The sequence below is a fragment of the Oncorhynchus gorbuscha genome, linkage group LG12 (genome assembly GCF_021184085.1).
Source record: "Oncorhynchus gorbuscha isolate QuinsamMale2020 ecotype Even-year linkage group LG12, OgorEven_v1.0, whole genome shotgun sequence".
Classification (NCBI taxonomy): domain Eukaryota; kingdom Metazoa; phylum Chordata; class Actinopteri; order Salmoniformes; family Salmonidae; genus Oncorhynchus; species Oncorhynchus gorbuscha.
This window is the reverse complement of record NC_060184.1, coordinates 6,468,017-6,592,558: the sequence shown is the minus strand read 5'-3', so window position 1 is coordinate 6,592,558 and position 124,542 is coordinate 6,468,017. Positions and strand designations below refer to the sequence as shown.

At 42.8% G+C, this 124,542-nt stretch overlaps 1 protein-coding gene across 1 annotated transcript; it reads right to left on the bottom strand.

Moving 5' to 3' along the window:
* Nucleotides 1-19,657: 19,657 nt before the first annotated feature.
* LOC123991484 (YLP motif-containing protein 1-like) lies at nt 19,658-76,392 on the bottom strand. The gene is made up of 23 exons (XM_046293102.1): nt 75,581-76,392; nt 71,612-71,836; nt 70,983-71,174; nt 70,319-70,519; nt 65,789-66,861; nt 64,769-65,586; nt 62,444-64,226; nt 57,413-57,557; nt 56,715-56,844; nt 56,384-56,485; nt 55,868-56,048; nt 54,715-54,896; nt 51,853-52,013; nt 49,632-49,694; nt 46,512-46,631; nt 45,107-45,283; nt 43,016-43,099; nt 42,718-42,801; nt 42,221-42,304; nt 23,890-23,941; nt 23,020-23,126; nt 22,378-22,567; nt 19,658-20,593 (listed from the first exon to the last, which is right to left on the bottom strand). The coding sequence occupies exons 1-22, from the start codon at nt 76,139-76,141 to the stop codon at nt 22,421-22,423; spliced, it is 6,672 nt and encodes a 2,223-aa protein (XP_046149058.1). The 5' UTR covers nt 76,142-76,392; the 3' UTR covers nt 19,658-20,593; nt 22,378-22,420.
* Nucleotides 76,393-124,542: the final 48,150 nt, after the last annotated feature.

Here is a 124,542-nt window from a genome sequence, read left to right as displayed (position 1 = left end):
GTCACCAGCAGGTAGCCTAGTGGTTAGAGTGTTGGGCCAGTAACCAGCAGGTAGCCTAGTGGTTAGAGTGTTGGGCCAGTCACCAGCAGGTAGCCTAGTGGTTAGAGTGTTGGGCCAGTCACCAGCAGGTAGCCTAGTGGTCAGAGTGTTGGGCCAGTCACCAGCAGGTAGCCTAGTGGTTAGAGTGTTGGGCCAGTCACCAGCAGGTAGCCTAGTGGTTAGAGTGTTGGGCCAGTCACCAGCAGGTAGCCTAGTGGTTAGAGTGTTGGGCCAGTAACCAGCAGGTAGCCTAGTGGTTAGACTGTTGGGCCAGTAACCAGCAGGTAGCCTAGTGGTTAGAGTGTTGGGCCAGTAACCAGCAGGTAACCTAGTGGTTAGAGTGTTGGGCCAGTAACCAGCAGGTAGCCTAGTGGTTAGAGTGTTGGGCCAGTAACCAGCAGGTAGCCTAGTGGTTAGAGTGTTGGACTAGTAACCAGCAGGTAGCCTAGTGGTTAGAGTGTTGGGCCAGTAACCAGTAGGTAGCCTAGTGGTTAGTGTTGGACTAGTAACCAGCAGGTAGACTAGTGGTTAGAGTGTTGGACTAGTAACCAGCAGGTAGCCTAGTGGTTAGAGTGTTGGGCCATTAACCAGCAGGTAGCCTAGTGGTTAGTGTTGGACTAGTAACCAGCAGGTAGACTAGTGGTTAGAGTGTTGGGCTAGTAACCAGCAGGTAGCCTAGTGGTTAGAGTGTTGGGCCAGTAACCAGCAGGTAGCCTAGTGGTTAGAGTGTTGGGCCAGTAACCAGCAGGTAGCCTAGTGGTTAGAGTGTTGGGCCAGTAACCAGCAGGTAGCCTAGTGGTTAGAGTGTTGGACTAGTAACCAGCAGGTAGCCTAGTGGTTAGAGTGTTGGGCCAGTCACCAGCAGGTAGCCTAGTGGTTAGAGTGTTGGGCCAGTAACCAGCAGGTAGCCTAGTGGTTAGAGTGTTGGGCCAGTAACCAGCAGGTAGCCTAGTGGTTAGAGTGTTGGGCCAGTCACCAGCAGGTAGCCTAGTGGTTAGAGTGTTGGGCCAGTAACCAGCAGGTAGCCTAGTGGTTAGAGTGTTGGGCCAGTAACCAGCAGGTAGCCTAGTGGTTAGAGTGTTGGGCCAGTAACCAGCAGGTAGCCTAGTGGTTAGTGTTGGACTAGTAACCAGCAGGTAGTCTAGTGGTTAGAGTGTTGGGCCAGTAACCAGCAGGTAGCCTAGTGGTTAGAGTGTTGGGCCAGTAACCAGCAGGTAGCCTAGTGGTTAGAGTGATGGGCCAGTCACCAGCAGGTAGCCTAGTGGTTAGAGTGTTGGGCCAGTAACCAGCAGGTAGCCTAGTGGTTAGAGTGTTGGGCCAGTAACCAGCAGGTAGCCTAGTGGTTAGAGTGTTGGACTAGTAACCAGCAGGTAGCCTAGTGGTTAGAGTGTTGGGCCAGTCACCAGCAGGTAGCCTAGTGGTTAAAGTGTTGGGCCAGTCACCAGCAGGTAGCCTAGTGGTTAGAGTGTTGGGCCAGTCACCAGCAGGTAGCCTAGTGGTTAGAGTGTTGGGCCAGTAACCAGCAGGTAGCCTAGTGGTTAGAGTGTTGGACTAGTAACCAGCAGGTAGCCTAGTGGTTAGTGTTGGACTAGTAACCAGCAGGTAGCCTAGTGGTTAGAGTGTTGGGCCAGTAACCAGCAGGTAGCCTAGTGGTTAGAGTGTTGGGCCAGTAACCAGCAGGTAGCCTAGTGGTTAGTGTTGGACTAGTAACCAGCAGGTAGTCTAGTGGTTAGAGTGTTGGGCCAGTAACCAGCAGGTAGCCTAGTGGTTAGAGTGTTGGGCCAGTAACCAGCAGGTAGCCTAGTGGTTAGAGTGATGGGCCAGTCACCAGCAGGTAGCCTAGTGGTTAGAGTGTTGGGCCAGTAACCAGCAGGTAGCCTAGTGGTTAGAGTGTTGGGCCAGTAACCAGCAGGTAGCCTAGTGGTTAGAGTGTTGGGCCAGTAACCAGCAGGTAGCCTAGTGGTTAGAGTGTTGGACTAGTAACCAGCAGGTAGCCTAGTGGTTAGAGTGTTGGGCCAGTCACCAGCAGGTAGCCTAGTGGTTAAAGTGTTGGGCCAGTCACCAGCAGGTAGCCTAGTGGTTAGAGTGTTGGGCCAGTCACCAGCAGGTAGCCTAGTGGTTAGAGTGTTGGGCCAGTAACCAGCAGGTAGCCTAGTGGTTAGAGTGTTGGACTAGTAACCAGCAGGTAGCCTAGTGGTTAGTGTTGGACTAGTAACCAGCAGGTAGCCTAGTGGTTAGAGTGTTGGGCCAGTAACCAGCAGGTAGCCTAGTGGTTAGTGTTGGGCCAGTAACCAGCAGGTAGCCTAGTGGTTAGAGTGTTGGGCCAGTAACCGGAAGGTTGCTACATCGAATCCCAGAGCTGACAAGGTAGAAATCTGTTGTTCTGCCCTTGACCAAGGCAGTTAAACCCACCTCCTAAGCTGTCATTGTAAATAAGAATTTGTCCTTAACTGACTTGCCAAGTTAAATAGAGATACAATTAAATAAAAATATATAACAGTGTTTTGTTCCGTGATGCTTTATGCTAGAAACAAGCTGTAAAAACCTGGGAAAGTCTGGACTCCGATGCAAATGGGGATATCATTGTTTCATTTCTTTGACATTCAGACATTCGCTCCTCTTTCTCTACTGTATTTATTTATTTATTTTGCTCCTTTACACCCCATTATTTCTATCTCTACTTTGCACATTTTTCCACTGCAAATCTACCATTCCAGTGTTTTACTTGCTATATTGTATTTATTTGCCACCATGGCCTTTTTTTTGCCTTTACCTCCCTTATCTCACCTCATTTGCTCACATTGTATATAGACTTGTTTCTACTGTATTATTGACTGTATGTTTGTTTTACTCCATGTGTAAGTAACTCTGTGTCGTTGTTTGTGTCGAACTGCTATGCTTTATCTTGGCCAGGTCGCAATTGTAAATGAGAACTTGTTCTCAACTTGCCTACCTTGTGAAATAAATAAATAAATAAAATAAAATAAGAGGCTGCGCTTCAACCTTCTATAGCCAAGAAGACAAAAAATGTACTTTGCTTGGGAAGTAATCTAATTCTGTCATTATCAATTCTGTACAATAGAAGATGTTTAAACTCAGACAGCTTTTAGAGAAACATTTGTGACCTCTCGTTGGGTTAAACCACAGAAGAAGAGCAGCCACTAGTTAAAGCCTCCGTCGGTAGACCTTCTCTCATTGGGTTAAACCACAGAAGAAGAGCAGCCAGCAGTTAAAGCCTCCGTCGGTAGACCTTCTCTCATTGGGTTAAACCACAGAAGAAGAGCAGCCAGCAGTTAAAACTGACATGTTTCTGTGTCAGTAGGTCTACTCTGTCTGGGGTGGAAAGGTAGGTTCTACTCTGTCTGGGGTGGAAAGGTAGGTTCTACTCTGTCTGGGGCGGAAAGGTAGGTTCTACTCTGTCTGTGTGAATTATTTGCAAACAGGGACAGTTTCATTCCAAGCAACACACACTGATTTTATATTTGAGCAATACGAAATGATGAAAACATAGGCCTACTCTGTCATTTTGGTAATTTGTGTGGTATTAAAAAGATTCTGCTAATATGTAAATCAAATCAAAGTTTATTTGTCACGTGCGCTGAATACAACAGGTGTAGTAGACCTTACAGTGAAATGCTTACTTGCAGGCTCTGACCAATAGTGTAAAAGAGGGGTTGGCGGGTGGTGGGGCACAATGCAGATAGCCCGGTTAGACAATGTGCTGGAGCACTGGTTGGTCGGGCCAATTGAGGTAGTATGTACATGAATGTATAGTTAAAGTAACTATGCATACATGATCAACAGAGAGTAGCAGCAGCGTAAACAGAGGGGTTGGGGGGTTGGAGGGGAGGCACACAATGCAAATAGTCCGTGTAGCCATTTGATTACCTGTTCAGGAGTCTTATGGTTTGGGGGTAAAAACTGTTAAGAAGCTTTTTTGTTCTGGACTTGGCACTCCAGTCCCGCTTGCCATGCGGTAGTAGAGAGAACAGTCTATGACTGGGTTTGCGGGGATCGTTGACAATTTGTTGGGCCTTCCTCTGACACCACCTGGTATAGAGGTCCTGGATAGCGGGGAGCTTGGCCCCAGTGATGTACTGGGCCGTACCCACTACCCTCTGTAGTGCCTTGTCGGAGGCCGAGTGTCACGCCTTGGTCATTGTATCTTGTGTTTTTGTTATATGTTTGGGTAGGCCAGGGTGTGACATGGGTTTATATGTTGTATTTCGTATTGGGGTTTGTATTAATTGGGAGTGTGTATTAGTAGGGGTGTGTCTAGTTAGGCTTGGCTGCCTGAGGCGATTCCTAATTGGAGTCAGCTGATTCTAGTTGTCTCGGATTGGGAACCGTATTTAGGTAGCTTGAGTGCGCGTTGTATTTCGTGGGTGATTGTACCTGTCTCTGTGTTAGTCACCAGATAGGCTGTATTAGTTTCACTCGTTTGTTGTTTTCATATTTTCAGTTATTTCATGTACCACTTTATCTTTATTAAAAGTCATGAGTAACCTACACGCTGCATTTCGGTCTGACTCTCTTCAAACAGCAGACGAACTACATTACACCGAGCAGTTTCCATACCATGCAGTGATGCAACCAGATGCTCTCGATGTTGCAGCTGTAGAACCTTTTGAGGACCTCAGGACCCATGCCAAATCTTTTTAGTTTCCTGAGGGGGAATAGACTTGGTCGTGCCCTCTTCATGACTGTCTTGGTGTGTTTGGACCATTCTAGTTTGTTGTTGTTGTGGCCACCAAGGAACTTGAAGCTCTCAACCTGCTCCACTACAGCCCTGTCGATGAGAATGGGGGCATGCTCGGTCCTCCTTTTCCTGCAGTCCATAATAATCTCCTTAGTCTTGGTTACATTGAGGGATAGGTTGTTATTCTGGCACCACCTGCCCAGGTCTCTGACTTCCTCCCTATTGACTGTCTCGTCGCTGATCAGGCCTACCACAGTTGTGTCATCTGAAAACATAATGATGGTGTTTGAGTCATGCCTGGCCATGCAGTTGGGTGAACAGGAAGTACAGGAGGGGACTGAGCACGCACCCCTGGGGTGCTCCAGTGTTGAGGATCAGCGTGGCAGATGTGTTACTACCGTCCGGAAGTCCAGGATCCAGTTGCAGAGGGAGGTGTTTAGTCCCAGGGTCCTTAGCTTAATGATGAGCTTTGAGGGTATTATGGTGTTGAACGCTGAGCTGTAGTCAATTAACAGCATTCTCACATAGGTGTTCCTTTTATCCAGGTGTGAAAGGGCAGTGTGGAGTGATATAGAGATTGCATCATCTGTGGATCTGTTTGGGATAATGCAAATCGGAGTGGGTCTAGGGTTTCTGGGATAATGGTGTTGACGTAAGCCATGACCAGCCTTTAAAAGCACTTCATGGCTACAGACGTGAGTGCTATGGGTCTGTAGTCATTTAGGCAGGTTGCCTTTGTGTTATTGGGCACAGAGTCTATGGTGGTCTGCTTGAAACATGTTGGTTTTACAGACTAAATCAGGGACATGTTGAAAATGTCAGTGAAGACACCTGCCAGTTGGTCAGCACATGCCCAGAGCACACGTCCTGGTAATCTATCTGGCCCGCAGCCTTGTGAATGTTGACCTGTTTAAAGGTCTTACTCACGTTGGCTACGGAGAGCATGTTCACAGTCGTCTGGAACAGCTGATGCTCTCATGCATGCCTCAGTGTTGCTTGCCTCAACGCGAGCATAGAAGTGATTTAGCTCGTCTGGTCTAGGCTCGTGTCACTGGGCAGCTCGCGGCTGTGCTTCAGTAATATTAGTTAATCAGTAATGTTTGAGTTATAGTCAGTAATATTAGTTAGTCAGTAATATTAGTTAGTCAGTGAATCAGTAAAATGAGTGTTAAATGTTGTGGTCAAGCCTGAACTTTGTTTTTCAAATGCATGGCATTTCCACCAAGAGATTCTTTGGTAGGCTTTCTTTAGTGAGGCAATTGGCTTCTGATATACAGTAGTACAACTCATCAATAATACAGTGTCTAAGAAAGCTTCTGCCTGTCTTTGAGGTTTAGCTAAGTGTCTCACAATAATAACCTTCCTCTGCCCACAAGGATAGTCCATAAACAAGTATCCAATATTCTTCTGTCTTTTCCAGGAGAACAATATCTATGAGGCTTGGGGGAGCATTAGTAGCTGTGGTAGGATGCATTTCAAGGAGAATTTTCCCTTTTGATCTTGTGATCTCTACTCCTAAGGAAATTGCTTCTACTATCTGAGTGTAGTCTAATGATTGCAGAACAGAGAAAAACATTGATGTAAAAATAATATCTGTCTTAAGATGTGTCAGGATTCTGGAACCGAAGCTTGTTTTCAAAGGAAGTCTATGCTTAGGCTATAATGAAGTGTAGCAATATAGTGAAAACCTATTTTGAGATGAAAACAATCAAGGGGAACAGGACATGATTCACTCTAGGAATACAATACATTTTCATCCATTCATATTCTGATGTATGCATGGTTCGAGTACATTGTGTCAGCTACGTAACCTGACCACACCACACCTGAACGTGTTAGCTTCACCTTCACCTTCACCCCCCATTTTTAAAATGTAACCTTTGTTTAACTAGGCAAGCCAGTTAAGAACAAATTCTTATTTACAATGACTGCCTATCCCGGCCAACGCTGGGCCAATTGTGCGCCGCCCTGATGGGACTCCCAATCACAGCCGGATGGGATACATCCTGGATTTGAACCAGGGACTGTAGTGACGCCTCTTGCACTGAGATGCAGTGTCTTCGACCACTGTGCAACTCGGGAGCCCCAAATTCATAACCTGACATGTAGGAGGGTCTGACCACAGAGCACCTGAATGTGTTAACTCCATAACCTGACAAGTAGGAGGGTCTGACCACAGAGCACCTGAATGTGTTAACTCCATAACCTGACAAGTAGGAGGGTCTGACCACAGAGCACCTGAATGTGTTAACTCCATAACCTGACAAGTAGGAGGGTCTGACCACAGAGCACCTGAAGAAAGCCAAGTTGATGTTCTTCTACACTGGCTAGCCGAGTTCCAACGTACTCAAAACCTTTTTCTCCGATGTCCAGGTATTAAAAAAGTATCTTGTTAATGACCTATCCTATGGCGTGTTCTACTGGTAGAGTGAATGACCTATCCTATGGCGTGTTCTACTGGTAGAGTGAAGGACCTATCCTATGGCATGTTCTACTGGTAGAGTGGAGGACCTATCCTATGGCATGTTCTACTGGTGTTCTACTGGTAGAGTGAATGACCTATCCTATGGCGTGTTCTACTGGTGTTCTACTGGTAGAGTGAATGACCTATCCTATGGCGTGTTCTACTGGTGTTCTACTGGTAGGGTGAATGACCTATCCTATGGCGTGTTCTACTGGTAGAGTGAATGACCTATCCTATGGCGACTGGTAGAGTGAAGGACCTCCTATGGCGTGTTCTACTGGTGTTCTACTGGTAGGGTGAATGACCTATCCTATGGCGTGTTCTACTGGTAGAGTGAAGGACCTATCCTATGGCGTGTTCTACTGGTAGGAATGACCTATCCTATGGCGTGTTCTACTGGTGTTCTACTGGTAGGGTGAATGACCTATCCTATGGCGTGTTCTACTGGTGTTCTACTGGTAGAGTGAATGACCTATCCTATGGCGTGTTCTACTGGTAGAGTGAATGACCTATCCTATGGCGTGTTCTACTGGTAGGGTGAATGACCTATCCTATGGCGTGTTCTACTGGTAGGGTGAATGACCTATCCTATGGCGTGTTCTACTGGTGTTCTACTGGTAGGGTGAATGACCTATCCTATGGCGTGTTCTACTGGTGTTCTACTGGTAGGGTGAATGACCTATCCTATGGCGTGTTCTACTGGTGTTCTACTGGTAGAGTGAATGACCTATCCTATGGCGTGTTCTACTGGTAGGGTGAATGACCTATCCTATGGCGTGTTCTACTGGTGTTCTACTGGTAGGGTGAAGGACCCATCCTATGGCGTGTTCTACTGGTAGAGTGAAGGACCTATCCTATGGCGTGTTCTACTGGTAGAGTGAAGGACCTATCCTATGGCGTGTTCTACTGGTAGAGTGAATGACCTATCCTATGGCGTGTTCTACTGGTAGAGTGAATGACCTATCCTATGGCGTGTTCTACTGGTAGAGTGAATGACCTATCCTATGGCGTGTTCTACTGGTAGAGTGAATGACCTATCCTATGGCATGTTCTACTGGTGTTCTACTGGTAGAGTGAATGACCTATCCTATGGTTCTACTGTGTTCTACTGGTAGAGTGAATGACCTATCCTATGGCATGTTCTACTGGTGTTCTACTGGTAGAGTGAATGACCTATCCTATGGCGTGTTCTACTGGTGTTCTACTGGTAGGGTGAATGACCTATCCTATGGCGTGTTCTACTGGTAGAGTGAATGACCTATCCTATGGCATGTTCTACTGGTGTTGACCTATCTGGCGTGTTCTACTGGTAGTGAATGACCTATCCTATGGCATGTTCTACTGGTAGTGGAGGACCTATCCTATGGCGTGTTCTACTGGTAGAGTGAATGACCTATCCTATGGCATGTTCTACTGGTAGTGGAGGACCTATCCTATGGCGTGTTCTACTGGTAGTGTGAATGACCTATCCTATGGCGTGTTCTATGGTTCCTACTGGTGTTCTACTGGTAGGTTGAATGACCTATCCTATGGCATGTTCTACTGGTAGGGTGAATGACCTATCCTATGGCGTGTTCTACTGGTAGAGTGAAGGACCTATCCTATGGCGTGTTCTACTGGTAGAGTGAAGGACCTATCCTATGGCGTGTTCTACTGGTAGAGTGAAGGACCTATCCTATGGCATGTTCTACTGGTGTTCTATCTGGCGTGTTCTACTGGTAGAGTGAAGGACCTATCCTATGGCATGTTCTACTGGTGGTCCTATGTTTCTACTGGTAGAGTGAAGGACCTATCCTATGGCGTGTTCTACTGGTGTTCTACTGTTCTACTGAGTGAAGGACCTATCCTATGGCGTTCTACTGGTAGAGTCTATCTGGTGTTCTACTGGTAGAGTGAAGGACCTATCCTATGGCGTGTTCTACTGGTAGAGTGAAGGACCTATCCTATGGCGTGTTCTACTGGTGTTCTACTGGTAGAGTGGAGGACCTATCCTATGGCGTGTTCTACTGGTAGAGTGAAGGACCTATCCTATGGCGTGTTCTACTGGTACTGGTAGAGAGAAGGACCTATCCTATGGCGTGTTCTACTGGTGTTCTACTGGTAGAGTGGAGGACCTATCCTATGGCGTGTTCTACTGGTAGGTGAATGACCTATCCTATGGCGTGTTCTACGTGTTCTACTGGTAGAGTGAAGGACCTATCCTATGGCGTGTTCTACTGGTAGAGTGGAGGACCTATCCTATGGCGTGTTCTACTGGTAGAGTGAATGACCTATCCTATGGCATGTTCTACTGGTGTTCTACTGGTAGAGTGAATGACCTATCCTATGGCGTGTTCTACTGGTAGAGTGAATGACCTATCCTATGGCGTGTTCTACTGGTAGAGTGAAGGACCTATCCTATGGCGTGTTCTACTGGTAGAGTGAAGGACCTATCCTATGGCGTGTTCTACTGGTAGAGTGGAGGACCTATCCTATGGCGTGTTCTACTGGTAGAGTGAAGGACCTATCCTATGGCATGTTCTACTGGTAGAGTGGAGGACCTATCCTATGGCGTGTTCTACTGGTAGGGTGAATGACCTATCCTATGGCGTGTTCTACTGGTAGAGTGGAGGACCTATCCTATGGCGTGTTCTACTGGTAGAGTGAAGGACCTATCCTATGGCGTGTTCTACTGGTAGAGTGAAGGACCTATCCTATGGCGTGTTCTACTGGTAGAGTGAAGGACCTATCCTATGGCGTGTTCTACTGGTAGAGTGGAGGACCTATCCTATGGCGTGTTCTACTGGTAGAGTGAAGGACCTATCCTATGGCGTGTTCTACTGGTAGAGTGGAGGACCTATCCTATGGCGTGTTCTACTGGTAGAGTGGAGGACCTATCCTATGGCGTGTTCTACTGGTAGAGTGGATACCTGAATGGGCAAACCGATGTTGAGATAAAATCCCTTAATTGAAAACAATCACTGAACACATAACTGTGGGCAATTAGCTTTTATTCAAATAGTTCATACATGATTTATTGACAAAGACAGTCGAAAACAGTGTGTTGACCCAACACACAAACACACCAACTAAATAAAATGCTACAAAATGAAATAACAAAAAGCATGAATAACTCAGAATGTACTTACTGTTTTGTTTCTTTGCGTCCCCATACAGCTCACTCGGTGTATCACGTCCCAGCTGATAAAATGGTTTAGTAATTTCAGAGAGTTCTACTATATTCAGATGGAGAAGTTTGCCCGCCAGGCCCGAGTGGAGGGAGTTAACAGTGTGAGGGATGTAGCAGTGACGAGAGACTCGGAGCTCTTCAGAGCCCTCAACATGCACTACAACAAGGCCAATGACTTTCAGGTAGGCTAGAACATCTCGTTTGTGTATTCAAAGAGAATCTCGCTCCTGTCGTCATTTAGCCTCCTATGCCCATCCTGATCTAGAGTGTTTTCATTCTGTTTTGCTAAGTGGATTTACACTGAATTAAAAAAAAATTAAAAATCTGTATAGCGGAACAGAATGTAAGACCAGGATGGTGGTAAGAGGCTAGTATTCATTGTCCTGCTCACGCCTTCACCTCTAATGTATTTATAATGCAGATGTTCACCAATAAATACATCTTAAGTTTGCTCAGGTGGATCAGACAGCCAAAGGATAACATAGTATGCATCATACATTGTTTATGTTTATTTAAATAAACAAATAAACACAAATAAACAAAACAAAAAACACTTCTGTTTGTTTATAAAGATGCGTTTGTGGAGGTTTTGTTTTGAAGCCACAAACGGGCCCCCCGAATCAAAGTAGCCCCAAAACATCAAAGACCACCACCATACCCACATTTAAAAAAATACTAGTGTTTACTATAGAATACTCTTGTACTTACTATATAATTATATTGTATTCTGTAGTATACTATACTACTCTAGTTTCCCTTGATCATGTAGTGCTTACTGTATAATTGTGTAGTATACTGTAAAATATTATACTCCACACTATAGTATACCTCGATCATGTAGTGCTTACTATATAGCATATGGTAGTATTACTGTATGGCAAATTGTATCGATATGCTAATAATAATTTGCATATGCCCTGCCCATTCCCCACCCCCATATCCCACCCATGAGTGAGAAACCTGCATGCCAAGTATAGTCTATATATTGTGTTCCCAACAGGTCAGAGAAAAGGGTCGACCCTATGAACTGAGCTGTTCAGACCCCAGCCCAACTTATAGGTTTTGGACAATTTGCTCTTTTAATATTTCTCCAGTTGATTTCCTAAGGACAAAACCTTATAAAAAGTAGATAAGATAAAACAAAATATACAACAGAAATACCATTGTAAATACTACAGGCTACTGCAGTAATGTTTGCAAAAAATACAGTAAATACTAGTCTACTGCAGTACTGCACTACTACACAAAAATACTACGTATACTACAATCATATCAACAAAAACATTAGAGTAAACACTAGTGTTTTTTTGTGCAAACAAAAACAGTAGTACTTTTTTCCCTATGGGTATTTTACAGTAGGCATGGGGTTATTTTCTTCAAGTGCATCATTCTTTCAACAATAAATATATAAATATATGCCATTTAGCAGACGCTTTTATCCAAAGCGACTTACAGTCATGTGTGCATACATTCTACGTATGGGTGGGGTGGTCCCGGGGATCGAACCCACTACCCTGGCGTTACAAGTGCCATGCTCTACCAACTGAGCTACAGAAGGACCACAACACAACCAACCACTGATGTGCGTGGCCAAAGAGCTCTAATTGTCATCTGACAATAACACTGGTTCCAATCCAAGGGCCAATGCCGTTTGGCCAACTCCAGGTATTTATTTTACACTTGTTGGATGATATTACACTAGAATGATGCAGAAAATAACCTCAAATTTCACAGTGGATCTTTGAAGTTATGGGGCTATTTTGCTTCCGATGGTCCTGGGGCCTTTGTTTAGGTCAACAGCATCATTAACTTAACTCACTGCCAGGATATTTTAGGCCAAAACTTGGTTGCCTCTGCTAGAAGACTGAAACTTGGCCGCAAGTGGATCTTCCAGCAAGACAACAACCCCAAGAACACATCAAAAATTCAGAAAGAAATGGTTAATTGACCACAAAAATAAAAAATGTGCAACGGCCATCTCAGTCTCTGGACTTGAACCCCATTGAAAACCGATGGTTTGAATCAAAGAGGACAGTCCGTAAGAGCAGACTAAGAATATCAAGCGTCTGGAAAGATTCTGTATTGGACGAATGATCTCAGATCCTTTCCAATGTGTTCTAGAATCTCATAAAACAGAGTAGGAAAAAGGCTCCGTGCCATTATCCTCGCAAGGGCAGGTATTGAAAACAGGGGTACCAATATCCCCCCCCCCCCAGCTTTTAGATCATTTGTTGTGAACCTTTTTTCTGTGCTCTTATATTAGCATTAAAAAAAAGATCAATTTGTTTTGTTTTAGAAATCGCTCAGTGTTTGAGTTTAGTTTTTGTTGCTAATCTTTATCTCGGGTGCCAATAATTTTGGGCCTGATGAACAACGTTCGTTCAGAGGGGAAGAGTTGGAGAGTTCATTACTTTTGTTGTTGTTGCTTATTCTGTCAGATGTCTTGCTAAAGCTGGTTGGAGACTAGAATAGTTTTCATTAGTCCATCAACAGAGACTGAAATGCTGCCACCCCCCACTCCCTTCAAACAAGCCTCCTGCCAGCCTGTTTACTGACCCAAGCATTGTGATCTCCTCTCTCAGGCCCCTGAGCTCATGACGCAAGTCATTTAGAACAACAGATGGGTGCCAAAGATCCACAAAAATGAATTCATTTCCTGCTGAAGAAATACCCATTTGTTGGCATAAAAAGCATGTATAACTTACCATCAACACATCTGACAAAAGTGACAGAATTACATTGTATATGAGAAAATGTTCCATATTCTACTCCGATGTCATCATACAGTCCTTGGTCTGTATAGGTTAGAGCTATAAATGTTGATCTCAGGGATGGTCAGTCATTGCATCTATAGCTCTTGTCTATACATTTGCAAGTGGTTACATTTCTCGAGCACCCATCATATTTTTTTTATCCAAAATGGTGGCGGCTTTGTTTGAATTGCAGATTGCCCTTTTGAAATCTAACTGATTGTGCCTTTTATCCACAGGTCCCCGACAGGTTTCTTGAGGTGGCTGAGATCACACTACAGGAGTTTTACATTGCCATCTCTCTGGCCAGAGACTCAGACCCATCCTGGAAGAAAGTAATCTATAAGGTTATCTGTAAACTGGACAGTGACGTACCGGCTGAATTCAAAGCCCCCTTCACAACGTAGAAAGAGTCAGACAAGAGAGGAGTTTAACCCAGGATGATTGGCGCTGTATATATATATATATCTATATATATATATATCTATATCCCTGCATGTCCCACTGAATTTAAGCATCCTTCAAAAAGCTCACCTCACAACATAGACCTTTTTGCAATTTGATTTCCACCATTCCTCTCCTTTAAAAAAACAAAAACAAATTAGGGAAGAGGAAACTTGTAAACAAATGAGGGAACTTGTAAACAAATGCACGGGTAAGAAAAGACTCCTATAGTCAGAGAGGTGTGTTTAATCCTTGTATGTATAAATATTCTCTCTTAGTGCCAGAGGCCTCTACTGAATATATGTCACTATCAATGTTGACAGTTCTGGATAAAAGCATCTGCAAAAATACCATATTAACCGCAGTAGACCTACAGCTAAAATACCATATTAACCGCAGTAGACCTACAGCTAAAATACCATATTAACTGCAGTAGACCTACAGCTAAAATACCATATTAACTGCAGTAGACCTACAGCTAAAATACCATATTAACCGTAGACCTACAGCTAAAATACCATATTAACCACAGTAGACCTACAGCTAAAATACCATATTAACCACAGTAGACCTACAGCTAAAATACCATATTAACCGCAGTAGACCTACAGCTAAAATACCATATTAACCGCAGTAGACCTACAGCTAAAATACCATATTAACCGCAGCTAAAATACCATATTAACAGCTAAAATACCATTTTAACTGCAGTAGGCTTGCAGCATCTGCTAAAGACCATATTAACTGCAGTAGACCTACAGCTAAAATACCATTTTAACTGCAGTAGGCTTGCAGCATCTGAAATACCATATTAACTGCAGTAGACCTACAGCTAAAATACCATATTAACCGCAGTAGACCTACAGCTAAAATACCATATCCATGCTAAAATACATATTAACCACAAGACCTACAGCTAAATCTGCCAGTAGACCTACAGCTAAAATACCATATTAACCACAGTGACCTACAGCTAAAATACCATGTAGTTGTGCTAAAATCCATATTAACTGGTAGACCTAAGCTAAAATATATTTCCAAATGGACCATATTAACCTATTAGACTACAGCTAATACATGTGAATCCAAATGGAATTGGCCTGTCGAGCAGCCTTATTAACCACTATATCATTTTAAAACCGCCATAATGAATTGTACAATGTATTTTTTTTTGTTGTTGCTATATCAACACGATTAACAATAATACAAGAGGCCTTGGTTCACGTTTTTTTTTTTTACGTACATCAATTGAAACAAGCATTTCGCAGGCATATTAAGTACCTGCAGTATGTTAGGATTATTTGATTAGATAAATCAAAATATCTGTTTTCCAACTCTCAAGAGGACAGAAGGCAGACTGTGGCAAAGGAAAAAGACAGAGACAAATAAAAGCCACAAGAACAATATTCTTTAATATTAAAGCACGTCACAAGTAAGCTTTCTTTTTCTTCTACTCAAGACAATTGTTTTTTACAAAAAAAATAATTGTTGTAATTGATGTGACATGTATACAGTCGTGGCCAAATGTTTTGAGAATGACACATTAATTTTCAAAGTCTGCTGCCTCAGTTTGTATGATGGCAATTTGCATATACTCCAGAATGTTATGAAGAGTGATCAGATGAATTGCAATTAATTGCAATGTTCCCCTTTGCCATGCAAATTAACTTAATCTCCCCCCCCAAAAAATTCCACTGCATTTTAGCCCTGCCACAAAAGGACCAGCTGACATGTCAGTGATTCTCTTGTTAACACAGGTGTGAGTGTTGACAAGGCTGGAGATCACTCTGTCATGCTGATTGAGTTCGAATAACAGACTGGAAGCTTCAAAAGGAGGGTGGTGCTTGGAATAATTGTTCTTCCTCTGTCAACCATGGTTACCTGCAAGGAAACACGTGCCGTCATCATTGCTTTGCACAAAAAGGGCTTCACAGGCAAGGATATTGCTGCCAGTAAGATTGCACCTAAATCAACGATTTATCGGATCATCAAGAACTTCAAGGAGAGCGGTTAAATTGTTGTGAAGGTGGCTTCAGGGCGCCCAAGAAAGTCCAGCAAGCGCCAGGATCATCTCCTAAAGTCGATTCAGCTGCGGGATCGGGGCACCACCAGTACAGAGCTTGCTCAGGAATTGGCAGCAGGCAGGTGTGAGTCCATCTGCACGCACAGCGAGGCGAATACTTTTGGAGGATGGCCTGGTGTCAAGAAGGGCAGCAAAGAAGCCACTTCTCTCCTGGAAAAACATCAGGGACAGACTGATATTCTGCAAAAGGTACAGGGATTGGACTGCTGAGGACTGGGGTAAAGTCGTTTTCTCTGGTGAATCCCCTTTCCGATTGTTTGGGGCATCCGTAAAAAAGCTTGTCCGGAGAAGACAAGGTGAGCGCTACAATCAGTCCTGTATCATGCCAACAGTAAAGCATCCAGAGACCATTCATGTGTGGGGTTGCTTCTCAGCCAAGCGAGTGGGCTCATTCACAATTTTGCTTAAGAACACAGCCATGAATAAAGAATGGTACCAACACATCCTCCAAGAGCAACTTCTCCCAACCATCCAGGAACAGTTTGGTGATGAACAATGCCTTTTCCAGCATGATGGAGCACCTTGCAATAAGGCAAAGGTGATAACTAAGTGGCTCAGGGAACAAAACAATGATATTTTGGGTCCGTGGCCAGGAAACTCCCCAGACCTTAATCCCATTGAGCACTTGTGGTCAATCCTCAAGAGGCAGGTGGACAAACAAAAACCCACATTCTGACAAACTCAAAGCATTGATTATGCAAGAATGAGCTGCCATCAGTCAGGATGTGGCCCAGAAGTTAATTGACAGCATGCCAGGGCAGATTGCAGAGGTCAACACTGCAAATATTGACTCTTTGCATCAACTTCATGTAATTGTCAATAAAAGCATTTGACACTTATGAAATGCTTCTAATTATAATTCAGTATTCCATAGTAACATCTGACAAACATATCTAAAGACACCGAAGCAGCAAACTTGGTGGAAATTAATATTTGTGTCATTCGCAAAACTTTTGGCCATGACTGTAGACTCTACAGTAGAGTAACAATATATATTTGTAAAACACTGTAGAAAAATCCCATTTCACTTCATACAGTTGAAATGAAACACGGTTGAATGACACTGAACAAGAAAATTAAAACGCAACATGTGAAGTGTTGGTCCCATGTTTCATCTGAAATAAAAGATCCATACACACAAAAAACACATTTTCTATAAAATTGTTTGTTTACATCCCTGTTAGTGAGCATTTCTCTGTTGCCAAGATAATCCAACATGATCATTACACAGGAGCACCTTGTGCTGGGGATAAAAGGCCACTCTAAAATGTGCAGTTTTGTCCCAAAACATAATGCCACAGATGTCTCAAGTTTTGAGGGAGCGTGTAGTTGGCATGCTGACTGCAGGAATGTCCACCAGAGCTGTTGTCAGATAATTTAATGTTCATTTCTCTACCATAAGCCGCCTCCAACGTCGTTTTAGATCATTTGTCAATACGTCCACCCGGCCCCACAACGTGTGTGGTTTGCTGATGTCAAAGTTGTGGACAGAGTGCCCCATGGTGGCGGTGAAGGTTATGGTATGGGCAGGCTACGGACAACGAACACAATTTAATTTAATTGTTGGCAATTTGAATGCAGAGATACCGTGATGACATCTTGAGGCCCGTTGTGAGGCCCATTTTTTTTTTTAAGGTATCCGTGACCAACAGATGCATATCTGTATTCCCAGCCCATGTGAAATCCATAGATCAGAGCCAAATGAATTTAAATTAACTAATTAACTTCCTTATATAAATCGAAGTAATTGTTGAAATTGTTGCATGATGCATTTATATTTTTGTTCAGTCTAAATATTCATTAGCTACTAAATATTGATTGGTAGAAATGTGCTTTGTTAGGTATTTTAGTATTTTAGAAACATTCTGTAACTAAACACATTTTTAAATTCAATATTACTCACCTTGACTTCGCTCTGCTGAAAGTTCCAGCCGTTGCCCAGGAAACGTCTAAGCTCCATATCGGCTATGCTAATTGAACAAGGTCTTCAACAGGTGTTCAGGTGATATCTTCATAGCCAGCAACATCTGTTGATTTGTCACTCAAAGCAGATGTTTGAGAGGCATGTAATCTAGGTCTTGTGTATCTTCAGTAAAATCGCATCACACACCAATAGGACAATAGCTATCCCCGGGGCAAAGAGATGTATAGAGATCGCAGCGCTGTATTTGTCCCATTATAGCGTCTGAACGCATGGGCAGCACCATTGAGGCCATCTCCATTTTAAAAAAAAACAGTTGTACCTTTTTGTCTTCTACAACTTCTATGAGCAGGTAAACAAACTGAAAGGGTGACCTACCTGGAGTGTGTTGTTTGTATAGGTATAGAGACGAGGTTGGTGACGTACTGTCACCTGGACTGTGTTGTTTGTACAGGTATAGAGACGAGGTTGGTGACGTACTGTCACCTGGACTGTGTTGTTTGTACAGGTATAGAGACGAGGTTGGTGACGTACTGTCACCTGGACTGTGTTGTTTGTACAGGTATAGAGACGAGGTTGGTGACGTACCTGGAGTGTGTTGTTTGTACAGGTATAGAGACGAGGTTGGTGATACACCTGGAGTGTGTTGTTTGTACAGGTATAGAGACGAGGTTGGTGACGCACCTGGAGTGTGTTGTTTGTACAGGTATAGAGACGAGGTTGGTGACACCTGGAGTGTGTTGTTTGTACAGGTATAGAGACTAGGTTGGTGACGTCCTGTCACCTGGACTGTGTTGTTTGTACAGGTATAGAGACAAGGTTGGTGACGCACTGTCACCTGGAGTGTGTTGTTTGTACAGGTATAGAGACGAGGTTGGTGACACACCTGGAGTGTGTTGTTTGTACAGGTATAGAGACGAGGTTGGTGACATACCTGGAGTGTGTTGTTTGTACAGGTATAGAGACTAGGTTGGTGACGTACTGTCACCTGGAGTGTGTTGTTTGTACAGGTATAGAGACGAGGTTGGTGATGCACCTGGACTGTGTTGTTTGTACAGGTATAGAGACGAGGTTGGTGACGTACTGCCACCCGGACTGTGTTGTTTGTACAGGTATAGAGACTAGGTTGGTGACGTACTGTCACCTGGAGTGTGTTTGTACAGGTATAGAGACGAGGTTGGTGACGCACCTGGAGTGTGTCGTTTGTACAGGTTATGGAACATTTCCTCACAAGTATAATTATTTGTCTGATCCATCATGATGACCATAATACAATTGTGTGATCCTTCCTTAACCCATAGGAAGGTCCCACCCAATTTGACTACTTCAAAATGGTGATAGTCCTCAATGGACGCTGCCCATGCTAAAACAGTTTTTTTGGGGCACTAAGAGTATAGACCAGTTGTTTAAATTTAAAAAGAGAAGTATGTCCTTCTATACAGTGAAACAGGTGGCAACGCTGAGACAGCTCCTATGGGCTCTGGTCAAAAAGTAGTGCACTATGAATGGGAATAGGGAGTCATTTGGGATGCAGGTTTTGAGCTACAGTACAGAACATTTGGTACAGTATGCCATTCAACAACCATTCACAACACAGTGTATTCCTCTCAGATTGTCATAATTGACAATATTCACTCAACAGGATCATATAACCACTGCATGATAATCTCAGATTGACAGGTCAGAAACAAGACAGTCTGGATTATACCTGTGTAGTCAGAATTTATTTTCCGTCCAATTAGCAATAGGAATAAAAGTCATTGACGAGAATACAGAAGAAGGAGAAAGCCCCTTAGTGGAGTTAGGGCCCGGTAATGCTTGATATTGCTGACGAGAGCCTACTGTAAAAATAAAAAGAGGTGGCCATTGATAGTTTAGTTTTCTTTTTGGCTCGATACCTATTAGGACATCTTCATACAATATTAGGAACACGTCGTTTGCCTCAGTTAGCAAGTTGATAGTGTAGAATTGACCATTATCAGAAACGTTTAGATTTTCGGTTGTGTTTCACAAGCAAGGTGATTCTGCGTGACTGTCACGGATTGTTTATTGATTTGTAAGATCATGTAAACGGCACAAAATATATACTGGACTTTCAATTCAGTATTTTATTTGTTGCAAGAAACAATGAGTGTGAACTTTCTTAAAGTTTAGGAGGTTAAATTATGTGAAATGCAATGAGGTAACAGATTTTTTGAATTAAAATCAAATTAAAGACAGTGATACTATGTGGTTTGATTGAGTACTGAAAACTCATTTCATTTTGCGTTACCCAACCCCCCCCCCCCCCCCCCCCCGACACACACATGCACTGAGAGGCAAAGGGTAAGACACAGTGCAGCCTCCGTGTAGCAGTTTGAGAGTTCCTTGCTCATGGGCACAATGGCAGCCAGTGACTCAAGACACCAGCAGTCCATTTTCCACTTCCTTGCTAGGCTCAGGGCTTGAACCAAATACCTTCCTGTTTCTGTTCCGCCACTCTAACCTAGGCTACATACTTCCTGTAACACAGTAGGACCTTAGAGATACGAACGCAGAGGGAAATGGAGGTTGTTTTTGAAATACTGAAATATTCGTAACTTAAAAATAAAATAAAATAAGAGACAAAAAAAAAATATCACCATAAAATTAGGTTTGTATCTTTGAGGTTCTACTGAATGTGGTTCACATGAAAACAGACATCACAGAAGACTCTCCATGACGTAGCCCATATGACCACTCACACGAGACTCTCCTGCTTGTTTTTGTGTGTGTGTGAAACCTTTTATTGTTTTCTTTCGGTTATTTCTTAAAATAAGCAACAGTGCTAACATACACGTAGACGTTACAGCTCGTACAGTATAAAATGAGAAGCACACTGGTGCAAAAAAAACAAACAACTTACCAATCGAAAAGCATAGGATGAAAGAAAATAACTACACAATTCTAAATGAATTCTAAATTCTAAATATTCTAATGGAATAAACAGCTACGTATTTCCTAAACGCCGGCCTGTAGAGTGTGTCTGATATTCAGTCTGCAGACCTAGAGGAGAAAAAAAAGAAGAAAACGGATTGAAAAATATGCAACACATATATATATATATATATATATATAAAACAAAAAGAGTAATCTGCAATTGCTACATCCATCCAAATGGACTTTTCAATTAATGATCTTACAATAACAATACATCTTCCAAAATTAGGAAAACATATAGCCAACCAATGGAAAAACACCTGTTTTGTTACGTGTAATTAAATTGTAACAATTTAACTACACTGAGCAAAAATAAAAACGCAACATGTAAAAACTGTGAAATAAAAGATCCCAGAAAGGTTCCATTTGCACAAAAAAAAGCTTATTCCTCTCAAATCTTGTGCACAAATTTGTTTACATCCCTGTTCGTGAGCATCTCTCTTTTGCCAAGATAATATCAGGTGGCACATCAAGAAACTGATTAAAACAGCACGATCATTACACAGGTGCTGGGGACTAATGGCCACTAAAATGTGCAGTTTTGTCACACAACACAATGCCACAGATGTCTCAAGTTGAGGGAGCGTGCAATTGTCATGCTGACTGCAGGAATGTCCACCAGAGCTGTTGCCAGAGAATGTAATTGTTGCCAGTTAAATTTCTCTACCATAAGCCGCCTCCAACATCGTTTTAGAGAATTTGGCAGTACGTCCAACCGGCTTCACAACCTCAGACCACGTGTAACCACGCCAACCCAGGACCTCCACATCCAGCTTCTTCACCTGCGGGATAGTCTGAGACCAGCCATCCGGACAGCTGATGAAACTGTGGGTTTACACAACCGAAGAAGTTCTCCAAAAACTGTCAGGAACCGTCTCAGGGAAGCTCATCTGCGTGCTCGTCATCCTCACCGGGGTCTTGACCTGATCGGTAGCGTAACTGACCGCAGTGGGCAAATGCTCACCTGCGATGGCCTCTGGCACGCTGGAGAAGAGTGCTCTTCACAGATGCATTCCGGTTTCAACTGTACCGGGCAGATGACAGACAGCGTGCATGGCGTTGTGTGGGCGAGCGGTTTTCTGATGTCAACGTTATGAACAGAGTGTCCCGTGGTGGTGGGGTTATGGTATGGGGCAGGCATAAGCTACAGACAACGAACACAATTGCATTTTATCGATTGCAATTTGAATGCAGAGATACCGTGACGACATCTTGAGGCCCGTTGTCGTGCCATTCATCCACTGCCATCGCCTCATGTGTCAACACACAGCCCAATGTCGCAATGACCTGTACATATTCCACAGGACACAATCAACAGCCTGATCAACTCTATGTGAAGGAGATGTCGCGCTGCATGAGGAAAATGGTGGTCACACCAGATACTGACTGGTTTTCTGATCCACACCCAGACTTAAAAAAAAAAAATGTACACATCAGTGACCAACAGATGCATATCTGTATTCCCAGTCATGTGAAATCCATAGATTCGGGCCTAATGAATTTATTTCAATTGACTCGAGTTCCTTATATGAACCGTAACTCAGTCAAATCTTTGAAATTGTTTCAGGTTGCGTTTATATTTTTGTTCAGTGTAGATGCATTCTCATTGGTCATTTAAGTCATTGCTTTTCTCCCCCCAAAAAATAGTAGTTACTTCAAATCAAATCACATTTTGTTGGATGCTTTCACATAGAACATGTGTTTCATAACTCCCAAATCAGGGTCAAAATAACTACTAGCCTCCTAGCTCCTAGCTCTCCTAACTGTAATAAACAAAGACACATCATTACGTCAACGCCCCTCCAAAAAACACAACAAATTAGATGATGAATAGAATGTAATGGACATACCTATAAACCAGGAAGCAGGGGTGGGGGCAATGATCTTCTGTTACTAGAAATACTTAGTGCGGTTCAGAGCTCTCTGAGCTATCTGTCCGCTCTGGTCGGTGATTTTCTCCCAGTCTGTTTGACCCACCACAAAGCCGATATCACGCTTGCGCTCTGCGTCCTTCTGCTCTTCGAGGTCAGCCCAGCGAACCTAGACGACAGGAAGGAAAACATCCAGCGGGGTCACGAACAGGAAATGGGTCATGAGCAGGAAATGGGTCACGAGGTGTAGGCATGCTATGTTCATGCTAGCTAGCTGGTCTGACATTTGCATTTCAAGTTAAATATTCTAGTAATATTGCGAAAGCGTATTTAAGGAGCACACCCAAACCACGATCAAAACCAACAGTTTTCACCAATAGATAATCCAGGCGCCTTGGATTATAGAGATGTTGTGACTGGTCAAACGATCACATATCTCTATAGTCGGTCAGGCTGCCATTGTAAATAAGAAGTAAATAAATAAAGGTTATTATAAAACAATATAATAAATAACACGCGACACGTTTTGGGAAATGTCAAACAATCAAATATTCCCTGGTTTGTTAAAGAGAAACAGGTAAGGAGAGAACATAATATATATAAATATATAAAATACTTTACCCTCTTCTTGCCAGGCTCAGAGTGGCGTGTGGCGTAGTCGTCCGTTAGCTGAAAGTCGTCTCCCTCCCTCTTCCTCTTCCCCCCCATCACCAGGCCGTCCAGCTTGTCTGTAAGGAGAAGAGCGCTCGCCACGTCACCTCACGACCCAGCAAAAAAAAAAAAAAAAAAATATCGCTACTTCACCGGTATCGCGGGTCACCGTGACGACGATGACCGCTCTTCCTTAGATTCTGTATTATTGACATTTTTACTTTTTTTCTGGCTATAAATATTTAGAATGTTCCTTAAGGTTACACGTTGTCCGGTTTTATCACCAAGGATCCCCTCAAATCAAAGAGTCGCCTCCTCTCATTTTGATATTGAAGCAAGGAGAATTGAGCACATTTTTTTTTTGCCCTTCAAACTGTGTGCACAGTTTAAAAGCAAGCGCAAAATGGTAATTGTAAATATGAGTTGATGTTACTTTATTTGAAATGACCTATTTTGATCACACCTGTGTGTTTTGATCAGATCATTTGTATTCAGCATGTGTCTGCTAAAAAGGAGACTGGAAACTGTTTAGGCAACAAGTGTCAAACCTCTCCTTGGGGATCCCCAGCCGTTCCCATTCATTTGAACCATTCCAGAGCTAGCACACCTGATTCAACTTGCCAACTAGTTATCAAGACACTGAACTACTTAAAATCAGGTGAGCCAGTTTAGGGCTACAACAAAATTGTGAAACGTCCGGGGGGGGGGGGTTTGAAAATGAAAACCAATGGCTTAGATCAAGGAGTTGAAGAGCATATCACTGTGGTGCAACAGGAACATTTTCTGGGAAGCTAGAGTTGTTAGTGAACATCATGTACATTAGTAAGACAGAATACCTACCTAGTTTCGCATCAGAAGTGTCCATCTCCCATTTGCTTTGTGGAATGTAACCCTAAATTATACAGAGAAGAGACTGCAACGGTTAGGCCTCGGAGCTAGGGGTCAGGAGGAGAGAGAGAGGGGAGAGAGAGAGAGGGAGGGTGTGGGGAAGGGTTTCGGTAACGGGAGACAAGGCATTCAAATAGTTAGGTTAATCAAACAATACCAGTACAATCACGACAAAAAAAATAAAAAAATTAAAAAAAATCGCAAGAATGCCACGACATGAGACGGCATGAAATAGCTTTTAAAAAGATGTTGGCATGCAAACAATGTCAGATGTCATTATGACACCTCAGTTGAGAGGACATGCCTTCGGTATGAAGCCACGATCAAAGCATTTTAGAGACAGTAATGACTTCAGAAGCCAGCTACTTGATACACAAGCTAGCTTTACTGCAAGAGCAACAACTACATTTTCATCGACACCGATTTTTGTGTTCATCGTGGTTCCACTTTGGTAGGACACCAAGTTGAAACAACTCATTTCATTATATTTCCCAGTTGCCCTACTAAAGAAAAAGATTAGCTAGTCTACTGGTTAGGGATTAACAACACTGGTATACCCAAGTTGGACCTTAACAGTCTTTGATTATGATGTATTTTGTAAATAAATGAAGCAATAATTGAATTCTGACTAAAAACTCTTCAGTTCTAAACACATGTTAGAAAAGAAACCATTTCCTTAATAACAGATGCCTGTAGTGGATATAGCCATTTCCTTAATAACAGATGCCTGTAGTGAATATAGCCATTTCCTTAATAACAGATGCCTGTAGTAGATATAGCCATTTCCTTAATAACAGATGCCTGTAGTAGATATAGCCATTTCCTTAATAACAGATGCCTGTAGTGAATAATAACAGATGCCTGTAGTAGATATAGCCATTTCCTTAATAACAGATGCCTGTAGTAGATATAGCCATTTCCTTAATAACAGATGCCTGTAGTGGATATAGCCATTTCCTTAATAACAGATGAATATAGCCATTTCCTTAATTACAGATGCCTGTAGTGGATATAGCCATTTCCTTAATAACAGATGCCTGTAGTAGATATAGCCATTTCCTTAATAACAGATGCCTGTAGTGGATATAGCCATTTCCTTAATAACAGATGAATATAGCCATTTCCTTAATTACAGATGCCTGTAGTGGATATAGCCATTTCCTTAATAACAGATGCCTGTAGTAGATATAGCCATTTCCTTAATAACAGATGCCTGTAGTGAATAATAACAGATGCCTGTAGTGGATATAGCCATTTCCTTAATAACAGATGCCTGTAGTGGATATAGCCATTTCCTTAATAACAGATGCCTGTAGTGGATATAGCCATTTCCTTAATAACAGATGCCTGTAGTAGATATAGCCATTTCCTTAATAACAGATGCCTGTAGTGGATATAGCCATTTCCTTAATAACAGATGCCTGTAGTGAATTATAGCCATTTCCTTAATAACAGATGCCTGTAGTAGATATAGCCATTTCCTTAATAACAGATGCCTGTAGTAGATATAGCCATTTCCTTAATAACAGATGCCTGTAGTAGATATAGCCATTTCCTTAATAACAGATGCCTGTAGTAGATATAGCCATTTCCTTAATAACAGATGCCTGTAGTGAATTATAGCCATTTCCTTAATAACAGATGCCTGTAGTGAATTATAGCCATTTCCTTAATAACAGATGCCTGTAGTGGATATAGCCATTTCCTTAATAACAGATGCCTGTAGTGGATATAGCCATTTCCTTAATAACAGATGCCTGTAGTGGATATAGCCATTTCCTTAATAACAGATGCCTGTAGTGGATATAGCCATTTCCTTAATAACAGATGCCTGTAGTGGATATAGCCATTTCCTTAATAACAGATGCCTGTAGTGGATATAGCCATTTCCTTAATAACAGATGCCTGTAGTAGATATAGCCATTTCCTTAATAACAGATGCCTGTAGTAGATATAGCCATTTCCTTAATAACAGATGCCTGTAGTGAATAATAACAGATGCCTGTAGTAGATATAGCCATTTCCTTAATAACAGATGCCTGTAGTGAATAATAAGATGCCTGTAGTAGATATAGCCATTTCCTTAATAACAGATGCCTGTAGTAGATATAGCCATTTCCTTAATAACAGATGCCTGTAGTGGATATAGCCATTTCCTTAATAACAGATGCCTGTAGTGGATATAGCCATTTCCTTAATTACAGATGCCTGTAGTGGATATAGCCATTTCCTTAATAACAGATGAATATAGCCATTTCCTTAATTACAGATGCCTGTAGTGGATATAGCCATTTCCTTAATAAAAGATGCCTGTAGTGAATAATAACAGATGCCTGTAGTAGATATAGCCATTTCCTTAATAAGATGCCTGTAGTAGATATAGCCATTTCCTTAATAACAGATGCCTGTAGTAGATATAGCCATTTCCTTAATAAGATGCCTGTAGTGGATATAGCCATTTCCTTAATAAAAGATGCCTGTAGTGAATAATAACAGATGCCTGTAGTAGATATAGCCATTTCCTTAATAAGATGCCTGTAGTAGATATAGCCATTTCCTTAATAACAGATGCCTGTAGTAGATATAGCCATTTCCTTAATAAGATGCCTGTAGTAGATATAGCCATTTCCTTAATAACAGATGCCTGTAGTGGATATAGCCATTTCCTTAATAACAGATGCCTGTAGTGGATATAGCCATTTTCTTAATAACAGATGCCTGTAGTAGATATAGCCATTTCCTTAATAAGATGCCTGTAGTAGATATAGCCATTTCCTTAATTACAGATGCCTGTAGTGGATATAGCCATTTCCTTAATAACAGATGAATATAGCCATTTCCTTAATTACAGATGCCTGTAGTGGATATAGCCATTTCCTTAATAACAGATGCCTGTAGTGAATAATAACAGATGCCTGTAGTAGATATAGCCATTTCCTTAATAAGATGCCTGTAGTAGATATAGCCATTTCCTTAATAACAGATGCCTGTAGTGGATATAGCCATTTCCTTAATAAGATGCCTGTAGTGGATATAGCCATTTCCTTAATAACAGATGCCTGTAGTGGATATAGCCATTTCCTTAATAACAGATGCCTGTAGTGGATATAGCCATTTCCTTAATAACAGATGCCTGTAGTGGATATAGCCATTTCCTTAATAACAGATGCCTGTAGTAGATATAGCCATTTCCTTAATAACAGATGCCTGTAGTAGATATAGCCATTTCCTTAATAAGATGCCTGTAGTAGATATAGCCATTTCCTTAATTACAGATGCCTGTAGTAGATATAGCCATTTCCTTAATTACAGATGCCTGTAGTGGATAAAATCAAATCAAATTTTATTTGTCACATACACATGGTTAGCAGATGTTAATGCGAGTGTAGCGAAATGCTTGTGCTTCTAGTTCCGACAATGCAGTGATAACCAACAAGTAATCTAACTAACAATTCCAAAACTACTGTCTTATACACAGTGTAAGGGGATAAGGAACATGTACATAAGGATATATGAATGAGTGATGGTACAGAGCAGCATACAGTAGATGGTATCGAGTACAGTATATACATATGAGATGAGTGTGTAGACAAAGTAAACAAAGTGGCATAGTTAAAGTGGCTAGTGATACATGTGTTACATAAGGATGCAGTCGATGTTGTAGAGTACAGTATATACATATGCATATGAGATGAATAATGTAGGGTAAGTAACATTATATAAGGTAGCATTGTTTAAAGTGGCTAGTGATATATTTACATCATTTCCCATCAATTCCCATTATTAAAATGGCTGGAGTTGGGTCAGTGTCAATGACAGTGTGTTGGCAGCAGCCACTCAATGTTAGTGGTGGCTATTTAACAGTCTGATGGCCCTGAGATAGAAGCTGTTTTTCAGTCTCTCGGTCCCAGCTTTGATGCACCTGTACTGACCTCGCCTTCTGGATGATAGCGGGGTGAACAGGCAGTGGTTCGGGTGGTTGATGTCCTTGATGATCTTTATGGCCTTCCTGTAACAACGGGTGGTGTAGGTGTCCTGGAGGGCAGGTAGTTTGCCCCCGGTGATGCGTTGTGCAGTCCTCACTACCCTCTGGAGAGCCTTACGGTTGAGGGCGGAGCAGTTGCCGTACCAGGCGGTGATACAGCCCGCCAGGATGCTCTCGATTGTGCATCTGTAGAAGTTTGTGAGTGCTTTTGGTGACAAGCCGAATTTCTTCAGCCTCCTGAGGTTGAATAGGCGCTGCTGCGCCTTCTTCACGACGCTGTCAGTGTGAGTGGACCAATTCAGTTTGTCTGTGATGTGTATGCCGAGGAACTTAAAACTAGCTACCCTCTCCACTACTGTTCCATCGATGTGGATAGGGGGGGTTATTTCCTTAATAACAGATGCCTGTAGTAGATATAGCCATTTCCTTAATAACAGATGCCTGTAGTGGATAATAACAGATGCCTGTAGTAGATATAGCCATTTCCTTAATAACAGATGCCTGTAGTGGATATAGCCATTTCCTTAATAACAGATGCCTGTAGTAGATATAGCCATTTCCTTAATAACAGATGCCTGTAGTAGATATAGCCATTTCCTTAATAACAGATGCCTGTAGTAGATATAGCCATTTCCTTAATAAGAGATGCCTGTAGTGAATAATAACAGATGCCTGTAGTGAATAATAAGATGCCTGTAGTAGATATAGCCATCTCCTTAATAACAGATGCCTGTAGTAGATATAGCCATTTCCTTAATAACAGATGCCTGTAGTGAATAATAACAGATGCCTGTAGTAGATATAGCCATTTCCTTAATAAGAGATGCCTGTAGTGAATAATAACAGATGCCTGTAGTGAATAATAACAGATGCCTGTAGTAGATATAGCCATTTCCTTAATAAGAGATGCCTGTAGTGAATAATAACAGATGCCTGTAGTGAATAATAACAGATGCCTGTAGTAGATATAGCCATCTCCTTAATAACAGATGCCTGTAGTAGATATAGCCATTTCCTTAATAACAGATGCCTGTAGTAGATATAGCCATTTCCTTAATAAGAGATGCCTGTAGTGAATAATAACAGATGCCTGTAGTGAATAATAACAGATGCCTGTAGTAGATATAGCCATTTCCTTAATAACAGATGCTTGTAGTGGATATAGCCATTTCCTTAATAACATATGCCTGTAGTAGATATAGCCATTTCCTTAACCACTTGCTCCTACCTGGCACGCAGGCGTCCCATCTAGAGCTCTGGAAATGCAAATGCGCTACACTAAATGCTAATAGTATTAGTTAAAACTCAAATGTTCATTAAAATACACATGCAGGGTATTGAATTAAAGCTACACTCGTTGTGAATCCAGGCAACAGGTCAGATTTTTAAAATGCTTTTCGGCGAAAGCATGAGAAGCTATTATCTGATAGCATGTAACACCACAAAAGACCCGCAGGGGACGTAAACAAAATAATTAGCATATTCGGCGCTACACAAACCGCACAATAAAATATAAAACATTCATTACCTTTGACCATCTTCTTTGTTGGCACTCCTAGATGTCCCATAATCACTATTGGGTCTTTTTTTCCGATTAAATCGGTCCATATATAGCCTAGATATTGTTCTATGTAGACTGTATGATAAACGAAAAAAGAGCGTTTCATAACGTAACGTCATTTTTTTAAATTCGAAAAGTCGGCGATAAACTTTCACAAAACACTTCGAAATACTTTTGTAATGCAACTTTAGGTATTAGTACACGTTAATAAGCGATAAAATTCATCAGGAGGCGATGTAACTTCTATAGGTCTCGTCTGGAAAAAAACATGGCCGAGAGAGCTCGACCAAAACATCCGGTCGGAGAACGGAGGGAAGGAGTTCCCTTGAACCGGTTAGACCAAGAATCAATTGCGAATCAAATGACAAGACTCTAGACAACGTGTGGTAGCTGTAGGCGCTGAAACCTCGGTCTCATGTAATTCGGTTCACTTTGAACAATTCCTGGAAGTAAGCGCAAGGATATTTATTTCCATTTTCAGTGATCAGGTTTTCCTGCGCTATTCGATGAAACTCACGCTCTGTTAAAGTCACAGCCGTGATTTAACCAGTTTTAGAAACGTCAGAGTGTTTGCTATCCACACATACGAATCCTATGCATATACTATATTCCTGGCATGAGTAGCAGGGCGCTGAAATGTTGCGCGATTTTTAACAGAATGTTCGAAAAAGTAGAGGGTCTAACTATATATAGTACATTTCAAAGGACAAGAGCCAACAATAAAAACATGAAGTGTTTTAATCTGAAAAAACGTAACATTGTGATAAGTCTAACGTTTACATTTTGTGTTTACCATAGGTCCAAAACTATGTATAAAAAACCCAACATGAATTTAGTTAATTCATCTAAGCATTTTTGGTCGTAATCCCATTTATTACAGCTAGTACTAGAGCACAGCTCGTACTAGAGCACAGCTCGTATTATAGCACAGCTCGTACTAGAGCACAGCTCGTACTAGAGCACAGCTAGTATTATAGCACAGCTAGTATTATAGCACAGCTCGTACTAGAGCACAGCTAGTATTATAGCACAGCTCGTATTATAGCACAGCTAGTATTATAGCACAGCTCGTACTAGAGCACAGCTCGTACTAGAGCACAGCTCGTACTAGAGCACAGCTCGTACTAGAGCACAGCTAGTATTATAGCACAGCTCGTACTAGAGCACAGCTCGTACTAGAGCACAGCTCGTACTAGAGCACAGCTCGTACTATAGCACAGCTCGTACTATAGCACAGCTAGTACTAGAGCACAGCTACAGCCCAGTTAAACAAGTTGGAAAGTACAACTTATATATATATACATATATATAGTAAAAGTAGCAGACTGAAGTGAAGCCTTCTTACACTTTTTATATGCTACATTTTGAAATCCTCAAAATGTTAGCCTCTGATACAGCTTAATAAATACTACTTTAAATATGCTTCAAATATTTTGATATTCAAAATCACACTTACACAAAGCTACTTTGTGGCAACTGTACTGCAAACTACATGGTGTGCCACAAAATGTAGACTCTTTTTTTTGCCACTAGTTGGGGAAATTGTGGCAAACTTCTGGCAACAATAATATTTATTGCCAGAGGTTGTTTTCTGGCCAAAAAAGCTCAATATTGTACTGGAATCTGTTGCAAACCTGTGGCAATAGTATATATTGCCAATAGTGGCACATAGTGTCCCGGAAGCCATTTCTGGTGAACATGAGTTCCAAGACCATTAACCGTTAATGACCAATCAGGGCGATTGGGAAATGGAAACCAAGCTATCTAGCTAGCTAGCTACCTACCAAAGTTGTTCAGTGAGTATCTAACTTAATTAAACTTCCTAATATACTTAAATTATGTTAGCTAATTGATGCTTGGTTAGCAATGTCATGTTTTATAGGATAGAGTGAAACATTTTGTTGATCCCAGTCTCAAATCAGTCAGCGCCACCGATTGGCTAGCGATAAGCTAGCTAACTTTAGCAATCATTTTTTCACAAATAATGTGAAAGCTACCTAGCTAACAATTTGCCTAAACACTTTTTAGGTGAATACGTTTCCTGTCTTTTAAAATCAATATGCATGTCAATATGCTAGTGTCATTGTGCAGTAGCATGTTAGCTAGAACAACAGCTAAGGTAGCAACAATATGAGCTGACTTGACATCAAAGCGAGACTTCACTTTTTGCAGACGGATACCATCTCCCTCCCCGTAATGTGGGAAGAGGCTGTATTGGGAGAAGGATGCATCGACACCCTGGAAAGATGTTCGGGATGCACTCAATCATACTAATTTATAACTCAAAAAAAGCATGGTCTTCAAGCGTGATAAGGTAAGTAAAATGCATGTACTATTCTCATAAATGTAGTCCATACTTTCATCCTTTGTAACAATTCAATATTTAATTGCTTTAAACTAGTAGTTAGCTCATCTTCATCATGTGATGTTCCTCCTATCGTTCAGTCACAAGGGAAAAATACAGATGGAGGCCTTCAAACTCAAGAAGAAGAGGAGGAGGAGAGGAGAAGGAGAAGGAGAAGAAGTTCACCGGGTCAAGGCTTCTTACATGCATGGCCTTGAAATGTAAGCTAACAATTCATTTGGGAAATATTATATGAATTGCCATATTAGGCATAGCTCAATTTGATGTTGCTTTTACTTCCAACCAAGCCTTATACAACTTGAGTCAGGAAGAAAAGACAACTACAGTAGTAGACAACTGGCTCTTAATGATGACATCCCCCAGTTGAGATTGAATATCATATTGATTAGTTGAAATCAATTGTGTTGAGGCTTGGCTAGAGACAAATATTGTACTCTAGGAACTGTTGGCCCCACATATTTAAAAAAGGTACATTTGGTAGGCCTAAATCCATTGTTTTGTTTATATAGCAGTTTATACAAGGCAGAAACATTTCCTTGCTGAAAGAAATATAGAGAATGACAGTTTCAGTAAGAAGCTTAGCAACGTCATCAACTGATGATTTCGATCTGTTACGACATTGAGTACATTGAATGTTTACTACATTTAATATGTTTAGTTCTCTGTGAGAAGCATTTATTTCATTTAAAATTGTGTGTGATTTGGTTTTGTAGATGCATTTCAATGTTGTTAATAACACACAGTAAACAAAAACCTGAATTAACTTACATATTCATACAGCAAATTTGCTGCAAACAGTAGAATGTTCGTCACAAGTTTCACAGAATTGTTTACCAGAAGTTCACACAAGTTGCAATTTTGCCTCAACAGTTTGCCACAAAACTAATTTGCATTGGAAAAAATGAGCAAATTGGTGAAGAGTTTGACACAACTGCTTTTCAGTAAGGACAGTCACTTCCCCTACCGATTTAGTGCTGACGAAATTACCACGGCGTGCCGAAAATACGCTCTGACAGACAATCCCCTTGCATCTAACCTCGTCCACCAGACTGCACTCTGTCTGTAGTCTGTATCAATAGGGATGAGGATACCTTGTCACTAACAACACAAAGCTAATGGAGGAGTGACTTCCAGCAGGTTTGGGGTAAATTCTATTTCAATTCAGAAAGTACACTGAAATTCCAATTCTCTTCATTGCTTTTCAATGAGGGAAATGTGGAATTTGGTTTACTTTCGGAATTGAAATGGAATTGACCCAAAAGCCTGTAGAATTATATTTCCTAATGTCCAATCCCATTCAACTTCTGAGTGCTGTAACAATTTCTAATACACTGAATAAAAATAGAAACATGTAAAGTGTTGGTCTCGTGTTTCATGAGCTTAAATAAAATATCCCAGAAATGTTCCATATGTACAAAAAGCTTATTTCTCTCAAACTTGGTGCACACATGTGTTTACATCCCTGTTTGTGAGCATGTCTTCTTTGCCAAGATAATCCATCCACCTGACAGGGCTGGCATATCAAGAAGCTGATTAACCAGCATGATCATTACACAGGTGCACCTTGGGCTGGGGACAATAAAATGCCACTAAAATGCCACTAAAATGTGCAGTTTTATCACGCAACAATGCCACATGTACATGTAATGTATGTCTGTGTAGTTGCGGGAGCGTGGCTGAGCGTGCAATTAGCATTCTGACTGCAGGAATGTATACCAGAGCTGTTGCCAGAGAATTTTATGTTAATTTCTCTACCATGAGACACCTTCAACATCGTTTTAGAGAATTTGTCAGTAAGTCCAACCGGCCTCACAAACGCAGACCACGTGTAACCACACCAGCTCAGGACCTCCACATCCACAGACCACGTGTAACCACGCCAGCCCAGGACCTCCACATCCACAGACCACGTGTAACCACACCAGCTCAGGACCTCCACATCCACAGACCACGTGTAACCACACCAGCTCAGGACCTCCACATCCACAGACCACGTGTAACCACGCCAGCCCAGGACCTCCACATCCACAGACCACGTGTAACCACACCAGCCCAGGACCTCCACATCCACAGACCACGTGTAACCACACCAGCTCAGGACCTCCACATCCGGCTTCTCCACCTGCAGGATCGTCTGAGACCAGTCACCCAGACAGCTGATGAAATTGTGTGTTTGCACAACTAAAGAATTTCTGCACAAACTGTTAGAAACCATATCAGGGAATCTCATCTGCGTGCTCGTCGTCCTCACCAGGATCTTGACCCGACTGCAGTTCAGCGTCGTAACCGACTTCGGTGGGCAAAATGCTCACCTTTCGATGGCCACTGGCACGCTGGAGAAGTGAGGCTCATTGTCGTGCCATTCATCCACCACCATCTCCTCTTGTTTCAGCATGACACTTCACGGCCCCATGTAGCAAGGATCTGTACAGAATGCCTCGAAACGTCCCGGTTCTTCCATGGCCTGCATACTCAGCAGACTTTTCACGCATTGAGCATGTTTGGGATGCTCTGGATCCACGTGTATGCCACCGTGTTCCAGTTCTCGCCAATATCCAGCAACTTTGCACGGGCCATTAAAAGAGGAGTGGGACAACATTCCACGGGTAACAATCAACAGCCTGATCAACTCAATGCGAAGGAGATGTGTCGCGCTGCACGAGGTAAATGGTGGTCACACCAGACACGGACTGGTTTTCTGATCCACATCTCTACCTTTATTTTTTTTTATATAGATACTGTATGAGTGACCAACAGATGCATATCTGTTTTCCCAGTCACTTGAAATCCATAGATTAGGGCTTACTGAATTTATTTAAATTGACTGATTTCCCTAGATGAACTGTGACTCAGTAAAATATTAACAATTGTTGAGTTCATATTTTTTTTGTAAATAGACTATCTAACGAATCATCTTAATAATACATCGTTTTGGAAGACCTCCCCCTTGGGCATTTCAGCTGTGATTCTGGTGCAGGTTGAGATGAATTATATACTAAGGGATTGATTCAATTAAAAACACCTGAAAAATAAAATCCGAGGAATCAGACCAGTTATAAGGAGTAGGGCTGGATTGAAAAGGGTTTCAGGAGGAACATTTTGTTCCTTTATTTGCTAAATACATGAGAAAAACATCATGGTGCTGTTTGTAAAAAATAAAAATAAAAAGCTTCAAATTGTTATCAACTGGGCGGTGGAAGTGCATATTATCAAGTCCTATCCGTTATTTGCATCAGAAATTAGAGAACGAATGATAAAATCGTCCGGGACGATAATGTCCTTTTTCTAGATTAATCGTCCGTTCTCTATCGGCTTTGCAGATAGTCCCTCTACATAGCAAAACTGCTGCTATGCCAGCCGCCACTCACCGCCTGAGCATTACACAATGCTGAGGAATGTCTGGCTGGAAAAATCAGCAACAAGCTATATTATTCTCCAACAGAAAGGTGCAGTATTGAGAAATGGTTGAACTGAACCAAATATATTAATTTAGTTCATTCACTAATAATAAAGACTTGTTTCGACGTGCCCGGACATGCATGCAATAAGCAGGCTAGCTAGCTAAGCAGATAGCTATGAGACCTGTTAGCAAAGATTACGATAACTAACCCTTTCATCTGTGGTGTTAGCTAGCTAACTATATTAGCCAATATGCTAGCTAGCTGGCTAGATTAAAAAAACAGTGCTAAGATATCAGCTAGAAGCTAATAGCCAATGTAGCTAGCTAACTTTAGCTGGTTATCTTGTTGAACATGCACCATCTTCGGCAATGAGCCATCTGCTTTACGGTGTAACGTTAGCTATTTACTGGTTGATCTGACCAGCTACAATTGCATCCGTAAATATGACAGTTGATAGTCGGATTAGATGATTGTTGTAATAGGGAAAGAAGTTGTTTTAAAATGCCTTGTCAATAGGTTTAGCTACCTAAGAATCTTCCTGTAAGTTTTATGGACCAAGAAAATAGTAGATCCGCGTGTGCATTCTCACTTATCAAACTACGGACAGATTTGAGTCATTTCAGACAGAACGAGCATCGTTGTTTCATATTTTTCCCACCCTCGCTCTCCCTGTTAGATGTTATGCACATTTATGGCTTGGTAGCAAATGTCATTGTAGCAGTAAACAGCAGTAAGTGATACTGGAGGGAGATGTGAAAGGGAGCAGAGTTACAGCCTCACGTCTAACCAATCGTAGTAGTAGGATCAAGTTTACAATCCGCCAATTTCCTTGACAGACATCTGAACTAGCCAATTGAGTAGTTTTCGAATTTCATCCTGGCAGCTGAGTTAAGAGATGGGGCTTGACAGCTGAAAAAAAATATATATATATATTTCCAGATAACGGAAAATCACTAAATATCACAAAATGGTGGCGTTACGTTCGACCCAATTTGCGTTGTATAGATGTTACATGATGTGATGTCCTTACATACAGGCGTGACATGCTGGAGTGATGCTTCTACGTAAATGTTGTTGATCAGTAGGGCTAATATGAATCCCAAACTGGGGGGGGGGGAAATCGACCAAATCAAGCTCAACAACTCAATGCATGAAACACTCCTCTTGAATATGGATTCACCTAAATTGAGAGTAGGCCTATGCCATCTTAAAATGTACCCAGTTTTAAAAATGACCATTATGTTGCTAAAAAAAAACAAAGTCACGTGTATTGTTTTGATTGATGCCACACATTTCAAATTGAACGATACTGAATATCAGTCTAAAAACAAACAAAAAAAAATTGGCAGAGTGCTAGTAGGCATGTCATTTTCAAGTAGACAAGTTTGATGAAAGACTCGTGTGAAACCTCTCATATGCTTCAGGAGGAGCTTCTCATCTTTTTCATTCAATTTGATTACCTACCATTTGGAGGTTTGGCCTACAACACCACAATAGAGTTTTACATGAGTCTCCTATATACAACACCACAATAGAGTTTTACATGAGTCTCCTATATACATCACCACAATAGAGTTTTACATGAGTCTCCTATATACATCACCACAATAGAGTTTTACATGAGTCTCCTATATATATCACCACAATAGAGTTTTACATTTTTTTATTTTATCTTTATTTAACCAGGCAAGTCAGTTAAGAACATATTCTTATTTTCAATGACGGCCTGGGAACAGTGGGTTAACTGCCTGTTCAGGGGCAGAACGACCTTGTCAGCTCGGGGGTTTGAACTCGCAACCTTCCGGTTACTAGTCCAACGCTCTAACCACTAGGCTACGCTGCCGCCCCGAGTTTTACATGAGTCTCCTATATACAACACCACAATAAATGTAGAAATTATAGAGGATGTGTTAATCACAGACTTTCAAGATTGTCACACATTGTGTGTCAAAAACGGAATGGAAATCTGAATGAATCTAAATTCTAAAAGCTTTCTAAATTCTAAATGCTTAGCATCTAGTAAGGAACTGTAAACAACATAGCATCAAACAGATGTAGTCTTTACTCAAAGTTGAGTTTGAATACAGAACAAATCCAGAACTAATTTAGGCTTGTTTTGATTAAGAATTAAAACATATCTAGGGATATTACCTCCATTACCCTCCGATCCAATCCACATGACCTCCATTACCCTCAGATCCAATCCACATGACCTCCATTACCCTCAGATCCAATCCACATGACCTCCATTACCCTCCGATCCAATCCACATGACCTCCATTACCCTCCGATCCAATCCACATGACCTCCATTACCCTCCGATCCAATCCACACGACCTCCATTACCCTCAGATCCAATCCACACGACCTCCATTACCCTCCGATCCAATCCACACGACCTCCATTACCCTCAGATCCAATCCACACGACCTCCATTACCCTCAGATCCAATCCACATTACCTCCATTACCCTCAGATCCAATCCACACGACCTCCATTACCCTCAGATCCAACCCACATTACCTCCATTACCCTCAGATCCAATCCACATGACCTCCATTACCCTCAGATCCAATCCACATGACCTCCATTACCCTCAGATCCAATCCACACAACCTCCATTATTATATATATTTTTTAAATGGGTGGAAAATCCCACTCCTTTAGTTTGTGGTTTTATTGAACAGGTGGGACAGTGACGAAACAACAGGAAAGGTCAGAGTCAGAAGGGTTATGGGTCGGATTCAAACCCTTGCTGACTCTGGTAAGTGTGTGAGTGAGTGTGTGTGTGTGTGTGTGTGTGAGTGTGTGTGTGTGTGTGTGTGTGTGTGTGTGTCGGGGTCAGTCAGGGGCACTAACCATTAGACCACAATGCTTTCTCAATTTTGATTTCCGAATCTCATGATCTTCCTCTGGTAAACTTGCATTATGTATTATTGTATAGGATGTTCAACTTGGCGAAGGTTTCTGTAAAAGTTATCATTCTTGTTTTAGATTAAAAAATAAATATATATATATATGATTAATCTCAGGACACAAAGAATACTAAAAATCGACCAAACAAGACAGAGACATGGTCTTTAATTAAAAGAGCCAAGGGCTTAAGTCATCAAGTCACTCACTGTACCTGCAAACTACCTAGCATGTCTGTTCACTGTAAACTACCTAGCATGTCTGTCCACTGTAAACTACCTAGCATGTCTGTCCACTGTACCTGTAAACTACCTAGCATGTCTGTCCACTGTACCTGTAAACTACCTAGCATGTCTGTCCACTGTAAACTACCTAGCATGTCTGTCCACTGCAAACTACCTAGCATGTCTGTCCACTGCAAACTACCTAGCATGTCTGTCCACTGTAAACTACCTAGCATGTCTGTTCACTGTAAACTACCTAGCATGTCTGTTCACTGTAAACTACCTAGCATGTCTGTCCACTGTAAACTACCTAGCATGTCTGTCCACTGTACCTGTAAACTACCTAGCATGTCTGTCCACTGTAAACTACCTAGCATGTCTGTTCAATGCAAACTACCTAGCATGTCTGTCCACTGTAAACTACCTAGCATGTCTGTCCACTGTACCTGTAAACTACCTAGCATGTCTGTCCACTGTAAACTACCTAGCATGTCTGTTCACTGTAAACTACCTAGCATGTCTGTTCACTGTAAACTACCTAGCATGTCTGTCCACTGTACCTGTAAACTACCTAGCATGTCTGTCCACTGTAAACTACCTAGCATGTCTGTCCACTGTAAACTACCTAGCATGTCTGTTCAATGCAAACTACCTAGCATGTCTGTCCACTGTAAACTACCTAGCATGTCTGTCCACTGTACCTGTAAACTACCTAGCATGTCTGTCCACTGTAAACTACCTAGCATGTCTGTTCACTGTAAACTACCTAGCATGTCTGTTCACTGTAAACTACCTAGCATGTCTGTCCACTGTAAACTACCTAGCATGTCTGTCCACTGTAAACTACCTAGCATGTCTGTCCACTGTAAACTACCTAGCATGCCTGTTCACTGTACCTGTAAACTACCTAGCATGCCTGTTCACTGTAAACTACCTAGCATGTCTGTCCACTGTAAACTACCTAGCATGTCTGTCCACTGTACCTGTAAACTACCTAGCATGTCTGTCCACTGTACCTGTAAACTACCTAGCATGTCTGTCCACTGTAAACTACCTAGCATGTCTGTCCACTGTAAACTACCTAGCATGTCTGTCCACTGTAAACTACCTAGCATGTCTGTCCACTGTAAACTACCTAGCATGTCTGTCCACTGTAAACTACCTAGCATGTCTGTCCACTGTAAACTACCTAGCATGTCTGTTCACTGTAAACTACCTAGCATGTCTGTTCACTGTAAACTACCTAGCATGTCTGTTCACTGTAAACTACCTAGCATGTCTGTTCACTGTAAACTACCTAGCATGTCTGTTCACTGTAAACTACCTAGCATGTCTGTTCACTGTAAACTACCTAGCATGTCTGTTCACTGTAAACTACCTAGCATGTCTGTCCACTGTAAACTACCTAGCATGTCTGTCCACTGTAAACTACCTAGCATGTCTGTCCACTGTAAACTACCTAGCATGTCTGTCCACTGTAAACTACCTAGCATGTCTGTCCACTGTACCTGCAAACTACCTAGCATGTCTGTCCACTGTACCTGCAAACTACCTAGCATGTCTGTCCACTGTAAACTACCTAGCATGTCTGTCCACTGTAAACTACCTAGCATGTCTGTTCACTGTAAACTACCTAGCATGTCTGTCCACTGTACCTGTAAACTACCTAGCATGTCTGTCCACTGTACCTGCAAACTACCTAGCATGTCTGTCCACTGTAAACTACCTAGCATGTCTGTCCACTGTAAACTACCTAGCATGTCTGTCCACTGTAAACTACCTAGCATGTCTGTCCACTGTAAACTACCTAGCATGTCTGTCCACTGTACCTGCAAACTACCTAGCATGTCTGTCCACTGTAAACTACCTAGCATGTCTGTCCACTGTAAACTACCTAGCATGTCTGTCCACTGTAAACTACCTAGCATGTCTGTTCACTGTAAACTACCTAGCATGTCTGTTCACTGTAAACTACCTAGCATGTCTGTTCACTGTAAACTACCTAGCATGTCTGTTCACTGTAAACTACCTAGCATGTCTGTTCACTGTAAACTACCTAGCATGTCTGTTCACTGTAAACTACCTAGCATGTCTGTTCACTGTAAACTACCTAGCATGTCTGTTCACTGTAAACTACCTAGCATGTCTGTTCACTGTAAACTACCTAGCATGTCTGTTCACTGTAAACTACCTAGCATGTCTGTTCACTGTAAACTACCTAGCATGTCTGTTCACTGTAAACTACCTAGCATGTCTGTTCACTGTAAACTACCTAGCATGTCTGTCCACTGTAAAAACTACCTAGCATGTCTGTCCACTGTAAAAACTACCTAGCATGTCTGTCCACTGTAAACTACCTAGCATGTCTGTCCACTGTAAACTACCTAGCATGTCTGTCCACTGTAAACTACCTAGCATGTCTGTTCACTGTAAACTACCTAGCATGTCTGTTCACTGTAAACTACTGTAAACTACCTAGCATGTCTGTTCACTGTAAACTACCTAGCATGTCTGTTCACTGTAAACTACCTAGCATGTAAAACTACCTAGCATGTCTGTTCACTGTAAACTACCTAGCATGTCTGTTCACTGTAAACTACCTAGCATGTCTGTTCACTGTAAACTACCTAGCATGTCTGTTCACTGTAAACTACCTAGCATGTCTGTTCACTGTAAACTACCTAGCATGTCTGTTCACTGTAAACTACCTAGCATGTCTGTTCACTGTAAACTACCTAGCATGTCTGTTCACTGTAAACTACCTAGCATGTCTGTTCACTGTAAACTACCTAGCATGTCTGTTCACTGTAAACTACCTAGCATGTCTGTTCACTGTAAACTACCTAGCATGTCTGTTCACTGTAAACTACCTAGCATGTCTGTTCACTGTAAACTACCTAGCATGTCTGTTCACTGTAAACTACCTAGCATGTCTGTCCACTGTAAACTACCTAGCATGTCTGTCCACTGTAAACTACCTAGCATGTCTGTCCACTGTAAACTACCTAGCATGTCTGTCCACTGTAAACTACCTAGCATGTCTGTCCACTGCAAACTACCTAGCATGTCTGTCCACTGTACCTGCAAACTACCTAGCATGTCTGTCCACTGTACCTGCAAACTACCTAGCATGTCTGTCCATTGTAAACTACCTAGCATGTCTGTCCACTGTAAACTACCTAGCATGTCTGTCCACTGTAAACTACCTAGCATGTCTGTCCACTGTAAACTACCTAGCATGTCTGTCCACTGTAAACTACCTAGCATGTCTGTCCACTGTAAACTACCTAGCATGTCTGTTCACTGTAAACTACCTAGCATGTCTGTTCACTGTTCACTGTAAACTACCTAGCATGTCTGTTCACTGTAAACTACCTAGCATGTCTGTTCACTGCAACGACATGGAGTGTGACCATATCAAATGGACTAACAGGCTTCTGGTGCAGGCCTCTCCAAACCGGTTTGTGGAGAGCTACTGTCCTGTAGGTTTATACCAGGGCTCTCCAACCCTGTTCCCAGAGAGCTACTGTCCTGTAGGTTTATACCAGGGCTCTCCAACCCTGTTCCCGGAGAGCTACTGTCCTGTAGGTTTATACCAGGGCTGTCCAACCCTGTTCCCAGAGAGCTACTGTCCTGTAGGTTTATACCAGGGCTGTCCAACCCTGTTCCTGGAGAACTAACATCCTGTAGGTTTTCACTTCATCCCTAATCTAGCACGCCGGATTCCAATAATTAGCTGGTTGATAAGATGTGAAAACCTACAGGAGATTAGCTGTAAGGGCATGTTTAGGAACATTGAACACCACCTATGAGGGCATGCTGACTGGGTCCTACCTTAACGTCTTCTTCCTCCTCCTCCTTATTCTTCTTGGGCTTCTTCAGCGACTCATCATCAGGGTTGAAGTCTTCCATTTCAACCTTCAAATACAAAATGTTTCTATTGAATTTGGTGTGGCTCCTCCTGTAGCTCAGTTGGTAGATTACTGCGCTTGTAAACGCCAGGGTAAAATGTACGTACGCACCGACTAATTCGTCACTTTGGATAAAGAGCATCTGCTAAAATGGCTTCTAGAACACTTCTAGAATTCTAGAACACTTCTAGAATTCTAGAACACAATTACAGCCACACAAGAGGATAAAGTGCATCTAACATCATGGAGGACAGCACCGACGGGTCCTTGTTCCCTGGTCCTCTGCCATAGAGGACTAGGTTTCACTCTTACAAACAGGAACCCAGAACCTAGCAGTATTTCATCAGGTCTCAATTAATAGAAAACCATTAGTCCGACATGTTGATAAAATAAAAATGTGTGTGTTCCCGTACGACATACCTCCTCAATAGCAGCATCCTGAAGCAGGGAACGGACATCCAGCCGCATCATGTGACGCGGTGACGACTCCCAGTTACTGGACATCTATATAGACAACCAGAAAATGAATATATACACACACTTATGGACTGTCCCCGTTATATACACTGAATAAAAGTATACAGAGTACAGATAAATGAATAGAAACAATATGTATGGTCTATCACTGTCATTATCAATACCTTGAGAAATAGGACACCTGATGCTATTGAAAATTTATTGAGAGCTCTGCGCTTGTTGACGCAAGAACGCCCAGTACCTTTTGAATATCCCTCATCTTCCGGCCGTGGGCGTTTCTTTTAGCGCAAGTCTGATAGTCTGCCGAGATTTCAGCCAAGTACACCTAAGAAAATAAACATTTACACGTTTTATAATATACAGTACCTTGCAAAAGTATTCAGACCCTCTTGAATTTCTTCACATTTTATTGTGTTACAAAGTGGGATTAAAATGGATTTAATTGTATTTTATTTAAAAATAATAATTCTAAAACAAAATAAAAAATAAAAACGAAACAAACAAAAAAATAGTCGTTGCTTAAGTATTTGGCCCCTTTGGTTATGCAAGCCTAAATTAGTCCAGGAATCAAGTTTGGCTTAACAAATCACATGAGTTACATGGACTCACTGTGTCAAATAATAGGAGTTTTTGAATGACTGACCCTTCCTCTGTCACCCATAAAACATCTGTAAGGTCCCTCAGTCAAGTATTCAATATCAAGCACAGCTGCAACTAAAAAGACCAGCAAGATTTTAATCATTCGTATATATTGAACCACACATCGAAACTGAGCTGCAGGACAGGAATTAAACTGCTCAGGAACATCACCATGAGGCTATTGGTGATTTTAAACCAGCGACAGAGTTCAATGGCTGTGCTGGTAAAACACTTATGGATAAATAACATTGTAGTGACTCCAGAATAATGACAAGAGTGAAAAGAACATAAATATATAGAATAAAAAAATATTCCAAAACATGCATCCTGTTTTGCAAACAAGGCATTAAAGTAACACTGCAAAAAAAAACACAGGAATAAACTTTTAGTCCTAAATGCAAAGCCTTAAGTTTGGGGCGAATCCAACGACACATTACTGATTTTCTCCTTATTTTCAAGCACGATGTTGGCTGCACCATGGAATGTATATACTTGACATCGGAAAAGACGGAGGGCTTTCAGAATAAAAAGAAACTGGATGGAGTTAAGCACAGGCAAAATCCTAGACGAAAAACCTGCTTCAGTCTGCTTTACACCAGTCACTGGGAGACTAATTCACCTTTCAGCAGGACAATAACTTAAAACACAAGGCCAAAAATCTACACTGGAGTTTCTTACCAAGACAGTGAATGTTCCTGAGTGGCCAAGTTGATTTTTGACTTAAATCTGCTTGAAAATCTATGGCAAGACATGAAAATTGCTATCTAGCCATGATCCCCAACATCTTGACAGAGCTTGAAGAATTTTTAAGAAATATTGTGCAAACCCTCTTAGAGACTTAGGAGCTGAAAAATTTGCAACGACTATATTTTAGTAATTTAATTTCTATTAATCGTTAAAAGAAATGTGAATTTTTCGTCACCTTGACAAGAGTATTTGTGTAGATTGTCGACATGAAAATACAATATCTGTTCTAATATCAACACTAGGACACTTAAAATGAAGTAATTTGATTTGAATTTGTTTACCCCCCTTTTTCTCCCCAATTTCGTGATATCCAAATTGGCGGTCCTTCTGTAGCTCAGTTGGTAGAGCATGGCGCTTGTGACGCCAGGGTAGTGGGTTCGATTCCCGGGACCACCCATACGTAGAATGTATGCACACATGACTGTAAGTCGCTTTGGATAAAAGCGTCTGCTAAATGGCATATATTATTATATATATATTATTAGTTACGATCTTGTCTCATCGCTGAAACTCCCCTACGAACTCGGGAGAGGCGAAAGTAGAGAGTCGCGTGTCCCCCGAAACACGACCCTGCCAAACCGCACTGCTTCTTGACACACTGCTCGTTTAACCCCGGAAGCCAGCCACACCAATGCGTCGGAGGGAACACCGTCCAACTGACGACCGCGATGTCAGCTTGCAGGCGCCCGGGCCCGCCACAAGGAGTCGCTAGAGCACGATGAGACAAGGACATCCTGGCCGGTCAAACCCTCCCCTATTCCCGGATAACGTTGGCCCAATTGTGCTCGGCCCCATTGGTTTCCCGAACCCGAGGCGCCAGAGCACCGCGATGCCTTAGACCGCTGTGCCACTCGGGAGGCTTGGGCGTGAATTCTAAACGGTATCCTAGTTTGCAAATACATCTCTTTTTTTATATTTCAAGACATGAAAACAAACATTAACTCACCTCGAAGCCTTTAGTCTTGGCAGCACTCCAGAACTGATCAAAGTATTTAACCCGGTCATTGATAGCGTCGATGATGATGAAAGGGAAGAAGCCGTCGTCTAGGGTCTTCCTGAATGTTTTCAGCATGCTGTTCCTGTACGTGTCTTCCATCTCCGCTTCGTACTCGTATTCCAGACACTGACAAAAGGAAAATGTTAGGAATTGAATAAAGGAAAATTACATAAAAATAACAAATAAATAAAATCACCTGGATTGATATTACATTACATGTAAATAAAGGAACATTAAATTATTATTATTATTATTTTTTAAATCACCTGGCAAAGCCTGTGTAAACTACATTGAGCAAATGGTAGCTTCAGTGAGCCATTATGTAATACATGCCTAGGTGTCTTTAGGCCTTCTTTGGCTGCATTTACACAGGCAGCCCAATTCTGATCGTCTGCCCAATTATTGGGAAAAGAGACGATCTGAATTGACAAAAGACCAATTAGTGGAAAAATATCAGAATTAGGCTGCCTGTGTAAATGTAGCCTTTTAGGCCTACAGTCATCTATCTACAGAGCGATAGTATCTGACTAAACTAGATAGTAGTGGTGCTCTATAGTCATTGGCTTGGACTGAAATAGGTGCCGGAACTCATTTTGAGTGACGGTACGGGTTTATATTTTTGGTGCAGGAACTCTTCAATATGTTTCATCTAACATTCTATAAGAGATACAGGAACTCAACATACAGTAGGAACAGAGAGGATTAAAATGGCTTGGAACAGAGAAGATTAAAATGTCTCCACACAGGAACAGAGAGGATTAAAATGTCTTCACACAGGAACAGAGGGATTAAAATGTCTCCACACAGGAACAGAGAGGATTAAAATGTCTCCACACAGGAACAGAGAGGATTAAAATGTCTCCACACAGGAACAGAGAGGATTAAAATGTCTCCACACAGGAACAGAGAGGATTAAAATGTCCCTACACAGGAACAGAGAGGATTAAAATGTCCCTACACAGGAACAGAGAGGATTAAAATGTCCCTACACAGGAACAGAGAGGATTAAAATGTCCCTACACAGGAACAGAGAGGATTAAAATGTCTCCACACAGGAACAGAGAGGATTAAAATGTCCCCACACAGGAACAGAGAGGATTAAAATGTCCCTACACAGGAACAGAGAGGATTAAAATGTCTCCACACAGGAACAGAGAGGATTAAAATGTCTCCACACAGGAACAGAGAGGATTAAAATGTCTCCACACAGGAACAGAGAGGATTAAAATGTCTCCACACAGGAACAGAGAGGATTAAAATGTCTCCACACAGGAACAGAGAGGATTAAAATGTCTCCACACAGGAACAGAGAGGATTAAGTGAGTAGGTCAGAGGGAAAGCAGAAAGGACAGACCTTAAGTTTGACTCGTTTCCCTGTATCTTGGTCCTTCTCCATCTTCTCCACCTCCGTCATGAAGTAGTCGTCTAACCCCAGCACTCTGGGTGGAGCCCCTCCACACTCCACCTCCTTGTCCTTAACCCGCGCAACAACATTTAACATTTTAGTCATTTAGCAGATGTTCTTATCCAGGGAGATTTACAGTTCGTGCATTCAATTTAAGCTAGCTAGGTGGGACAACCATACATCACAGTAAGTCAAAACTTTTTTTCAATAAAGCTGCTATGAGCTAGTAACGACGACAAGGTATTTGTAAGTCGCTCTGGATAAGAGCGTCTGCTAAATGACTTAAATGTAAATGTAAATGATTTCAGTGAGTGAAGTTTCAGGAAGTGACGTGTTTTGGGCAAAAGATGAAGAAGACTACGGTGGGTTTGCGGAAATTGAAATCAATGTTTGTTTACAATGAGGGGCAGGTATTTGTTATCCTGACTGCTGTGCTCTCGTAAGCTCGCGAGATAGTGGATAAGAGCGTCTGCTAAATGACTTAAATGTAAATGTAAATAAGGACAATCCAACGAGGCTATGGACAGTGGAGTCTGAAATTATTGACACCCTTGACAAAAAAATGTAGTAATAATGACTGTAAAAAAAATAATTCAAATAGTGAGCTCAAAAACATTTGGTAAATTATATTATTTTATACTAATACAAATGCTCAGAGAAATACATTTTGTTTAACTAGTAGTAATTGTTTTCCTCAAAAAAATGTAGGGGGTCAAAATTATTGACACAATACTTTTTTATATGTAAAGTAGTAAAAAGTGTGGTATTTGGTCCCATATACATAGCACGTAATGTGTTATAGCAAACGTGTTGGATGCATTTACAGTTAATGTTGATTGGTTGTTTCAGATTATTTCGTACCCAATATAAAATTATGTTAAATAATGTAGTGTGTCATTTTGGAGTTACTTTTATTGTAAATAAGAATAGAATATAAATAATGATGAGTGAGAAAGTTACAGATGGTCAAATATCACACGACCAAAACAACCTCTTACCATTACCCATAACAGGGGAGGTTAGCATGTTATATCATACCCCCAAGACATGCTAACCTCTCACCATTACAATAACAGGGGAGGTTAGCATGTTATATCATACCCCCAAGACATGCTAACCTCTTACCATTACAATAACAGGGGAGGTTAGCATGTTATATCATACCCCCAAGACATGCTAACCTCTCACCATTACCAATAACAGGGGAGGTTAGCATTTCATATCATACCCCCAAGACATGCTAACCTCTTACCATTACAATAACAGGGGAGGTTAGCATGTTATATCATACCCCCAAGACATGCTAACCTCTCACCATTACCAATAACAGGGGAGGTTAGACATGCTAACCTCTCACCATTACCAATAACAGGGAGGTTAGCATGTTATATCATACCCCCAAGACATGCTAACCTCTCACCATTACAATAACAGGGGAGGTTAGACATGTTATTACCAATAACAGGGGAGGTTAGCATTTCATATCATACCCCCAAGACATGCTAACCTCTCACCATTACAATAACAGGGGAGGTTAGCATGTTATATCATACTCCCAAGACATGCTAACCTCCCCTGTTATTGTAATGGTGAGAGGTTAGCATGTCTTGGGGATATGATATATGTATATACTGTATTTTAGTCAATGCCACTCATTGCTCATCACCAATATTTATATTTCTTATTTTTATTCTTTAACTTTAGATTTGTGTGTATTGTTGTGAATTGTTAGATATTACTGCACTGTTGGAGCTAGGAACACAATACCAATAACATTTATATTTAATTTGAATAAATTTGTTAATTTGAACTAAGCAAGAGCTGCTAAATCATTTAGTTTACATATCACCTACATCTTGTCTAGGCTACTGTAGACTATATGAAATGAGCTGTAGGCCAATCAGGGGCTCTACTATCAGCTACCTGCCTTTATCTAAGCAAAGTTGAACTACAATCACAAATCCAGATTTTAGTCTGAAATGACAAGTCAATCTCGCAAATAGGCCATTTATAACTGTTTGTAGTCTTAACATCTGGCACATCGTAACGGCACAATCGCTAGAAAATTGTTTAAGCTCGTCCTGAAACTCTTCCTGTCGGGATTTATTTACGATTATAAACCTGGTTCGAGCCCTGAATGCTGATTGGCTGAAAGCCGTGGTATATCAGACCATATACCACTGGTATGAAAGAAAAGATGTATATATGTGTTTACTTTAATTATGTTAGTAACCAGTTTATAACAGCAATAAGGCACCTCTGGTTTGTGGTCTATGGTCAATATACCACAGCTAACAGCTGTATCCAGGTACTCCGTGTTGCGTCGTGTCTAAGAACAGCCCTTAGCCGTGGTATATTGGTCATATACCATACCCCGTTGTGTCTTATTGCTTAATCATAGCAGTTAAATGAGTTAAATTGACATCCATTGATGTAAAATGATCTGGCGAGTTTAATCAGGATGAATGGTCTTTTCTCTTGTTACATTTTACATTCCTTTATTACACCATATGGCATAGCTCTGAATAATGACTATTTTGATGGAAAACCAGTTACTATGATATTCCTTCTTAAAATTGTCTCTATAACTTTATGGAAAAAAAGGTTTATTGTCTAAATATGGAAACTCGTCTCTTACTGTGAAAAAAAAAACCCAACCGTGGGCTAGTTTTCAGGCCTTATATGGGCATGTTTTGAGTGTTCATTGGGCAAACTTTTTTAGCTCGTCCTGGCAACCCTATGATTTATAAGTCTGATGCACTGATTGGTTAAATAACGGTGTGCCGTAGGATCGATGACATGGGCGACACATCATTTAGGAATCACGCCGGTCGGTCGCACGCGCATGAGGTGGTACTTCAGGCAGGTCAAACTGTTTTAGGTGTACAGAACCCCCCCCCCAAAAAAGGTTGGGAACCACTGATTTAGAACAATAGTCTTCCCTTCCAGTTGTGCTACTGGTCAACAGGAAACACATGACAGGAAATACCATTTAATCCCAGATGAGTCAACACTACCACAACCGAAAAAGCAAAGCTCAAGACGATGGTGACTTTAGGTTCTACTCACCCGTATCAGCTTGGCCACATGACTTTTACCACTTCCTGGTAGGCCTCTCATTATGATGACGATCTGAGAAAACACCATTATAGAAGTTATGGAACTCACTCATGCAGCAGACAATTATCTGGGAATATACTGGGGGATATGTGATATGTGTCTACTCCTGTTGTACTTGTATTGGCCTAACGGGTTGAGGATATTATCCTGGCAACACATTTCTTATTTGTCCCTGAGAGGGACAGGTAGCCTAGCGGTTAAGAGCATTGGGCCAGTAACCCCCAAAAAACATTTTTTGGGGTTCAAATCCCCGAGCTGACAAGGTGAAAAATCGTTCGATGTGCCCATGAGCAAGACACTTAATCCTAAATTAATCTTGAAAAGATGTATTAAATTGAATGAGAAAATAAGTGAATGAAGTGTCAATAAAAGTTGTATTGAATTGAATAAGGAAGTTGGTGAATTAAGTCAGGGGACACACTATACGGCAAGGTGGGCGGTGCTACACGGCAAGGTGGGCGGTGCTACACGGCAAGGTGGGCGGTGCTACACGGCAAGGTGGGCGGTGCTACACGGCAAGGTGGGCGGGGATTTCAAACGGAGAATGATAGATGCCTTTAGTGGCAAAAACAACATTAGCATGGACACCGCCATTGAGGGCTTCCACCATTTTAATGTAGTCAACTGGGTGCTTCTACACCTGCATTGCTTGCTGTTTGGGGTTTTAGGCTGGGTTTCTGTACAGCACTTTTGAGATATCAGCTGATGTACGAAGGGCTATATAAATACATTTGATTTGATTTGACTTCCAACTTCACTGGCTGAACCCTCCTGATGAACTCGTTGGGAGTCATGTCCAACCGGGTCATCAGGAGGGATCAGCCAATCGGGAAGAAGACAATTGACTCAAAGGCACTGCTAATGCTGTCAGAGACACTATAAGAGAACAGATACAAAGATGAGTCGAATCATCTCTATGGGTTCAATGTACAAGAACTGTCCGATACGGGTCCAGATTCAACCCAGAACCCCCCTCTCCCGTCTGTAGTCTGAGCACCAGTCGTTTTAACTAACATTCCACTCCTGTCATTTGTCAAAATACTTCCTGTTCATATCCCAAGTCTTTGGCAGATGTAAACTATAAAAGTATAAACCCACCAGCGTAAAAGTATGAATGGAGGTTCCCATCATTTGTGTTTGTCAAACGGCAGCCGAGCATCGATGATCGTGTCCCCAGAATTACGACCCTCGATTGGAAAGGAGCATCAAGCTCATCGCCGTGCACTTTCAGCACCCTGTGAAGTTCTTCACACCTTATGATATGGGTATTGTGTACAGATTGATGAGGATTTATTTTATATTTTATTTTGTAATCCATTTTTAGAGAAAGGCTGTAATGTAACAAAAACGTGGGAAAAAAAAGTGAAGGTTTCTGAATCATTTACGAATGCTGTCCAAAAAAGATAACTAGGGCCAAATCTACAGGTGACGTAGTTTATCTTTCTGCTCACCAAGCGAGGCGGTTTTTTGTTGTGCGTGGAGGTCAATGAGAGTGTCGAATTTGGTCGACAATAAAAAAAATAAAAAAAATGTATGACTTATTTGCTACATGATCGAATAGATGTTTCGTAATGTTTACGTCGTTACGAGTGTACTTATATAACAGTTGGGACACGTGACATCGGAGTTGTACCCATTGTTCAAATGTTTATCTGCCCTCTCATTGGCTAGAATGGTCCCACCTGATCTAGCCCCCAGCCCTCCAGCCTTAATTGTTAATGGCACCTACAGTATCATCACATAACGGATCTGGCCACTACAGATCTGGCCACTACAGTATCATCACATAACGGATCTGGCCACTACAGATCTGGCCACTACAGTATCATCACATAACAGATCTGGCCACTACAGTATCATCACATAACGGATCTGGCCACTACAGTATCATCACAGATCTGGCCACTACAGTATCATCACATAACGGATCTGGCCACTACAGATCTGGCCACTACAGTATCATCACATAACGGATCTGGCCACTACAGTATCATCACATAACGGATCTGGCCACTACAGTATCATCACATAACGGATCTGGCCACTACAGATCTGGCCACTACAGATCTGGCCACTACAGTAACAGATCTGGCCTGCACATATAACAGATCATTTATGGTGAAGTGTGAAGTGATTAGGAGTGAGTGAGCGAGCAGCCATTTATTTGCACCCTTTCTGGACGAGTGTCTCGGCCTGGTAGTTTGAGAAGATCCTCCACGTTCTTGGTCTCCGGTTTCTTCTCGATCCTGGAAGGAGGAGCAGCCGATGGGGGAGGAGGGTGGGACGACGTGGGGCCTCCTCCTCTCTCTTCTGGGTAACTCCTCCGTTCGCCTGGACCACAGGACGGGACAGCCAGTAGAAAAAAGAAACAGATAACACTGTTACTAATATATTACTAATATACTAATACTATACTAATATACTAATACTACACTAATATTACTAATATACTAATACTATACTAATATTACTAATACAATACTATACTAATATTACTAATATACTAATACTACACTAATATTACTAATACACTAATACTACACTAATATTACTAATACACTAATACTACACTAATATTACTAATATACTAATACTACACTAATATTACTAATATACTAATACTACACTAATATTACTAATACTACACTAATATTACTAATACTACACTAATATTACTAATACTACACTAATATTACTAATATTACACTAATATTACTAATACTATAATATTACTAATATACTAATACTATACTAATATTACTAATATACTAATACTACACTAATATTACTAATATACTAATACTACACTAATATTACTAATACACTAATACTACACTAATATTACTAATACACTAATACTACACTAATATTACTAATATACTAATACTACACTAATATTACTAATATACTAATACTACACTAATATTACTAATATACTAATACTACACTAATATTACTAATATACTAATATTACTAATACTACACTAATATTACTAATACTACACTAATATTACTAATATACTAATACTTACTAATATTACTAATACTATACTAATAATTACTAATATACTAATACTATACTAATATTACTAATATACTAATACTATACTAATATTACTAATATACTAATACTATACTAATATTACTAATATACTAATACTATACTAATATTACTAATATACTAATACTATACTAATATTACTAATATACTAATACTATACTAATATTACTAATATACTAATACTAATATTACTAATATACTAATACTATACTAATATTACTAAAATACTAATACTATACTAATATTACTAATACACTAATACTATACTAATATTACTAATATACTAATACTCTCTTCATTACTTCACAACCAAGTGGCATGAAAAGACAGACAATGGAAGATGCCTTAAATATCATTTTGATTGTTTTCTGCGTTTAAAATGCCTTCAAAAGTATTCACACTCCCTTGAATACAACATTTTGTTGTGTTACAGCCTGAATTTAAAATGGTTTAAATTTAGATTGTATGGTCACTGGCCTACTACACACATTTTTCTTAACAAAAAAAAAACAAAAAATTACAAGCTGAAATGTCTTCGAGTCAATAAGTATTCAACCCCTTTCTTATGGCAAGCCTAAATAAAATAAATAAATAAATGTTCTTACTAATGTGCATAACACGTTGCATGGACTCTGTGCAATAATAAGTGTTTATTTAACATGACTTTTGTAATGACCACCTCATCTATGCTCCCCAAATTCAACCTCAAAGATAAGGGAGGTTTTGCAAAAACTGTACCCCACACATACATCTATAAGGTCACTCAGTCGAGCAGTGAATTTCAAACACAGATTCAACCACAAAGACCAGGGAAGTTTTTTTCCAATGCCTAGCGAAGGGCGCCTATTGGTAGATGGGTAAAAATAAAAAAGCAGACATTGAATATCCCTTTGATCATGGTGAAGATATTAATTATACTTTGGATGGTGTATCAATACACCCAGTCACTACAAACATACAGGCGTCCTTTCTAACTCAGTTGCCGGAGAGGAAGGAAACCTCTCAGGGATTTCACCATGAGGCCAATGGTGACTTTAAAACAGTTACAGAGTTTAATGGCTGTTATAGGAGAAAACTGAGGACGGATAAACACTGTAGTTACTCCACAATACTAACCTAAACGACGGAGTGAAAAGAAGGAAGCCTGTACAGAATACAAATATTCCAAAACATGCATCCTGTTTGCAAAATGGCACTAAAGTAAAACTGCAAAAATATTTTCAAGCATAGTGATGGCTGCATTATGTTATGGGTATGTGTGTAATAGTTTAGGACTGAGGAGTTTTTCAGGATAAAAAAAAAAGAAACTGACAGGAGCTAAGCACAGGCAAAATCCTAGAGGAAAACCTGGTTCAGTCTGCTATCCACCAGACACTGTGAAACCTTTCAGCAGGACAATAACCTAAAACACAAGGCCAAATCTACACTGAGTGGCCGAGTTACAATTTTGACTTGAAACTCTATGGCAAGACCTGAAAATGGTTGTCTAGCAACGATCAACAACCAATGAGACAGAGCTTTTGAATCATTTTGAAAAGAACAAATGGGAAAATGTTCCACATTCCAGGAGTGGAAATCTCTTAGCGACGTCCCAAGAAATGACTCAACTGTAATGGCTGCCAAATGTGCTCCTACAAAGTATTGACTCAGGGATGTGAATACTTAAATAAATGAGATATTTAAATTTTCAAACAATTTGCAACATTTTCTAAAAAACATGTTTTCATTTTATCATTATGGAGTATCGTGTGTAGATGGGTGAGAGCTTTAAAAAAATATATATACACATTTTGAGTTCAGGATGTAACAACAAAATGTGGAATAAGTCAAGGGGTATGAACACTTTCTGAAGGCCTGGTAGCTTCAGAGACTTCTCTTTTGGACAATGTAATTTTTGTTCTGTGTACAAATCAGTCCCACTCACATACAGAGACATTTGCATTGCACCATGTCTGTTCGAGACCGACATACCGTATGGTGAAGCACCATGATCGAAGCGCTCAGGCCCACGTTCAGGCCCACGCTCGTACGGAGGTCTGTCGTAACCCCCAGGCCTTCCATAAGGTTCCTCTCCATCTCTACTGGTCCGGCTGCCCTCCCTCATGTCCCTCTCCCTGAAGCCCGGGCGAGGTGGAGGATGGCCGGGGGGTGGTCTGGACAGATAGACAAGATCAAAACACTGGATTACCTATTTATGAAGAGTTTTAGAGCCCTGGAGAAGGAAATGTTCACAAGGCTACACCAACCAGCCGGACTAGTCACAGTGTGATATAATACCAGCTGGACTAGTCACAGTGTGATATAATACCAGCAGGACTAGTCACAGTGTGATATAATACCAGCTGGACTAGTCACAGTGTGATATAATACCAGCAGGACTAGTCACAGTGTGATATAATACCAGCTGGACTAGTCACAGTGTGATATAATACCAGCTGGACTAGTCACAGTGTGGTATAATACCAGCTGGACTAGTCACAGTGTGATATAATACCAGCTGGACTAGTCACAGTGTGATATAATACCAGCTGGACTAGTCACAGTGTGATATAATACCAGCAGGACTAGTCACAGTGTGATATAATACCAGCAGGACTAGTCACAGTGTGATATAATACCAGCTGGACTAGTCACAGTGTGGTATAATACCAGCTGGACTAGTCACAGTGTGATATAATACCAGCTGGACTAGTCACAGTGTGATATAATACCAGCTGGACTAGTCACAGTGTGATAATACCAGCTGGACTAGTCACAGTGTGATATAATACTGGACTAGTCACAGTGTGGTATAATACCAGCTGGACTAGTCACAGTGTGATATAATACCAGCTGGACTAGTCACAGTGTGATATAATACCAGCTGGACTAGTCACAGTAACACAGTGTGATATAATACCAGCTGGACTAGTCACAGTGTGATATAATACCAGCTGGACTAGTCACAGTGTGGTATAATACCAGCTGGACTAGTCACAGTAACACAGTGTGATATAATACCAGCTGGACTAGTCACAGTGTGATATAATACCGAGGTAAAAGGGCTTTATGAAAATACTTGATTGATTGATCAATCTAGTTCTATTTCTAAGCTCAAACCCTCCTAAAACGGAACCGGGTATACCTGTCATCTCGAGGCGGATAGCGCTCCCTCTCGTATGGTTCTCTTTCAAAGTCCATGGGAGCTTTCTCTCTGTACATCTCCCTCTCCCTGCTGTACTCCCTGCGCTCCATGTAGGGGCCCACCGGTCGTCTGTCGTAGTACAGGTCCCTGTGGTAGGGGTCTCTCAGGGGGCCCAGGGATTCTATAAGGCAAAGGAGGATATCGGTATAACAATATATCTAACATTTAGCAGACCCCCCTTTTAAAAAAAAATCCAAAACCGACATTTCCAGGCGGGAATCGCACCCTTGACGTTGCAAGCTTCAGCAACTGATCAACAGATTGACATAAAGAGGGTTCATGTATTTTTCCTAAGCCACTGTTGATAGTAACGCATAACATTTATATTTTTATTCAGACGGACAAGTGTGTTCAACTAAAATGTGTTTAAAAAATTAATAAAAAATTAAAAAACGAGTATTAGCTGCTACGGAGTCTCAAAAAATGATCACCATCTAAGAATTAATATCAACTCACCTTTTTCATAGCTCCTCTCTCTCTCTCTGTCAGGTAAGGGATCGGGTCTCAACACAATCCTTTCACCGTACGAGATCCGCTCCACCGTGGCAGCACCGAGGTCTGAGAGAAAGGACACAGAGAGAGAGAGACACAGAGAGAGAGAGAGAAATATAAATTCCATTCAATTCAGGAAGTACACTGAAATTCCAAATTCTCTTCATTGCTTTTAAAATTAAGAACATCTGAAATTGTAACTGGAATTTAGTTCACTTTCTGAATTGACTGGAATTACAAAATGGAAAATGAACAACCCCTCCCCCCAAACTCTGCTCCTCATTTCTCTCCTTACCATGTCCATGTCCATAGTCGACAGTCTTGGGGGTGACTGGAGGAGCCGTGGACACGTAACCAGTATCTGGAGGCTTGGTGTCTCCCCATTTCAATTTAGTAGGAGCCAAGCTGGACATAAGGTTGGTTGCCTGGGAGAGGACAAAACAGTGCAGTAACAGGTAAACAACAACAAGGGTAAATATTTATCTTTTGTAACTGCCCCCCCCAAAAAAAAAACGGACAATGGACAATAATTAAAGTAGCCTTCTTCAAATATATTGTTGGACTGTGACTAGCAACAGTGAGAATTTAAAATATAATAACTACTCGAATATCCAGCTTGGAAACAGACGCGTTTCGAATTTTACCTGCAGCCAACAGTTACATAATATATATATATATATATATATATAAACAATATAGACACTATGAAGCTTTGTCAAAAGTTTTTCACCACAATTTGCAAATAAATAAATTAAAAATCCTACAATGTGATTTTCTGGATTTTTTTCCCCCTCATTTTGTCTGTCATAAAAATTACAGGCCTCTCATCTTTTAAGTGGGAGAACTTGCACAATTGGTTGCTGACTAAATACTTTTTTGTCCAACAAGTTACATGATATATATATATATAAATGATATAGACACTATGAAGCTTTGTCAAAAGAAGTGCACTATACAGAGAATAGGGACACAATGAGTTGTAGTTCAGCCTACCTGGAGGGCACTGCGGACCTCAGGGGGGATCTCCAGCCCCAGTAGCCCAGCAGGGAGCTCCGTCTTGGGGTCAGACGTGATGGGTAGGGCATCTCCCTCAGTCTTATTCTCCTGCATTTCTCTGTTCAGTACCAGAGAAACAGACCTACATTGTATTAGAAATTACATGTGATACATTTGCTAATATGCATACATGTAGCCTGGAATCCATAACCTATTTTGTGTTAACATTCCACACCTTGTACTCTGCGCATTTGCCAAATGTGGCATGACAAGGAGTGGAATTATAGCACAAATAGACCAGTACTCAGGCTAAGTATTAGAGGTCTCTCACAAAAAACAGTTGTGAAAAACATTACTGAATAAAAAAATATATATATACACACACGAGTATACACAAAACATTAAGAAAACCTGGATAGACTGACCAGCTATGATCCCTTATGTCATTTGTTAAATCCAATTCAATGAAGGGGAGGAGACATGTAGATGAATGGGAGGAGACGGGTTAAATAAGGATTTTTAAGCCTTGACACAATTGAGACATTGATCGTGTGTGTGTGTGTGTGTGTGTCATTCAGAGTGTGAATGGGAAAGCCAAAACAATTAAGTGTCTTTGAACGGGATTTAGTAGTAGGTGCCAGGCGTACCGGTTTGTGTCTTGTAACACTGCTGGGTTTTTAATGCTCAACAGTTTCTCGTGTGGGCCGCACACAACAGGCCCAGCGTCAACCAGGTTAGGGGAGGGTTTGGCCAGGGATTTTAAAATTGTTTTCTTAACCGAATTAATAATAAATGTGTGTGTGTGTGTGTGTGTGTGTGTGTGTGTGTGTGTGTGTGTGTGTGTGTGTGTGTGTGTGTGTGTGTGTGTGTGTGTGTGTGTGTGTGTGTGTGTGTGTGTGTGTGTATACAGTGAGGGGGGAAAAAGTATTTGATCCCCTGCTGATTTTGTACGTTTGCCCACTGACAAAGAAATGATCAGTATATAATTTTAATGGTAGAATCAAATAGTAACCCAAAAGGTGTTAAACAAATCTAAATATATTTGAGATTTGAGATTCTTAATTGTAACCACACTTTGCCTTGATGGCAGCTTTGCACACCCTTGGTATTCTCTCAACCAGCTTCATGAGGAATGCTTTTCCAACAGTCTTGGAAGGGGTTCCAACATTATGTTGAGCACCTGTTGGCTGCTTTTTCTTCACTCTGCAGTCCAACTCATCCCAAACCATCTTAATTGGGTTGAGGTCAGGTGATTGTGAAGGCCAGGTCATCTGATGCAGCACTCCATCACTCTCCTTCTTGGTTATATAGCCCTTACACAGCCTAAAGGTTTGTTGGGTCGTTGTCCTGTGGAAAAACAAATTCTAGTCCCACTAAGCACAAACCAGATGGGATGGCGTATCGCTGTAGAATTCTGTGGTAGCCATGCTGGTTAAGTGTGCCTTGTATTCTACATAAATCACAGACAGAGTCACCAGCAAAGTATCCCCACACCATTACACCTCCTCCTCGAGGCAAGCAACACTGAAGCATGCATGAGAGCACCAGCTGTTCCAGACGACTGTGTGATCACGCTCTCCGTAGACGATGTGAGCAAAACCTTTAAAAAGGTCAACATTCACAGACAGATTACCATGATGTGTACTCAAAGCATGCGTGGACCAACCATCAAGTGTCTTCACTGACATTTTCAAAAGAATGCGAAGGTAACCTGCCTAAATGATTACCTCCCCTCACGTCGGTAGCCATGAAGTGCTTTGAAAGGCTGGTCATGGCTCACAACATCTTCCCGGAAACCCTAGACACTAGGGGTCGACCAATTAATCGGAATGGACGATTAATTATGGCCGATTTCAAGTTTTCATAACAACCGGAAATCTGTATTTTTGGACACCGATTTGGCCGATTTTTAAAATATATTTTTTTACACCTTTATTTAATCTTTATTTAACGAGGCAAGTCAGTTAAGAACACATTCTTATTTTCAATGACGGCCTAGAAACGGTAGGTTAACTGCCTTGTTCAGGGGCAGAACGACAGATTTTCACCTTGTCAGCTCGGGGGATTCAATCTTGCAACCTTACAGTTAACTAGTCCAACTCTCTAACCACCTGATTACATTGCACTCCACGAGGAGGCGGCCTGTTACGCGAATGCAGTAAGCCAAGGTAAAGTTGCTAGCTAGCATTAAACTTGTCTTATAAAAAACAATCAATCAATCATAATCACTAGTTAACTACTATATTACTAGTTTATCTAGCATGTCCTGCGTTGCATATAATCGATGTGGTGCGTATTGTTGCTCCAATGTGTACCTAACCATAAACATCAATGCCTTTTTAAAATCAATACACAGGAGTATATAGTTTTAAACCTGCATATTTAGCTAAAAGAAATACAGGTTAGCAGGCAATATTAACCAGGTGAAATTGTGTCACTTCTCTTGCGTTCTTTGCACGCAGAGTCAGTGTATATGCAACGGTTTGGGCTGCCTAATTTGCCAGAATTTTACGTAATTATGACATAACATTGAAGGTTGTGCAATGGAACAGGAATATTTAGACTTATGGATGCCACCCGTTAGATAAAATACGGAACGGTTCCGTATTTCACTTAAAGAATAAACATCTTGTTTTCGAGATGATAGTTTCCGGATTGTGGCTAGCTAGTTAGTGGGGTGCGCGCTAATAGCATTTCAAACGTCACTCGCTCTGAGACTTGGAGTGGTTGTTCCCCTTGCTCTGCATGGGTAACGCTGCTTCGAGGGTGGCTGTTGTCTTTGTGTTCCTGGTTCGAGCCCAGGGAGGAGTGATGAGAGGGACGGAAGCTATACTGTTACACTGGCAATACTAAAGTGCCTGTAAGAACATCCAATAGTCAAAGGTAAATGAAATATAAATGGTAGAGAGAGAAATAGTCCTATAATTCCTATAATAACTACAACCTAAAACTTCTTCCATGGGAATATTGAAGACTCATGTTAAAAGGAACCACCAGCTTTCATATGTTCTCATGTTCTGAGCAAGGAACTTAAACATTAGTTTTCTTACATGGCACATATTGCACTTTTACTTTCTTCTCCAACACTTTGTTTTTGCGTTAATTAAACCAAATTGAACATGTTTAATAATTTATTTGAGGCTAAATTGATTTTATTTATGTATTATATTAAGTTAAAATAAGTGTTAATTCAGTATTGTTGTAATAGTCATTACAAATATATATTTTTAAATCTTTATTTAAAATCGGCCGAACGTATGAAAGCTGGTGGTTCCTTTTAACAATATTCCCAGGTAAGAAGTTTTAGGTTGTAGTTATAGGAATTATAGGACTATTTCTCTCTCTACCATTTATATTTCATTAACCTTTGACTATTGGATGTTCTTATAGGCACTTTAGTATTGCCAGTGTAACAGTATAGCTTCCGTCCCTCTCCTCGCCGCTACCTGGGCTCGAACCAGGAACACATCGACAACAGCCACCCTCGAAGCAGCGTTGCCCATCGCTCCACAAAAGCCGCGGCCCTTGCAGAGCAATGGGGACAATTACTCCAAGTCTCAGAGCGAGTGACGTTTGAAACGCTATTAGCGCGCTAGCTAGCCATTTCACATCGGTTTCATGAGCCTAATCTCGGGAGATGATAGGCTTGAAGTCATAAACAGCAGCGCTGCTGGCAAAACGCATGAAAGTCTTGTTTCAATGAATGCTTATGAGCCTGCTTTTCATCTCGAAAACGAGACGTTTATTCTTTCAGTGAAATAAGGAACCGTTCCGTATTATCTTAACGGGTGGCATCCATAAATCAACACCGGGTCCCCCCAGGGATGCGTGCTTAGTTCCCTCCTGTACTCCCTTGTTCACCCATGACTCCATCACCATTATTAAGTTTGCGGACGACAACAGTGGTAGGCCTGATCTCTGAGAATGACGAGACAGCCGATATGAAGGAGGTCAGAGACCTAACCCTGACCAGTTGCATCACTGCCTGGTATGACAACTGCTCGGCATTTGACCGTAAGGCGCTACAGAGGGTAGTGTGTACGTCCCAGTACATCACTGGAGCCAAGCTTCCAGGACCAAAATAATAGGTGATGTCAGAGGAAGGCCCTAAAAATCGTCAAAGTCTCTCCTCCAAGTCTCTCCGCACGGCAAACGGTACCAGAACGCCAAGTCTAAAGACCCAAAGGTTCCTTAACAGCGTCTACCTCCAAGCCATAAGACTGCTGAACAATTAATCAAATAGCCACAGACTTTTTACATTGACCCCCCCCCCTTTTTTTACACTGCTGCTACTCAGTCAATTGACTCAGTATGTATATAGCCTCGTTAATTGTTATGTAATTTTCTTGTTACTTTTTTTTTTTTTTTACTTCAGTTTATTTGGTAATTATTTTCTTAAATCCATTTCTGGAATTGCATTAAGGGCTTGTAAAGTAAGCATTTCACCTGTTGTATTCGGCGCATGTGACAAATACAATTTGATTTGAAGCTGGTTGAGAGAATGCCGATAGTGTGTAAAGCTGTCATCAAGGCAAATGGTGGCTACTTTGAAGAATCTAAAATCTAAAATCTATTTTGATTTGTTTAACACGGGGCGGCAGCGTAGCCTAGTGGTTAGAGCGTTGGACTAGTAACCAGAAGGTTGCGAGTTCAAACCCCCGAGCTGACAAGGTACAAATCTGTCGTTCTGCCCCTGAACAGGCAGTTAACCCACTGTTCCCAGGCCGTCATTGAAAATAAGAATATGTTCTTAACTGACTTGCCTGGTTAAATAAAGGTAAAATAAAAAATTTAATATTTTTTTTGGTTACTACATGATTCCATATGGCTAATTTTCATAGTTTTGATGTCTTCACTATTATTCTCCAATGTGGTAATATAGTAAAAATATAGAAAAACCCTGGAATGAGTAGATGTGTCCAAACTGTTGACTGGTACTGTATATATACACACATATTACATGTATACGGAAAGACCCAAATACAGTTTCTATCTTAGGGGGAAAAACAGTGAGTCTCTATAATTTACCTGATAAGCTTCAGCTCCTGGGCAGCTTTTAGGATGATCTCATGTTGTCGTTGTGACAGAGCCAGTATGCCCGGTCCAGTTCCCTGTGAGGCTGGTTCCTGAGAACTGTCTGGTCCAGTAGTGGGAGGAGCAAGGGCCTGGGAAGGGGTGGGTGGAGGGATACCTAGATCTGATCTAGAGGGCTCGGGTCGCCCGTCGTAATGCGGCCTATGGTCCTCAAAATCTGGGGGGTAGTTTCTCTCTGGAAGGGGTCTGGGTCTCTCCCATTCAGCAGGGGATGGGTAGGGGCGTTCATCGTGCCTGTACGAAGGGTCGTCCGGGAAGTCTCGACTTCGAAGCTCTCCTCCTCTTCCACGCTCTTCTCCCTCGTAGGGGTATGGAGGACGTTCTCTGTCTCCCTCGTAGGGGTATGGAGGACGGTCTCGGTTTCTCTCATCGTTCCACTCGTCATCTCTGAAACGGTCTGGGGGAGGTGGAGGACCGCGGGAAGGGTTGGGAGAATAGTCCCTCTCCGGTAGTGGTCCTCCTCTCTCCCTGTCCCACACCCCAACACGAGGAGGCTCCTGGGGATAATACTCCTTCTCACAGTCGTACTCGTGTGAGGGGTGGTCCGGCCAGTCACGTGGCGGCAGCGTTCTTCCATACCCATCATCACCGGGACCACCGAACCCCTCCCCATACCCCTCATGGGGGTACCCCTCCAAGTCCTCGGGTGAGCGAGGTGGGTGCCGCATCACGCCCCGGCCCATTGGGGCGCCCCGAGGTCCCAACGGACGCCTCCTCATCCCTCCCCGCTCCGTCATCTCATGGGGAGGCGGAGGGGGACCTCTCGGCCCGTCTCTGCCGAGGTGGGGGGGTCGTCCAGGGCCCGGGGGCCAGCCAGGGTCCATCTCCATGTCGTGATATGGAGGATGACCACCAGGCCCCATCAGATCTCTGTCCATCATCTCTCTAGGCGGAGGAGGCCGTCCCCTCATATCTCGCTCCATCATATCGTGGTGTATGGGCCCTCTGGGGTTGTATTCCCGATGCAGCGGGGGTCCCAGAGGGTCCATGTCATCGTCAGGCCCCATGGGGGATCCGAGAGGTTCATGGGGGTCCATGGCTCCGTGAGGAGGTGGAAGGGGGCGTCTGGGACCACCCTGGTGCATGAAGCCGGGCCTGCCTCGTGGGGGGCGACCACGCCCAGGGGGGAACAGGGCTCGGGGGCCTCCTCTCATGCCATGAGGAGAGGGCCTCCGGTCCATCCAGTAGGGATCTCCTTCCTCTCCCCAGTACTCTGGATGTGGGGGGTCTGCTTCCTCCCAGTGGTGCCCATCTAGAGGCTCTCCTCTCCCCATAGGGGGACCTCCTCTCCCTGAGTCTTCGTAGTAGTCCTCTGGAGGGTAGTAGTGCTCTTCAGGGACCCACATCTCCTCTTCAGGCAGAGGAGGACCTTCAGGTTTCTCCAGGGAAGGGTCTTGCTGCCAGTCCTGCCAGTCCTCCTCTGGTCCTCCATGTTGTGATCGCATCTCTTCATGTGGAGGTCTGTAGGCGTAAGGAACCCCCTCCATGTCGTCGTCCGTCCTCCCACCTCCCAGAGGGATAGTGTTGGTACTGAAGTCTGGGATACCCGACTGTTTCCCTCCACGTCCCCATAGACCACCTCGCCCTCGCATCCCTCCACCTGCCTCCCCTCGTCCTCTCCCTTCCCTCGTCCCGCCGTCCGCTTCCCCTCGTCCTCTCCCTCCCCTCATCCCTCCGTCCACCTCCCCTCGCCCTCTCCCTCCCCTCATCCCGCCGTCTGCCTCCCCTCGCCCTCCCCTCATCCCTCCGTCCCCCTCCCCTCCCCTCATCCCTCCATCCACCTCTCCTAGTCCTCTCCCTCCCCTCATCCCTCCGCCCGCCTCTCCTAGTCCTCTCCCTCCCCTCATCCCTCCGTCCGCCTCCCCTCGTCCTCTCCCTCCCCTCATCCCTCCGTCCGCCTCTCCTAGTCCTCTCCCTCCCCTCATCCCTCCGCCCGCCTCTCCTAGTCCTCTCCCTCCCCTCATCCCTCCGTCCGCCTCCCCTCGTCCTCTCCCTCCCCTCATCCCTCCGTCCGCCTCTCCTAGTCCTCTCCCTCCCCTCATCCCTCCGCCCGCCTCTCCTAGTCCTCTCCCTCCCCTCATCCCTCCGTCCGCCTCCCTCGTCCTCTCCCTCCCCTCATCCCTCCGTCCGCCTCCCCTCGTCCTCTCCCTCCCCTCATCCCTCCATCTGCCTCCCCTCGTCCTCTCCCTCCCCTCATCCCTCCGTCCGCCTCTCCTCGTCCTCTCCCTCCCCTCATCCCTCCGTCCTCCCCCCCCCGTCCTCTACCTCCGTCCTCCTCCCCTCTTACAGGCCATAGAGGCTGGCCACGTCCCCCTCTACCACGGCCCATGAGCCCCAGATGACCAGCGGGTTGGTTGGTCATTGTGTCGGTCTTCGGCGGCTCCGGTCCGTGAGACTTAGGCCCCTGCGGTCCCGGAGGCCCGTTGTTGTTACTGACGTTAGTCTTCAACGGCCCGGCCGGTCCACCTGATTTGGGAGCGTTCTTGGCAGGGGAAGCGGTTTCTGGGGTTACAGAAGGGGGGTGCTTGGCACCGGCAGCAGCAGGGGGAGTCACCTCTTCCTTTTTGGAGTCCTTACTAGCAGCAGTAGCAGCAGCATCAGCCTCTGCTTTCGTCTGAGGGATGGGGTCGTTTTGGACGAAGAAGCTCCCAAGGGACTCCAACATGTCCTCTGACATATCCCCTGGTTCTGCCAATGCACCTTGCTTAGTTGTACTGACTGCTAATGGTTTAGCTGGCCCAGTAGGTTTAATACCAGGAGGCTTGGAGCCTGCTGGCATCTCAGTCTTACCCTGAGGTAGTTTGGTGTCTTTGCCCGTGTCTGGTTTAGGCTGTGGGCCTATATAAGGTGCTGAGGGGCCCGGGGGCCTTTCAAAGCGGGCTGGGGGGCTCTGTCTCGGGGGGTGGTCGAAGTGAGGTCCCTGCTGTCCGAACCGAGGCCCTGGTCCTCTGGGGCCAAGCTGATCAAACCTTGGGTGCTGCTGGTTGAACCTGGGACCCGGTGGAGCGTTGAACCTCTGCTGTTGACCGGACTGCTGCTGGTCAAACCGCGGGCCGTTCCCTCTCGGACCGTCAAACCTGGGTGGAAAGAAAACACATGAATGTTTGAACAGCCTGTAAATGAAAAATGGCAATGTTTGATTTAACCTTGTGTTTTTTATATTTTTAAATCCAAGTTGTCACTTTCAGGTACAAACAAAATCTCTCCCAAAGGGAGACCTGGTAAAGAGGGTAGTGGGGGGGGGTTTGAATAACATTATGTCGTGAATACACAAGTTACCTTGGTCCTCTGGGGCCTTGGTAGGACGGAGGCTGTCCTCCTTGTGGACCTGGTGGTCTGGCCAACCCTCTCCCTCCTGGGCCTGCCCCTCTACCAGGGGGTCCAGACAGGTTGTACTGCTCTGACTGAGGGCCCTGGTGCCCTGGTGGAGGGCCCTGGTGCCCGGGTGGAGGGCCCTGGTGCCCTGGTGGAGGGCCCTGGTGCCCTGGTGGAGGGCCCTGGTGCCCGGGTGGAGGGCCCTGGTGCCCTGGTGGAGGGCCCTGGTGCCCTGGTGGAGGGCCCTGGTGCCCGGGAGGAAGGCCCTGGTGCCCCGGTGGAGGGCCCTGGTGCCCCGGTGGAGGGCCCTGGTGCCCCGGTGGAGGGCCCTGGTGCCCCGGTGGAGGGCCCTGGTGCCCCGGTGGAGGACCCTGGTGCCCCGGTGGAGGGCCCTGGTGTCCCGGTGGAGGGCCGTGGTGTGGTTCTCCTGTGGAGGTTCCCACACGTTGGGCGTTGGAGAGGCCGTGCTGCAGTTCTCCTGTGGAGGTTCCCACACGTTGGGCGTTGGAGAGGCCGTGTTGCGGTTCTCCTGTGGAGGTTCCCACACGTTGGGCGTTGGAGAGGCCGTGTTGCGGTTCTCCTGTGGAGGTTCCCACACGTTGGGCATTGGAGAGGCCGTGTTGCGGTTCTCCTGTGGAGGTTCCCACGCGTTGGGCGTTGGAGGGGCCGTGTTGCGGTTCTCCTGTGGAGGTTCCCACGCGTTGGGCGTTGGAGGGGCCGTGTTGCGGTTCTCCTGTGGAGGTTCCCACGCGTTGGGCGTTGGAGGGGCCGTGCTGCCCTGGTGGAGGGCCCTGGGACATGGGTCCAGAGGTGGACGAGGGCTGGCTACCTGGCTGGGACGGCATAGACGGGCTCACCATGGGGCCTTGTTGAATCTGCGAGTCCGGTCCAGAGTGTGGGTACTGACCATATTGGCTGTACTGGTCCCCATACCCTCCAGTACCATACCGGTCACTACTACTGTATTGGTCAGCGCCGTATTGCCCAGCACTGCCTCCGTACTGCTGCTGCATGGCTCGCAGGGTGGTCACCCTCTCCTGCAATCAAATCACATTTAAGGCGCCCGTTTAAAAATACACACACACGCATACATATATATATATTTTTAAATGTGTATATATTTTTAAATGTATATATATATAAAAATATATTTATAATAAAAAAATATATATTTATAATAAAAATAAATGTTAAAAAAATATATATATACAGACACATTTAAAAATATATATAAATTAAAAAATATATACAGTGCCTTGAGAAAGTATTCGGCCCCCTTGAACTTTGCGACCTTTTGCCACATTTCAGGGTTCAAACATAAAGATAAAAAACTGTATTTTTTTGTGAAGAATCAACAACAAGTGGGACACAATCATGAAGTGGAACGACATTTATTGGATATTTCAAACTTTTTTAACAAATCGATAACTGAAAAATTGGGCGTGCAAAATTATTCAGCCCCCTTAAAAGTCGCTTGGGGTATGTCTCTATCAGTTTTGCACATCGAGAGACTGACATTTTTTCCCATTCCTCCTTGCAAAACTGCTCGAGCTCAGTGAGGTTGGATGGAGAGCATTTGTGAACAGCAGTTTTCAGTTCTTTCCACAGATTCTCGATTGGATTCAGGTCTGGACTTTGACTTGGCCATTCTAACACCTGGATATATTTATTTTTTAACCATTCCATTGTAGATTTTGCTTTATGTTTTGGATCATTGTCTTGTTGGAAGACAAATCTCCGTCCCAGTCTCAGGTCTTTTGCAGACTCCATCAGGTTTTCTTCCAGAATGGTCCTGTATTTCTCCCTGCTGAAGAAAAGCAGGCCCAAACCATGTTGCTGCCACCACCATGTTTGACAGTGGGGATGGTGTGTTCAGGGTGATGAGCTGTGTTGCTTTTACGCCAAACATAACGTTTTGCATTGTTGCCAAAAAGTTCAATTTTGGTTTCATCTGACCAGAGCACCTTCTTCCACATGTTTGGTGTGTCTCCCAGGTGGCTTGTGGCAAACTTTAAACGACACTTTTTATGGATATCTTTAAGAAATGGCTTTCTTCTTGCCACCCTTCCATAAAGGCCAGATTTGTGCAATATACGACTGATTGTTGTCCTATGGACAGAGTCTCCCACCTCAGCTGTAGATCTCTGCAGTTCATCCAGAGTGATCATGGGCCTCTTGGCTGCATCTCTGATCAGTCTTCTCCTTGTATGAGCTGAAAGTTTAGAGGGACGGCCAGGTCTTGGTAGATTTGCAGTGGTCTGATACTCCTTCCATTTCAATATTATCGCTTGCACAGTGCTCCTTGGGATGTTTAAAGCTTGGGAAATCTTTTTGTATCCAAATCCGGCTTTAAACTTCTTCACAACAGTATCTCGGACCTGCTTGGTGTGTTCCTTGTTCTTCATGATGCTCTCTGCGCTTTTAACGGACCTCTGAGACTATCACAGTGCAGGTGCATTTATACGGAGACTTGATTACACACAGGTGGATTGTATTTATCATCATTAGTCATTTAGGTCAACATTGGATCATTCAGAGATCCTCACTGAACTTCTGGAGAGAGTTTGCTGCACTGAAAGTAAAGGGGCTGAATAATTTTGCACGCCCAATTTTTCAGTTTTCGATTTGTTAAAAAAGTTTGAAATATCCAATAAATGTCGTTCCACTTCATGATTGTGTCCCACTTGTTGTTGATTCTTCACAAAAAAATACAGTTTTATATCTTTATGTTTGAAGCCTGAAATGTGGCAAAAGGTCGCAAAGTTCAAGGGGGCCGAATTCTTTCGCAAGGCACTGTAATATATATATATATATATATATATATACACACATTTTTAATATTTAAAAATATATATATTTTACATCAAGTGTTTTTACATCAACCTGGTCAGGGTGTAACCAGCAACGTACACAGATTGAAATACAATGACTAGAGTGGACACAGGTGTCTATTGTACATGACAGATATCACCTTCATCAGGGAACTAGATTCAGCTTCGGACACATGTTTTCTAGAGCGAGTGGTCAGGGGGGGGGCCGGAACATAATTACTAATATTTTATAGACTGCAGCCCCCCCCCACCCCCCTCCCCCTAAAAAATAAACTACAGATGACTAAAACAATCCCCCCGAGCTGACAAGGTACAAATCTGTTCCTAGGCCGTCATTGGAAATAAGAATGTGTTCTTAACTGACTTGCCTAGTTAAATAAAAAAATAATTTAAAAACCTTGCTTACATTTGTATCCAATCACATTATATTCCTCTTTCAGGTGAGGTAATATTTCAGAACAGATTTCCTAAATTTAAATCAAATGGAGCTGATTTGCTGGTATTTTATGTCCATCAATAGACATATTGGGGGGGAGGGTGGGGGTAGGTTCAGAAAAATTGGTTGTCCAAATTAAAATAACACCTGCGGCCCAAATTCGCCCCACAAGTCAGGGGACCCTGTTCTACATTCTGTTCCATTACATCCTACTGAACAAGTCAGGGAACCCTGTTCTACATTCTGTTCCATTACATCCTACTGAACAAGTCAGGGAACCCTGTTCTACATTCTGTTCCATTACATCCTACTGAACAAGTCAGGGAACCCTGTTCTATTCTACATCCTGTTCCATTACATCCTACTGAACAAGTCAGGGAACCCTGTTCTATTCTACATCCTGTTCCATTACATCCTACTGAACAAGTCAGGGAGCCCTGTTCTACATCCTGTTCCATTACATCCTACTGAACAAGTCAGGGAACCCTGTTCTACATCCTGTTCCATTACATCCTACTGAAAAAGCCATAGAAGCAGAGGGGAGGTACACACACACACAGTACAGAGGTGTCTGGTTGTACCTGTAGGTGTGCTGAGGTGGAGTTTGTCTGGTTGTACCTGTACCTGTAGGTGTGCTGAGGTGGAGTTTGTCTGGTTGTACCTATAGGTGTGCCGAGGTGGAGTTTGTCTGGTTGTACCTGTAGGTGTGCCGAGGTGGAGTTTGTCTGGTTGTACCTGTAGGTGTGCCGAGGTGGAGTTTGTCTGGTTGTACCTGTAGGTGTGCCGAGGTGGAGTTTGTCTGGTTGTACCTGTAGGTGTGCTGAGGTGGAGTTTGTCTGGTTGTACCTGTAGGTGTGCTGAGGTGGAGTTTGTCTGGTTGTACCTGTACCTGTGCTGAGGTGGAGTTTGTCTGGTTGTACCTGTAGGTGTGCTGAGGTGGAGTTTGTCTGGTTGTACCTGTAGGTGTGCTGAGGTGGAGTTTGTCTGGTTGTACCTGTACCTGTAGGTGTGCTGAGGTGGAGTTTGTCTGGTTGTACCTGTAGGTGTGCTGAGGTGGAGTTTGTCTGGTTGTACCTGTAGGTGTGCTGAGGTGGAGTTTGTCTGGTTGTACTGTACCTGTAGGTGTGCTGAGGTGGAGTTTGTCTGGTTGTACCTGTAGGTGTGCTGAGGTGGAGTTTGTCTGGTTGTACCTGTAGGTGTGCTGAGGTGGAGTTTGTCTGGTTGTACCTGTAGGTGTGCTGAGGTGGAGTTCATCTGTTCCTGCCACTGCTTCCACTGTAACTCGTAGTCCTGTAGCTGGTCTTTATGTGGGTAGGACTGGAACTGCTCTTGCCATTGGCTGAAGGTGCGGCCCCAGTCTTCAAACACCGGGCCAAACTGCTTCTGCTGCGTCTCATAGTGACTCAGCTGCATGGCCATAGACATTGTCTACACGGGGGGGGAGTTGAGAAAAACTGTTTTCCAAACAATGTGGAAATTTGCCTTGTGCATAGGCCTGATATAAAGAAGACGACATCTCAGAGAATAGAATCGGCTTATTTAAATTGTCCATCTTTCGAGAGGAAATTAGAATTTTGCTTTCAAAAATAACCCCTGACAGCAAACAGACAACACACATGTTGTGAGTAGCATGCTGGGATAACATGTTCTACAATCACGCAAACTGTATTTTATCCATGCAAAATAAAGTGAATTACTATAATGATGAAACGGATTGAAGTAAGCACAGAACTGATCACAACTTCAGCTATATTCTAAAATAAAAATATACATTAATAAATACATTAAAATTAAAAAAGGAGGGGAAGAATCTTGAATCATTAACATTTTCGGTGAGTAAAAAAATATACAAACAAAAAAAAAAGGCTTAAAACAAATGTCATAGAGATACCTCTAGCTGTGCAGGTTGTTGGATACACTGCTGGTACTGGTTGAGGATGGTCTGTAGCTGAGCATGGTGCTGCATCAGGGCTTGGTACTGGTAGCCTGCTCTCTGCTGCTGGGCCTGCTGCCACTGGGCCGCTGCACTCTGGAGCTGCTGCAGGCGGGCCACCTCTACTGGGTCCTGGGTCATGGGGGCAGGCTGCAGGAGGAGAGGATACTAGACTTGTATAGCCCTTTTTATTACAACAGGAATCTCAAAGACACTGTTAAATACAAAACATTTGAGTTAGCCTATTGGCTACGTTCTTAGATCTTCCAGAGGCACGTCTTCATCAGGTCACATCTTTCGGTCTCCACACTGCACTTCAAGGACAGAGGTGAAAGTTCACCCGATATATTAATTTAGTTGTCCCCCCCCCAATGACATTGGGAAACCGATACGTGAATACCTAGCATATCATTGAATTGTTACAGCTCATCATCGGAGTATGTTCTGATGATATTGCACAGGAATGTTTGAAAACTTCTCATTCTCATGAGATCCTGTAAGCTTTGTCTATGATAGACCAAGATGCTCACTGACAATACTAATCACAGTTTATCTCAGACATGTGAAACAGTCAAGTTTCTCCTTACCTTTGTGTCATCGGGTGGAGGTGGTGGTGGGGGCTCCTCTTTTGGAGGTGGTGGTGGAGGGGCGTTCTTGGGTGGTTCCGATGGAGGGGGAGGGGCGGCTGCCGCCGAGTGGGGCTGGGGTTTGGGAGGTGGGGGTGCTGGGCCATCACCCTGGCCCTGTTTGTTCTCTGCTTTCAGCCTCTGCAGATTCTGGAGATGCTGCTTGTACCAATACTGCTGCTGCTCCTGGACGACAACAACAAAACATCATATCAACATCAGACATTCTGGTTAGCATGGTGTTCTAGCGACACAGCGCTTCTCTTGAGACGTGATGACAGCTTGTGCAGGTAGACGAGATCTCATCACAACACTGTGAGAAACTAGCTTGGCCGCAGATAGATCTTTATGCTGTTCTGTCAACTCCTATGGTCATTGGCCTAGGGCTGTCCCCGGCAACAGCAAAAACCTTGGTCGACCAATAGCCTTCCGTTCTTTCGACCAATCGATTGGGCAAAAAAATTTACAAAGGGTATTTTTCCCCCTCATCTATAGACACTTCCGGTGTGTTTTAATCAAATCAACTATATCCACTGAGCCCGTCTGATGCTTTAGGCAAACGGTTTGATTAAATAATTAAGATACACAAATGACTAGAGGGAGTCCGACCAGCAATTGATTGGATTGTGGCCGGCCGGCCACAGACTATCTGCGCCGTGTAAATAACAATAATAATTATTTAAAGACAGCGAGCGACTGTGTGAGTAGAACCCGTTGTCTCTCTCTCTCTCCTCCCGGCTGCAGCGACCACCACAGGATATCAGCAGTGTTTATCGCGCTGTCCCTGTTGCTGAAGCTGCAGAGTTGCGGACGTTTCTGACTGAAAAGTTCTGTTTCTCTTTGAGGAAAGATATTCCCTATTCCCTCAAGCCGTGCTGTCTTTACATGACACGCGACCAAAGACCTTTTCACAATGGACTAGTATTACTAGGTTGGTGATGTAATTATTGCTCCAGAATGTCCGTTATTCCAGAAGACGATTTTAGTCCCCCCCCCACCACCAAAACTGCCCCCCATGTAATTCTAATTTTATTTTCAATAAGTTGACAGTTTTGACAGAAACCTGCAGGTTTTTAATTCTAGGTGTGACGATACAGTATTTCAACATGTCTAGGTGTGAAGGTACAGTATTTCAACATGTCTAGGTGTGACGATACAGTATTTCAACATGTCTAGGTGTGAAGGTACAGTATTTCAACATGTCTAGGTGATGGGGCCACACTGATAACTCCAGCTTGGTTCCCAAGTTTCTAAACCATACCAAACCATCGTTCATATAGTGTCGCCATCATATTTGAATTGAGGAAGTGTGATCATAATCATTAAATCAAATCAAATTTATTGATATAGCCCTTCGTACATCAGCTGATATCTCAAAGTGCTGTACAGAAACCCAGCCTAAAACCCCAAACAGCAAGCAATGTAGGTGTAGAAGCACGGTGGCTAGGAAAAACTCCCTAGAAAGGCCAGAGCCTAGGAAGAAACCTAGAGAAGAACCAGGCTATGAGGGGTGGCCAGTCGTCTTCTTCAGGGGTAGAAGCCAGGATTTTAGGATATTTTAGCGATCCACTGTACATCCTAAATGTCCCCCAGCCTTCAGATGTGAGCTAAACAAAGCTATTGCAATTGAGATGCATTTTAAGCCTATGGATGAGAAAGCTATCGTATCATTTCCAAACCTTTAAGTCAGTTGAATGCTGCCGCTTTGCGATCTATTAACAGCAACAGTTGCATTAAATAGGCTCAGCGGTTTTTTTTTTACTGATGCATTTTGGTAATATTCAGTTCATACACACAAAACATATGAACAAAAGCATTCACTGAAAGTTGATAGGCTGCTTGTAGTCCATTCATATATAGTTTATGCGCAGCACTTAGTTCAATTTATCCAATCAGTTATTGTTTTCTTGTGCAAACTGCAAGCAACAGCTGTCAAACTGAGAAATTTCTCTCAAAAAACCACAGGGATCTCGATTCACAAAAGACTAATATTATCAGAGGACTTTTGGAGTTTGTCCCCCCCACAAAAAAAATAGTTGGTTATTCTGTCTGGAATTGTTACTCTCCTGCCATGTAAAAAATACTGACAAGGCATATTCATTTTGTGACTAATTGTGGAAAATATTGGAGATCAACAAAAAGAAGGTATGGATCAAGTGCTGTGTGTATATTATTGTCTGCCAAACAGGTGTGGTATAGATTACACTACAATTGTTCTGACCGGAACAATGTAAACGCTAAATAAATTAGAAGCGTACCAGTCTGTTGTAACGTTTTTTTTTTTTAAAGCCTTTTATTACTGCAAAGAATACCAACAATCGAATTCATTTGTGAATGCAATTTCTAAAAAAGGAACAATTTATTAATTGTTTAAGCTAATTATTCAAGGCTCGCTTTATTTTATTTTAAAACGAAAATGCCTGATTGCATTTCAAATCGCGTGTGATGACATGAACAACTTAATGATTGATACAGTATTATCAATATATAAGTATTACAGACCTCAGACCTGTATATGTATTACAGACCTCAGACCTATATATTACTATAGTCAGTTGTGGTATTAAGATGAAACAGTATACAGACCTGGTGGTTAGATTGATACCCTGTATAAGTATGTCAGTTGTGGTATTAAGATGAAACAGTATGCGGTTACAGGCCTACAGCTCAGTGGTGGTTATACAAGTGATTGATACAGTAGCCTGTATAAGTATTACTATAGTCAGTTGTGGTATTAAGATGAAACAGTATGCGGTCTGAGGCCTACAGCTCAGTGGTGGTTATACAAGTGATTGATACAGTAGCCTGTATAAGTATTACTATAGTCAGTTGTGGTATTAAGATGAAACAGTATGCGGTCTGAGGCCTACAGCTCAGTGGTGGTTATACAAGGCTGCTCTACTTGTCATTATCATTAGTAGGCTATGACTTATTATTATAATAATAATGATCATAATAATAGTAATCATAACAAGAAGGAGATCAAGGAAAAGGAGCGTTATTATAATGATCAACATTAAGAGTAATCAACACTAAATAAATTATAAATAATTTAGTTGTGTATATTACATTTGAATGACTATTTCATTCCAAGTCATCATCTCTATAGAGCTGCTGTCTGACAAAAATCACTATTTAGTAGTTCTTCAAATTAAATATGGCATACTTTTATGACTGCTGAATGCAAACTATCAATCACTGATCATGTATATTCAGCTAAAGCAACAGCTGCTTTCTATATCCCCTCAAGATCGCGTATTCCTGTCTCTGCATAAAAGAAACACGGACAGGAAAAGTAGATGTGCAATGGATTATGGTCATTGTAGTTAATTAGCAAGTTTCACACACTAAACTATGTAAAACATGGTCTTGATGGAAACTACAACTCCCTGCTACGTCGCACAGTTCAGTCTGGATCCTTATTGAACTCACAGATTTAAAAAAAAAACTAAATAAAAACGGAATAAAAAAAAAAAATGTAATCGAAGTTTGTTCGATTAGTTGTTTTAAAACCGAAAAAAATAACCTATATTTTGGTTAATTGTTCAGCACTAATGGAGACATAACATCCCCAGTTTAAAGGCCGACCGGGGTATAGGAGGTTGCCATTAGCAACTACATTGGACAACTTATTTTGTGTGTAATTGTACAATAATCGGTTCAAGGACATACATTGTATTAGAAACAACTATTGGTACCATGATTGTCTTCGAAAATTATTATTCTTATTATTATTATACACGTTTAATTTAAAATAAATAAATATAAAACGACCACGAAACGGCCATTTTTCTATTAAATTATAATGGGGGATCCTGTTTTCTGTCTGCAGTACTCCGTGGCTTCAATGAGAGGCAGTCGTTCTCCCCGAGCCGAGTTTCCATCTCGGAAATTTGACTCTTTTGGGGCCAAAGATTATTTCTTGTTTACCTCTTTAGTAGCTGGTGTACCATTGTTCTGAGTGGGTACCTGTGGGTTCGCCTCTGATGGGGGAAGCTGGGTCTCTTTGGGCTGCGCTGGCTGAAGTTGTGGGCTTGGCGCCCCGGTTTCCATGGTCTGATACTCCTCTTGATAAAGGGAAGGGCCTTGCATGGACTGATACTCCTCTTGGTATGAGGAAGGGGCACCGGTCCCCGTTGAACCATACCCATATCCCGAGTTGCCTTGCCACGACTCGGCCGTAGGACCACCGCTGCCGCCGTAAGGGGTTTCAGGTACGGTCCTGTCGTGGTGCAGCACAGATTGGAGCTGTTTTTGGTGGAGCTGTTGCAGCTGCTGCATCTGCTGGAGATGCTGCTCCCGCAGGCTGTTGAACGTCGACCCGGGTGCAGCTGCGGGTGTAGCAGCTCCATAGCCCCCGAATCCTCCCCCGAAGCCTTCGCCTTGAGGAGACTGACCCCTCGGTGCACCGAAGTGCTGCTGCGATGGTGGTTGATGGCCGCCACCACCACCACCACCACCACCATAGTTACTACCCCAAGAGGGATACATGCTTTTGGAAGCAGCGAGCAATGTGTAGGCCTTTGTCCTCACATAAATCTGGTGCAGTTCAAAATAACCAATTTAAAGCTACTTTATCCTCGATAGAGGTACGTTACCACGCGTGTTATCCGTAAACACACGTTGATTATTGACGTCGTTTGATGTATCAATAAATACTAACAGATGAAATTAAATGCGTTGTTCGTGTGGGTTTTCGGGTTCCGTATCATTTTAGCTACAAAGCTATCTGGTCGTGGAGGGAAACGTAAACGCTGATTGGTTGGCATGTAGTCTTACACACATCATTTCCGGTTCGCCCAAATGGTTATTTTTCCATTCCACAAGAGGGTGACATTTCTTTATATATTTACAAGCCTCATACACCACAGCCAGATTTCAGTAGTCCAACCAAGGATTGTCTATTTATTATATTTGACAAGATAGTCAAGTGACCGCACAAACAATGGCAATATGTCCTCAAAGATGGAAGGCGAGATCAGATGGGACCATTCTAGCAGATGAGAGGGCAGATAACAGTGAACAACAGGCGGTAGAGATAGGCATCTTTGTATCTGTGCCGTTATAGCGTCTGTGACGGCATAAAATACAATTATATTTGTCACATTGAAATGCTTACTCAGGAGCCCGTTCCCAACAATGCAGAGTTAAAAAGTAAGAAACATTTGCAAAACATAAATAAATAAAATACATTGTGGCTATATTCATTTTAAAGCCTCAGTTATCTTCTTCTTCATTGGCTGATTGTGGTGCCAAACTCAGAGGAATCCCCATCCAGTTGACTACTTTAAAATAGTGGAAAGCCTCTGGCAATATCCATATCCGCGATGAGTCCTCAATCTATGACAACAGGCACAACTATGCCCCCTCCCCTGACCGTAAATTGGAGAATTTTGTATTTTTTTCAAACACCTGAAACCTATTTTCCCTGCAATATAGAGCCATAATCATTTGCCTAATTCTACTTTAAAAAATATATATATAATAATAAATAACATGTTTCTTTTTTTACATATCTAAGTATACATCTTGAGCTGTCTGTGTTTAAAACATTTTTTTTAGGAAACTAAATAGGCTTCTCTGCATCTCTGCTAAAATCTAGGTAAAACTAACTTCATAAAATTGCTAAATGGCTATTAGTATTACAGAGAAACGACAACAAAACATTTAACAGGACAAATAATATAATAATAATAATATATGCCATTTAGCAGACGCTTTTATCCAAAGCGACTTACAGTCATGTGTACATACATTCTACGTATGGGTGGTCCCGGGGATCGAACCCACTACCCTGGCGTTACAAGCGCCATGCTCTACCAACTGAGCTACAGAAGGACCACAATCTGAGGGGGCATGTGCCCCTTTGCCACCAATGGGCATGACGCCTGAATTTCTTTATAATAGGCCTATTTTGTTTTGACCATCACAAAAGTCTGAACCATGAACAAATTATAGGAGCGTTGTGACGGTTTGGGAATCCTTTTGGTTTTCCCCTTGAGCCTTTCAAGTTCATCAGAGAGAGAGGGAAGGGGAAGGGGGGGGGGGAGGGCACGGCTGCAGACTTTCACCCTACCCTTCACCCAGTGTTACTGTTTTGCCCTCAGTTAGAATTAGCTCCACCAGTAAATCTGTATTAATTCTAAGCAGAACCACTTAAAAAGAATCGTTAAAGAGGATTAATCAACCCCCGCCCCGTTTAATGTCTCACCTTAATGAGTTTGTCAGCAGTGTTTTAACATCTCCTGATGACCTCGTATTTTAGTGATGACATTAAAGGGGTGTTGGAGAAGAAATGGCCCATTCAGGATCCAACGATCCCCCCCAAGGACACCCTATTCCCCTATATAGGGCACTACTGTTGACCAGCACTGTGGGGGACAATTCCCCTATATAGTGCACTACTGTTGACTAGCCCTGTGGGGGACAATTCCCCTATATAGTGCACTACTGTTGACCAGCCCTGTGGGGGACAATTCCCCTATATAGTGCACTACTGTTGACCAGCACTGTGGGGGACAATTCCCCTGTGCACTACTGTTGACCAGCCCTGTGGGGACATTCCCCTATATAGTGCACTACTGTTGACCAGCCCTGTGGGGGACAATTCCCCTATATAGTGCACTACTGTTGACCAGCACTGTGGGGGACAATTCCCCCATATAGTGCACTACTGTTGACCAGCCCTGTGGGGGACAATTCCCCTATATAGTGCACTACTGTTGACCAGCCCTGTGGGGGACAATTCCCCTATATAGTGCACTACTGTTGACCAGCCCTGTGGGGGACAATTCCCCTATATAGTGCACTACTGTTGACCAGCCCTGTGGGGGACAATGCACAATAGAAGGACTAGTGTTATATTTGGGATGCAGCTCTTTCTACTCTCTAGACGGGACGACCTTCCCGACGCAAGGACAAATCAGGGAGAGATGCAGATACATTATCAAGGGATGGGAGAGGAGGGTGGAGGAGTCCCTATAGAGGAGCTCTGCACTCTCTCCTTTATAAAGCATGATTGGCACAATGTGACACAGCAGCCTGGACTCAGAGCCGTACAAAACATACTTGATGTATTTCGGAGCACCTCCAAGACGTGTGATACTTACTGGTCTAGTTACTTGAGACAGAAATAAAGTAGGGAGGATGGTTGGACGTAATCCGCGATAGTCTAGCAATACAAAGGTTGCGTGTTCGAGTTAGGTCAGGGACAACTTTAGCATTTTAGCTAAGCCTTGTTCTGAACTTAACCCAATTCACCTAACCTGCTACGTAAATTCACCTAACCTGCTACATAAATTCACCTAACCTGCTACGTAAATTCACCTAACTTGCTATGTAAATTCACCTAACCTGCTATTTAAATTCACCTAACCTGCTACGTAAATTCACATAACCTTTGTGGTCAGTTACTCTAACCACCAACGTTAATTATCCCCAAGCAACCTGGTCTCAGATGAAAACTTGCAATACTATACGTCCTCCAAGACTTGTACATTACGTCATGAAATTCGTATGATTTTGTACAACCAGGTAATACATATTATACACCCTCTAATTCGCATGATATTGTATGACCGCTAACCTAACGTAACCTAATGTAATGAAACATGTCATTGTAAATGGATGTTCACAGATTTACGTACAGAATAATATGAATTGCCCTGAGACCAGATTGGATACAGTTCTGTTTAGATTACAACAAAACACTGTGTAGGGAATTGCATAGGCAGACCAGGGAATAGCACAGGGAGGCCAGGGAATAGCATATACAGACCAGGGAATAGTGTAGGGAATAGCATAGGCAGACCAGGGAATAGTGTAGGGAGGCCAGGGAATAGCATAGGCGGACCAGGGAATAGCATAGGGAGGCCAGGGAATAGTGTAGGGAGGTCAGATAATAGTGTAGGGAGGCCAGAGAATAGGGTAGGGAGGCCAGGGAATAGCATAGGGAGCCCAGGGAGTAGTGTAGGGAGGCCAGATAATAGTGTAGGGAGGCCAGAGAATAGTGTAGGGAGGCCAGAGAATAGTGTAGGGAGGCCAGAGAATAGTGTAGGGAGGCCAGAGAATAGTATAGGGAGGCCAGAGAATAGTGTAGGGAGGCCAGGGAATAGCACGATGCATCTTAGTTCAGCGCTGTTTATAATAGCAGGATATGCCTTTACTGCTCAGGACAGTAGGATTTGTACAGTGTCTTTTGGTGGGCTGTAGGGTGACAGTATACTGTACTACTATATTTGTTTAATATATGAAAGAAAGGTCAAGTCGTTTTAGTACAAATTAGGTTATACATATTTTGTCACTTTTATTATTTCAGACCAAATTAGGATATTTTTGTGGTCATGATGCCACTTCAAAACAAAACGTCTACCAGTGTATCATATTATTGAACAGGATATCACGGAGGTTTGCGTTTTTTCGTCATGATTCTTGTTCTGGAGGCAGCTCTGCAGAGAGGTCGCTATAGTTGGCACAGCCACAAAGTCCTAAAATCAGATGTAATCCTAACCAACACACTAACCATTAGTCATGTGTGATTAACAGGAGCTGTGCTGGAGCTGTGTTTGGAAGACAAGGGATGGATCCTGAAGGTATTTTTTTAAACCAAAAACATATGTAGTGTCCGAATGTTTAAAGCTACAAACTGTTAAAAGAAATCTGTGAAAAGTTGAGACTCACAAACACGCACACGTTTTGCTCTATGACCCTCACGATCTACACAAGAGTCAAGGGTTTTTCTACATAGTAGACCATAGTAGATCCCAGGTCATAGTGTCTATAATACTGTAAGGGGTTTTTCTAAATAGAAGATCATAGGAGATCCCAGGTCATAGTGTCTATAATACTGTAAGGGGTTTTGCTAAATAGAAGATCATAGGAAATCCCAGGTCATAGTGTCTATAATACTGTAAGGGGTTTTTCTAAATAGAAGATCATAGGAAATCCCAGGTCATAGTGTCTATAATACTGTAAGGAGTTTTTCTACATAGAAGATCATAGGAAATCCCTGGCTGGATGTTCCCTGGCTGGATGTTCCCTGGCTGGCTGGATGTTCCCTGGCTGACTGGATGTTCCCTGGCTGACTGGATGTTCCCTGGCTGGATGTTCCCTGGCTGGATGTTCCCTGGCTGGCTGGATGTTCCCTGGCTGGATGTTCCTGGCTGGATGTTCCCTGGCTGGCTGGATGTTCCCTGGCTGGATGTTCCCTGGCTGGATGTTCCCTGGCTGGCTGGATGTTCCCTGGCTGGATGTTCCCTGGCTGGATGTTCCTGGCTGGATGTTCCCTGGCTGGATGTTTCCTGGCTGGCTGGCTGTTCCCTGGCTGGATGTTCCCTGGCTGACTGGATGTTCCCTGGCTGGATGTTTCCTGGCTGGCTGGATGTTCCCTGGCTGGATGTTCCCTGGCTGGCTGGATGTTCCCTGGCTGGATGTTCCCTGGCTGGCTGGATGTTCCCTGGCTGGATGTTCCCTGGCTGGCTGGATGTTCCCTGGCTGGCTGGATGTTCCCTGGCTGGCTGGATGTTCCCTGGCTGGATGTTCCCTGGCTGGCTGGATGTTCCCTGGCTGGCTTGATGTCCCCTGGCTGGCTGGATGTTCCCTGGCTGGCTGGATGTTCCCTGGCTGGCTGGATGTTCCCTGGCTGGATGTTCCCTGGCTGGATGTTCCCTGGCTGGCTGGATGTTTCCTGGCTGGGTGTTCCCTGGCTGGCTGTTCCCTGGCTGGCTGTTCCCTGGCTGGATGTTCCCTGGCTGGCTGGATGTTCCCTGGCTAGATGTTCCCTGGCTGGCTGGATGTTCCCTGGCTGGCTGGATGTTCCCTGGCTGGCTGGATGTTCCCTGGCTGGATGTTCCCCGGCTGTCTGGCTGTTCCCCGTCTGGCTGTTCCCTGGCTGACTCCTTGTCTAGCTGTCTGTCTCTTTAGCTGTCTGGATGACTGGCTGGCTGGCTGTCTGTTCCCTGGCTGTCTGGATGACTGGCTGGCTGGCTGCTTCCAAAACGCTTTGCTTTGTTTGACAAATCAATTTTCCCATAACCCTGTGAGGGGAAAAGTGATGCCGATTGATTGGCCTCTGAATTTGTTTTCCAGAATATTGTTGATGGCTGGATAGATTAATTGGTGCGACATTTGAAAGCCTCCCACCTCTCTCTCTCTCTCTCTCTCTCTCTCTCTCTCTCTCTCTCTCTCTCTCTCTCTCTCTCTCTCTCTCTCTTTCTCTCTCTCTCTCTCTCTTTCTCTCTCTCGACTGTCAGCAGCATCCCAAGCTCTCCTCTCCTCTCCTCTCCTCTATTCTTCTCCAATCGAACCACAGATCTGCATCCCAAGCTCTCCTCTCCTCTCCTCTCCTCTCCCTCTCCTCTCCTCTCCTCTCCTCTCCTCTCCTCTCCTCTCCTCTCCTCTCCTCTCCTCTCCTCTCCTCTCCTCTCCTCTCCTCTCTTCTTCTCCAATCGAACCCCATCTGCATCCCAAATGGCACCCTATTCCCTACATAGTGCACTACTTTTGACCAGAACCCATAAGGTATTGTTTTGTATTTTTTGTATTGTAGTGCACTATATACTAATCGTATGGCCTATAAGAGAGTATTTGTTCTGGGTTGCCGTCACTTCTCTAATTAGGAGACAGCGCATCTGAAAGGTATTCCTAATATAACATGTAAAAACGCAGCTGCAACGAAGTGTACTGCTACTCAATCAAGTGTTAGTTTGAATGGCGGGATGCCGCCTTGATAAGATGAAGCTGATTGATAAAGAAAATCACCTTTAAAGCAGAGTCAGCATTTCCGTGCCTGTTTTCAGCAGCCCGGTATGAATTGTCCAAATGTACTAGTAAGCCTACAGACACAGATAGAAGCCCGGTGTCAGTGATAAGAAAACACACACATTTACTGTTATGCAGGTGAATGAGGACCCAAAAGCGACTTGGCGAAAACAGAGTTTTTAATCCAGTAAGAAACTTTACAAAACAAAAAGCATAATACTACTCGTAAAGACGAGAACAGACAGGAGACTTGATCGAGAACTGCAGGTTGCCTCGGGAAGGCACTTGAACCTAGCAGACTCAGACACCTGCTCACCACGCAGCATCTGAGGGAAACACGACACGACAGGGCAAAACATAGACACAGCACGGTGAATTATAGATGAGGATCCGACAGGGCAGGTACGGAAAACAAGGAGAGAAATAGGGACTCTAATCAGGGAAAAGGATCGGGAACAGGTGTGGGAAGACTAAATGATGATTAGGGGAATAGGAACAGCTGGGAGCAGGAACGGAACGATAGAGAGAAGAGAGAGCGAGAGAGTGAGAGAGGGAGGGGGAGAGAGAGGGATAGAAAGAGGGAAAGAACCTAATAAGACCAGCAGAGGGAAACGAATAGAAGGGGAAGCACAGGGACAAGACATGATAATTAATGACAAAACATGACAGTACCCCCCCACTCACCGAGCGCCTCCTGGCGCACTCGAGGAGGAATCCTGGCGGCAACGGAGGAAATCATCAATGAGTGAACGGTCCAGCACGTCCCGAGACGGAACCCAACTCCTCTCCTCAGGACCGTAACCCTCCCAATCCACTAAGTATTGGTGACCCCGTCCCCGAGAACGCATGTCCATGATCTTATGTACCTTGTAAATAGGTGCGCTCTCGACAAGGACGGGAGGGGGGGAGGGAAGACGAACGGGGGTGCGAAGAAAGGGCTTGACACAGGAGACATGGAAGACAGGATGGACGCGACGAAGATGTCGCGGAAGAAGCAGTCGCACAGCGACAGGATTGACGACCTGGGAGACACGGAACGGACCAATGAACCGCGGAGTCAACTTACGAGAAGCTGTCGTAAGAGGAAGGTTGCGAGTGGAAAGCCACACTCTCTGGCCGCAACAATACCTTGGACTCTTAATCCTGCGTTTATTGGCGGCTCTCACAGTCTGTGCCCTGTAGCGGCAAAGTGCAGACCTCACCCTCCTCCAGGTGCGCTCACAACGTTGGACAAACGCTTGAGCGGAGGGAACGCTGGACTCGGCAAGCTGGGATGAGAACAGAGGAGGCTGGTAACCCAGACTACTCTGAAACGGAGATAACCCGGTAGAAGACGAAGGAAGCGAGTTGTGAGCGTATTCTGCCCAGGGGAGCTGTTCTGCCCAAGACGCAGGGTTTCTGAAAGAAAGGCTGCGTAGTATGCGACCAATCGTCTGATTGGCCCTCTCTGCTTGACCGTTAGACTGGGGATGAAACCCGGAAGAGAGACTGACGGACGCACCAATCAAACGACAGAACTCCCTCCAAAACTGTGACGTGAATTGCGGGCCTCTGTCTGAAACGGCGTCTAACGGGAGGCCATGAATTCTGAACACATTCTCGATAATGATTTGTGCCGTCTCCTTAGCGGAAGGAAGTTTAGCGAGGGGAATGAAATGTGCCGCCTTAGAGAACCTATCGACAACCGTAAGAATCACAGTCTTCCCCGCAGACAAAGGCAGACCGGTAATGAAGTCTAGGGCGATGTGAGACCATGGTCGAGAAGGAATGGGGAGCGGTCTGAGACGACCGGCAGGAGGAGAGTTACCCGACTTAGTCTGCGCGCAGTCCGAACAAGCAGCCACGAAACGGCGCGTGTCACGCTCCTGAGTCGGCCACCAAAAGCGCTGGCGAATAGACGCAAGAGTGCCTCGAACACCGGGATGACCAGCTAACTTGGCAGAGTGAGCCCACTGAAGAACAGCCAGACGAGTGGAAACAGGAACGAAAAGGAGGTTACTAGGACAAGCGCGCGGCGACGCAGTGTGCGTGAGTGCTTGCTTAACCTGTCTTTCAATTCCCCAGACTGTCAACCCGACAACACGCCCATAAGGAAGAATCCCTCGGGATCAGTAGAAGCCACAGAAGAACTAAACAGACGGGATAAGGCATCAGGCTTGGTGTTCTTGCTACCCGGACGGTAAGAAATCACAAACTCGAAACGAGCGAAAAACAACGCCCAACGAGCTTGACGGGCATTAAGTCGTTTGGCAGAACGGATGTACTCAAGGTTCTTATGGTCTGTCCAAACGACAAAGGAACGGTCGCCCCTCCAACCACTGTCGCCATTCGCCTAGGGCTAAGCGGATGGCGAGCAGTTCACGGTTACCCACATCATAGTTGCGCTCAGATGGCGACAGGCGATGAGAAAAATAAGCGCAAGGATGAACCTTATCGTCAGACTGGAAGCGCTGGGATAGAATGGCTCCCACGCCTACCTCTGAAGCGTCAACCTCGACAATGAATTGTCTAGTGACGTCAGGAGTAACGAGGATAGGAGCGGACGTAAAACGTTCTTTTAGAAGATCAAAAGCTCCCTGGGCGGAACCGGACCACTTAAAACACGTCTTGACAGAAGTAAGAGCTGTGAGAGGGGCAGCAACTTGACCGAAATTACGAATGAAACGCCGATAGAAATTAGCGAAACCTAAAAAGCGCTGCAACTCGACACGTGACCTTGGAACGGGCCAATCACTGACAGCTTGGACCTTAGCGGAATCCATCTGAATGCCTTCAGCGGAAATAACGGAACCGAGAAAAGTAACGGAGGAGACATGAAAAGAGCACTTCTCAGCCTTTACGTAGAGACAATTCTCTAAAAGGCGCTGTAGAACACGTCGAACGTGCTGAACATGAATCTCGAGTGACGGTGAAAAAATCAGGATATCGTCAAGATAGACAAAAACAAAGATGTTCAGCATGTCTCTCAGAACATCATTAACTAATGCCTGAAAAACAGCTGGCGCATTGGCGAGACCAAACGGCAGAACCCGGTACTCAAAATGCCCTAACGGAGTGTTAAACGCCGTTTTCCACTCGTCCCCCTCTCTGATGCGCACGAGATGGTAAGCGTTACGAAGGTCCAACTTAGTAAAGCACCTGGCTCCCTGCAGAATCTCGAAGGCTGATGACATAAGGGGAAGCGGATAACGATTCTTAACCGTTATGTCATTCAGCCCTCGATAATCCACGCAGGGGCGCAGAGTACCGTCCTTCTTCTTAACAAAAAAGAACCCCGCCCCGGCCGGAGAGGAAGAAGGCACTATGGTACCGGCGTCAAGAGACACAGATAAATAATCCTCGAGAGCCTTACGTTCGGGAGCCGACAGAGAGTATAGTCTACCCCGAGGAGGAGTGGTCCCCGGAAGGAGATCAATACTACAATCATACGACCGGTGAGGAGGAAGGGAGTTGGCTCGGGACCGACTGAAGACCGTGCGCAGATCATGATATTCCTCCGGCACTCCTGTCAAATCGCCAGGTTCCTCCTGAGAAGTGGGGACAGAAGAAATGGGAGGGATGGCAGACATTAAGCACTTCACATGACAAGATACGTTCCAGGATAGGATAGAATTACAAGACCAATTAATAGAAGGATTATGACATACTAGCCAGGGATGACCCAAAACAACAGGTGTGAAAGGTGAACGAAAATCAAAAAGAAATAGTCTCACTGTGGTTACCAGATACTGTGAGAGTTAAAGGTAGTGTCTCAAATCTGATACTGGGAAGATGACTACCATCTAAGGCAAACATGGGCGTAGGCTTGTCTAACTGTCTGAAAGGAATGTTATGTTTCCGAACCCATGCTTCGTCCATGAAACAACCCTCAGCCCCAGAGTCAATCAAGGCACTGCATGTAGCACCCGAACCGGTCCAGCGTAGATGGACCGACATAGTAGTACAGGATCTAGATGAAGAGACCTGAGTAGTAGCGCTCACCAGTAGCCCTCCGCTTACTGATGGGCTCTGGCCTCTTACTGGACATGAATTAACAAAATGTCCATCAAATCCGCAATAGAGGCACAGGCGGTTGGTGATCCTCCGTTCCCTCTCCTTAGTCGAGATGCGAATCCCTCCCAGCTGCATGGGCTCAGTCTCAGAGCCAGAGGAGGGAGATGGTTGCGATGCGGAGCAGGGAAACACCGTTGATGCGAACTCTCTTCCACGAGCCTGGTGACGAAGATCTACCCGTCGTTCTATGCGGATGGCGAGAGCAATCAAAGAGTCCACACTGGAAGGAACCTCCCGAGAGAGAATCTCATCTTTGACCACTGTGTGGAGTCCCTCCAGAAAACGGGCGAGCAGCGCCGGCTCGTTCCAGTCACTAGAGGCAGCAAGAGTACGAAACTCTATAGAGTAATCCGTTATGGATCGATCACCTTGGCATAGGGAAGCCAGGGCCCTAGAAGCCTCCCCACCAAAAACTGAACGGTCAAAAACCCGATTCATCTCCTCTTTAAAGTTCTGGTAATTGTTAGAACAATCAGCCCTTGCCTCCCAGATAGCTGTGCCCCACTCTCGGGCCCGGCCAGTAAGGAGTGAAATGACGTAAGCAACCCGAGCTCTCTCTCTAGAGTATGTGTTGGGTTGGAGAGAGAACACAATCTCACACTGGGTGAGAAAGGAGCGGCACTCAGTGGGCTGCCCGGAGTAGCAAGGTGGGTTATTAACCCTAGGTTCTGGAGACTCGGCAGGCCAGGAAGTAACAGGTGGCACGAGACGAAGACTCTGGAACTGTCCAGAGAGGTCGGAAACCTGAGCGGCCAGGTTCTCCACGGCATGGCGAGCAGCAGACAATTCCTGCTCGTGTCTGCCGAGCATGGCTCCTTGGATCTCGACGGCAGTGTTACGAGCCTCTGTAGTCGCTGGGTCCATTCCTTGTTCGGATCCTTCTGTTATGCAGGTGAATGAGGACCCAAAAGCGACTTGGCGAAAACAGAGTTTTTAATCCAGTAAGAAACTTTACAAAACAAAAAGCATAATACTACTCGTAAAGACGAGAACAGACAGGAGACTTGATCGAGAACTGCAGGTTGCCTCGGGAAGGCACTTGAACCTAGCAGACTCAGACACCTGCTCACCACGCAGCATCTGAGGGAAACACGACACGACAGGGCAAAACATAGACACAGCACGGTGAATTATAGATGAGGATCCGACAGGGCAGGTACGGAAAACAAGGAGAGAAATAGGGACTCTAATCAGGGAAAAGGATCGGGAACAGGTGTGGGAAGACTAAATGATGATTAGGGGAATAGGAACAGCTGGGAGCAGGAACGGAACGATAGAGAGAAGAGAGAGCGAGAGAGTGAGAGAGGGAGGGGGAGAGAGAGGGATAGAAAGAGGGAAAGAACCTAATAAGACCAGCAGAGGAAACGAATAGAAGGGGAAGCACAGGGACAAGACATGATAATTAATGACAAAACATGACATTTACAACCTTTTACCCTAAACACTCCTGTATCATGTTCTCCTGTAAGGCTAAGTATAATGTAGCATTTGGGAGACATTTTGACAGTTAATGGACTGAGAGAAACTATCACAGTTCTGTCACTTTCCCCAGGAACTTACTGGGGAGTGAACATAGAGCATTTACTGCTGAGTTGGGTGAGCATGGTTGGTTGAAGAGAAAATACACATTTACAACATGGGGCTTGTGGGGAACTGTCATTTCCGATTTGATTTGAGATTCTTTCTGAAGAGGTAGAAGCACTTTAAGGAACTAAGATCAGCCTGGTCCTTATTAAATACTATACCTGGTCCTTATTAAATACTATATCCGGTCCTTATTAAATACTATACCTGGTCCTTATTAAATACGACACCTGGTCCTTATTAAATACTATACCTGGTCCTTATTAAATACTATACCTGGTCCTTATTAAATACTATACCTGGTCCTTATTAAATACTATACCCGGTCCTTATTAAATACTACACCTGGTCCTTATTAAATACGACACCTGGTCCCTATTAAATACTATGCCCGGTCCTTATTAAATACTATACCCTGTCCTTATTAAATACTATACCTGGTCCTTATTAAATACTATACCCGGTACTTATTAAATACTATACCCGGTCCTTATTAAATACGACACCTGGTCCTTATTAAATACTACACCCGGTCCTTATTAAATAATATACCTGGTCCTTATTAAATACTATACCTGGTCCTTATTAAATACTATATCCGGTCCTTATTAAATACTACACCTGGTCCTCTGACTACTAATTGTATTCCCCAGCTACGGGCTATATTTGATTTGATTCGGATATTTACTATATATTTATTAGGATATTTAGTAAAAACTGTATTAATACAAATATTTAGTACATATTTCATTAGGATATTTCCTCTCCTCGGAGTGTGGTGTCAGGAAAATAACCTCACACTCAACGTCAACAAAACTAAGGAGATGATTGTGGACTTCAGGAAACAGCAGAGGAACACCCCTATCCACATCGATGGAACAGTAGTGGAGAGGGTAGCTAGTTTTAAGTTCCTCGGCATACACATCACAGACAAACTGAATTGGTCCACTCACACTGACAGCGTCGTGAAGAAGGCGCAGCAGCACCTCTTCAACCTCAGGAGGCTGAAGAAATTCGGCTTGTCACCAAAAGCACTCACAAACTTCTACAGATGCACAATCGAGAGCATCCTGGCGGGCTGTATCACCGCCTGGTACGGAAACTGCTCCACCCTCAACCGTAAGGCTCTCCAGAGGGTAGTGAGGACTGTACAACGCATCACCGGGGGAAAACTACCTGCCCTCCAGGACACCTACACCACCCGATGTTACAGGAAGGCCATAAAGATCATCAAGGACATCAACCACCCGAACCACTGCCTGTTCACCCCGCTATCATCCAGAAGGCGAGGTCAGTACAGGTGCATCAAAGCTGGGACCGAGAGACTGAAAAACAGCTTCTATCTCAAGGCCATCAGACTGTTAAACAGCCACCACTAACATTGAGTGGCTGCTGCCAACACACTGTCATTGTCACTGACCCAACTCCAGCCACTTTAATAATGGGAATTGATGGGAAATGATGTAAATATATCACTAGCCACTTTAAACAATGCTATCTTATATAATGTTACTTACCCTACATTATTCATCTCATATGCATATGTATATACTGTACTCTACATCATCGACTGCATGTATCACTAGCCACTTTAACTATGCCACCTTGTTTACTTTGTCTACACACTCATCTCATATGTATATACTGTACTCGATACCATCTACTGTATGCTGCTCTGTACCATCACTCATTCATATATCCTTATGTACATATTCCTTATCCCCTTACACTGTGTATAAGACAGTAGTTTTGGAATTGTTAGTTAGATTACTTGTTGGTTATCACTGCATTGTCGGAACTAGAAGCACAAGCATTTCGCTACACTCGCATTAACATCTGCTAACCATGTGTATGTGACAAATAAAATTTGATTTGATTTTCCTCTCCTCTCCTCTCCTCTCCTCTCCTCTCCTCTCCTCTCCTCTCCTCTCCTCTCCTCTCCTCTCCTCTCCTCTCTCTCTTCTCCTCTCCTCTCCACATGGTACCTTGTTCCCTCTCTATCACCTCAACAACACCCACTCGCCTTTCAAAACTGTAATTGAATGAGTTTATGTCGTCAATTTGATGAATCATATTAATTTGTACTTATTAGGGGCCGCTTGAAACTATGACAATGAGATTAATGAAATTAGTTAATTTTCCTCTCCTATCCACTGAGAGAGAGAGAGAGAGAGAGAGAGAGAGAGAGAGAGAGAGAGAGAGAGAGAGAGAGAGAGAGAGAGAGAGAGAGAGAGACTGTTATGATGACATTGCCAATCAAGATTTGGTTGCTAATTAAATGTCTGCTTTTAGTAATGAGGAGATTTATCAAAAGTCCTTGAGAGGGGAATATTAATTAATGAATCAACACAAACTACAAATTAAAGGGGAAGTGTAGGTCTACAATACAGCTGGTTGATCCTCCATGTTCTGTTGCATTTTCATTTAAACCATAAAGAACTGACCTTTTGCTAAAATATTACACCCATAAAATATTTACCTAATTTGTTTCTCATAATCCCTTAATAATAATCCCTATATTTATATCAGTGGTTTCCAACAGGTTGATCAGGAGCTACTAGTAACCCACCTACACTAGATTACCAAAAGTATGTGGACACCTGCTCGTTGAATATCTCATACCAAGAAACATGGGCATTAATATGGAGTCGCCCCCCCTTTGCTGCTATAACAGCCTCCACTCTTCTGGGAAGTTAGAACATTGCTGTGGGAACTTGCTTCCATTCAGCCACAAGAGGCCGGGTGCATTAGTGAGGCCGGGCGCTGATGTTGGGTGATTAGGCCCGGCTCACAGTCAACATTCCAATTCATCCCAAAGGTGTTCGATGGGGTTGAGGTCAGGGTTCTGTGCAGCCCAGTCAAGTTCTTCCACACCAATCTCGACAAACCATTTCTTTATGGACCTCGCTTTAAAAATATGTATACATACAGTGGGGCAAAAAGTATTTAGTCAGCAACCAATTGTGCAAGTTCTCCCACTTAAAAAAGATGAGAGAGGCCTGTAATTTTCATCATAGATACACTTGAACTATAACAGAAAAAATGAGGGGAAAAAATCCAGGAAATCACATTGTAGGATTTTTTATGAATTTATTTGCAAATTATGGTGGAATATAAGTATTTGGTTAATAACAAAAGTTTATCTCAATACTTTGTTATATACCCTTTGTTGGCAATGACAGAGGTCAAAGGTTTTCTGTAAGTCTTCACAAGGTTTTCCCACACTGTTGCTGGTATTTTGGCCCATTTCTCCATGCAGATCTCCTCTAGAGCAGTGATGTTTTGGGGCTGTTGCTGAGGAACACGGACTTTCAACTCCCTCCAAAGATTTTCTATGGGGTTGAGATCTGGAGACTGGCTAGGCCACTCCAGGACCTTGAAATGCCTCTTACGAAGCCACTCCTTCATTGCCCGGGCGATGTATTTGGGATCATTGTCATGCTGAAAGACCCAGCCACGTTTCATCTTCAATTCCTTGCTGATGGAAGGAGGTTTTCACTCAAAATCTCACGATACATGGCCCCATTCATTCTTTCCTTTACACGGATCAGTCGTCCTGGTCCCTTTGCATAAAAACAGCCCTAAAGCATGATGTTTCCACCCCCATGCTTCACAGTAGGTATGGTGTTCTTTGGATGCAACTCAGCATTCTTTGTCCTCCAAACACGACGAGTTGAGTTTTTACCAAAATGTTATATTTTGGTTTCATCTGACCATATGACATACTCCCAATCTTCTTCTGGATCATCCAAGTGCTCTCTAGCAAACTTCAGACGGGCCTGGACATGTACTGGCTTAAGCAGGGGGACACGTCTGGCACTGCAGGATTTGAGTCCCTGGCGGCGTAGTGTGTTACTGATGGTAGGCTTTGTTACTTTGTTCCCTGCTCTCTGCAGGTCATTCACTAGGTCCCCCTGTGTGGTTCTGGGATTTTTGCTCACCGAGATCTTGCGTGGAGCCCCAGATCGAGGGAGATTATCAGTGGTCTTGTACATTTACATTTACATTTAAGTCATTTAGCAGACGCTCTTATCCAGAGCGACTTACAAATTGGTGCATTCACCTTATGACATCCAGTGGAACAGCCACTTTACAATAGTGCATCTACATATTTTAAGGGGGGTGAGAAGGATTACTTTATCCTATCCTAGGTATTCCTTAAAGAGGTGGGGTTTCAGGTGTCTCCGGAAGGTGGTGATTGACTCCGCTGTCCTGGCGTCGTGAGGGAGTTTGTTCCACCATTGGGGAGCCAGAGCAGCGAACAGTTTTGACTGGGCTGAGCGGGAACTGTACTTCCTCAGTGGTAGGGAGGCGAGCAGGCCAGAGGTGGATGAACGCAGTGCCCTTATTTGGGTGTAGGGCCTGATCAGAGCCTGGAGGTACTGAGGTGCTGTTCCCCTCACAGCTCCGTAGGCAAGCACCATGGTCTTGTAGCGGATGCGAGCTTCAACTGGAAGCCAGTGGAGAGAGCGGAGGAGCGGGGTGACGTGAGAGAACTTGGGAAGGTTGAACACCAGACGGGCTGCGGCGTTCTGGATGAGTTGTAGGGGTTTAATGGCACAGGCAGGGAGCCCAGCCAACAGCGAGTTGCAGTAATCCAGACGGGAGATGACAAGTGCCTGGATTAGGACCTGTGCCGCTTCCTGTGTGAGGCAGGGTCGTACTCTGCGGATGTTGTAGAGCATGAACCTACAGGAACGGGCCACCGCCTTGATGTTAGTTGAGAACGACAGGGTGTTGTCCAGGATCACGCCAAGGTTCTTAGCGCTCTGGGAGGAGGACACAATGGAGTTGTCAACCGTGATGGCGAGATCATGGAACGGGCAGTCCTTCCCGGGAGGAAGAGCAGCTCCGTCTTGCCGAGTTCAGCTTGAGGTGGTGATCCGTCATCCACACTGATATGCCTGCCAGACATGCAGAGATGCGATTCGCCACCTGGTCATCAGAAGGGGAAAGGAGAAGATTAATTGTGTGTCGTCTGCATAGCAATGATAGGAGAGACCATGTGAGGTTATGACAGAGCCAAGTGACTTGGTGTATAGCGAGAATAGGATAGGGCCTAGAACAGAGCCCTGGGGACACCAGTGGTGAGCGCATGGTGAGGAGACAGATTCTCGCCACGCCACCTGGTAGGAGCGACCTGTCAGGTAGGACGCAATCCAAGCGTGGGCCACGCCGGAGATGCCCAACTCGGAGAGGGTGGAGAGGAGTATCTGATGGTTCACAGTATCGAAGGCAGCCGATAGGTCTAGAAGGATGAGAGCAGAGGAGAGAGAGTTAGCTTTAGCGGTGCGGAGCGCCTCCGTGATACAGAGAAGAGCAGTCTCAGTTGAATGACTAGTCTTGAAACCTGACTGATTTGGATCAAGAAGGTCATTCTGAGAGAGATAGCGGGAGAGCTGACCAAGGACGGCACGTTCAAGAGTTTTGGAGAGAAAAGAAAGAAGGGATACTGGTCTGTAGTTGTTGACATCGGAGGGATCGAGTGTAGGTTTTTTTCAGAAGGGGTGCAACTCTCGCTCTCTTGAAGACGGAAGGACGTAGCCAGCGGTCAGGGATAAGTTGATGAGCGAGGTGAGGTAAGGGAGAAGGTCTCCGGAAATGGTCTGGAGAAGAGAGGAGGGGATAGGGTCAAGCGGGCAGGTTGTTGGGCGGCCGGCCGTCACAAGACGCGAGATTTCATCTGGAGAGAGAGGGGAGAAAGAGGTCAGAGCACAGGGTAGGGCACTGTGAGCAGAACCAGCGGTGTCGTTTGACTTAGCAAACGAGGATCGGATGTCGTCGACCTTCTTTTCAAAATGGTTGACGAAGTCATCTGCAGAGAGGGAGGAGGGGGAGGGGAGGAGGATTCAGGAGGGAGGAGAAGGTGGCAAAGAGCTTCCTAGGGTTAGAGGCAGATGCTTGGAATTTAGAGTGGTAGAAAGTGGCTTTAGCAGCAGAGACAGAGGAGGAAAATGTAGAGAGGAGGGAGTGAAAGGATGCCAGGTCCGCAGGGAGGCGAGTTTTCCTCCATTTCCGCTCGGCTGCCCGGAGCCCTGTTCTGTGAGCTCGCAATGAGTCGTCAAGCCACGGAGCGGGAGGGGAGGACCGAGCCGGCCTGGAAGATAGGGGACATAGAGAGTCAAAGGATGCAGAAAGGGAAGAGAGGAGGGTTGAGGAGGCAGAATCAGGAGATAGGTTGGAAAAGGTTTGAGCAGAGGGAAGAGATGATAGGATGGAAGAGGAGAGAGTAGCGGGGAAGAGAGAGCGAAGGTTGGGACGGCGCGATACCATCCGAGTAGGGGCAGTGTGGGAAGTGTTGGATGAGAGCGAGAGGGAAAAGGATACAAGGTAGTGGTCGGAGACTTGGAGGGGAGTTGCAATGAGGTTAGTGGAAAAACAGCATCTAGTAAAGATGAGGTCGAGCGTATTGCCTGCCTTGTGAGTAGGGGGGGAAGGTGAGAGGGTGAGGTCAAAAGAGGAGAGGAGTGGAAAGAAGGAGGCAGAGAGGAATGAGTCAAAGGTAGACGTGGGGAGGTTAAAGTCGCCCAGACTGTATTGGTTATAGTGTATGTCTTCCATTTCCTAATAATTGCTCCCACAGTTGATTTCTTCAAACCAAGCTGCTTACCTATTGCAGATTCAGTCTTCCCAGCCTGGTGCAGGTCTACAATTTTGTTTCTGGTATCCATTGACAGCTCTTTGGTCTTGGCCATAGTGGAGTTTGGAGTGTGACTGTTTGAGGTTGTGGACAGGTTTCTTTTATACTGACAACAAGTTCAAAAAGGTGCCATTAATACAGGTAATGAGTGGAGGACAGAGGAGCCTCTTAAAGAAGAAGTTACAGGTCTGTGAGAGCCAGAAATCTTGCTTGTTTGTAGGTGACCAAATACTTATTTTCCACCATAATTTGCAAATAAATTCATAAAAAATCCTACAATGTGATTTTCTCATTTTGTCTGTCATAGTTGAAGTGTACCTATGATGAAAGTCACAGGCCTCTCTCATCTTTTTAAGTGGGAGAACGTGCACAATTGACTAAATACATTTTTGCCCCACTGTGTGTGTGTGTATATATATATATATATATATATTATATTATGTATATATATAATTCTTATTTATTTTTTATGTGGATTTTTCTATTTATTTTGTATTATGCCTCATTTTTGTGTGCAGAGAGGTACGTTTTAACTTGTTGTACTTAATAAATCCAAAGTGAAATATAATAACTATTGTATCTTAGAATAGCATTGAAAAAGTGAATCTATTCTTCTCTAATTAAAAATATCTTTTACCTAATTACTGAATTATGCTTTTAAAGTCAGTAGGCTACACTAACCTGGGCTTCACACTGGTAAAGATTTCCAGCTGGCAGGTAGACACTGAAATACATTTCTGAGTGACAAAGGGAGGACTTTGTATAGGCGCTTTGTTGTATTTTTTGGAGAGAAAAAAATGTCAGGAACGTTACTAACCAGTTCCAATGCTTTAAAAATAACAGTTCTGTTCCAGAACAGTATAGATCACTTTAGTTTTCGGTTCGGGTTCTGTTCCTCAAAAAAAAAGTTATTTTCTGGTTTTCTGTTCTGTTCCCCGAACCGGTTCCAACCCCTGGTTTTAACCCCACCCAACACCTTAACCGTTAACTATGAAAGTTGAATGTGATAAAAGTGAGAAAACATAAGATTCTGCAGTGACTTAGAGCTTGTTCGGGAAAATATAAATATCCATATGTGAGAAGACCCACCACACAACATTGCCAGACTGGACGAGTGAGTAGGCATCTGTGTGAGTGTCCGTCTATCCGTCTATCCGTCTATCCGTGTGTGTGTGTGTGTGTGTGTGTGTGTGTGTGTGTGTGTGTGTGTGTGTGTGTGTGTGTGTGTGTGTGTGTGTGTGTGTGTGTGTGTGTGTGTGTGTGTGTGTGTGTGTGTGTGTGTGTGTGTGTGTGTGTGTGTGTGTGTGTGTGTGCGTGCTTGCATGCGTGCATGTACGCGCCCCTGTGTGTGGCTTAGTTAATTGCACAATGAAAAGCTGTTCCCTCGTAATTAATTCCTCCCCTGTCCAAAACAAGATTGATCATGGAAAGCAAGCCATCCCACAGAACTCCATTTAAATATCTAACCCCTAAAGTCTAAACTAACCAAAGTGGACAACACCATTTAAATATCTAACCTCTAAAAGTCTAAACTAACCAAAGTGGACAACACCATTTAAATATCTAACCTCTAAAAGTCTAAACTAACCAAAATGGACAACATCATTTAAATATCTAACCTCTAAAAGTCTAAACTAACCAAAGTGGACAACATCATTTAAATATCTAACCTCTAAAAGTCTAAACTAACCAAAGTGGACAACATCATTTAAATATCTAACCTCTAAAAGTCTAAACTAACCAAAGTGGACAACACCATTGTGTAGTTCGTACTGCTGCAGACTGTCCTGTTGTATTGGTTATAGTGTAGATTACCCTGTTGTATTGGTTATAGTGTAGATTATCCTGTTGTATTGGTTTTAGTGTAGATTATCCTGTTGTATTGGTTATAGTGTAGATTATCCTGTTGTATTGGTTATAGTGTAGATTATCCTGTTGTATTGGTTATAGTGTAGATTACCCTGTTGTATTGGTTATAGTGTAGATTATCCTGTTGTATTGGTTATAGTGTAGATTATCCTGTTGTATTGGTTTTAGTGTAGATTATCCTGTTGTATTGGTTTTAGTGTAGATTATCCTGTTGTATTGGTTATAGTGTAGATTATCCTGTTGTATTGGTTTTAGTGTAGATTATCCTGTTGTATTGGTTATAGTGTAGATTACCCTGTTGTATTGGTTATAGTGTAGATTATCCTGTTGTATTGGTTATAGTGTAGATTATCCTGTTGTATTGGTTATAGTGTAGATTACCCTGCAGATTGCCCTGTTGTATTGGTTATAGTGTAGATTACCCTGTTGTATTGGTTATAGTGTAGATTACCCTGTAGATTATCCTGTTGTATTGGTTATAGTGTAGATTATCCTGTTGTATTGGTTATAGTGTAGATTACCCTGCAGATTACCCTGTTGTATTGGTTATAGTGTAGATTATCCTGTTGTATTGGTTATAGTGTAGATTACCCTGTTGTATTGGTTATAGTGTAGATTACCCTGTTGTATTGGTTATAGTGTAGATTACCCTGTAGATTACCCTGTTGTATTGGTTATAGTGTAGATTACCCTGCAGATTACCCTGTTGTATTGGTTATAGTGTAGATTACCCTGCAGATTACCCTGTTGTATTGGTTATAGTGTAGATTACCCTGCAGATTACCCTGTTGTATTGGTTATAGTGTAGATTACCCTGCAGATTACCCTGTTGTATTGGTTATAGTGTAGATTACCCTGTAGATTACCCTGTTGTATTGGTTATAGTGTAGATTACCCTGTAGATTATCCTGTTGTATTGGTTATAGTGTAGATTACCCTGTTGTATTGGTTATAGTGTAGATTACCCTGCAGATTACCCTGTTGTATTGGTTATAGTGTAGATTACCCTGTAGATTATCCTGTTGTATTGGTTATAGTGTAGATTACCCTGTTGTATTGGTTATAGTGTAGATTACCCTGCAGATTACCCTGTTGTATTGGTTATAGTGTAGATTATCCTGTTGTATTGGTTATAGTGTAGATTACCCTGTTGTATTGGTTATAGTGTAGATTACCCTGTTGTATTGGTTATAGTGTAGATTACCCTGTAGATTACCCTGTTGTATTGGTTATAGTGTAGATTACCCTGTAGATTATCCTGTTGTATTGGTTATAGTGTAGATTATCCTGTTGTATTGGTTATAGTGTAGATTACCCTGTTGTATTGGTTATAGTGTAGATTACCCTGTTGTATTGGTTATAGTGTAGATTACCCTGCAGATTACCCTGTTGTATTGGTTATAGTGTAGATTACCCTGCAGATTACCCTGTTGTATTGGTTATAGTGTAGATTACCCTGCAGATTACCCTGTTGTATTGGTTATAGTGTAGATAACCCTGTAGATTATCATTTTGTATTGGTTATAGTGCAGATTACCCTGTTGTATTGGTTATAGTGTAGATTATCCTACAGATTACCCTGTTGTATTGGTTATAGTGTAGATTATCCTGTTGTATTGGTTATAGTGTAGATTACCCTGTTGTATTGGTTATAGTGTAGATTACCCTGCAGATTACCCTGTGGTATTGGTTATAGTGTAGATTATCCTGTTGTGAGATAGTGTAGATTACCCTGTAGATTATCCTGTTGTATTGGTTATAGTGCAGATTACCCTGTTGTATTGGTTATAGTGTAGATTACCCTGTAGATTACCCTGTTGTATTGGTTATAGTGTAGATTATCCTGTTGTATTGGTTATAGTGTAGATTACCCTGTTGTATTGGTTATAGTGTAGATTACCCTGTTGTATTGGTTATAGTGTTTACCCTGTAGATTATCCTGTTGTATTGGTTATAGTGCAGATTACCCTGTAGATTACCCTGTTGTATTGGTTATAGTGTAGATTACCCTGTTGTATTGGTTATAGTGTAGATTATCCTGTTGTATTGGTTATAGTGTAGATTACCCTGTTGTATTGGTTATAGTGTAGATTACCCTGTAGATTATCCTGTTGTATTGGTTATAGTGTAGATTACCCTGTTGTATTGGTTATAGTGTAGATTACCCTGTAGATTACCCTGTTGTATTGGTTATAGTGTAGATTACCCTGTTGTATTGGTTATAGTGTAGATTACCCTGTTGTATTGGTTATAGTGTAGATTACCCTGTTGTATTGGTTATAGTGTAGATTATCCTGTTGTATTGGTTATAGTGTAGATTACCCTGTTGTATTGGTTATAGTGTAGATTACCCTGTAGATTACCCTGTTGTATTGGTTATGTGTAGATTACCCTGTTGTATTGGTTATAGTGTAGATTATCCTACAGATTACCCTGTTGTATTGGTTATAGTGTAGATTACCCTGTAGATTACCCTGTTGTATTGGTTATAGTGTAGATTACCCTGTTGTATTGGTTATAGTGTAGATTATCCTACAGAGAGTCCTGTGTAGATTTAACTCGGCATCTTCCTTTCCTATGTGTTTTCCTATGTCCTTTCCTATGTCCTTTCCTATGTCCTTTCCTATGTCCTACAACAGTGTTCTACATTTCGTTCCAAGGCTTATCCGTGGACGCTTTGACCTAGCTGCCAATACGTTGAGCGGGTACGGACTCGTCGTCACCGACGACGGCTAGAAAACATACACGCTCCAACGGCTTCATCCAGAGGTCAATGGTTTCACGTGAGACGTTGTAGGAGGACCACTAAACCCAGTTGAATTACCTTGACCGTAATACACTTTATACGTGGTCTGTTCCACTGAAATGGAGATTACTAAACAACTATGGATCTACGCAGGACGGATGTACACAGTCCGCTCTGTCATCACGGGCTGCATCTGTGCCACAGAGGACGGATGTACACAGTCCACTCTGTCATCACGGGCTGCATCTGTGCCACAGAGGACGGATGTACACAGTCCACTCTGTCATCACGGGCTGCATCTGTGCCACAGAGGACGGATGTACACAGTCCACTCTGTCATCACGGGCGGCATCTGTGCCACAGAGGATGTATGTACTTGTCCGCTCTGTCATCACGGGCGGCATCTCCCTCCATTCTACCTGCACAACAATGACAGACTTGCCGATGGCACTAAGTTGTCCTTGTGTCTCCGTGACAACTACCTTTCACGGAGTGTGACAGGTGCTCTGTACCTCCGCAATTACTTTTCAATTAGCAACTATGAGCATTTTGTCGTCGAGCGTGGCCTGCCCGCTATTTTACAGCCCCAGTGTCTTGGTCCATTAGCAGCTGTGTGCGTGTGTGTGTGCTGGATATGGGCACATAAACCATCTGGCGTGGCTCCTTAGGAGAGATAGCAGGCAGCACCACACTTAATGGAGTGAGAAAGTACAAGCTATTAACGCCACATTAACATAGTGTTAATAAGGTATGTGCTGCAGTGGGCTGAGGACATTGGGGAATAAAGCACTGGTTGAGACAGAGAGTTGTCACATGAACAGGGAAGTCTAGAATGTTGTTTTGGCAAGGCTTTTGTTCCACCAATCAGAGAAAGACATTCTAAACCGGAACACGTATCAGTTCTTAAAAAGAATCCCAACTGCTGGAAGCTTCATAACCATGGTGACCGTCTTCAATCTCTTGCGGAATTACAAAAAAAAGTTTTTTCTAAAGTTCTGGTTGGAATGAAGTAGGATGTTATAGTAAACTGGTTGGAATGAAGTAGGATGTTATAGTAAACTGGTTGGAATGAAGTAGGATGTTATAGTAAACTGGTTGGAATGAAGTAGGATGTTATAGTAAACTGGTTGGAATGAAGTAGGAAGTTATAGTAAACTGGTTGGAATGAAGTAGGATGTTATAGTAAACTGGTTGGAATGAAGTAGGATGTTATAGTAAACTGGTTGGAATGAAGTAGGATGTTATAGTAAACTGGTTGGAATGAAGTAGGATGTTATAGTAAACTGGTTGGAATGAAGTAGGATGTTATAGTAAACTGGTTGGAATGAAGTAGGATGTTATAGTAAACTGGTTGGAATGAAGTAGGATGTTATAGTAAACTGGTTGGAATGAAGTAGGATGTTATAGTAAACTGGTTGGAATGAAGTAGGATGTTATAGTAAACTGGTTGGAATGAAGTAGGATGTTATAGTAAACTGGTTGGAATGAAGTAGGATGTTATAGTAAACTGGTTGGAATGAAGTAGGATGTTATAGTAAACTGGTTGGAATGAAGTAGGATGTTATAGTAAACTGGTTGGAATGAAGTAGGATGTTATAGTAAACTGGTTGGAATGAAGTAGGATGTTATAGTAAACTGGCAGGATGTTTTTTTTTTAAATTGTTGCCTTTTCCCACTGTTTAATATATATATTTTTAAAACATCTAAGTAGTACCACTGTTATTCTCTAATTCCACCCTGTTAGTTCCACTGATTATATTTATTAAGTTGTGTTAATTGTGGGGTTTATATTCTATAGTCACGCTCATTACGTTAGAGGTTACACTGGCCTTCATTGGATAACAGGTCAATGAGACTGACGCACTTTTCTCTGATAAAACACATCGGTTTGTGATGAAAGTGTACACAAAGGCCCATTGGTTAAGCAGGCATGGAAACATCATAGACGCTGGTTAAAGCTACAAATGATGCCCTCATCCTTTATTGTTTGGTGACCTGTTCTTGATTAGAAACATTGGCTCATTGCGGTTTCGTAACCAACCCTGACAAAGAACGCAAAGAACTTAGTAGCAGGGAGTGCTTTACAAAAATACTCAATCATTTACCTTTATATAACCAGGCAAGTCAGTTAAGAACAAATTCTTGTGTTCAATGACGGCCTAGGAACAGTGGGTTATAACTGCCTGTTCAGGGGCAGAACGACAGATTTGTACCTTGTCAGCTCGGGGGTTTGAACTTGCAATCTTCCGGTTACTAGTCCAACGCTCTAACCACTAGGCCACCCTACTCACACCTTTTCACACCTACTCACACCGTCTCGCACCTACTCGCACCGTCTCGCACCTACTCGCACCTACTCGCACCTTCTCGCACCTACTCGCACCTACTCGCACCTTCTCGCACCGTCTCGCACCATCTCGCACCTACTCGCACCTACTCGCACCTACTCGCACCTACTCGCACCTTCTCGCACCTACTCGCACCTTCTCGCACCTACTCGCACCTACTTAAGTCTTTTTCTTTATTTTTACTATTTTCTACATTGTAGAATAATAGTGAAGACATCAAAACTATGAAATAACACATATGGAATCATGTAGTAACCAAAAAAGTGTTAAACAAATCAAAATATATTTTACATTTGAGATTCTTCAAAGTAGCCACCCTTTGCCTTGATGACAGCTTTGCACACTATGGGCATTCTCTCAACCAGATTCACCTGGAATGCTTTTCCAAAAGTCTTGAAGGAGTTCCCACATATGCTGGGCCCTTGTTGGCTGCTTTTCCTTTACTCTGCAGAGTGTTCAGAGCCCGGACTTGAACCTGATTGAACATCTCTGGAGAGACCTGAAAATAGCCGTGCAGGGACGCTCTCCATCCAAGCTTAAGAGGATTTGCAGAGAAGAATGCAGAAACACCCCAAATACAGGTGTGCTAAGCTTGTAGCATCATACCCAAGGTTGTAAATACTGCCAAAGGTATTTTAACAAAGTACTGAGTAAAGGGTCTGAATACTTACGTGTATGTAAACATAAAAAATAAAACAGTTTTTGCTTTGACATGATAGGGTATTGTGATGTCATTATGGGGTATTGTGATGTCATTATGGGGTATTGTGTGTAGATTGATGAGGAAAAAAGGCTATTTAACCAAGTTTAGAATAAGGCTGTAACGTAACAAAATGTGGAAAAAGTCAAGGAGTCTGAATACTTTATGAATGCGCTGTACGTACTGTACGTACTAAATTACCTCGTACCCCTGGACAGGGACTCGGTACTGGTATCCCGTCTGTATGGACAAGTTTTTACCTCGTACCACTGGACAAGGACTCGGTACTGGTATCCCGTCTGTATGGACAAGTTTTTACCTCGTACCTCTGGACAGGGACTCGGTACTGGTATCCCGTCTGTATGGACAAGTTTTTACCTCGTACCTCTGGACAGGGACTCGGTACTGGTATCCCGTCTGTATGGTCAAGTTTTTACCTCGTACCCCTGGACAGGGACTCTGTACTGGTATCCCGTCTGTATGGACAAGTTTTTACCTCATACCTCTGGACAGGGACTCGGTACTGGTATCCCGTCAATATGGACAAGTTTTTACCTCGTACCCCTGGACAGGGACTCGGTACTGGTTTCCCGTCTGTATGGTCAAGTTTTTACCTCGTACCTCTGGACAGGGACTCGGTACTGGTATCCCGTCTGTATGGACAAGTTTTATACCTGTACCTCTGGACAGGGACTCACTACTGGTACTCTGTGTATATAGACCTAGTTATTACCTCATTGTCTGGACAGGGACTATTTATCCCGTCTGTATGGACAAGTTTTTACCTCGTACTCTGGACAGGGACTCACTACTGGTACTCTGTGTATATAGACTATACCTCGCCTCTGGACAGGGACTCGGTACTGGTATCCCGTCTGTATGGACAAGTTTTTGTCGTACCTCTGGACAGGGACTCACTACTCATGGTACTCTGTGTATATAGACAAGTTTTTACCTCGTAACCTCTGGACAGGGACTCGGTACTGGTATCCCGTCTGTATGGACAAGTTTTTACCTCGTACCTCTGGACAAGGACTATAGCCTGGTAACCGCTACTCATTGTGTATTCATTGTCTATAGCCTGGTAACCGCGTCTCATTGTGTATTTATTGTATTTGTAAGTCGCTCTGGATAAGAGCGTCTGCTAAATGACTTAAATGTAAATGTAAATGTAATATGGCCTAGTAACCGCTACTCATTGTGTATTTATTGTCTATAGCCTGGTAACTGCGTCTCATTGTGTATTTATTGTATATAGCCTGGTAACCGCTACTCATTGTGTATTTATTGTCTATAGCCTGGTAACCGCGTCTCATTGTGTATTCATTGTCTATAGCCTGGTAACCCCTACTCATTGTGTATTTATTCCTTGTGTTATTATCTTTCTAATATGTCTCTCTCTGTATTGTCAAAGGGCCCGTGAGGAAGCATGTCACCGTTAGTCTACACCTGTTGTTTACCAGGCATGTGACAAATGAACTAGTTTCTGATTTGATTTTGTTGGCTGACGTATATAGAGGATAAACAGTTGGCTGACCTAATTAGAGGATGGACATTCCTTAGTTGGCTGACCTAATTAGAGGATGGGCATTCCTTAGTTGGCTGACCTAATTCGAGGATGGACATTCCTTAGTTGGCTGACCTAATTAGAGGATGGGCATTCCTTAGTTGGCTGACCTAATTAGAGGATGGGCATTCCTTAGTTGGCTGACCTAATTAGAGGATGGGCATTCCTTAGTTGGCTGACCTAATTAGAGGATGGACATTCCTTAGTTGGCTGACCTAATTAGAGGATGGACATTCCTTAGTTGGCTGACCTAATTAGAGGATGGACATTCCTTAGTTGGCTGATCAAATTAGTGGATGGACATTCCTTAGTTGGCTGACCTAATTAGAGGATGGACATTCCTTAGTTGGCTGATCAAATTAGTGGATGGGCATTCCTTAGTTGGCTGACCTAATTAGAGGATGGACATTCCTTAGTTGGCTGATCAAATTAGTGGATGGACATTCCTTAGTTGTCTGACCTAATTAGAGGATGGGCATTCCTTAGTTGTCTGACCTAATTAGAGGATGGGCATTCCTTAGTTGTCTGACCTAATTAGAGGATGGGCATTCCTTAGTTGGCTGACCTAATTAGAGGATGGGCATTCCTTAGTTGGCTGACCTAATTAGAGGATGGGCATTCCTTAGTTGGCTGACCTAATTAGAGGATGGGCATTCCTTAGTTGGCTGACCTAATTAGAGGATGGACATTCCTTAGTTGGCTGACCTAATTAGAGGATGGACATTCCTTAGTTGGCTGACCTAATTAGAGGATGGACATTCCTTAGTTGGCTGATCAAATTAGTGGATGGACATTCCTTAGTTGGCTGACCTAATTAGAGGATGGACATTCCTTAGTTGGCTGATCAAATTAGTGGATGGGCATTCCTTAGTTGGCTGACCTAATTAGAGGATGGACATTCCTTAGTTGGCTGATCAAATTAGTGGATGGACATTCCTTAGTTGTCTGACCTAATTAGAGGATGGGCATTCCTTAGTTGTCTGACCTAATTAGAGGATGGGCATTCCTTAGTTGTCTGACCTAATTAGAGGATGGGCATTCCTTAGTTGGCTGACCTAATTAGAGGATGGGCATTCCTTAGTTGGCTGACCTAATTAGAGGATGGGCATTCCTTAGTTGGCTGACCTAATTAGAGGATGGGCATACCTTAGTTGGCTGACCTAATTAGAGGATGGACATTCCTTAGTTGGCTGATCAAATTAGTGGATGGACATTCCTTAGTTGGCTGACCTAATTAGAGGATGGACATTCCTTAGTTGGCTGACCTAATTAGAGGATGGACATTCCTTAGTTGGCTGACCATATTAGATGATGGACATTCCTTAGTTGGCTGACCTAATTAGAGGATGGACATTCCATAGTTGGCTGACCTAATTAGAGGATGGACATTCCATAGTTGGCTGACCTAATTAGAGGATGGACATTCCTTAGTTGGCTGACCTAATTAGAGGATGGACATTCCATAGTTGGCTGACCTAATTAGAGGATGGACATTCCTTAGTTGGCTGACCTAATTAGAGGATGGACATTCCTTAGTTGGCTGACCTAATTAGAGGATGGACATTCCAAAGTTGGCTGACCTAATTAGAGGATGGACATTCCTTAGTTGGCTGACCAATTAGAGGATGGACATTCCTTAGTTGGCTGACCTAATTAGAGGATGGACATTCCTTAGTTGGCTGACCTAATTAGAGGATGGACATTCCTTAGTTGGCTGACCTAATTAGAGGATGGACATTCCTTAGTTGGCTGACCAAATTAGAGGATGGACATTCCTTAGTTGGCTGACCTAATTAGAGGATGGACATTCCTTAGTTGGCTGACCTAATTAGAGGATGGACATTCCTTAGTTGGCTGACCTAATTAGAGGATGGACATTCCTTAGTTGGCTGACCTAATTAGAGGATGTACATTCCTTAGTTGGCTGACCTAATTAGAGGATGGACATTCCTTAGTTGGCTGACCTAATTAGAGGATGGACATTCCTTAGTTGGGATGGACATTCCAAATATACAGACACAAAAATACACCCAGTCATTTAGTGAGAAGCCAATTAGAACCAGATGAATTCATCCTACAAAAATCCTCCTCAGTTAGAGACCGATTCCCTATCAGGGCAGATGTGAGTGTGGAGACTAGAAGAGGATGAATTCAACACAAGACGTAATAAGCATCAGAGTCTGAACAGATACTATGCCAGCCCCCAAATGTCAGAGAGATGGACATTCCTTAGTTGGCTGACTCATTACAACTCATCTCATTTTGGTGAACCAGTCTTCCCGGATGGACTTTCTCCAGAGAAACCTTTTCCAGAGTGGGTCCCTCTGGTTGCCTATAGATGGTGCTCACCTCATTTTGATCAGCAGAGGCCTCCTTAGAAGCTGTCCATCACTGAGTGCCACTGACTGTGAAATGCAGAGAGAGAGAGAGATAGAGAGAATGAGAGAGAGAGAATGAGAGAGAGAGAGAGAGAATTCCTTTATCTGTCCTTGAGCCAGCCAACAGATTGGAGAGAGAGAGAGAGAGAGAGGATGGAAATTGTAGATTCAGCATTCAGATTCACCAGACGACATTCAACGCCTGGGAGATATAAGTCATGACCTCCTTCAATGTTTATACACTGAGCATATTGATGGTCTCCTTTCTCATTTTATGATGGTCTCCTCCATTGACTCTCTCCTGGTGTATCTGATCTCCATTCCGGTCAATGAGTTCTGGGTTCAACACCAGACACAAAAATTCAACACCATTTAGGGTTCAACACCAACCAGAACCTTCTGGGTTCAACACCCTCCTGGGTTCAGAGACCTTCTTTGTATCAGGGCAGATGTGGTTCAACACCCTTCTGGGTTCAACACCTTAATAACATCAGGGTTCAACACCCTTCTATGGTTCAACACCCTTCTGGGTTCAAAATGTCAGCAGGGTTCAACACGCCGTCACTCATTACAACTCATCTCATTTTGGTGAACCAGTCTTCACTTTCTCCTGAGGTTCAACACCCTTCTGGGTTCAACACCCTTTTCCAGAGTCGGTCCTGGGTTCAACACTTTGTTCAGATGGTTCAACACCTCATTTTGGGTTCAACACCCTCTGGGTTCAACACTGTCCATCTGGGTTCAACTGACTGTGAAATCAGGGTTCAACATCCCTTCTGGGTTCAATACCCTTCTGGGTTCAACACCCTTCTGGGTTCAACATCTGGGTTCAACACCCTTCTGGGTTCAACACCCTTCTGGGTTCAACATTTCTGGGTTCAATTCCCTTCTGGGTTCAACACCCTTCTGGGTTCAACAACTCAACACCTTCTGGGTTCAACATGACCTCCTTCAATGGGTTCAACACTGAGCATTCTGGGTTCAACACCCTCTCATTTTATGGGTTCAATACTCCATCTGGGTTCAACACCCTTCTGGGTAACACCCTCTGCAACACCCTCTGGGTTCAATGAGTTCTGGGTTCAACACCCTTCTGGGTTCAACACCCTTCTGGGTTCAACACCCTTCTGGGTTCAACACCCTTCTGGGTTCAACACCCTCCTGGGTTCAACACCCTTCTGGGTTCAACACCCTTCTGGGTTCAACACCCTTCTGGGTTCAACACCCTTCTGGGTTCTGGGTTCAACACCCTGGGTTCAACACCCTTCTGGGTTCAACACCCTTCTGGGTTCAACACCTTCTGGGTTCAACACCCTTCTGGGTTCAACACCCTTCTGGGTTCAACATCCTTCTGGGTTCAATACCCTTCTGGGGTCAACACCCTTCTGGGTTCAATACCCTTCTGGGTTCAATACCCTTCTGGGGTCAACACCCTTCTGGGTTCAACATCTGGGTTCAACACCCTTCTGGGTTCAACACCCTTCTGGGTTCAACACCCTTCTGGGTTCAACACCCTTCTGGGTTCAACACCTGGGTTCTGGGTTCAACACCTGGGTTCAACACCCTTCTGGGTTCAACACCCTTCTGGGTTCAACACCCTTCTGGGTTCAACACCCTCTTCTGGGTTCAACACCCTTCTGGGTTCAACACCCTTCTGGGTTCAACACCCTTCTGGGTTCAACATCCTTCTGGGTTCAATACCCTTCTGGGTTCAACACCCTCCTGGGTTCAACATCCTTCTGGGTTCAACACCCTTCTGGGTTCAACACCCTTCTGGGTTCAATACCCTTCTGGGTTCAACACCCTTCTGGGGTCAACACCCTTCTGGGGTCAACACCCTTCTGGGTTCAATACCCTTCTGGGTTCAACACCCTTCTGGGTTCAACACCCTTCTGGGGTCAACACCCTTCTGGGTTCAACATCTGGGTTCAACACCATTCTCGGTTCAATACCCTTCTGGGTTCAACACCCTTCTGGGTTCAACACCCATCTGGGTTCAACACCCTTCTGGGTTCAACATCTAGGTTCAATACCCTTCTGGGTTCAACATCTGGGTTCAACACCCTTCTGGGTTCAACACCCTTCTGAGTTCAACACCCTTCTGGGTTCAACACCCTTCTGGGTTCAACATCCTTCTGGGTTCAACACCCTTCATGCCTCCCGTGAGATTTCTTTCAATAAATAGTTTCTGGTGAATTTCTTGAACTGATTTGGTCCAATTATTATTAGGTATTTTCTGCTTTGCTCTTTTTTTTTTTTTTGAAGGCCAAACTTATCATGTAATCTGCAGCGGTCTAAGGCACTGCATCTCAGGCGTCGCGACAGACACCCTGGTTCGAATCCAGGCTGTACCACAACCGGCCGGTGTAGGCCGTCATTTTAAATAAGAATTTGTTCTTAACTGACTTGCCTATTTAAATAAAGGTTAAATAAAATAATAAAATATATACATAATATATAGAAATCTGCGAAACCACAGCTTCTGAGGACCTGGCCGAACCTAAGCAGAATTAGCGGTGGGCGATCCAATCGTAAAATAAGAAAATGAGTATCACTGTGTGGTTTAAAGGCATCCCTTTAAATGAGTGGATTCGACTATTTCAGCCCCACTGACAGGTGTATAACATCGAGCACACAGCCATGCAATCTCCATAGACAAACATTGGCAGTAGAATGACCTTACTGAAGAGCTCAGTGACTTTCAACGTGACACCGTCATAGGATACCACCTTTCCAAGGGTACTTAACTCTGCTGTCTTACCCCCTTTCATCCAGATTGATGTCCTGTCTGTTCTTATCGAAGTGTTAGATGTGCTTGTTGTATTACGTTTTATGTTTTACATTTGGGTTGTGTAAATGATGGTTTATTTTATTTCCTTTGTCAAATTTCCGCCCTGCTAGAGCCTCTCCGGTCAACTGTAAGTGCTGTTATGGTGAAGTGGAAACATCTAGGAACAACTACACTTAAAATAAGGGCTGTGTTTCGTGTAGGCTCACCCTGGCATGGAGCAACAACGGCTCAGCTGCGAAGTGGTGGGCCACACAAGCTCCCGGGAAACGCGCGTAACATGTAAATATCATCTGTCCTCGGTTGCAACAGTTCCCAGCCGCCTCTGGAAGCAACTTCAGCAAAATAACGGTTCATCGGGAGGAAACAGGTTTTTATGGCCACACACAAGCCCTAAAATCCCCATGATGCCAAGCGTCGGCTGGAGTGGTGTAAAGACACTGGACTCTGGAGCAGTGGAAATGTGTTCTCTGGAGTGATGAATCTGGGTTTGGCGGATGCCAGGAAAATGCTACCTGCCCCAATGGAGAGTGGTGGCTGTACAGTTTATAAGGGTGGTTTTCATGGTTCTGGCCTCTTAGTTCCAGTGGAGGGGAAATCTTAACGCTACAGCATACAATGACATTCTAGAGGATTCTGTGCTTCCAACTTTGCGGCAACAGTTTGGGGAAGACCCTTTCCTTGTTTCAGCATGACAATGACCCCATGCACAAAGCGAGGTCCATACAGATAATGGTTTGTCGAGATCGGTGTGGAGGAATTGGACTGGCCTGCACGGAGCCCTCACCTCAACCCAATTGAATGGGATGAATTGGAACACTGACTGCGAGCCAGGCCTAATCGCCCAACATCAGTGCCAGACCTTCCTAATGCTCTTGTGGCTGAATGGAAGCAAGTCCCTGCAGAAATGTTCCAACATCTAGTGGAAAGCCTTCCCAGAAGAGTGGAGGCTGTTATAGCAGCAATGTTCCAACATCTAGTGGAAAGCCTTCCCAGAAGAGTGGAGGCTGTTATAGCAGCAATGTTCCAACATCTAGTGGAAAGCCTTCCCAGAAGAGTGGAGGCTGTTATAGCAGCAATGTTCCAACATCTAGTGGAAAGCCTTCCCAGAAGAGTGGAGGTTGTTATAGCAGCAAAGGGGGGGACCAACTCCATATTAATGCCCATGATTTTTTTAAATGAGATGTTCGACAAAGCAGGTGTCCACATACTTTTGGTCATATAGTGTATGTATATAAAAAAAACTGGTTTGGAGACAAAATATATAATATAATATAAAAAAATACAGTGCTTTGATTCATCCTGAAAGTTGTCATATTCTAGTTCAATCCATGAAAGGTGGAAAGAAGTTTACAGTAGGGGTTCAAACCTAACCTAGTAAACTCTAGTCCTATAAATCTACAGTAGGGGTTCAAACCTAACCTAGTAAACTATAGTCCTATAAATCTACAGTAGGGGTTCAAACCTAACCTAGTAAACTATAGTCCTATAAATCTACAGTAGGGGTTCAGTTCAAACCTAACCTAGTAAACTATAGTCCTATAAATCTACAGTAGGGGTTCAAACCTAACCTAGTAAACTATAGTCCTATAAATCTACAGTAGGGGTTCAAACCTAACCTAGTAAACTCTAGTCCTATAAATCTACAGTAGGGGTTCAAACCTAACCTAGTAAACTCTAGTCCTATAAATCTACAGTAGGGGTTCAAACCTAACCTAGTAAACTCTAGTCCTATAAATCTACAGTAGGGGTTCAAACCTAACCTAGTAAACTCTAGTCCTATAAATCTACAGTAGGGGTTCAAACCTAACCTAGTAAACTCTAGTCCTATAAATCTACAGTAGGGGTTCAAACCTAACCTAGTAAACTCTAGTCCTATAAATCTACAGTAGGGGTTCAAACCTAACCTAGTAAACTCTAGTCCTATAAATCTACAGTAGGGGTTCAAACCTAACCTAGTAAACTCTAGTCCTATAAATCTACAGTAGGGGTTCAAACCTAACCTAGTAAACTCTAGTCCTATAAATCTACAGTAGGGGTTCAAACCTAACCTAGTAAACTCTAGTCCTATAAATCTACAGTAGGGGTTCAAACCTAACCTAGTAAACTCTAGTCCTATAAATCTACAGTAGGGGTTCAAACCTAACCTAGTAAACTCTAGTCCTATAAATCTACAGTAGGGGTTCAAACCTAACCTAGTAAACTCTAGTCCTATAAATCTACAGTAGGGGTTCAAACCTAACCTAGTAAACTATAGTCCTATAAATCTACAGTAGGGGTTCAAACCTAACCTAGTAAACTATAGTCCTATAAATCTACAGTAGGGGTTCAAACCTAACCTAGTAAACTATAGTCCTATAAATCTACAGTAGGGGTTCAAACCTAACCTAGTAAACTCTAGTCCTATAAATCTACAGTAGGGGTTCAAACCTAACCTAGTAAACTCTAGTCCTATAAATCTACAGTAGGGGTTCAAACCTAACCTAGTAAACTCTAGTCCTATAAATCTACAGTAGGGGTTCAAACCTAACCTAGTAAACTCTAGTCCTATAAATCTACAGTAGGGGTTCAAACCTAACCTAGTAAACTCTAGTCCTATAAATCTACAGTAGGGGTTCAAACCTAACCTAGTAAACTCTAGTCCTATAAATCTACAGTAGGGGTTCAAACCTAACCTAGTAAACTCTAGTCCTATAAATCTACAGTAGGGGTTCAAACCTAACCTAGTAAACTATAGTCCTATAAATCTACAGTAGGGGTTCAAACCTAACCTAGTAAACTATAGTCCTATAAATCTACAGTAGGGGTTCAAACCTAACCTAGTAAACTATAGTCCTATAAATCTACAGTAGGGGTTCAAACCTAACCTAGTAAACTATAGTCCTATAAATCTACAGTAGGGGTTCAAACCTAACCTAGTAAACTATAGTCCTATAAATCTACAGTAGGGGTTCAAACCTAACCTAGTAAACTATAGTCCTATAAATCTACAGTAGGGGTTCAAACCTAACCTAGTAAACTATAGTCCTATAAATCTACAGTAGGGGTTCAAACCTAACCTAGTAAACTCTAGTCCTATAAATCTACAGTAGGGGTTCAAACCTAACCTAGTAAACTCTAGTCCTATAAATCTACAGTAGGGGTTCAAACCTAACCTAGTAAACTATAGTCCTATAAATCTACAGTAAAACCTAACCTAGTAAACTCTAGTCCTATAAATCTACAGTAGGGGTTCAAACCTAACCTAGTAAACTCTAGTCCTATAAATCTAAACAGTAGGGGTTCAAACCTAACCTAGTAAACTATAGTCCTATAAATCTACAGTAGGGGTTCAAACCTAACCTAGTAAACTCTAGTCCTATAAATCTACAGTAGGGGTTCAAACAAACCTAACCTAGTAAACTCTAGTCCTATAAATCTACAGTAGGGGTTCAAACCTAACCTAGTAAACTATAGTCCTATAAATCTACAGTAGGGGTTCAAACCTAACCTAGTAAACTATAGTCCTATAAATCTATAAATAGTCCTATAAATCTACAGTAGGGGTTCAAACCTAACCTAGTAAACTATAGTCCTATAAATCTACAGTAGGGGTTCAAACCTAACCTAGTAAACTCTAGTCCTATAAATCTACAGTAGGGGTTCAAACCTAACCTAGTAAACTATAGTCCTATAAATCTACAGTAGGGGTTCAAACCTAACCTAGTAAACTATAGTCCTATAAATCTACAGTAGGGGTTCAAACCTAACCTAGTAAACTATAGTCCTATAAATCTACAGTAGGGGTTCAAACCTAACCTAGTAAACTATAGTCCTATAAATCTACAGTAGGGGTTCAAACCTAACCTAGTAAACTATAGTCCTATAAATCTACAGTAGGGGTTCAAACCTAACCTAGTAAACTCTAGTCCTATAAATCTACAGTAGGGGTTCAAACCTAACCTAGTAAACTATAGTCCTATAAATCTACAGTAGGGGTTCAAACCTAACCTAGTAAACTATAGTCCTATAAATCTACAGTAGGGGTTCAAACCTAACCTAGTAAACTCTAGTCCTATAAATCTACAGTAGGGGTTCAAACCTAACCTAGTAAACTCTAGTCCTATAAATCTACAGTAGGGGTTCAAACCTAACCTAGTAAACTATAGTCCTATAAATCTACAGTAGGGGTTCAAACCTAACCTAGTAAACTCTAGTCCTATAAATCTACAGTAGGGGTTCAAACCTAACCTAGTAAACTCTAGTCCTATAAATCTACAGTAGGGGTTCAAACCTAACCTAGTAAACTATAGTCCTATAAATCTACAGTAGGGGTTCAAACCTAACCTAGTAAACTATAGTCCTATAAATCTACAGTAGGGGTTCAAACCTAACCTAGTAAACTATAGTCCTATAAATCTACAGTAGGGGTTCAAACCTAACCTAGTAAACTCTAGTCCTATAAATCTACAGTAGGGGTTCAAACCTAACCTAGTAAACTCTAGTCCTATAAATCTACAGTAGGGGTTCAAACCTAACCTAGTAAACTATAGTCCTATAAATCTACAGTAAATCTATAAATCTACAGTAGGGGTTCAAACCTAACCTAGTAAACTATAGTCCTATAAATCTACAGTAGGGGTTCAAACCTAACCTAGTAAACTATAGTCCTATAAATCTACAGTAGGGGTTCAAACCTAACCTAGTAAACTCTAGTCCTATAAATCTACAGTAGGGGTTCAAACCTAACCTAGTAAACTCTAGTCCTATAAATCTACAGTAGGGGTTCAAACCTAACCTAGTAAACTCTAGTCCTATAAATCTACAGTAGGGGTTCAAACCTAACCTAAATCTACAGTAAACTAAACTAGTCCTATAAATCTACAGTAGGGGTTCAAACCTAACCTAGTAAACTATAGTCCTATAAATCTACAGTAGGGGTTCAAACCTAACCTAGTAAACTCTAGTCCTATAAATCTACAGTAGGGGTTCAAACCTAACCTAGTAAACTCTAGTCCTATAAATCTACAGTAGGGGTTCAAACCTAACCTAGTAAACTCTAGTCCTATAAATCTACAGTAGGGGGTTCAAACCTAACCTAGTAAACTATAGTCCTATAAATCTACAGTAGGGGTTCAAACCTAACCTAGTAAACTAACCTAGTCCTATAAATCTACAGTAGGGGTTCAAACCTAACCTAGTAAACTCTAGTCCTATAAATCTACAGTAGGGGTTCAAACCTAACCTAGTAAACTCTAGTCCTATAAATCTACAGTAGGGGTTCAAACCTAACCTAGTAAACTCTAGTCCTATAAATCTACAGTAGGGGTTCAAACCTAACCTAGTAAACTCTAGTCCTATAAATCTACAGTAGGGGTTCAAACCTAACCTAGTAAACTCTAGTCCTATAAATCTACAGTAGGGGTTCAAACCTAACCTAGTAAACTATAGTCCTATAAATCTACAGTAGGGGTTCAAACCTAACCTAGTAAACTCTAGTCCTATAAATCTACAAACCTAACCTAGTAAACTATAGTCCTATAAATCTACAGTAGGGGTTCAAACCTAACCTAGTAAACTCTAGTCCTATAAATCTACAGTAGGGTTCAAACCTAACCTAGTAAACTCTAGTCCTATAAATCTACAGTAGGGGTTCAAACCTAACCTAGTAAACTCTAGTCCTATAAATCTACAGTAGGGGTTCAAACCTAACCTAGTAAACTCTAGTCCTATAAATCTACAGTAGGGGTTCAAACCTAACCTAGTAAACTCTAGTCCTATAAATCTACAGTAGGGGTTCAAACCTAACCTAGTAAACTCTAGTCCTATAAATCTACAGTAGGGGTTCAAACCTAACCTAGTAAACTCTAGTCCTATAAATCTACAGTAGGGGTTCAAACCTAACCTAGTAAACTCTAGTCCTATAAATCTACAGTAGGGGTTCAAACCTAACCTAGTAAACTCTAGTCCTATAAATCTACAGTAGGGGTTCAAACCTAACCTAGTAAACTCTAGTCCTATAAATCTACAGTAGGGGTTCAAACCTAACCTAGTAAACTCTAGTCCTATAAATCTACAGTAGGGGTTCAAACCTAACCTAGTAAACTCCTAGTCCTATAAATCTACAGTAGGGGTTCAAACCTAACCTAGTAAACTCTAGTCCTATAAATCTACAGTAGGGGTTCAAACCTAACCTAGTAAACTCTAGTCCTATAAATCTACAGTAGGGGTTCAAACCTAACCTAGTAAACTCTAGTCCTATAAATCTACAGTAGGGGTTCAAACCTAACCTAGTAAACTATAGTCCTATAAATCTACAGTAGGGGTTCAAACCTAACCTAGTAAACTATAGTCCTATAAATCTACAGTAGGGGTTCAAACCTAACCTAGTAAACTATAGTCCTATAAATCTACAGTAGGGGTTCAAACCTAACCTAGTAAACTATAGTCCTATAAATCTACAGTAGGGGTTCAAACCTAACCTAGTAAACTCTAGTCCTATAAATCTACAGTAGGGGTTCAAACCTAACCTAGTAAACTCTAGTCCTATAAATCTACAGTAGGGGTTCAAACCTAACCTAGTAAACTATAGTCCTATAAATCTACAGTAGGGGTTCAAACCTAACCTAGTAAACTCTAGTCCTATAAATCTACAGTAGGGGTTCAAACCTAACCTAGTAAACTATAGTCCTATAAATCTACAGTAGGGGTTCAAACCTAACCTAGTAAACTCTAGTCCTATAAATCTACAGTAGGGGTTCAAACCTAACCTAGTAAACTCTAGTCCTATAAATCTACAGTAGGGGTTCAAACCTAACCTAGTAAACTAGTAGTCCTATAAATCTACAGTAGGGGTTCAAACCTAACCTAGTAAACTCTAGTCCTATAAATCTACAGTAGGGGTTCAAACCTAACCTAGTAAACTCTAGTCCTATAAATCTACAGTAGGGGTTCAAACCTAACCTAGTAAACTCTAGTCCTATAAATCTACAGTAGGGGTTCAAACCTAACCTAGTAAACTATAGTCCTATAAATCTACAGTAGGGGTTCAAACCTAACCTAGTAAACTATAGTCCTATAAATCTACAGTAGGGGTTCAAACCTAACCTAGTAAACTCTAGTCCTATAAATCTACAGTAGGGGTTCAAACCTAACCTAGTAAAATCTACAGTAGGGGTAAACCTATAAATCTACAGTAGGGGTTCAAACCTAACCTAGTAAACTATAGTCCTATAAATCTACAGTAGGGGTTCAAACCTAACCTAGTAAACTATAGTCCTATAAATCTACAGTAGGGGTTCAAACCTAACCTAGTAAACTCTAGTCCTATAAATCTACAGTAGGGGTTCAAACCTAACCTAGTAAACTATAGTCCTATAAATCTACAGTAGGGGTTCAAACCTAACCTAGTAAACTATAGTCCTATAAATCTACAGTAGGGGTTCAAACCTAACCTAGTAAACTATAGTCCTATAAATCTACAGTAGGGGTTCAAACCTAACCTAGTAAACTATAGTCCTATAAATCTACAGTAGGGGTTCAAACCTAACCTAGTAAACTATAGTCCTATAAATCTACAGTAGGGGTTCAAACCTAACCTAGTAAACTATAGTCCTATAAATCTAGTAGGGGTTCAAACCTAACCTAGTAAACTATAGTCCTATAAATCTACAGTAGGGGTTCAAACCAAACCTAGTAAACTATAGTCCTATAAATCTACAGTAGGGGTTCAAACCTAACCTAGTAAACTATAGTCCTATAAATCTACAGTAGGGGTTCAAACCTAACCTAGTAAACTATAGTCCTATAAATCTACAGTAGGGGTTCAAACCTAACCTAGTAAACTATAGTCCTATAAATCTACAGTAGGGGTTCAAACCTAACCTAGTAAACTATAGTCCTATAAATCTACAGTAGGGGTTCAAACCTAACCTAGTAAACTATAGTCCTATAAATCTACAGTAGGGGTTCAAACCTAACCTAGTAAACTATAGTCCTATAAATCTACAGTAGGGGTTCAAACCTAACCTAGTAAACTATAGTCCTATAAATCTACAGTAGGGGTTCAAACCTAACCTAGTAAACTATAGTCCTATAAATCTACAGTAGGGGTTCAAACCTAACCTAGTAAACTATAGTCCTATAAATCTACAGTAGGGGTTCAAACCAAACCTAGTAAACTATAGTCCTATAAATCTACAGTAGGGGTTCAAACCTAACCTAGTAAACTATAGTCCTATAAATCTACAGTAGGGGTTCAAACCTAACCTAGTAAACTATAGTCCTATAAATCTACAGTAGGGGTTCAAACCTAACCTAGTAAACTATAGTCCTATAAATCTACAGTAGGGGTTCAAACCTAACCTAGTAAACTATAGTCCTATAAATCTACAGTAGGGGTTCAAACCTAACCTAGTAAACTATAGTCCTATAAATCTACAGTAGGGGTTCAAACCTAACCTAGTAAACTATAGTCCTATAAATCTACAGTAGGGGTTCAAACCTAACCTAGTAAACTATAGTCCTATAAATCTACAGTAGGGGTTCAAACCTAACCTAGTAAACTATAGTCCTATAAATCTACAGTAGGGGTTCAAACCTAACCTAGTAAACTATAGTCCTATAAATCTACAGTAGGGGTTCAAACCTAACCTAGTAAACTCTAGTCCTATAAAACCTCTACAGTAGGGGTTCAAACCTAACCTAGTAAACTCTAGTCCTATAAATCTACAGTAGGGGTTCAAACCTAACCTAGTAAACTCTAGTCCTATAAATCTACAGTAGGGGTTCAAACCTAACCTAGTAAACTATAGTCCTATAAATCTACAGTAGGGGTTCAAACCTAACCTAGTAAACTATAGTCCTATAAATCTACAGTAGGGGTTCAAACCTAACCTAGTAAACTATAGTCCTATAAATCTACAGTAGGGGTTCAAACCTAACCTAGTAAACTATAGTCCTATAAATCTACAGTAGGGGTTCAAACCTAACCTAGTAAACTATAGTCCTATAAATCTACAGTAGGGGTTCAAACCTAACCTAGTAAACTCTAGTCCTATAAATCTACAGTAGGGGTTCAAACCAAACCTAGTAAACTATAGTCCTATAAATCTACAGTAGGGGTTCAAACCTAACCTAGTAAACTATAGTCCTATAAATCTACAGTAGGGGTTCAAACCTAACCTAGTCCTAACCTAGTAAACTCTAGTCCTATAAATCTACAGTAGGGGTTCAAACCTAACCTAGTAAACTATAGTCCTATAAATCTACAGTAGGGGTTCAAACCTAACCTAGTAAACTATAGTCCTATAAATCTACAGTAGGGGTTCAAACCTAACCTAGTAAACTATAGTCCTATAAATCTACAGTAGGGGTTCAAACCTAACCTAGTAAACTCTAGTCCTATAAATCTACAGTAGGGGTTCAAACCTAACCTAGTAAACTCTAGTCCTATAAATCTACAGTAGGGGTTCAAACCTAACCTAGTAAACTCTAGTCCTATAAATCTACAGTAGGGGTTCAAACCTAACCTAGTAAACTCTAGTCCTATAAATCTACAGTAGGGGTTCAAACCTAACCTAGTAAACTATAGTCCTATAAATCTACAGTAGGGGTTCAAACCTAACCTAGTAAACTATAGTCCTATAAATCTACAGTAGGGGTTCAAACCTAACCTAGTAAACTATAGTCCTATAAATCTACAGTAGGGGTTCAAACCTAACCTAGTAAACTCTAGTCCTATAAATCTACCCTGATTCTCACTAATCATGGAACTGTAATGACAACAGTCTAGTCGTGGTGAACCGTGCGTCAGGCTCCAAGTTTAACCTACTTCGTGCGGTCTGAGTTCCATAGTGATTCAAATAGGCTACTGGTCCTAAATTATTTGTACAATGTTAACTTAATGTGAACAACTACACAGACGTTACAGAGGAATGAAAGCTAAACGACATGGAATGATGCAAAAAATGTAAACTGCTGTCACACCCTGGCCATAGAGAGGCTTTTTATTCTCTATTTTGGTTAGGCCAGGGTGTGACTAGGGGTGGGCGTTCTATGTTTTGTATTTCTATGTGTTTGGCGGGTGTGGTTCTCAATCAGGGACAGCTGCTGTTTGTCGTTGTCTCTGATTGAGAACCATACTTAGCCTTTTCCCACCTGTGTTTTGTGGGTAATTATTTTTCCGTTTGTGTTTGTATGCACCGCGGTTGCGTCACGTTCTTTGCTGTTTACGGTTTTTTTTGTTTCGGTTGTTTCGGTTTCACTTTCATTTAATAAAGATGTGGAACTACACGCACGCTGCGCCTTGGTCGATTTATGACAGGGAGTTTGAGGAGAGCGAGCGTGACAACTACACATTTAAGAAAACGAACAGCCAAGTGACAGCTATAAATGTATGTGAGTTTTACTGACGGTGGCTCCCGATAGGCATAATAGAAGACTATAGAAGACTTTAGTTCAGCCCTACAGAAGACTATAGTTCAGCCCTACAGAATACTATAGTTCAGCCCTACAGAAGACTATAGTTCAGCCCTACGAAAGACTATAGCTGGTTTCAGCCCTACAGAATACTATAGTTCAGCCCTACAGAATACTATAGCTGGGTTCAGCCCTACGAAAGACTATAGCTGGTTTCAGCCCTACAGAAGACTATAGCTTGGGTTCAGCCCTACAGAATACTATAGCTGGGTTCAGCCCTACTGAAGACTATAGCTTGGGTTCAGCCCTACAGAATACTATAGCTGGGTTCAGCCCTACAGAAGACTATAGCTGGGTTCAGCCCTACAGAAGACGATAGCTGGGTTCAGCCCTACAGAAGACTATAGCTGGGTTCAGCCCTACAGAAGACTATAGCTGGTTTCAGCCCTACAGAAGACTATAGCTGGTTTCAGCCCTACAGAAGACGATAGCTGGGTTCAGTCCTACAGAAGACTTTAGTTCAGCCCTACAGAAGACTATAGCTGGGTTCAGCCCTACAGAAGACTATAGCTGGGTTCAGCCCTACAGAAGACTATAGCTGGGTTCAGCCCTACAGAAGAAGATAGCTGGGTTCAGCCCTACAGAAGACTATAGCTGGGTTCAGCCCTACAGAAGACTATAGCTGGGTTCAGCCCTACAGAAGACTATAGCTGGGTTCAGCCCTACAGAAGACTATAGCTGGGTTCAGCCCTACAGAAGACTATAGCTGGGTTCAGCCCTACAGAAGACTATAGCTGGGTTCAGCCCTACAGATGACGATAGCTGGGTTCAGCCCTACAGAAGACTATAGCTGGGTTCAGCCCTACAGAAGACTATAGCTGGGTTCAGCCCTACAGATGACGATAGCTGGGTTCAGCCCTACAGAAGACTATAGCTGGGTTCAACCCTACAGAACACTATAGCTGGGTTCAGCCCTACAGAATACTATAGCTGGGTTCAGCCCTACAGAATACTATAGCTGGGTTCAGCCCTACAGAAGACTATAGCTGGGTTCAGCCCTACAGAAGACTATAGCTGTGTTCAGCCCTACAGAATACTATAGCTGGGTTCAGCCCTACAGAATACTATAGCTGGGTTCAGCCCTACAGAAGACTATAGCTGGGTTCAGCCCTACAGAAGACTATAGTTCAGCCCTACAGAAGACTATAGTTCAGCCCTACAGAAGACGATAGCTGGGTTCAGCCCTACAGAAGACTTTAGTTCAGCCCTACAGAAGACTATAGCTGGGTTCAGCCCTACAGAAGACTATAGCTGGGTTCAGCCCTATAGAAGACGATAGCTGGGTTCAGCCCTACAGAAGACTTTAGTTCAGCCCTACAGAAGACTATAGCTGGGTTCAGCCCTACAGAAGACTATAGCTGGGTTCAGCCCTATAGAAGACTTTAGTTCAGCCCTACAGAAGACGATAGCTGGGTTCAGCCCTACAGAAGACTTTAGTTCAGCCCTACAGAAGAAGATAGCTGGGTTCAGCCCTACAGAAGACTTTAGTTCAGCCCTACAGAAGACGATAGCTGGGTTCAGCCCTATAGAAGACTTTAGTTCAGCCCTACAGAAGACTATAGCTGGGTTCAGACCTATAGAAGACTTTAGTTCAGCCCTACAGAAGACTTTAGTTCAGCCCTACAGAAGACCATAGCTGGGTTCAGCCCTATAGAAGACGATAGCTTGGGTCTCCAAATTTCATCCACGTTAATTACGAATAAAGGCCCAGGTCTGTGTAGCCTATTTCACGGTGGAAAAAGGCCTGCAATACATCTCACGTTGATTTGATTTTCAGTTTTCTTCCATATGACTGGTTTCACATTAATCTCCAGGGATTATAAGGAAAAATCATCTCAAACAGTTGCTTTGTGTATTATCAATAGCTGTTATCAATAGCTGTTATCAATTGTTATCAATTGCTGTTATCAATAGCTGTTATCAATAGCTGTTATCAATAGCTGTTATCAATAGCTGTTATCAATAGCTGTTATGTTATCAATAGCTGTTATCAATAGATGTTATCAATTGCTGTTATCAATAGCTGTTATCAATATATGTTATCAATAGATGTTATCAATAGATGTTATCAATTGCTGTTATCAATAGCTGTTATCAATTGCTGTTATCAATAGCTGTGATCAATAGTTGTGATCAATAGCTGTTATCAATAGCTCTTATCAATAGCTGTTATCAATTGCTGTTATCAATAGCTGTTATCAATAGCTGTTATCAATAGCTGTTATCAATAGCCGTTATCAATAGCTGTTATCAATAGATGTTATCAATAGCTGTTGTCAATTTATATTTAAAAAACGGGTTATTTCCGTTATTTCCATTGGAAAATATAAAGAAGATGCTTTTCCACTTGGAACCGGTAGGTAAATAGATACTGTTACTATGGGGATGACTAGCTAGGTAAGTAGTTTGTCCTTGTCCATGGTTTTCTCACATGTAAAGGTGGTGGAATTATGAGGGAATGAATTCAAGGTCAGAATATGGTGTACCTGTAGACACGCCTCCAACACACCTTCATTAATATGGTGTATCTGTAGACACGCCTCCAACACACCTTCATTAATATGGTGTATCTGTAGAAACGCCTCCAACACACCTTCATTAATATGGTGTATCTGTAGACACGCCTCCAATACACCTTCATTAATATGGTGTATCTGTAGACACGCCTCCAACACACCTTCATTAATATGGTGTATCTGTGGACACGCCTCCAATACACCTTGATTTAGTCGATCTCCACAAATAACGACTAGCAGGTGAATAGTGGTGAATAGCAGGTGAACAGCAGGTGAATATCGGGTGAATAGCGGGTGAATAGTGGTGAATAGCAGGTGAATAGTGGTGAATAGCAGGTGAATAGTGGTGAATAGCAGGTGAATAGCAGGTGAATAGCAGGTGAATAGTGGTGAATAGTGGTGAATAGCAGGTGAACATCAGGTGAATAGTGGTGAATAGCAGGTGAATAGCAGGTGAATAGCGGGTGAATAGCAGGTGAATAGCGGGTGAATAGCAGGTGAATAGCGGGTGAATAGCAGGTGAACATCGGGGAATAGCGGGTGAATAGCAGGTGAATAGTGGTGAATAGCAGGTGAATAGCAGGTGAATAGTGGTGAATAGCAGGTGAATAGCAGGTGAATAGCAGGTGAATAGTGGTGAATAGCAGGTGAATAGCAGGTGAATAGTGGTGAATAGCAGGTGAATAGTGGTGAATAGCAGGTGAATAGTGGTGAATAGCAGGTGAATAGTGGTGAATAGCAGGTGAATAGCGGGTGAATAGCAGGTGAATAGCGGGTGAATAGCAGGTGAATAGTGGTGAATAGTGGTGAATAGTGGTGAATAGTGGTGAATAGTGGTGAATAGCAGGTGAATAGCAGGTGAATAGTGGTGAATAGCAGGTGAATAGCAGGTGAATAGTGGTGAATAGCAGGTGAATAGCAGGTGAATAGTGGTGAATAGCAGGTGAATAGTGGTGAATAGCAGGTGAATAGTGGTGAATAGCAGGTGAATAGCGGGTGAATAGCAGGTGAATAGCGGGTGAATAGCAGGTGAATAGTGGTGAATAGCAGGTGAATAGCAGGTGAATAGCAGGTGAATAGCAGGTGAATAGCAGGTGAATAGTGGTGAATAGCAGGTGAATAGTGGTGAATAGCAGGTGAATAGCAGGTGAATAGTGGTGAATAGCAGGTGAATAGCAGGTGAATAGCGGGTGAATAGCAGGTGAATAGCGGGTGAATAGCAGGTGAATAGCGGGTGAATAGCAGGTGAATAGTGGTGAATAGCAGGTGAATAGCAGGTGAATAGTGGTGAATAGCAGGTGAATAGCGGGTGAATAGTGGTGAATAGCAGGTGAATAGCGGGTGAATAGTGGTGAATAGCAGGTGAATAGTGGTGAATAGTGGTGAATAGCAGGTGAATAGTGGTGAATAGCAGGTGAATAGCAGGTGAATAGTGGTGAATAGCAGGTGAATAGTGGTGAATAGCAGGTGAATAGCAGGTGAATAGTGGTGAATAGCAGGTGAATAGTGGTGAATAGCAGGTGAATAGTGGTGAATAGTGGTGAATAGCAGGTGAATAGTGGTGAATAGTGGTGAATAGCAGGTGAATAGTGGTGAATAGTGGTGAATAGCAGGTGAATAGTGGTGAATAGCAGGTGAATAGCAGGTGAATAGTGGTGAATAGTGAATAGTGAATAGCAGGTGAATAGCAGGTGAATAGTGGTGAATAGCAGGTGAATAGTGGTGAATAGCAGGTGAATAGTGGTGAATAGTGGTGAATAGCAGGTGAATAGTGGTGAATAGTGGTGAATAGCAGGTGAATAGTGGTGAATAGTGGTGAATAGCAGGTGAATAGCGGGCTGTTCTCAGGCTTAAGTTTAGGGGCAGAATACACATAGGTGCATAAAGTGAATGGGTGCCATTTACATGCGCTTAACTCGGGTTGGATTTGTCCCTTTAGCATCTGGCTGCCAGGCTTGCTCATTGGGGCGTATGGGGGATGTATGTGTGTGTGTGTGTGTGTGTGTGTGTGTGTGTGTGTGTGTGTGTGTGTGTGTGTGTGTGTGTGTGTGTGTGTGTGTGTGTGTGTGTGTGTGTGTGTGTGTGTGTGTGTGTGTGTGTAGAGGGGGGTGGCTGTTAAGTAGCCATTCAGCACCGCCCCTGTCCCCTTTCTCTAAATCATCCAGGATCTCCCTCTCAAAAGGATCTCTGTCAAACAGCAGATTGAGTTCTCATCCATTTATGTCATTTTTCTCCCCTCACTAGACGAGGTCTGTTACATGTTGTTTCTGGATGTTGTATACAACAGAGCAGTAAACAAAAAAACAACAACGATGTTGTGCGATGTACTTTAATAAACCACGTGATTTTATTGTCACTGTATTTTAGTAGAACTGACCCACTCAAACAAAACAAAACACATATTTACACATGAATACAGTGAGCATGACCACTGCAAAACACATCAAAATGCCTCATCATCTTTCCCAAATATGTGTGTCAAACGTA

Excerpts from the sequence above, each read along its gene's own strand:
- LOC123991484 (XM_046293102.1), bottom strand. The coding sequence starts at position 76,141 with ATGTATCCCTCTTGGGGTAGTAACTATGGTGGTGGTGGTGGTGGTGGT. Across the intron at positions 56,049-56,383 it reads AGAGAGGAGCTATGAAAAAG|AATCCCTGGGCCCCCTGAGA; the intron begins GTGAGTTGATAT and ends TTTGCCTTATAG. Across the intron at positions 23,942-42,220 it reads AGGAGGAAGAAGACGTTAAG|GGTTACATTCCACAAAGCAA; the intron begins GTAGGACCCAGT and ends TGTATAATTTAG.